The 122,563-nt window shown below is 38.3% G+C and overlaps 3 protein-coding genes across 5 annotated transcripts; 2 read left to right on the top strand and 1 right to left on the bottom strand.

Annotated features, from left to right (window-relative positions):
- Nucleotides 1-913: 913 nt before the first annotated feature.
- LOC132092731 (galectin-8-like) lies at nucleotides 914-9,327 on the bottom strand. Of its 2 annotated transcripts, XM_059499090.1 has the most exons (9): nucleotides 9,164-9,326; nucleotides 8,898-8,986; nucleotides 7,931-8,141; nucleotides 7,296-7,424; nucleotides 6,950-7,000; nucleotides 6,348-6,374; nucleotides 2,853-2,941; nucleotides 2,552-2,729; nucleotides 914-2,132 (listed from the first exon to the last, which is right to left on the bottom strand). In XM_059499090.1, exons 1-9 carry the CDS (start codon nucleotides 9,200-9,202, stop codon nucleotides 1,983-1,985), a joined length of 963 nt encoding a protein of 320 aa, XP_059355073.1. In that variant the 5' UTR covers nucleotides 9,203-9,326; the 3' UTR covers nucleotides 914-1,982. The 2 variants fall into 2 exon arrangements, with proteins under 2 accessions (XP_059355073.1, XP_059355074.1); XM_059499091.1 differs by lacking the exon at nucleotides 6,348-6,374 and having other exon boundaries at nucleotides 9,164-9,327.
- Nucleotides 9,328-50,469: 41,142 nt separating this feature from the next.
- On the top strand, nucleotides 50,470-57,148 carry ak7a (adenylate kinase 7a). The gene is made up of 18 exons (XM_059499089.1): nucleotides 50,470-50,599; nucleotides 50,675-50,833; nucleotides 51,453-51,561; nucleotides 51,706-51,800; nucleotides 52,108-52,218; nucleotides 52,313-52,396; nucleotides 52,965-53,053; nucleotides 53,154-53,244; nucleotides 53,396-53,473; nucleotides 53,560-53,709; nucleotides 53,794-53,922; nucleotides 54,507-54,612; nucleotides 54,758-54,886; nucleotides 54,964-55,029; nucleotides 55,545-55,742; nucleotides 55,872-56,074; nucleotides 56,751-56,909; nucleotides 57,003-57,148. Exons 1-18 carry the CDS (start codon nucleotides 50,519-50,521, stop codon nucleotides 57,036-57,038), a joined length of 2,073 nt encoding a protein of 690 aa, XP_059355072.1. The 5' UTR covers nucleotides 50,470-50,518; the 3' UTR covers nucleotides 57,039-57,148.
- A 1,487-nt stretch (nucleotides 57,149-58,635) lies between these two features.
- Nucleotides 58,636-87,410, top strand: LOC132092729 (poly(A) polymerase type 3-like). Of its 2 annotated transcripts, none has more exons than XM_059499088.1 (23): nucleotides 58,636-58,811; nucleotides 60,013-60,183; nucleotides 61,279-61,345; nucleotides 61,429-61,510; nucleotides 61,607-61,716; nucleotides 61,812-61,865; nucleotides 62,380-62,491; nucleotides 63,442-63,531; nucleotides 63,912-64,050; nucleotides 64,199-64,271; nucleotides 76,146-76,266; nucleotides 77,365-77,449; nucleotides 79,233-79,286; nucleotides 79,396-79,515; nucleotides 79,649-79,758; nucleotides 79,885-80,009; nucleotides 80,831-80,964; nucleotides 81,127-81,185; nucleotides 81,297-81,532; nucleotides 81,720-81,782; nucleotides 81,925-81,978; nucleotides 82,074-82,109; nucleotides 86,080-87,410. In XM_059499088.1, the coding sequence occupies exons 1-23, from the start codon at nucleotides 58,795-58,797 to the stop codon at nucleotides 86,173-86,175; spliced, it is 2,208 nt and encodes a 735-aa protein (XP_059355071.1). In that variant the 5' UTR covers nucleotides 58,636-58,794; the 3' UTR covers nucleotides 86,176-87,410. The 2 variants fall into 2 exon arrangements, with proteins under 2 accessions (XP_059355071.1, XP_059355070.1); XM_059499087.1 differs by having other exon boundaries at nucleotides 81,922-81,978.
- The last annotated feature ends 35,153 nt before the right edge of the window (nucleotides 87,411-122,563 follow it).

Genomic DNA, 122,563 nt, shown 5'->3' with positions numbered 1-122,563 from the left:
TATTACAAAGTCTTGTGACTGTCATTCACAGTGCTGCATTGCAGTGGTCGATAGTTGTGAGCTCTTTTGCAGTGATTTTTGTTTCCATAGTAACAGTCCTCTGACTGGTTTCTTTCTAGTTAAGATTATGGAGTAGGGGAATTCGGCTTTTAAAAAGATCTTAATAAAAGACCTTGAAATCACAGACGCATGGCTTTTAAACAGCACATACCGCCTCTTCAAGTTCAGAAGCCTCTTAAAAGGTTTCTGTGCTGTTGGGGTTAGAACTCAATCAATCTATGGAGAAAATAAATGGGATTTTTGCTTTTGGAAGCTGACTGTTCTGATTTTTCTGAGCCGTCAGAAACGGGATCATTTCGTTTGGACAGTGTTCCCGTGTGGTCCTCAAGTATTTCCTGAGCTGGCGAGATGACAGAGAATCACTTCAGTGTTCGTCTGTTTGTACAGCCTGTGATTCACAAACTCATCCGTCCCCAAGTCTGACATGTTTGGTCATACGGTGATAAGAGACGGACAACTTTAATGCGACGTCACTGCCTTTATCTCTCTCTGGGGTTATGTCGACAATATTAGTGGTATTATCTATGATAATTATGCCTTGGTTCTATATTTGGTTACATATTGCATCAAATTTAAACCAGGTGCCAACACATTATGGTCATGTGATTATGTGCCAAAAAGCAGTTTACTGGTTTTCAGCTACAAAAGTGGAATATTGTGGATGTTAATAAATTCACAACTTTTTTTTAAATAAAAAAAACCCCTTTGTGATTGCTTTTATTTACATGCCTCATTAAAATTAATAAATGTGTTGGTTATTCTAATTTAGGCAACTGATAGAAATTGCTTAATGGTTTTTGAGGCCCAATGTCAATGTAATGTATGAATGGTAATAACTCACAAAACACAACCGTAACTGCTAAACATTGTTTTTATAATATTGCTAATCTTTAATGCATTGATCAACAGATACCAGAAGAAAACAAAAATAATATATATTAATAAAAATCACAAATTAGCAGATGATTCTTAGAACTGGTAGTAGCAAAAAGCAGTGGTTGGCTGTTGGAATGTTGCATAGTTCTGCTAGAAACTATTAATAAAAAAGCGCTTATCTTTAGATCTGGAACCTAATGGTGAAGTGATTATTGGTTTGATATTCATATAGGGTCATCATGCAAAGTCAAATTAATTAGTGAAGGCCTTCCATTAGCAAATTATCTGCTTGTATGATGTAAAATGTACACCTCCTGCAGAAAGGGAATTGAAATGATTTAGGAAACAACTTCAGTCATTATACTTATGAGTGAAAAGGTTTGTATGTTTATCATATATAACCCTGTTTCTGGCCTAACAGTGTGAAATTTAAAGATACAATCTGTAATTTTCCAAATGCCTGGAATTAGCTTGGAATGATTCTGAAAACAAATTAGATCCTGCCAGACAGTGTCTTTTTTTCACCCATGCATCTGTTATGTCCAGGGTCCTCAACCTTTTTTGACCCATGTTTAGTTTTCGTGGAGTCGTCTCCACCTCCATCAGGCTCAAGTTGAGATCATCTCCAGATCTCCTCAACTACTGTTCAGCAAATGGGGTTTGTCTTAGTCATGGGCAGTTAACAACTTCCTGCCTGTGCAGTGGAACTCAAATCACAAGTCCTTCAAATCACACTTTATCTAAATTATAATTAGAGCTGAAATTCAACACTTAAACAAGCAAAAAAACAACAAAGAATAAAAGTTCAAATGTGCTATTTGTTTGACAATGTGGTTGAGGAGTACAATATTCAGCCAGATTGGACCTGCCAGTGATAATGCCATAAAAACGCAAACACACCAGGCCTAGCATTTTAGTCCAAATTGAATTATCACTTGAATAAGTTAGTTAAAATGGTTTAGATTTGCTTGAGTCGCAGGAGTCTCACGTTGATTAAATATACTTGATTTGAAAAAACACAGGGATGGTCTTCAGGCTGGAGCTGCTCACCAAATCTTAACATCCAAAATCTCTAGATCTCCCACAATCTCGATCACATCCACACAACTTAGATCCTGCACACGATGCTTGTAACTCAGCTGGTGGAGCCCGTTTACTGCCACTTTAAAATCCTGAGCTTCACACAGGATGATCATCTGCCATGGAAAAGCGTAAGGTCAGTGGTCACAGAGCAGATACCACTCAAAAAACACAGCAAAAAAAAAAGAAAGATTTTTACAGCATGATGGGAAGTAAACAGAACATTGCAGTAACATGCCGTTAATGGAAATCAATGGGGACCAGAAACCATTGGTTACCTACATTCTGCTCCTTTTGTGTTTAACAGAAGAAAGAAATTCTTAAGGCATGGAACAACTTGAGGGTGCATTTTCATTTTTTAGTGAACTATCCCTAATGTGTAGCTGAGGTCATCAAACAAGAAAAGTCTTTGGAATAATATGAATTGAATGAACCATGAATGGCCATTAAGAAAGTAAATACAGTTCATTTAGATTTCATGTTGACTTTAAATTTCAGCAAATGTTCTCATTTAGTGACAAACAAGGACTGATACCTCAAAGTATTGACCGGGTGAGAAGGGAAAGCTGGGGAGGGAAGTCTCCTCAACCCCCCAACAACCAGACAGGAAAGAGTTTCGAATGAAGGAACCAGTTTTGAAACGAGGGTTTAAGTGTAAAGCAATGTCCTCTGAGTTACTGATACGCAGGTTTACAGCAAAACTGTGGGGATAACTGAAGAAAATGAAGACATCAATACATTATTGAATGAGAAATCAGTTAAAAATGACAAAAATGCATGTATTCTATATCTAGAATATTCCAGTGTTATTCCTGCTGGTTGTTTTCTTCTCTTACCTCTCTGGGGAACCAGTGATGTGCCCCTTCACCATAATAGAATCTCCTGGACTCAATCCTTTCACAAGTTTGCTCTTAAATGGAAGACTCTAGAGAGAAAAAAGAAACTCAACTGACAATGGTTTCAAATTCAGCAGGGCCACCACAATAATTCCCAGCTTTTACTCTCACGCTATTTCTATGCAGTCACTTAAGGCTGGAATACATTACACATTTTTTAACATCCGAACAGATTTTAAAACACTAGGAATTAGACACATGCTGACTTTATAAATGGTTACAGAGAAAACCTGGGCACAACTTTTGAGGCATCAGTGAAGTGTGGGCTAAAATTTTAATATTTTCAGCTTAAAGGGTTAATCCACCCAATAATCAAAATTCTGTCATTAATAACTCACCCTCATGTTGTTCCAAACCCGTGAGACCTCCATTTATCTTCGGAACACAGTTTAAGATATTTTAGATTTAGTCCGAGAGCTTGTCCCTCCATTGAAACTGTGTGTACAGTCTACTGTCCATGTCCAGAAAGGTAAGAAAAACATCATCAAAGTACTCCATGTGACATCAGAGGGTCAGTTAGAATTTTTTGAAGCATCGAAAATACATTTTGGTCCAAAAATAGCAAAAACTACGACTTTATTCAGCATTGTCTTCTCTTCCGTGTCTGTTGTGAGAGAGTTCAAAACAAAGCAGTTTGTGATATTCGGTTCGCGAACGAATCATTCGATGTAACCGGATCTTCTTGAACCAGTTCACCAAATCGAACTGAATCGTTTGAAACGGTTCGTATCTCTAATACGCATTCATCCACAAATGATTTAACCTGTTAACTTTTTTAATGTGGCCGACACTGAGTTCAAACAAACCAATATCCCGGAGTAATTCATTTACTCAAACAGTACACAGACTGAACTGCTGTGAAGAGAGAACTGAAGATGAACACCGAGCCGAGCCAGATAATGAACAATAGACTGACCCGTTCACGAGTCAAGAACCGGTTGCATCGGTTTTCGGATCACCAGTAGTTCTTTCGGACAGTTCGATTCAATAAACTGGTTGAAGAAAACGGTTCACCGGTTCTTTTGCGCTCGACGTAATGGCGTCATTGGCGATGATTGCCCTTGATTCAAGCCTTCGGTTTACCTGGGCTCATAACACTAGCACAGAATCAGTTCAGAATCAATCATCAAAAGAATCAGTTCGGTTCAGACGCTCTGTGTGTCAGTCTGCTTCACGCTGAATCACACATGCGCAGTATCATCAGCTCCTCGGTTCACGAATCGGACACGTCTGACAGAAACGGTTCTTGACCACTGATCTATAATATAAGTTATATATATAGATCAGTGTTCTTGATTCGAGAACGAGTCAGTTTATTGTTCGTTATCTGGCTCGGCTCGGTGTTCATCTTCAGTTCTCTCTTCACAGCAGTTCAGTCAGTGTACTGTTTGAGTAAATGAATTACTCCGGGATATTGGTTTGTTTGAATTAGAGGGAGTGTCAGCTACATTAAAAAAGTTAACAGCTTATCGTTTGTGGATTAATGCGTATTGGAGACGCAAACCGTTTAAAATGATTCAGTTCGATTTGGTGAACTGGTTCAAGAAGATCCGATTACATCGAATGATTCGTGCACGAACCGGATATCACAAACTGTTGTGTTTTGAACTCTCTCTTACAACAGACACGGAAGAGAAGACAATGCTGAATAAAGTCATAGTTTTTGTTATTTTTGGACCAAAATGTATTTTCGATGCTTCAAAAAATTCTAACTGACCCTCTGATGTCACATGGACTACTTTGATGATGTTTTTCTTACCTTTCTGGACATGGACAGTATACCGTACACACAGTTTCAATGGAGGGACTGAGAGCTCTCGGACTACATCTAAAATATCTTAAACTGTGTTCCGAAGATAAACGGAGGTCTCACGGGTTTGGAACAACATCAGGTTAAGTAATTAATGACATAATTTTGATTATTGGGTGAATGAAGGGTTTGTTAAAAGTTCAAAAGGGATAGTTCACCCAGAAATGTAAATTTGATGTTTATTTGCTTACCCCCAGGGCATCCAAGATGTAGGTGACTTTTTCTTCAGTAGAACACAAAAAAGACTTTTAACACAAACTGTTGCAGTCTTTCAGTCATATAAAATGACAGAAGGAAATCACGGCTTTGAGAGTAAAAATATATATTTATATATATTTTTTTTTTACCTCTAATTTTCACTGCAATGTCCGAACTGTCTGTCCTGAGTGCATTCACGTCATCTTCTTCAGCCTGCATGGGATGCTTCTTCTTCTATTTGCTTTACGGCAGATCGCAGACTTATGAGTGCATTCATTTACCGCCACCAAATGGACCACTGACACTCCTAATTGAGATTGTAGATAGACTGTCAATGGTCCACTTGAGAGATTGCTGTACTTGTAGGATGCACTGATAAGTCTGCGATCTGCCATAAAGCAAGAAGACGCGTCACATGCCTGCTGTTGAGAATTCGCTCTGGACAGTTCTAACAGTTTGGACACTACGGTGAAAATCAGAGGTGAAAAAAAAACTATATAAATACTGTTCAGTTTCTTGCACAGACTGATCGTTTCGTGTCTTTACAAATCAATGTATCGTCACGAGCCGCAGGGTTTAATTTGGTTTTTTTTGTGTATGGTTTTATGACTCTCAAAGCCGTGATTCCCATTCACTTCTATTATATGACAGACTGCAACGGTTTGAGTTAAAAATCTTTGTTTGTGTTCTACTGAAGAAACAAAATCAACTACATCTTGCATGCCCTGGGGGTAAGAAGATAAACATCAAATTTACATTGCTGGGTGAATTATCCCTTTACTTTATTCTGTGGAACACAAAAGATGATATTTTGAAGAATGTTTTGGTTACCAATGACTTTCAAATATCTTCTTACATGTTCCACAGAAGAAAGGAAACAACATTAGGGTGAGTTAATTGTTGATGCTGATTTCATTTGACTGGTTTTATCGTAAATATATATTTTTTTTGTTGACACAAAAGTTGACATGCATTTAATAAAGTCAGAAAAATGGGATTACAAATACACAAAAAAAAACTATAACTTGCAAATTCACACATAGTATATCTTTAATTTGGCCAGGATTTTAGGGTTCCTGTCTTGATATCCAAGAAGGCTTAGAGAAAATATGAAATAAGTTCAACGTTATTATAGATTAAAAGGGTTTTATAATTAAATACTTCTTAAAGGTGGTGTAAGATTTCAACCACAGTCTATACCTTCACGTTTCTAATCAGTAAGGTGCTTGCTGTAAAGGTCTGATTTAGGGGTTAAAATGGCCAAATAATGCCACACACTTCAACATAATTTCATTTATTCTGAAATTAAATTTCAAGTATTATCTGCAGTTAAAAATAATGCAGGTACATTAAAACTGGTGTTGCATGTGAAAACAATTTTCCCGTGTTTGCCCTTTATGGAAATTTTCAGCCTTACATGTACTCACCGTGTCTCCTGACTCCGACAAGACTGACTATTGAATGAAAGAGGAGGGAATGTTTTAATTAATCAGCTTCAGCTAAACTATCTATTTTAATGCAATACAAAGATACAGTTCAATAATTCAATAATCAGTTAAATAATAATAATTATTTATATATATATATATATATATATATATATATATATATATATATATATATATATACACACACACACACACAATTTTGAATGGTACTGTAATTTTCATACATTCACAGAGACAGAGAGTTTACAATTTATAGAGAAATACACTACTGCTCAAAAGTTTGAGATCTAAAAAAATTAATAAATAAGAATACTGTTGTTCTTATGTTCTTATGTTTAATGCCTTCAGTGTGACTCTACAATTTTCATAGTCATGAAAATAAAGAAAACTCTTTGAATGAGAAGGTGTGTCCAAACTTTTGGTCTGTACTGTATATATATATATATATTAAACTACAATTCTATTGCACGATATTACATTTCAAAAACATTACAAAAATCTTACTGTCCCCAAACCTTACCTTGACCAATAGTGTGCATATACAGTTTATAGAAAACAGTAACATCAGCATAGTCACTTACATAAGGCTGTGTTCTTTTGCTTGCAACTGCATGTGAGGGTGTTATGGAGCTCTAAAAAATATCAAATCAACATGTTTGTATCACAAAATGCAATCCCAATCAGATCATAACAAACAGTAAATATACTGATCAAATAAATTGTGTGTACAATATATCTCCAACCTAAAGTGCAATTTTTCTACTACTCTCTGATATACTGTACCTGTCCTATATTGACAGTGTTTGTGCATATCTGTCAGTCCCATTAAGGTTTCATTTATAGGCTACTTTTTACATTTACATGCAAATTCAAAATCATTCTTAAAATGTTTTAAGCATTGAATGTTTCAATAGAAACGCATGTTACCTTGCTTATTGAACTGGGAATGAACCCAATAGCTTGAATCTGAACCTTCCCTGATATGGCCAGCGTGTCCACCTTCCTGAGCTCTAACCTGTGCCTGTACTCCAGCAGGTGAGAGCCATTTACTGCCACCTGGAGGAAGCAACACAAAGCATATCCTCATTTAAACAATACGTATTTGTAGTCACTGGCATTTTAAGATGAGTGTGTAATTTTTGCTCCATCTGCATCACAAAACAGATCTGTAATCGTAATAATTACGATTTCCAAACACAGTATTTCAAATGCATTGATTTAATCTGCAAAAAAAAAAAAAAAAGAACGTAAATGCAATATCTGCTTTTGCTTGCATGGACTGCAGCAGGGTCTCTACAGATAAACGTAAAAGTTCAATTTAAGACTTTTTTAGGACATTTGAGGCAAGGCATGTTGCGTCTCAAACAAGTCTATTGTTTTTATCTACAAAGTTTACACTTTGGGAGCAGCTTGCTTGCTGCACGTCAAGGAGAAAGTATTCTAACATCCAAAAATGACACAAATCTTCACCTTTAACATTATAAAACCAGTTCAAATAAAGTCACGTTGACATCATATGACACCAGAGATGCCAAACTGACAGGACTCTAGTTGTTTCTAACCTTGAACACATCTCTCTGCACCAGTATGACGATCTCGAAGGCAGCGCCGTGTCTGAAGGGCATCAGGTAGTGGATTTCCTCTTTTCCCCAGCTCTCCTTCTGCAGTGTATTACAGACGATGTAGGGAGAGCGCTTGAAGCGAGGGTTAAAATGAAAAGCCACGTCTGCCCGAGGCTTCATGCTGCTCCCGCAGGTCAGATCAACCTGGAATCTACAAGACATTTTACTGTTTATCACATTTGTCTGGACTGGCTGACAAAATCCAAATGTGATATATATATATATATATATATATATATATATATATATATATATATATATATATATATATATATGTATTGTGTCTAACCACCTTGGAATTTTTTACAGTGCCTTCGTTATTTATTTCTGCAACTTTTAAAATAACTTGAATGCATAGATTGCATTGTTTGTGACATGAATGATCTAAAAGAATGGATTAAACAATTTTTTTTTGTATGTGTGAAAAAATAAATCAGCTCAGTATGAAAAGAGGTTTCCTTGAGCATTTCGGTGATTCTTTCTTATACCCACTTTAGATAAATATTAACTGTCTATATTTAAGATACATAAAATGTAAGCAATGATTCATGCAAAGGAGACATTTAGTTACAGTTTATGTACACCTGAAATATAACCGGAATGATCCCTCCTACCTCCCATGATCATGCCCATGCTCCCTTCCTTAAACCAACACTGAGCTGCCTTGAGCTAAATAAGGACAATTTTCTATTTTAAAGCAAAAGTTAACTCTGATGGAGTTTCCATAACCAGCGTCCCTGTTTATCTCCGTAAATCTGCTTTGACTCAATCAGCATTGAATAAAGCGCTGTGACTTGACCTCATGTTACTGTACTGCCTCCTGTTGTGTCTAGGCACTGTCTAGGGATTTCTGTCTAGGGACCGCAGTGACATTTAACATGAATCCTTCCAACACGAGGCCGCTCACCTGTCACAATCCCCGGGTACACTGCCCTGGATGAGCACCATCTCTCCGGGCTCAAGTCCGCCCAGGATGGTACCAGCATAAGGTATCGTCTAGAGGCAGAAATTAAAATAATTAGACACACTGACTCAGTCTGACCTACCTTATAAGTCTACAAGATAAAACCATTCACGCTTTTATCACTGCAAAACAGGCGAAGCATTAACAGATAAACAAACTAGAAGCATCGACACATAAGCAAAAAAAAGTGTAAGTAAGGTAAATCTTACTGGATTCATTATTGTTTGTTTCGGGCTTGCGACAGACATATTGGCGATGCTGTTCAGAAAGCCTCTTTATATGCTGTTACTGCGAGTTAATCACCATCCAGGGAAGAAAATAATAACGCTTTCTGTACTTTCACTTCCTCTTGTGAGAATGACGCACTCAGTAACCAATGAATGCGCTACATGAGCGCGACGCGTTCAGTGGCCAATCAGTTTTTATATGAGCGCGACGCGTTTGAGAGTGACGCGTTTAATGACCAATCAGCGCGCGATATGAGAGCGACGCTTTTATTGACCAATCAACTGCGATATGAGCACCATGCGTTCAGTCCTGGCCATAGACGTCTATGGTCCGGGCAAAGTTTCATTTCTCTGTGGGCGGGCTCAACGTGAGACAAGGGCCACTCAGAGTGCAATATATTTAACGTTACTGACCAATCACGGCGCTATTTGTATAGTGACGTTTTGTGACGTTTTCATTCGAGGGGGGGGGGGGGGGGGGTGGCTAGTTCTAATCCAGGAATGAAAGAAATTATGTGCATAATACAAATACGAATTAAATAATTTCTTTGTTCTTACAATAAATGTTTTCACTTTTTACCCCCTGCATGAATGTATAAAGAACAATGATAAGAGAGGATGCGTTTCTCTTGACGTTAAATTGGAGCACATGAAACGAAAGTATATGCAAATACTAAATATCCTCATGACTAACTTCATCAGCAGTTCATACACACTCCAATCCAAACATGCGAACGCACAATCTGCTGTTCATAATCTTCTGCATTCTCGGGTGCTCTGCTGAGTTTTATATTATAGATGATCGGATTGGATTAGGGAGAGAATTTGGTAAATAAATGGTAAATGGACTGCATTTATATAGCGCTTTCAACAGACCACATGGCCATCCAAAGCGCTTTACAATTTGCCTCACATTCACCCATTCATACACTCATTCACACACTGACTGCGGTGTCTGCCATTCAAGGCGCCATCCAGCTTGTCAGGAGCAGCTGGGGTTAGGTGTCTTGCTCAAGGACACCTTGACACTTGGTCAGGTGGAGCCGGGGATCAAACCACCAACCTTCTGGTTTGTAGACAACCTACATGAACCACTGAGCCACTGCCGTCCCAATTTGATGGAATATTTGGATTATGTTTTACCATTACTATTAATTTTACTATTTGCATGCTCTCAAGAGTTGTGTTGGTGGTTGTGGATGACTGCATGTTGATCTTGTTCATAGGCAACGTCAATACCTTGTGATTTATGAAGACCCATATCAGAGGCAGATATTGGATTTCTTATTCAAGGTATTCTCATGCGGTTAAGATGTGTGCCACTTACTGATGGACAAGGTATCATATCGATCACAAGTGCAGTATGGAGTACCTCAAGGCTCAGTACTAGAGCCGTTACTCTTCACGCTTTACATGTTACCCTTGGGAGATCTCATCAGGAAACATGGTGTTAGCTTTCACTGTTATGCTGATGATATTCAGCTCTATATTTCTTTTGTGGCCTGGCGAAATATACCAATTCGAAAAACTATCGACTTTTATAGTCGATATAAAAAACTGGATGATTTCTTACTGTGAAATTCTGAAAAAAAAAAGATTTGTTAATAAACTCCGCATGTAATAACCTAGAACGCTGTCTAAGACTTGATGGCTGCTCTGTCAATTCTTCGTCATCAGTTAGGAACCTAGGTGTGCTACTTGATCGCAATCTTTCCTTAGAAAGCCACGTTTCTAGCATTTGTAAAACTGCATTTTTCCATCTTAAAAATATATCTAAATTATGGCCTATGCTCTCAATGTCAGATGCAGAAATGTTAATCCATGCATTTATGACCTCAAGGTTACATTATTGTAATGCTTTATTGGGTAGTTGTTCTGCATGCTTAGTAAACAAACTACAGCTAGTCCAAAATGCAGAAGCAAGAGTTCTTACTAGAACCAGGAAGTATGACCATATTAGCCCGGTCCTGTCAACACTGCACTGGGTCCCTATCAAACATCGTATAGATTTTTTAATATTGCTTATTAATTATAAAGCCCTGAATGGTTTAGCACCTCAACATTTGAACGAGCTCTTGTTATATTATAGTCCTCCATGTCCACTGCATTCTCAAAACTCTGGCAATTTGATAATACCTAGAATATCAAAATCAATTGCGGGCGCCAGATCCTTTTCCTATTTAGCGCCTAAACTCTGGAATAACCTACCTAACATTGTTCGGAAGGCAGACACATTCTTGCAGTTTAAATCTAGATTAAAGACCCATCTCTTTAACTTGGCTTACACATAACATACTAATATGCTTTTAATATCCAAATCCGTTAAAGGATTTTTAGGCTGCATTAATTAGGTAAACCGGAACCGGGAACACTTCCCATAACACCCGATGTACTTGCTACATCATTAGAAGAATGGCATCTACGCTAATATTAGTCTGTTTCTCTCTTATTCCAAGGTCACCGTGGCCACCAGATCCAGTCTGTATCCAGATCAGAGGGTCACTGCAGTCACCCGGATCCAGTACGTATCCAGACCAGATGGTGGATCAGCACCTAGAAAGGACCTCTACTGCCCTGAAAGACAGCGGGAAAGAGACCAGGACAACTAGAGCCCCAGATACAGATCCCCTGTAAAGACCTTGTCTCAGAGGACCACCAGGACAAGACCACAGGAAACAGATGATTCTTCTGCACAATCTGACTTTGCTGTAACTTGGAATTGAACTGCTGGTTTCGTCTGGTCAGAGGAGAACTGGACCCTCAACTGAGCCTGGTTTCTCCCAAGGTTTTTTCTCGATGGAGTTTCGGTTCCTTGCCGCTGTCGCCTCTGGCTTGCTTAGTTGTGGTCACTTCATTTACAACGCGATATCGTTGACTTGATTGCAAATAAATGCACAGACACTATTTAAACTGAACTGAGATGACATCACTGAATTCACTGATGTACTGCCTTTAACTATCATTTTTAATTATTGACACACTGTTTTCTTAATTAATGTTGTTCATTTGCTTTGACACAATCATTTTTGTTTAAAGCACTATGTAAATAAAGGTGACTTGACTTGACAAGCATTGAATAACTGGTTTTGTTGTTATGTTGCCGGTTTGGTTTTATTTAGCCCAACTTTGGAGCTTCATTGCACATTTAAAAGTAGAAATAGGAGGCGATGCTCAAAACACACAGGTAATATTAAGTGTCTATGTTTGTTTGTCTGTCTTAATATTCTCTGTCTGTCTTGTCCGCATCTATTCGTTTATTAAATAATACATAAAAATGCAATTCATACATGGCATCAAAAGCTGTTGCGAATTCAATACACTACCCCTTCTATGATGAGCATGTTTTTAAATTAAAGGGATTGTTCACCCAAAAATGAAATTAAGTGTCACAGTTCGTGAATGCACCGTCTCCAGCTGTAGTCTTGTTATGTCATGTTGATTGGTTCATGTGGGTGTTTCCACTGATCGCCTGATCAGCGGCAGGTGCATCTCATTCCAACCGCCTATTTAACGCCCTGTCTTTCGTCTCCTGTTTGTCAGATCGTTGTTTGAAGTCCTTGTGTCGATGTCTGTTCGTGCTCCTGTGTTCCTGTCCTTGCTCAGTTCCTGTTTCGGTCTTCATTGGATATTCACAGTCACACACGGATTATCACCGCCGATCACCGATCTACCACCACCGCCATCGCTACCAACGCACTCAAATCACCTACCCACCTGTCTGTGCTGCCATCGTGGTTCCTGCGTCACTCACCAGCATTCATCCATCACTACTCCTGTCAATAAACTACCTTTACTTGCATCTGCCTCCTGTCCTCCATTGTTAGCGTCACAGAACGATCTGACCAACATGGAGGCAGCGAGTAATCAACCTTCCTCCCTCGAAGCTTTCCTCAGCGCCAGTGTTCGGAGGATGGACTCCCAGGAGCGGACTCTTAACGACACTGGTCGCGCGGTTCAGGCTTTAGTGACGCAGGTGTCCGAGCTCACCCAACAGTTCCAGCTATTACGAGCTCCCACTGCGCCACTCACACCGCCTGTTCCACCAGCACCATCGGAGGCCCCCTCCCAGCCGGAACCACGCCTCCCGATTCCGGAAGCGTACTCGGGTGAGCCCGACTATTGTAGAGTTTTTCTTAACCGTTGTGATATGCATTTTGCCCTCCAGCCCAGAACGTTCGCCAGTGAGAGGGCCAAGGTGGCCTTCGTCCTGACCCTGCTCTCTGGGAGGGCGGCATTGTGGGGAACAGCGGTGTGGGAGAACCAGGACCCATGCTGTGCCTCGTTCCGGGCGCTCTCCGCCGATATGAGACGGGTCTTTGATCGGGCCGCCGCAGGACGGGAGGCGGCCAGGAGGCTGGCGGAGTTACGCCAGCACGAGAGATCCGTCTCGGACTATTCCATCGAGTTCCGGACCCTGGCGGCGGAGTGCCATTGGAACGAGGAGGCGCAGTGGGACATGTTCCTGCATGGGCTGGCTGACCGCGTCCAGAGGGAGATCTACGCCCTGGACCTTCCCCCGTCGTTTAATGGACTGATTGAGCTGGCCCTTCGGGTCGATGCACGTCTGGCATGGATGGAGAGGAGGGGGCTACTCAACACCCCATCCAGGGGACCGGCAGACGTGCGGTTCAGCGGCGGGGACGTGGCCAGCCCCGTCTACGATCACGAGCCCATGCAGGTAGGGCGAGCTCGGCTTTCCCGGGAGGAGAAGGAGAGGCGGAGGTCCCTGGGCCTTTACCTTTACTGCGGGGGAGCCGGACATCAAGCCCACGCCTGTCCGGTAAAAGGGCCAGGCCCGGTAGTACGTATGAGGCTACTATCGGTGGGATCTCCGCCGAGAAGACCTCATCATCATCATCACCATCATCTTCTACGCTCCTCCCAGTATGGCTGCGGTGGTCAGCACAGACACATCACTGTCAGGCACTACTGGATTCCGGGGCAGAAGGGAACTTCATGGACAGCACATTAGCCCACAAGCTCCACATCCCCCTCAGACCTCTTCCGCACCACATCACGGTTCACGCCCTCACTGGTCAGCAACTTCCCACCATATCATACATCACGGAAGACATTACACTCATCACCTCTGGCAATCACTCCGAAACCATCTCTTTTCACATCCTTGACTCTCCCCTGGCACCCATTGTCCTCGGACACCCTTGGCTCCTCCTCCACAACCCTAGCATTGACTGGCTCTCTAACTCCGTTTTGTCTTTGTGTAAAAGGTGTCATGAGTCTTGTCTAGTGTCTGCCTGTCCGTCTGTGTTTGTGTCTGTGTTGCAGGAGGAGGCGGTGGATTTGTCTAACGTGCCCGCTGAGTACCTCCATCTGAAGGAAGTGTTCAGTAAGTCTCGGGCTGCTTCTCTTCCTCCGCATCGTCCTTACGACTGTGCCATAGATTTACTATCAGGTAAGTCTCCGCCTAAGGGCAAACTCTATTCACTTTCTGTTCCAGAGAGGGAGGCTATGGAGAAATATATTTCTGATTCTCTAGCTTCCAAATTCATCCGCCCTTCCTCTTCTCCTGCGGGGGCGGGGTTCTTTTTTGTGGGAAAGAAGGACGGATCTCTGCGACCTTGTATTGATTACCGGGGACTGAACAACATCACGGTAAAGAATACTTATCCTTTGCCGTTGATGTCTTCAGCCTTCGAGAGGTTGCAGGGAGCGTCAATTTTCACAAAACTGGACTTACGCAATGCGTATCATTTGGTTCGGATTAGGGAGGGGGATGAATGGAAGACCGCTTTTAACACCCCCAGAGGGCACTTTGAATACTTGGTTATGCCCTTTGGGCTCTCCAACTCCCCAGCGGTCTTCCAGGCACTCGTCAACGACGTGCTGCGAGATATGATCGATCAGTTCATTTATGTCTACCTGGACGACATATTGATTTTTTCTTCTTCTCTCCAGGAACATGTGCAGCACGTCCAACGAGTGCTTCAGAGGTTGCTAGAGAATGGGCTTTTTGTCAAGGCGGAGAAATGCGAATTTCATGCACAGTCAATTCCATTTTTGGGGTATATCGTGTCGACTGAGGGAATACGCATGGATCCCGAGAAGGTTAAGGCTGTGGTAGAATGGCCAAGCCCAGATTCCCGTAAGGCCCTACAGAGGTTTCTGGGGTTCGCTAACTTCTACCGGCGTTTTATTCGCAACTTCAGCCAACTAGCCGCACCTCTGACCGCCTTGACCTCCGCCAAAACTGCGTTCAGGTGGTCGGACACAGCTGAGGCTGTGTTTGCCAAACTGAAGAACCGTTTCATTTCAGCCCCTATTCTGATTACCCCTGACCCTACACGTCAGTTCGTGGTGGAGGTCGACGCATCAGAGGTGGGGGTAGGAGCGGTGTTATCTCAACGTTCTCCCTTAGACGACAAGGTCCACCCTTGCGCGTATTTTTCATATCGTTTATCTCCGGCAGAACGAAATTACGATATTGGTAACCGAGAATTGTTGGCAGTTAAGATGGCATTGGAGGAATGGCGACACTGGTTAGAGGGATCGGGGGTTCCTTTTATAGTATGGACTGACCACAAGAATTTAGAGTACATTAGCACCGCCAAGAGGTTGAACTCCAGGCAGGCTCGGTGGGCACTTTTTTTCGGACGTTTTGACGTTTCGGACTTTACTATCTCGTACCGCCCGGGTTCCAAAAATATCAAACCCGATTCTTTGTCGCGTATTTTTGACCATTCCGAACGCCCGTCCACTCCCGAGTGTATTTTTCCTGAGACATTAGTGGTCTCCACTCTCACATGGGAGATCGAATCGAAGGTCAGAACGGCCTTAGAAGGGGTAACACCTCCGCCCGGGTGCCCACCAAACCGTTTATTTGTGCCGGAGGGATTAAGGTCCAACGTTATCCAGTGGGGACATTGCTCGAATGTAGCTTGCCATCCAGGGGTTAACCGTACTAGATTTTTAGTCAAGCAACGATTCTGGTGGCCACTTATGGCTCGCGACATTCACAGTTTTGTTTTGGCTTGCTCGGTTTGTGCAACTGGTAAGACTTCCAATCGGCCCCCTGATGGGTTACTCCAACCGCTGCCGGTTCCTTCGAGACCCTGGTCCCACATCGCTCTAGATTTTATTACCGCCCTCCCGCCCTCCCAGGGCAACACGGTAGTTTTAACCGTGGTGGACCGGTTCTCGAAGGCGGCCCACTTTATTCCCTTGCCCAAATTACCCTCAGCCAAGGAGACAGCGTTGACCGTCGTAGACCACGTCTTTCGTTTACATGGCCTCCCGATAGATGTGGTTTCCGACAGGGGACCCCAATTTGTGGCTAAATTTTGGCAAGAATTCTGTAGACTACTGGGAGCGACTGTAAGTCTGTCCTCAGGGTTTCACCCCCAGAGCAATGGTCAAACCGAGAGAGCCAACCAAGATTTGGAAAGGGTGTTGCGATGTTTGGTCTCCAAGAATCCTTCCTCCTGGAGCCAACAATTGTCTATGGTGGAGTACGCCCACAATACCTTACCAGTATCAGCTACGGGCCTATCTCCTTTTGAGTGTAGTGTAGGTTACCAGCCACCTATTTTTCCCAGTATGGAATCCGAAGTTGCGGTCCCCTCCGCTCACGCCTTCGTCCAGAGGTGCCACCGCACTTGGACCAGAGCCCGTGAGACTCTACTCCAAGTGGGGGCGCGCACCAAGGCCAAGGCCGATCGCCACCGGTCTAGGCCTCCCGTATACGTCGTGGGTCAAAAGGTGTGGCTTTCAACCAAGAATATTCCTCTCCGGTCCGTATCTAATAAATTGGCTCCCAAATTTATTGGCCCGTTTACTGTCACCAAGATCATTAGTCCGGTGGCAGTCCGCCTTAAACTCCCTCCTACGTACAGGAGAATTCATCCCGCCTTTCATGTGTCCAAAATCAAGCCCGTATTTCATTCTCCCATTAATCCGCCTACCCCGGTCCCTCCCCCGCCGCGTCTCGTAGATGGGGAGACCACCTATTTGGTAAACCGTATTCTGGACTCTAGGAGGAGGGGACGCGGATTTCAGTACTTGGTGGACTGGGAGGGTTACGGTCCGGAGGAGAGAAGTTGGGTACCTGCTAGGGACATCCTGGATCACTCCCTTATCAATGATTACAATCGACAGGTAAGAGATTCTGGGGACGCCAGGAGGCGTCCTTAAGAGGAGGGGTACTGTCACGGTTCGTGAATGCACCGTCTCCAGCTGTAGTCTTGTTATGTCATGTTGATTGGTTCATGTGGGTGTTTCCACTGATCGCCTGATTAGCGGCAGGTGCATCTCATTCCAACCGCCTATTTAACGCCCTGTCTTTCGTCTCCTGTTTGTCAGATCGTTGTTTGAAGTCCTTGTGTCGATGTCTGTTCGTGCTCCTGTGTTCCTGTCCTTGCTCAGTTCCTGTTTCGGTCTTCATTGGATATTCACAGTCACACACGGATTATCACTGCCGATCACCGATCTACCACCACCGCCATCGCTACCAACGCACTCAAATCACCTACCCACCTGTCTGTGCTGCCATCGTGGTTCCTGCGTCACTCACCAGCATTCATCCATCACTACTCCTGTCAATAAACTACCTTTACTTGCATCTGCCTCCTGTCCTCCATTGTTAGCGTCACATTAAGTCATTAATAACTCAACCTCCGTTCATCTTTGGGACACAGTTTAAGATATTTTAGATTTAGTCCGAGATCTTTCTGTCCCTCCATTGAAACTGTGTGTACCGTATACTTTCCATGTCCAGAAAGGTAAGAAACAGGGGCGGACTGGCCATCGGGAGCACCGGGACATTTCCCGGTGGCCTGACGGTCATTCTGGCCTGCTGGCTGCCGCTGTGCAGTCGATCAGACTGACGAGCAATCAGGCGGCAAGGAAGCCGACCGGAAGTTGAAGTCGGCCGTGAGCTGCCATCTTGTAGCAGAACTTCACTTGCGTTAGCATCCCATTGACCTCCCATTCATTTTGGCGTCACTTTGACAGCGAATAACTTTACATCTGAGGCGTTTAAAGACAATGACTGAAATGAATCTTGGGAACACAGTGGTATTGTGTGTGTGAGAGGCTGTCTATGTTCTATTCTCACCTGACTGTTGCTCATTTGCAGACCTACTCCCGCACGACAAGAAAAAAGTTTGTATATCCATCTAGCTTTTTAGCCTTTATAATCAACAATACGGTTGGATATTCATAAAGTCACCCCATGAAAATTTATGTAATTTTAATTATTTTAACTAACCAGCTAATATTCATTAAGAATATAGACAAACCATGTATTAATGTAATTGTCTATTGGCAATATGATTAATCAGTTCTATATTTATTTCTATTTATTAAAAATAACAACATGAATTATCAATTTGCCAAAAAATCAAAAATCCCTTTACTCTACGCTTACTCTAATTTATGTATCATGACACTCCTCCTGATTCATTATTACTTAATACAAAACTATATTTAATAATACAAAACAAAATAACTCCACATTCTCTCTCTGGGCCATCTAGTGCTTTCAGACAATGATGTGCATGGCTGCATAATGTAATGTCAAAATACATAATAATATGTCTGTAATTTTAATAAGTAAATGAAAATAAATCATGATCGTTTTCTGAATCTAAAGTATGTTTTCATGGGTGTTAATCACTTCATTTTTGTAGGAATAAAAAACAACTATCACACAAGGGCTGAAGGTGAACGCAGCGAAACGTATTGGTATTGGATGAGAAACCGAGCCGTCCCGTGTGCTCCCAATGCTCCAGTAACATTACATTATGTAAACTGCAATGCATTTATGACAGAGAACTGCACCGATGCAGATGTAATATCATAGCATTAGCAAACTATCAATAAATGCACGCACACACGACACACACCTTGTGCTCTCTGATGTTCGCGCTGCTCGGCGCCCTTACAGATTGAAAAATGCGTTAAATCCAGGCGGCAAGGAAGTCGACCGGAAGTTGAAGTCGGCTGGGGGCCGCCATCTTGTAGCAGAACTTCACTTGCGTTAGCATCCCATTGACATCCCATTCATTTTGGCGTCACTTTGACAGCGAATAACTTTACATCTGAGTCGTTTAAAGACTCCATTTGTCCATTATTTATTTCTACAGATACACGACAATGTATAAAGGGCTCCATTACCTTCTATGTTACATTATGGCCCCGTAGAAACAGTTTTTGTAAAAATAGGCTAACGATTGCGTCATAACCACGCGACTCTCTGTCGCACAGTAGAGAAATTACCGTACAGACAGGAGGAGAAGCTCGCAGGCGACGTCAAGAGAGAAGCCCATAAAAGCAACGGGACAAAATATTTAAACAACGTTTTTGGGGAATTGGAAATAATTTGGTATGTGGCAAGTGAATACATATGAAGTAGCTTTTATCCACGAACTTTAATAATTTATCTACTTCATTAAATGATGAAGTACGGGTAACGGCCGGTATATTGACGGGAATGGAGAAATTATCAGGAAATTATACAGGCAGTGTAAGAAAAATCTCAATGTCAATCGCGGTTAACGTTCTTTTATTTATTTACAGATATACGCTTGAAGATGAATGTGATCCCTTTCATCCTGGTCGGAAGCCATCTACAAAATGCCATAGCCTACATAACGTGAAATAAAGAAAAAAGTTTTTTGTTCAAGTGTTTTTGACCATGATTTATTAGCCAAAACTGCATGATTTAACACCTAGCTCACAATTATTTGAATATTAGCCTATGGGCAAATGTTTTACGTGAAGAGATTAAATCATGTAGAACAATAAGCAATTTAAGAGACTATAAATGAACAGCCTATATTGAATCGATACGAAAATGACTCGAGGGGATATTGTATACTGACAGTATGGTTCCTGGATTATATATGTCTGTTTTGGATGGGTTACTATTCGGTTTGATGTAGATAGAAGGAAACGAACATTTTTTTAATGTGTGCGTTTATGCATGTATGTGTGCATGTGCTATTTGAATCAATTTTAATAATTTTGGATGATTGTACATGTTCGTGTTCAAAATAAGCTAATTAAGCTAACTGAAATGACTATTACTATCCAATACGAATTGATTTCAAAATTACACACACAAAGACATATGTGATTTTATTCCATAGACTGTAAAAAAAGATGGACGTCTCGCCTTCGCTCTCTTCCATTGGTCAAAACTGAAGCCGCCAATGTCCCGATATGGCGCTGACATCTTGGACTTGCGCCTGCGCAGATAGCGATCTAGGGACCAGTTCTGCGCAGTAGCTATGCGCAGTAGCAAGCAGGAAGTAAAGCCTTAAAGCCGTGAAATCAACGGCCCCGCCCCTGTGCCCCGCCCTCACTCTCCCTCGCAGAATGCACATACCGTAATTTGCACTGTTTTGGAAGTGGAGTCCTGCTCCTGTGAACTCTGTCTGCTCCGTTCCACTCCAATCTCATTAAAATAAGGTAAATACAATCTCCTCAGTCCTCCGAAGATCATGAAAAAAGCCTGTTGACGCTTCAGTGCCACCTCGGCTCAGAGAGCTGTCAATCACAGCTGTCAATCACGACGTCACACCACCGTTTTTAGAGCATTAAATAACTATTTAAAAAACAACTTATTTTAAAAACGAACACTTGAATTTACATTAGCGTGATACAAACTACAGTAAATGACAAAAAACAGCTTCGGAAAAAAGATATTTGAAGGGTAATTGAATTGTTTAGTTGGTCTCGCGTCTTATTGAATAACACGGGGAGGCGGGGTTTATGACCTATACTAGGACCACTCACCAGGGGGCGATCGAGACGTTTTGGCTTCACTTTTCAGGGCTTGTGCGGCACGCTTGGTTTATTCTGATGCTCATTGAGCGTTCGAGTTCAGCTTGCTTGCACTTAAAGGCAGGCTAGGTAATACATGTATAAACAACTTTCTTCCAAATTTGTTTAAACTTTCTATATATATCAATGCATAATTAAAATGTAAGTACTCTGATAAAAAGAGTATAAAAACTGAGTGACTTTAGACCGTTTAATCTGTATTAAACACAGCTCATTATTTCCATTTCGGGACGAAACATAGGATTGGCTTAGGCAACTGTCACTCTCTCGCAACCATGGCAACCACCCTTTTGCCACACATGACCTGCCCACTTGCGCGTGCACGTTTGATTTGAGGACACAGCACGTTTGATTCAACAGGCACGGATCCTAGGAATACCAAAACAATGGCAGAGAAACAGCAAGCAAAATTCACAGTACCAGCCTATGCAGTTAGTGAAGGCAAACCAGGCAAAAAAAGGAAGACAGTAACAGTACAAGAAAAGGCAATGAAATAAAGAAATAAAACATCTCGGTTACGTATGTAACCTTGGTTCCCTGAATAGGGAACGAGATGCTACGGTGACGTCACCACGTATGGGAACACCTTCGGTGTGACGAATGTCTGAAGCCCTATACCATCCCGCCAATCTTATTGGCCAAATAGCGCGTGTCACCGCCCAGCATGCGTAAGCATATATATACCTGGTGCCGCGCGCCATTTACCTCAGATTTCATGACGAAGAAGAAGAAGAAAGCTATCAAGGTATGGCATGGCCAGAACCGCAGCATCTCGTTCCCTATTCAGGGAAACAAGGTTACATACGTAACCGAGATGTTCCCTTTCATAGGTCACTTCGATGCTGCTGTGACGTCACCACGTATGGGAACGCTATACCATCACGCCTGACGTACCTGATAGCTTGGATCCAAGGAAGCATCTGGTCAAGCGGAGAGAACCCGGGAGCCAGGAGCCATCCTCACATCCAGACTGTAAGACCTGATAAAAGTGCTCGGTGAGGACCAGCCTGCCGCAGCACAGATATCATCCATAGAAGATCCACTGAGAAAGGCTTGAGAAGAAGCCACTGCTCTCGTGGAATGACCTTTTACTCCTAAGGGCGAAGCGAGCCCGCTTGCCTCATAGGCCAAGGAAATAGCCTCCACCAGCCAATGGGACATGCGCTGTTTCGTAACAGCATGGCCTTATTCTTATGTCCAAAACAGACAAACAGCTGGTCAGACTCACGCCATGGGGCAGTACGATCCACATAAGTCTTTAACGCTCTCACAGGGCAAAGACTTAGATCCCCAGACTCCGCCGCAGCAGGAGAAAAAGCCTCCAGGACCACCTGCTGAAAGCGAAAGGGATAGATGCGACCTAGGGACATAATTAGGCCTTGGTCGCAACAACACTTCCACAGAGTCTGTGCTATAAAAGTCAGGATTTATCCGGAACAATTCCAAGGGCTCAAACAGATGCCCTGATAAACCATGCAACACAATGGAAAAACCCATGAAGGGACCCGCACGGGGCGGAAAGGCCTCAGCCGTCGCGCACCCTGTATGAACGAGAAACAGTGGATGACGGCCCACTGAGGCACCATTTATATATTCGTGGTAAGCTGAATGGCTGCCACGTAAACCTTAGGGTAGCTGGTGTCACTCCATCCGAAAAACGTTCCTGAAGGAACTCCAGTACTGACGCCACTGGGCAGTAAACTGGATCCATATTATGAGTTTCACACCAGGCCGTAAACAGTCTCCACTTGAAAGCATATAAGCGTCTCGTAGAAGCTGCTCTAGAATTCAGTATAGTCTCGGTAGTTTCAGCAGAAAGACCGGGACATATGAACTCACTCCGCTCAGAGGCCACGCCCACAGATTCCATAGATCTGGCCTCGGGTGCCAAATCAGTCCCTGTGCTTGTGATAATAAATCCTGTCTGAGGGGAATCTCCCATGGAGAGCCCGCTAACAGATTGATCAGATCCACAAACCACGGCTGTGTGTGTGCCACCGCGGAGCCACCAGCAGCAGCTGTTCCACCCTGTCCACCCGTATTCTGCATAATACCGCCGAAATCAGACAGATTGGGGGAAAACGCATACAAACTGGTCCTGGGCCAGTTGTGGGCTAATGCATCCAAGCCCAGGGGTGTTGGAGGGCATAGGGAGAACCAAAGCGGGTAATGCGTAGTCATGTTTGACGCAAACAATTCCACTTCGCTTCCCCGAAAATCTGCCATAGGAGACTCACCGTTTGGGGGTGCAATCCCCACTCCGCTTGCTCCAGAGTCTGCCTGGATAGCAAATTCGCTCCAAAGTCCAACGTCCGGGGACATGAACAGCTCGGATCGATAGAATTTAGTTCTGAAAACAAAGAACATGTTTCGCCAGCCTGCACAGGGGGCGAGAGAATAATCCTCTCTGATGATTCAGGTATGACACAACCGCTGTGTTGTCTGATCTGAGCAGCACATGACGGCCGATCAGCAGTTTCGAGAAATACTGGAGAGCCAGAAAAACAGCCAGTAATTTCAACCGGTTTATGTGCCAACTCCCTTGACAAACAGCTCCCCAGTCGGTCAAAGACGCATCCGTCGTGACAGTCTCTCGGGAAGCGCAAATCCCCAGCCGGACTCCGGTCAGGAGAATTCGGTTGACATACATATTTTTAGCGACATCACCATGTCACCGGAATCGTCCGATGCGGAGACAACGGGGTGAAACATTCCATACGTAAGCCCAGGCTGTTAAATGATTCAGCACAAGATCCCCATGAGAGTGTGCTTGAGTCTGCGATTGCGCTAAACACCAGCTAATCGCCTAAAATAGTTCAAACACGAACGCCCTGGGGCCGCAACGGGGCCAGAGATCCATCCCTGCACTTTGAGAAGTACTGATACGCTTTGCTCTCTAAAGCGAATCTGAGGAACTTCCTGAGTGCAAGATTCAGATGGTGTAAATCCAGAATGGGTCGTAATCCGTCAGTGTTTTTATTTTTTTATTTTTTATTTTTTACCACAAAATGACGGCTGTAAAAAACCCCGCCTCCATCTGAGAGGGGTGTACTTCCTCTATAGCCCCTTTGCTCAGCAGAGTTGACATCTCCTGTCGCAGCACCGCTATTTCCATCGGCTTCGCCACCATGGAAAGAATTCTGCGGAAAGGAGGCGGGCCTTATTGAAACTGAATGGTGTATCCATGACAAATCGTGCGTAACACCCATAGAGAAATGTCGGGCAAGCGTTCACACACGGCCGAGACCATACTAGCGGTCTCAAAATTTCCGCTTCCTGCAACGCTGTCATACATGTTAAAATATCCGGGCACGAAAAGCTTGTGGCGTTCGTGCACAGGGGAAGTGTATGTATAAGAGCCGTTGCGTCTCATTGTGTATAATCCTGAAACGTGTCCACGGCAGGAATTAGGCCAACAGATTGAACATCGGGCTTTGCCGCTAGCGAAAAACGGCGGCTGTGCGAGCCGTCATAAATGGGTCGTCTGTGCAGGACCCTTGAATCGCTCCTCGAATTCTGAAAGCTGGATTGCGCAGAGTGTCTGAGGGAACGTTTGGCATTACAGCTCAATCCAATGCTGCTCGAAGCACCGTTTGCTGCGAGGCAAACAATGTAGAATGTGGGGACTGCAGTGAGAGGGTTAGATGTGCATAGCAATCCAACAGCACTCTCTGGTGGAGGGCACAGTCCCTGGCAAGCATTAAGGAAAACGCATGCGTCAAACTCGCTGCGTTTCGTTGTGTATAATCCTGAAGCGTATCCACGGCAGGATTTAATCCAACAAGATAAACATTGGGCCACGCTGCTAGCGAGAACGCGGCAGCTGTGTGAGCCGTCATACACTGGCCATCTTTGCCAGCCTCCGCGCCGTCCCTCAAACTCTGAAGGCTGAATTGTGCAGAGTGTCTGAGGGGGCGCGTGAATGAGAGCTCAGTTCAATGACGCTCGAGGTGCCTTTGCTGCGAGACAGTCAATGTTAGAGAACATGAAGGAAAACGCATGCATCAAACTCGCTGCGTTTCGTTGTGTATAATCCTGAAGCGTATCCACGGCAGGATATAATCCAACAAGATAAACATCGAGCCACGCCGCTAGCGAGAACGCGGCGGCTGTGTGAACCGTCATACGCTGGCCATCTTTGCCAGCCTCCGCGCCGTCTCTCAAACTCTGAAGGCTGGATTGTGCAGAGTGTCTGAGGGGGCGCGCGAATGATAGCTCCGTTCAATGACGCTCGAGGTGCCTTTGCTGCGAGACAGTCAATGTTAGAGAACATGAAGGAAACGCATGCATCAAACTCGCTGCATTTCATTGTGTATAATCCTGAAGCGTATCCACGGCAGGATTTAATCCAACAAAATAAACATCGGGCCACGCCGCTAGCGAGAACGCGGCGGCTGTGTGAACCGTCATACGCTGGCCATCTTTGCCAGCCTCCGCGCCGTCCCTCAAACTCTGAAGGCTGAATTGTGCGGAGTGTCTGAGGGGGTGCTCAAATAATAGCTCAGTTAAATGACGCTCGAGGTGCCCTTGCTGCGAGACAGTCAAATGTTAGAGTGTGGAAACTGCAGTGAGAGGCTTAGATGTGCATTAGCAGTCCAACAGCGCTCTCTGGAGGCGGGCACAGTCCTAAGCAAACATGAAGGAAAAACGCATGCATCACATTCGCTGCGTTTCGTTGTGTATAATCCTGAAGCGTATCCACGGCAGGATTTAATCCAACAAGATAAACATCGGGCCACGCCGCTAGCGAGAACGCGGCGGCTGTGTGAACCGTCATACGCTGGCCATCTTTGCCAGCCTCCACGCCGTCCCTCAAACTCTGAAGATTGGATTGTGCAGAGTGTCTGAGGGGGCGCGCGAATGATAGCTCAGTTCAATGACGCTCGAGGTGCCCTTGCTGCGAGACAGTCAAAGTTAGAGTATGGGGACTGCAGTGAGAGGGTAGATGTGCATTAGCAGTCTAACAGCACTCTCAGTGAAGGGCATAGTCCCTGGCATATTAACATGAAGAAAAGCGTGTGCGTCAAACTCGCTGCGTTTCGTTGTATATAATCCTGAAGCGTATCCACGGCAGGATTCAATCCAACAAGATAACATCGGGCCAAGCCGCTAGCAAAAACGCCTAATCCACCATTTGAAGAGCAAAACTGTTGATTAACGCGCTCGAGTGGGGGAGAGCGAGCACATGGAACTCCAGTGCATCACTGTATTCATAGTCAAGCCGCACATATCGCCCCTAACCAACACCTCGTGCGGGGCCTCGGCGACCGCAGAAGCGAACCGGTGAGGGTTAGACGCGAGGCGACTTAAGAAATACACTCCAGAGCGCGGATACTTCCTATTGGCGTTAGTGCACAGGGGAAGTGTATGCATATTTTACTGTAGCCATAGGCTATCAAGGAGAGAACCTGTAGAGAGGCTGCAACGAACCTCTCATAAGTGCCTCCTCGTGATAACCCATCATACGGCTCCTACCTTTCGTTGACTCATCGCGTCCGCGGAGAGGAGTATACTGCTCGTAGATGATCGCTGAGAACGCGAGATAATAGGGCACAGAAGATTCGCTTCGTACTGAAGGAATGAAATCTGAGGTAAATGGCGCGCGGCACCAGGTATATATATGCTTACGCATGCTGGGCGGTGCCACGCGCTATTTGGCCAATAAGATTGGCGGGATGGTATAGGGCTTCAGACATGACTCCTTGATGGCTTTATTTCTGCTGGACAGGTAAATCTTTCTTTTTGTATTTTGATCATACATATTTTTTTCACAGGGATTAAAGTTCTCCGTCGCTACGACGGATTTCCGTTAATTGCAGCGAGTCTATGACGGATTTCCGTCAATTGCAGGGTTCCCGTCTGTCCTTAATGTTTTAAATTCACTTTTCATAATTTTAAGGCCGTGAATATGCTTTAATTTCTCAAATAGTGTAATAAATGTCTTAATTTTAGTTTGAATAGGTCTTAAATTAAGGAAAGACGAGGTGTATTCACCCTGCTAAGCCTGGAGTGGAGCGAAAGCAGGTTCCTCTCTCCACTCTTAAGCATTCTGTAATCACTTCGCTCATGGTCCACTCCGGGTTTTCAATTCCCGCTCACGGAAAAGCTGCTCTATGTTCACTCAATTAGCTTTGGAGAAGTGCATGTCAGATGAGCGCTGGTGTAGAACTACATTTCAGTTAACTTTACCATGGACACACTTATTTTGCTGGAAGGCTCCGATGTATCGGAGATAGATAAAAGTGTCAGAAATAAGTGGAGATGGGCTTGGCTCAGCGAAATGGGTGAGAATGGCAAGCCTTTTAGTTCATGGGCTAAAAAAATCAAACTGCCAGGTACGTGTCTTTGCACAGTATGCCACAGGAGACTACAATATGGCAATAATGGCAAAAAAGTGCTTGCTCGCCATCAGTCAGAAGCTAGTCACAATGCTGCCGTTCGTGCTCTGCAATACACATGCTCCCTGCCTGGTGCGACAAGTACCACAACGGAGGTTCATCCATCCATGGCCGATCGTGTGTGCGATCTAAAAGTGCGCATATGTTCTTTCATAGCGGAGCATGACCTGTCGTTCAAAGTCTCACAACCGCTGGTTAATTTAATGCAATCAGCTGTCAAAGACAAGAGTGCACTTTCGAGATTGTCTGTATCTAATGCACACGCCTCCTACTTGTGCACACATGGCATTGCTGTTCATTGGAAAAACGAATTATCAACAAAACTGAAAACGAAGATGTTTTCTTTAAATGTAGACGAGTCAACAGATGGAAACATGGACAGGATTCTGAATGTTCTTATTCGATACTAGGATATGGGTAAAGTGGCAACTCAGCATATGGCCTCAAGGAAAATGAATATTGCAGATGCCTTAACAATCACACACACACTGACAGACATTCTCCAGTCATATAGCCTGAACTGGAATCAGGTTGTTGGTATACTTTTGGATAACTGCAATGTAATGAGAGGGAAAAAGTCTGGAGTAGAGACACTTATCAGGAGAGAAAATCCATCACTCCTGGACATCAGCGGAGACACTGTTCATATGGTCTCAAATGCAGCCAAAGCCCTTTAAATCCTTTCCAGGGATTTGTGGAACAATTTTGCTCTGATGTATACTATGACATTGAAAAATCACCAAAACAGAAAGAAGCTTTTTCTGAGTTTCAGTCCTTACTTCATTTGGCGAATAAGAGCCTAATACGTCCCATCAGCAGCAGGTTCCTGCAAATGCTAGATGTGTGCAACAGAATACGGGAGCTTATGGATCCATTGGTTGTGCACTTCTACAGCGTCCTGTCTCCTCATGATCAACACAAACACAGGTACATGGCAATAGCATTCTCTTTTTTATTATTTAATTTCTGTACTAGTAGGCCCAGTTTGCAAGATCTCATTAGCCCTTCAGTGTTAAAGAAAAAAAGCAATGGATTTGTTTTCTTTCTTTGGGGTGATAATCAAACAAACAATATATATATAGAATATTGTGCAAAAGTTTGTGTATTTTAGTCATTCAAATTAAAAGGTGAAACTAATATATTTAGTATATTTAACTATATACATATGCATGATTATACTTCTCAGAGGGCCGACATCACATTTCTGTATTTAAAATCCTTTTTTTAAATTGATTTCATGTAATATTCTAATTTTCTGAGATTTTGAATTTGTGGTTTTCATAAGCTGTAAGCCATAATTATCATCAAAATTATAACTTTTGCATAATATTCTCATTTTTTGAGATTCACTTGTCTGTGTGTGTGTGTATATATCAATGATCAATTAGGTTATATCAAGTAATAGATATACAGTAGTGACTTAAAGGGTTAAATAAGGACAAATATTGAAGCTCGGCTTCATTACAGATGCAGTGAAATTATTAAATAACCTTCATATGAGGGATGGAAAGTGCCTTGACCTCTAAACAAAAATTATATCATGACAAATTAAGTATTGGCAATTAGAAATAGCAATGTCTGTTTTCTCTCCTTAATCCTTGTGTATATGCTTTTTTGTGATGCAGATGGCTCCTAAACCAGCTTCTTGATAAGCATGCAGTTACATCTGATGAGAAAGCCAGAATAATTTTTCTGCAACAGCAAATGGCAAAATCTGCGAAGATCGGAAGTGATGTCAACAAAAATCGGAAGATGCGCATCTGTATGCCTTTTTCAGAGTTTGAAAAGCTCACAACCCTGATTGATTTATACCGAGGTATGTTCACTTTTTATTCACTTTAAGTGGTAAGAAAAGTACAGAGATTTCTTATGTATTGAAATCCTTTTATTGGTATATTTATTATGTGCTTATTTTTCCTGGAATCCTGGAATGGAATCTAAGTTAACCATAAATGCAGTTTTTAGATCACTGTTAATCAGATAACTTTGGTTCATACTACTACTACTAAACTTTATTTAAGGGATACTCCACTTTAAAATGAAAATTCTGTCATCATACAATCACCCTCATGTTGTTTCAATCCTTTATGAATTTCTTTCTTCTGCTGAACAGAAAGGAATGTATTTAGAAGAATGTCAGTAACCAGACAGTTTCTGGTTACTGATATTCTTCTAAATATCTGTATGATGACAGAATTTTCATTTTAAAGTGGAGTATCCCTTTAAACAGCACATTTCAAAACAAAGTAAATTTATACAGATGAAAATAACAATAAAACAATAAAGCTAAAAAAAATATATAAAGGGTTGTAATATTCAAGGAAGAGTATGTTACATTACTATTAATGTGATAATGAATAAATGGATAAAATATTCAGACACATTTCTAATCAGGTTCTATTGTGATTTTCAGGTGTACTTCCAACTTTCCAGGTGTTCCTGAAGAAGTTGCAGAATGAAAAGCCCATGATCCATGTGCTGCATGCTGAAATGGTGCTACTGGTTCGGGAACTTCTCTCAAAATTTATGAAGCCTGAAACTATCCCCGTGAGTGCAAAGGGCTTGTTGAAGCTTAATGTTCACAAGAGAGACCTGCAGTACACTGACAAAAGGTTGTCTGTGGGGAAGTTCAGCTTCTTTGCCTTAAACAAGGCTAGAGTGGAAAAGAAGCCCTGGGTGCAGAAGGTCTACAGCTCTCTCAGAGAAGGCTACATAAAGGCAGCAACATACCTCCTGAAAAACCTTCCCCTCAACAACAACATCATCAACTCTTTATCTGTGCTGACGCCATCATTGATTCTCCACGAATCAGTTCAAGGTGCATTCAACACCTTGGCCAAGGCCTTGCCAAATGCTGTGAAGTCTGAGGAGTTGGGTCAACTGGATGAAGAGGTGCGAGCCTACCAGATTGATACAGATCTAGGAGCACTGGCCAAATGTTTTGAGGAGATCATTGCACGAATCGATGTTGACTGGTGGAGTAAGATCTTTGCCATGAAGATGCCAGGAGGATGAATGAGATTCCCCATCTTAGGGAAGTTGGTAAAGGCTCTTCTATCATTGTTCACTGGCCCTCTTGTCGAAGGATCGTTTAACATCATGGATGACATAATTGAGAAAGACAGGGTTAGGCTAAACATTGAGACTTATGAAGGCTTAGCCATTATCAAGTCCCACATGAAGGTAATTGGCGAAACTGCCTCCAAAATACAAATTACCCCCTGCATTGAGGAGATCGTGCCTGTCTTCTTATGGGACATACCAAAATCAATTGAAGAAAAAGAAGGAGAACCTTGACAAGCAAAAGGAAAGGAAACTGAGGGAAGCTGTGAAGGTCCTCTCAGCAGTTAGGGTTAAAAAAGTAAAGAAAGGTTCCACCTCTTTTGTTTGTGCTACAGCCTCCACCTCCTCCATCCCTGGAGTTAAATGCAAAACTGCTGCTACAGCCTCCACCTCCTCTACGCCTGGAGTTAAACGCACTGCTGCTACAGCCTCTACCTCGTCCATCCCTGGAGTTAAACGCAGTGCTGCTACAGCCTCCACCTCCTCCACCCCTGGAGTTAAACGCACTGCTGCTACAGCCTCTACCTCGTCCATCCCTGGAGTTAAACGCAGTGCTGCTACAGCCTCCACCTCCTCCATCCCTGGAGTTAAACGCACTGCTGCTACAGCCTCTACCTCGTCCATCCCTGGAGTTAAACGCACTGCTGCTACAGCCTCTACCTCCTCCATCCCTGGAGTTAAACGCACTGCTGCTACAGCCTCTACCTCCTCCATCCCTGGAGTTAAACGCACTGCTGCTACAGCCTCTACCTCCTCCATCCCTGGAGTTAAACGCAAAACTGCTGCTACAGCCTCTTCCTCCTCCATCCCTGGAGTTAAACGCAAAACTGCTGCTACGGCCCCCACCTCTTCCACCCCTGGAGTTAAACATAAAACTGCTGCTACAGCCTCCACCTCCTCCAAACCTGAAGTTAAATGCACTGCTGCTACAGCCTCCACCTCCTCCATCCCTGGAGTTAAACGCACTGGTGCTACAGCCTCCACCTCACATGGAGCAACTCCTGCACATGTAGTTAGTAGTCAAACACTGAAACGGGTGTCTGGTGTAGCCAAGCTTCAGGAATATGGTTTCACAGCCAAAAGGCAGAAGAAGTAAAAAGCACTCTAGAGACTTTTGCACAAGAATAGCACTTTAATGGTGGTGCTGTTACTTTATCTTTTTTTTCCTGTTAATTAAGAGTTTCATAAAACATTGTTTGGTCTTATAAGATAAATAAAAACATGCACTGAAAAGTTATGTAGATGGTTGATTATTTGTCAAGCTAAGTTTTTTTCTTTTTCATTGATTAAAATAGCTTTTAAAATACGCCATCTGGCAACATTAAAGCGGTTTAAAACGTCTCCCCTTAAAATGCTATTGGTCTCGACTATTTAAAAATTGAAAGGAATATGACTTGGCCTGAAAAAAAATTTCAGTCAGAAGAATTTTTTTCACTTTAATCCCTGTTTTCATGAAGAATGTGTCATTAGCACACGTAGCTGCGTAATATAGCTAACATAACATTACTTAGCGAGCCGTAGTAGAGGCTTTGGAAGGAGCCCAGAAGGGAGGGGGTGGAGTGAATGGAAATAATGAGCTGTCTTTAAAACAGTCGTGAGAGGTCTACAGTCACTCGATTTTTATACTTTCTTTTTCAGAGTACTTACATTTTAATTATGTATTGATATATAAATAAAGTTTAAACAAATTTGGAAAAAAAGTTTTTTATACATTTTTTTACCTACCCTGCCTTTAACGTAACTTTATATATACCTGGCTAGTCTGAGCCCTTATTTCTGGAAAGCCGTGATACTTCGACCTTAGAAACTTCTGATCATCATTCAAGACATCTAAGTATTGTGTGGTATTTTGTTAATTCAGTGTGTTAACTTTTTCTTGGCTTTTTTTCGTGATTTCATCTTCCCATTTACTTCAATTTACTTGTTGCTAACATATTTTCCCTCGTGCGAAAATGTCTTGCTGTGTAGCATACATGTGATCTAAGAGGCAAGTCTCTTCTTCCGAGTTAAGCTTTTCAGGTAAGTACACTTTCTCCATCTGTATAATGCAAGATTATGAATTTTTGAATCATCATTATATAGGCCTAATCAGAGATGTAAAGAGTAACGTAACCTGAAAACCATAACGTAGGAAAAGTACAGTAAGAGTATCTGATTTCAGTCATGTTTATTTTCTATAAAATGCTATAATTAAAATATAGATTATATTTTGTCAATATAGAGGATATATAAAATAGTGTAAATTAAAATTAAATGCACTGGATGTGCTGGTTTCGGCCTCATCAGCAGCCAGCTGCAGTCATGACCATAGGTCAGGAACTCAAACACCTGCAATTCAGAAACCAAGCCCAAAAACTAATTGTACTCTAAGTGATATGCCACAACAACAGGTTTATTTTAAATGAATGGCTGTGTCAATCATATATATTTGTTAATATAGGGAGTGTATGTGCATAATGTGTGTGTTTGTGCATGCACATGTCTGTGCGTGCATATTCATATGGGTGTGTGTGTCATATCCCATACACAAAATAAATATATTTGAAATATATTTTTAAAATATATGCAAATATTTGAAATTGGCCCAATAAATATATTTAAGTTAAATATATGTAAATATGTTTACATATATTTTCATATATGTTTTAACTTTTGCAAATTGTTTCATTTGAAATATATTTTGAAATGTAAAAAGTTAACATTTTCACAAACAAACAGATTTTCAGTTTATTTTTCTAGATAGACCACTTTCCGTGGATGTGGGCATGGGAGAGCAGTGCTGTACCACTTCCCCCACCCACATTTTTCCTACTGGTTGGGATTGAACAGGCAACCCTTCTGTTACAAGCCCAAAAACCCTAACCAGTAGGCCACGCCCTCTCCTTTACTGACTTTATTGGCCTAAAATGACAATTTTATGTAATAACACACAGAATGCAGAGTTTTTTTCCCTATTTTAACAGAATTGAATACAGTTATTTAATAGTGTGTGTATGCAGTGTTAGACACTGTGTTCTATCTGTTGTTTAAGTGCACTTCACTGTAGGAGTGTCACTGTTGTACTTGCATCATAAATATTGTGCATATTTTCAATATTTAAATGACTTCAGGAAAGATGTCAATAAAACAACAATAAATCTAATAATTGCACTTAGTGTTAGGTACGTGCCACCTAATATGGCCTAATAGTCCTAGGAAAGCAACTATCTGTCATTTTACATTGAAGTAATTTAAATGTAAGTACAGTACAATATATTATAGCTAAGTGTCATAATTCAGTAGTGAAATATGGTAGCCTACTGTTATGTGTAGGGGAAAAGGTAGAGGAATTACTATGATCAAAATACATTTTCGACCCATCTTTAGCAAGCTAAACATTTTATGACCATATATTTTGTCATATATTTTACATTACATGCTATAAATGTAAATATATTTCACAATATATTTTTTGTTATATTTCAGAATATATTTCAAAATGATAAATATAAGTGAACAACAATGCAAATATATTTAAATGTATTTGAAATATATGCCACATATATTTTTGACACTTTAAAATATATTTCAATATATTTCTTTTGTGTATGGGATAGCCTATAGTGCCCAATTGAATGCTTTCTATCAATTTTAATATACCACCACAGCCACATTTTATTGTTTTGGTTGGTTGTGAGTGACAGATCAGCTTTTGCATTGTCACTGCAAATGATTCTCAACTGGGGTGGGGGGTAGTGAGATCATTTTTGGGTAGCATGGCATGCAGATATTTTATGAGAAAAAAAAAAACAATCCATCACTTCTCATCCTTTTGGTTTAATTTCCATTTAATTCATTGGATGAACTGAATGACATGAAATTCAGTAAATGTAAATGATATTAATTTCCATTTAATCCATTTTCTTGAACAATGTGATATGCTTTTTTCTTGTCAGGTTCCCCTTCAATGACAAAGACAGGTTGCAGCAGTGGATACGCTATGTCAAGAGAAAGAACTGGAGACCAAAGAAGTATTCTCGCCTCTGCTCCCTTCACTTCACACAGGACTGTTTCATCCCTTTTCAGGGACGAAACACCCTTAAAGCAGATGCGGTGCCAACCATCTTCTACCCCCGTTGCCAGGCAAAGGTCAAGGTGAGGCACACCAGAGTCAGTAAGAACACAACGGTAAGTAAGACTGACTCTAACACACAAGCTGTTAAGTGCAGGAACTTCAGTCATGACCATGATTACATCAGTTGCACTCGCAGTGAACCACTGACAGTCGAGATGAGTGTAGCCAGCTGCAGCCATAGCCATTCTGCAGATCATGGTGCATACTCACTGAAAAAATCCCACAGTCCTCTAAAGAGGAAGGTGTCATTTGGTCAAAGTAGCTTGCGTCCTTACAAGAAAAAATTACTCGGACAACATCTGTAGTTTATATTGTATTATTTGTATTTGTCTATATTGTTCATACTGCAGTGCATACCCAATGTTCTGCTCTTATGCTACCGTTAATATACTTTACATATCGATTCCATCGTCCGGCACGTCCACGCTACCTCAGGTAAAGGTAAGGTGCGCAGTCACTGCTTTCCTGGTGCTCGTGTTGTAGATATTGCTTGCCAGGTTCCCGAGGTCCTGAACGGTGACGAGCGCGTTGGAGCTGTTGTGCTGCATGCGGGAACGAACGACATCAGGCTGCGGCAGATGGAGGTTCTGAAGAAGGACTACAGGAGCCTGAGACTACAGGAACCGCTTCCCACGTACCGACTAGGACAAGAAAGGTTCAGTAGATTTTTTGCTCTAAATGAATGGCTAATGTCATGGTGTAATGAACAGAGACTGCCCTTTGTAAATAATTGGAATCTGTTCTGGGAGCGACCTAGGCTCTTCCGTGCTGATGGCCTTCACCCCAGCAGAATCGGAGCGGCTCTTCTGTTGGACAACATCTCCAAGGCATTACACACCATATGACTAGTTAGTCAAAGTCCAAATCACACTCTTTGCTTTCCCAACTTAATTGATATAAGTACCAGTGTAGAACATTATAGAAACTGTGTCTATTCCTCGTTTAGTTAGGTCCACTGTGGGATCTATGAAAAATCGAATTGTGATTAAACCATAAAATCTAAATATTATTGCTTCAGAAACACAATTGTTATTACTGTAATGCTTTATTAGCTGGTTGTCCTGCATCCTCAATAAACAAGCTACAGTTAGTCCAAAATGCAGCTGCTAGAGTTCTCAGTAGGTCAAGGAAATATGATCATATAACACCGATTTTATCATCACAACACTGGTTACCTATTAAGTTCTGTAACAATTACAAAGAATTACTACTGACTTATAAAGCCCTAAATGGTTTAGCTCCTGTGTATTTAACGGATCTTCTATCGCCCTACAATCCATCGCGCTCTTTAAGATCACTAAATTTGAGGCTTCTGGTCATTCCTAGGATATCTAAGTCCACTAAAGGAGGGAGGGTGTTTTCACATTTAGCTCCTAAACTCTGGAATGGCCTTCCTGATATTGTTCGAGGCTCAGACTTGCTGTCCCAGTTTAAAACTAGATTAAAGACGCATCTCTTTAGCCAAGCGTTCACATAATGCATCTCATACCTTTTATACTACAGTTAAATTAGACCAAATGCATTAATATTATGAAAAGCAGCTATGCTAATTATTTCCCATCTGCTTTTTTGTTATAGACTATGTCAGCTCCAGTTTGTATCCAGCCTCTCATGGAAACTTCAGATGCCCCAACACCTGTGAAGAGACGACTCGATGCCGGCGATATGTTATGCACTAAATTAATACATTTCTGAAATGCATTTTCTGTAAAGCTGCTTTGAAACAATATGTATTGTGAAAAGCGCTATACACATAAATTTGAAATGAACATCCTTACTGTAAACCGTACCACTAGGTTAACTGTATACTACTTTCATGTCATTTACTGTTTATAATACACCACGTCTATACCACACTTTTTTTGCACTTCTGGTTGGACACTAACTGCATTGAATTGTCTCTGTACTTGTACTCTACACATTGATAATAAAAGACAATAAACATCTAATGTAATCTAAAGGTGTCTTGACATCTCCCTTATCAATATTCACTGTGAAGGCTACTGACTGAATATGTATCATTACGAAGTTATAAACCAGAAGTAATAAAACCACATGACATTTCTGTCAAAGTATGTCTACTTGAAGTGTCTACTGTGTGTTTTGATAATAAATATTCAATAATTTCATTAATAAATATTTATTTATTGAAACACAAAAACAATCCCTCTCTAGCTACATTCGTCATGGGGAAGAAAAGTGAGAGGCCATGGGGTGGATGGCTAGGGTGATACACGAATGGCACGGAGGGGAGAAAGAAGGGTGGGGGAGAAAGAGCAGTGACTATTGAACAGTGTTATGTCTACCAATGTGAACATGTATTAAACTAAAGACAAAAGGCACATACACAACGACCCATACGCTATTTCTGATATTTTCTGTCACTGTGTTTTTGTTACTGTTTGTTGAGGATCTGTGGTTTGTTATTATTTTATAAATAAATAAAACCCTGTTATAAATAAAACATTGATTAATTTGTCTTTTTGACTGTCTATCGGTAAATAAACACTAGGCTATATAATAATATAATAATTCAAGCTTACAATAAAAAGTATTTATACTAGTTTGTTCATTTTAACTCCAATTTTGAGTTTGCTGGTATAATAATTGCTTTTCCTAGGCAGACTTGACATATTGGTGTAATATATGTATAAGAAGATTGCTCAAAAAAGGACATAATGACATATACATTAAAAGCAAATAAAATGTTGAATTTGAATTATTAATGTTAGTTTAAAACATTAAGGTTATGATAACTTCAGCTTTAACAGTTTTAACCCAGCTCAGAGTGAGGAGGATACTTCAGATCCTGGTGCGACTGCCAGTGCAGGGGCCATGTTTTGGGAAGACTTTGACGAGAGGGTAGCAAGCTTGAGGCCTTCTGCTACCTCTTCTAAGACCTCAGATGCTATAAAGGTGCAGGCCTACCTTGCAGAGCCACTCTTACCCCGCACATCAGACCCTCTGGCCTGGTGGAGGAGATGTTCACCAGTATACAAAAGCCTTTCTGAAGTCACAAAGACAAGACTTTGCATTGTGGCCACATCTGTGCCATCTGAAAGATTTTTTTCTAAAACTGGGCAGATTATCTCAGATAGAAGAAACAGACTCAGCCCATCCAAGGTCAGGGAGCTTGTTTTTTTTAATGCAAACATGCCTTAAAGCAAGTCCTAAAAATATAGCCACAGTGTGTTATTTATTTTAAAGCTTATTTATTTTTTATTTATTTAGAAAAAGACTAGCTTGTTGTGCAATATTTTTGTTGTTGTTGTGATTTTAAAGGTAATTTGTTATTGTTATAAGGCTCCGTAGCTTTAGTATCTCTTAATTTTCATTTATTTTTATTTAAATGGTTTAAAATTATTTGGGGAATAGTTATCCTCTTTGATATAAAGTTTTTATTTTGGCACAAAAGTGTTATTTATTTTAAAATGTATTCATTTTAAATTATTATATAAAAAAAGCAAAGCTTGTTGTGCAATATTTAGCTTTTCTTTTTTTTTCTTTTTTTTATATTGTACTTTTAAAGTTCATTTGTTAAGGTTATTAGACCCTGTGGCTTTATTATCTTTTAATTTTATTTTTAATTATTTACTTTTTTATTATTTTGATTTATTTTGGAATAGTTGTCCTCTTTGTTACAAAGCTTTTCTGGCATAAAAATAAACAATAAACAACAATTCAAAAGTATGTTTTTTAATGTTTATAAAGTGTCATATGTTACAAAAGTATGGTTTATACAGACAATCTGATTTAATAATTACTCTAGCCAATGTTGTCACATCACGGGACAAAAGAACGAGCAACCCGATGAACCGAAAGATGAACTAATCAATTCTCTTTCCGGCTCAATACTGCATTCTTTTACTGTCTATGTTTTAGCGTATGTGGCTGTCACGTGATTAAGGAACGAGTCAAAAACCCGATAGACCCGAGCTATGAACTAATCAATTCTCTTTCCGGCTCATATTGCATTGGTTTTAGCGTATGTGGCTGTCACGTGATTAAGGAACGAATCAAAAACCTGATAGACCCGAACCAGAGCCCGTCTATTATAGACAGTAGGCTTGTTTGAGATGAGCAAAATCTGCGCAGAATCGATCACCGGTGATCAGCGCGAGATGCATGCCGGTTAGAAATGTGTCCGAGTGCGGTCCGCCTTGCTCTGATGTCATGCTGACGTATGTCAAAAATCTCTCGCGAGCGCAAGGCGCACCTGTCGGATTCTGCAGTCGCGCGCAGTTGCTCTCCACCGACTGCGCTGATCAAAAGCATGATGGGAAACGACTTGCTGACGACACAGCTTAATGGTCATTGGCAGCGAATGTCAGCTGATATTTTTTTTCCCTTAATTCCAAGAAGTCCATTAGCATAATACTATAAGTATTTAGGACATGTGCTTTATATACCCTTTTATTTTCTTGGTTTAAAGTTCTGTTTGTTGTCATTTTCTCTTTATTGTATTGCATGCTTGTGTTAATTTTGTACATTGAGATTTTTGAACAACAGTAATCCATTAAATAAATTAGTCAATCAAACATGCATATCTAATGTGACGGTTTTACAATAAGGCCTCATGTTTGTGTTTTTATCTAAGATCTTTATCTAGGTATGTCTTATTCCAGGAGTGCAGTAAACAAAACCCACAAATGCATGCTAATTTCTTAATTTAGAATGTGTTTTTGTTTTATATAATTTTTGAATATTAATTAGCTGTACACACTTTTATTGGTCATTAAACATGAAATCCAAACTTACATTAAGGTGACACACAATTGTGTAATATATTTATATGGAATATTTTTCATGTAAAAAAGGGATAGTTCACCCAAAGATTTTTTTTCTTTGGGTAAACTATCCCTTAAGTAGGATATACATCAAGTTAATCAGCTGTGCCATGTCCCACTCTTAAATGTTTAACCCATAATTAGGGATAACAATGTAAATTTAATGCAGCATCTGTTTGCTCATCATTTCTCATTATGGCTTTGATTATAAAAGGCATCCACAAAGTTTACAATTGTAGCAAGATGGAGAATATGTTACTAAAACTATCAGACTCCCAGGGAGCAATCACATTAACAGTAAGCAAAGAAATTGCTGAGAGAATAAAGAATGGTAAGTAAAAAAATAAATAAAAAATTGGTTGCTTGATGATGTAAAAATAATGAATTTTATTTTTATTGATTGAAATTCGTTTTTTATAGACAAAAAATATGCAGCATATATAATGCAACAAGTGAGATCTGCAGAACAGAAACAAGGTAAGGCATTTTTCTTTTAACCATAATAACATTATAACGTTTAGAATGATCATGGGGATTTTTTATTATTGTGTTCTCTTTAGCAGATACTACCCACTGTCCAGCATCTCTGTCTCAGTGTCCCCCTCCTGTTACTACTCTGTCTCAACTTCCCCCTCCACGTCCAGCATCTCTGTCTCAGTGTCCCCCTCTTGTTACTACTCTGTCTCAACTTCCACCTCCACGTCCAGCATCTCTGTCTCAGTGTCCCCCTCTTGTTACTACTCTGTCTCAACTTCCCCCTCCACGTCCAGCATCTCTGTCTCAGTGTCCCCCTCCAGTGATTGATCATCCAGTATCCCTTGTCGAGTGCCCTGTTGAAACAAGGAAAATAAATCTCACACAAACACACAATCTTCAATCCCCTTCCATGCAGTCAGAATGTGAAGAAACCCAACAAGGTATGCACTGTTTCTAATATGTATAAAGTTAACTAATATCCAATATGTATAAAGTTGATCTTTCACAATTTTAAACGGCTGTTTTCATAGAATTCACACACAGGACCACGCTGCTGCTGCTTGACCTCACACAAATGTATCTGCATTTGTACTACAGAAATAAAATAGCATTTTACAAAAAGCTGGAGCAAGCCTTCAAAGAAAAAGGTTACAACATCAGCAATGAAAAATTGCGCAAAAAACTTGGCAACATGATCACTACTTACAAAAGGGCTAAAGACCGGTGTCGGTCAACAGGAGAGGGAAAAGTTACATGGGAGTATTACAAGGTTGGTGTGCTTTTTGTATTGAAATTACTGCAAATCACTGGGTTTACATAAAAAATAATTTCTAAAGCATCTCTATTTACATTGTTTTACATGTTTTCTCAAAGGAAATGGAAGACTTATTTGGGAAATCTGGAGTTGGGAGTGCACCATCAGGCACAATCTGCTCGACTCCTCTGTTCAACACTACCTCATCCCAGACCAAGTCCTCAATTGCACAGGCCACAGGCTCCCAAGAACAGCCTCTCCCAGAAGAACAACCAGGTCCCTCCACTGCTATGCCCTCCAAAGAAATGCACAGAAGGAGACAAACAGCATCAACATTCTGTGAAGTTTATGAAGCGCATTCAGAGAGGAGAACAGCTGCTCTAGAGTCACTAGTGCGGCCTGACTTGGAACGCAGAAGAAGGCTTAAAGAGAGGCGGAGAAGGATGTTTGAAAAAAAATCTCTTACCTGCCTTGGAGAAATCATTGAACAACTAAAAAAAATCAGTAAATCCCAGGAAATGATAATCGATCTATTAAAAAATAAAGTTTAACCATATAATCCATTCCCATGTGTATCATCATTTTATTGCTTATCACATCATTATTATAGAGAACACAAACATTCCTCCCTAGAGAGGGGACAGTGGTTGACTAGCAGAATATATGTCAATCATTTGATAGTAAGTGCTTAAAATAATCCTGTACAATCCCATCCACCACCTCACAAAACAGTTAAATCAAAAACCTTCTTAAGATAAGTTTAATGGAGGGAATTGTTGAAGGTAGAACAAGTAAATGTGATGTTCACAGGCGGCCACAGATTGCATCTCTATAATGTGAAGCATTATTGTGAATGTGGGCTTCTGGTGGGTATGGCTCATCCTCCATAACATCTGCCTGCTGATCCTCGTCAATTTGGTCATTGGATTTCAGGCAGATGTTATGAAGAATGCAACAGGCTGTGACTGCAGAAGAAATGTTCTTTACTTTTTTCATGTGAAGACATCTGAGTCTCCTGAATTTTGATTTTAAAATTCCAAATGCATGCTCAATAAGTACACGAGCAGAATTCAGTTTCCTATTGAAGCATCTCTGCCTGAAAGTCAAGTGGCCATTGTCTCTGTATGGCTTCATAAGCTGAAGCGAGAGAGGGTATGCAGAATCTCCAATTATATGCATGCCCTCAGGAACCAGGGAATGTGGATCTTCCTCAAGAAGTCGGCCTACCTCTGACAACCGAAATGCCCTTGAATCATGCCAACTACCAGGGTGACCCACACTGACATGACAGAACCGCCGCTGACTGTCACAGAATCCTGTAAGAATTACAGAATAGAACTGTTTCCTATTGATATAGGCCACAGGATTCTCACAGTGCGGTTTTACTATTGGAATGTGGCATCCATCAACTGCACAGACAGTGTTAGGAAACCCAGCTGTTTCAAATTCTAACTGTGATATGTGCAGGGCTTGTCCTCTGGGCCAGGAGATGTAATGTGACAAATGTGTTATTACAAGAGAACAGAAATCATGCAGGTGTGTTGAAACTGTAGATTTGGTTATGTTAAATCTGTCTGCCACTCCTCTATAGGACTCTTGGTTGGAAAGAGTCCATAGAGAGGCAAGTATACTGTTTGTCAGCGGCACCTTAGTCTGCTGTTTATTCATGTAAAAAGGACCAAGTGTATTAATTAAATCCTGCATTAGGAAGAGAAAAAAAATAGTTATCATATAATAAAACCATGGACACATGAATTTGCATGGGGGGAGCATATGCCTAACATGATGTTTTGTTTGCCTACATACCTCCACATGACCTCTAGAAAGTCTGAAATGACTTTGAAACTCAGAAGGACTGTACAAATGGACCACATTCTCAACAAAGTGAGGAATTTTAGGGACATTCCTAGGAGAGAGAAAACATTTATTTTACGTTTTAATTAAATCCTTTAAACCTTTATTTTATTTAGTGCTGAATTATCTGCAGTCTGGACTGTTTATTTTCATTAGATCTATTCAACTTGCAACATACCAAGACCAGATAGATTTATATCCCTACTATTTACTGAAAAAGCCATTTTAAGTAATGAGCACTTCACCTTAAGTGATTCTCCTCATCATAACCATCTTCGTGCAAAAGCAGTGGTATTTCAATTGCATCCACTTCGTCTGCGATAAAGAACGCGAACGCGATCTCTTCCATTGCTGACGTTTGCAGTCCACAACACAGCGAGATTCAGGAAGTGTCCGGCTTGCCTGCACTTTTTTAACTCCTCCCCTTACTGCAGCCGCCTACTCTCGCTTACAATTCAGGCGAGGCAAGGCGCATCTCAAACAAGCCTCATCTTCGTGCAAAAGCAGTGGTATTTCAATTGCATCCACTTCGTCTGCGATAAAGAACGCGAACGCGATCTCTTCCATTGCTGACGTTTGCAGTCCACAACACAGCGAGATTCAGGAAGTGTCCGGCTTGCCTGCACTTTTTTAACTCCTCCCCTTACTGCAGCCGCCTACTCTCGCTTACAATTCAGGCGAGGCAAGGCGCATCTCAAACAAGCCTAATAATACGCATGCGAGACTGAACGAATCACTCCCCGAGACGACTCGTTCTTCCCGAGTCAAATTAAAGATTCGTTCAAAATGAACGAATCGTTCAAGAACGACACATCACTACCAGACTGCACTCTGGGCTACTACGAGACGGAAAGGAGAAACGCCGCTGGCCACAGACGCAGCAAGTTGCTGCAAAATCCCGGCCATGTTCGCCAGTAAGGGAGCAGGTCGCTCAGAATTACATTTATATTTACTATGGTTCACTGAAAAAACCAAACCGTTCACTTCACCCCACACGGTTCGGCACGCGCAGGGACCGCTGTTCAACTTAAATCTGACAAAGCATCTGTAATATGGTTTACTATAAATAACACGTAAAACAAACGTGTTCAGCTAATATATGTCTCTGTTGATGGATGCGCATTCTGGATTCATAGACATTACAACAGTGATGAAAAAAAAAAAAAAAAACGAACACTGTATCAGTGCATTCTCTTAAAGTGACAGTCTTTATATTAATCGAACAGCAACAACCAAGAAATCACTCACTGCTCTTGATTAAAAAGCTTTTTTTTATTTTAATAAAGAATAATCTTTAATTTATAGTCCAAAATGCAATGCTGTTTTACATTTGATTACTTTAATTTCTGTACCTAAAAACTAATGCAAGACCTACCTAAAAAAAAACCTGAAAGTCAGTTTATTTTATTTGTACCTTTACTCTATTGTATTTATTTGTGCTGTTGCTTGTAGTTAGAATATTCTTAATAATATGATAATATATATATTTTTGAAAGTATAGTTTTTCCATAAACATAGCACATACAACGGTACCGAAACCATGACTCTAAAACCTTGAAACAAACCAAACTGAAAAAGTTGAACTGTTCCACCCTAACATTTACATAATCATTTGGCAGACGGATGCTTTCAAAGCGACTTTGATATATTTACTATATATTTTATATATTTATTTATTTATATATATATATACACACACAAATATATATAACAAATGTATATAATGATAGATGTTTTAAAAGAGCATCTTAATGACAAACTAGCACACTGTTTTACATATGAAGATACAGTATTGTTTAAGTGCCAAAATTGACCAGAAATTGATTTTCCATTCCTAGCCTACAATATGTAGCCTAGTGTACTGTACAATGCTTATTTATTTTGAAGGTGACGAAGGAAGCAACAGTAGCACTAGTGCTGCTAGTACTCCTGCTGTTGAACAAGAGGGGGTGGACAGTTCAGCTTTTGAGTCAGAGCAGGAACCTTCAGCTAAAGTTTAAGCTATAAGCAAAACTAAACATGCTGGCTATACTCTTAAAAAATATGTGCTTTTATGATTTATAAGATCATCAGTAGTAGGACTGTGATCATTGGGACATACAATTGATGGCTGTATAATTAATAAAGATTATGTGCTTATTTCATATTGCAGAGAAACTCAATGTGCAGAGTGAGAGAGAGGGGGATTCAGGGAAAGATGATAGAGACAGTGAATGCCTTGATACTATATTTGATTATTTTTCCCATCCACAGTCTATGGATTTTGATTTATTTTTTAAGTATAACCCAATTGAAACTGAAAACTGAAAGAGCCAAAGAGTTTATCAGTCTGGTGGACACATGAATTTGGTGGTGGTGACTGCAGCAACAGAGGTGGCCTGGGGTGGAGTCAAATTCCTGATTTACTGTCCCAGTCCGCCACTGGTAAGAAAAACACATTTTGGTCCAAAAACAGCAAAAACTACGACTTTATTCATCATTGTCTTCTCTTCTGTGTCTGTTGTGAGAGAGCTCAAAACACAACAGTGTAGTAATATCCAGTTTGCGAACGAATCATTCGATGTAACCTGGGGCCTCATTTATAAAGCTTGCGTACGCACAAAACGGGGCTGAAAACATGCGTACGCCAGTTCCTGCGCAAAAGGTGGGATTTATAAAGAAAAACTTGACGTGAAAATATGCGCAACTACACACAAACTCTGACCCATGCGTACGCACATTTTGAAGACAAAGCAGTTTGGCGACACTGATGGTGAGTTGAGGAACTGACTGCGGATAAATTATTATGGACCATTTTTGCTTAAGCTCATCTGCGATTACAGTAATTGCATTAATGGTGTCTCTCTGTGTCTGCAGAACAGCCTCAGTCAGCACCCGGCCACTTCCAGCCGTGCCATACGGTCGGGACACACTTGTGCTGGGGACCTCGGGAAACTCCATAGCCCCTGCAGACTCTGCGCTGGGAGTTTCGTCACACTGGGCTCCCGCAGACTCTGCAAGAATAAGGACTAAACCAATTGTGTAATTTATTTTGTTTAATTGAGAACACAAGCAATAAAGTGATTTACCTGGTTCCCCTGTATCCAGCACATCTGTGTCTCCCTCCCTCTCAGACACAATGCCACACACACTGGTTTGGCCGAGAATCGAGGCCATTCGGGTCTCCATTGGGGACAAATCGGGGGCGCCTTTGCCCCCACCAGTCGCACACACACTCTGTCGGTGAGAGGTAAGCCGTTTCTTTGCTCCCATCTTAAGATCTGACCACTTCTGGGGAACAGGGAACCGTCCTGTTTGCCGAAGCAACTGCATTTACCGCAGCAGTGATGTGTTGCCACTCTAAATATTTTTTTTATTGGTAATTCCACTGCTGTGGCCGACAAACAAAATAGCCTTCCTTTCATCCACCTCACTCATAAGAACCTCTATTTCTGCCTCAGAGAAATTTCCTTTCTTGCCCTTGCTCTCCATTGCTGCCATGATTTTGTTTTTAAAAAACACAAATTTCCTTGCTCCTTTTAATATGCATGGCCAATGAGGTAATTTGCATTGTCTATATAGGGTTGAATGTGGGCGGATAAAGGGCGGTAAATGATTTTTTTTTGCGTGCGCAAATTATCAGGTAGGCTGTGATTTATAAAGTGAAAATTGCGTGCAGGTGTGCGTACGCATGGTTTTATAAATCTGAATATTTTTTTGCGTACGCTATTTTTGTGCGTACATAGATTTTTAGTAAGGATCCTACGCACAGTTTTATAAATGAGGCCCCTGATCTTCTTGAACCATTTCACCAAACCGAACTGAACCGTTTTAAATGGTTCGCGTCTCCAATACGCATTAATCCACAAATGACTTAAGCTGTTAACTTTTTTAATGTAGCCGACACTCCCTCTGAGATCAAACAAACCAATATCCCGGAGTAATTCATTTACTCAAACAATACACTGACTGAACTGCTGTGAAGAGAGAACTGAAGATGAACACCGAGCCGAGCCAGATAACGAACAACAGACTGACTCGTTCTCGAGTCAAGAACCGTTTCTGTCAGATGCGTCTGATTCGAGAACCGAGGAGCTGATGATACTGCGCATGTGTGATTCAGCGTGAAGCAGACTGACACACAGAGCGTCTGAACCGAACTGATTCTTTTGGTGATTGATTCTGAACTGATTCTGTGCTAATGTTATGAGCCCAGGTAAACCCAGGGGGGCAGGGTTTCATATTTTTTTGAAGCACCCCTGGGCGCCGCCATTGGCTAGCAGACCCCGTCCTGCTGTTAGCATTCCATTGACTCCCATTGATTTTGGTGTCACTTTGACAGCAAATAACTTTACATCTGAGTCGTTTAAATACTCCATTTGTCCATTAATTATTTCTAAAGAAACACGAAAATGTATAAAAGGCTCCATTACCTTGTATCTTACGTTATGGTCCCGTAGAAGCAGTTTTTGTAAAAAATAGGCTAACGATTGCGTCATAACCAGTGACTCTCTGTCGCACAGTAGAGAAATTACCGTATGGACAGGAGGAGAAGCTCGCAGGCAATCTTTTACTGTCTATGAGGTTGGGGGGACGTGGAGGCATAAAGTCAAGGGAGATAATTAATCAGAATACTTACCAAAATTTGCTCCTGCTCACGCTTGCCTTCTCTGGAAGATTCGGTGGGTGATTCAGATTTCTCTTGGCACAGCGATTAGAAGACTTACAGGTTGCTCACGTGACATCTACGTCATCAAGCTCAGTTTGAGTCTGCGCAGTATGCCCGACCCCCAGGAAGTGCGTGCTTCTAATTGACTTCATTTTTCTCCGTTGAATCCAATGGGGTCGCTGTGTCCATTTCTTTTACTGTCTATGGGTAAACCGAAGGCTTGAATCAAGGGCAATCATCGCCAATGAAGTTATTAGGTCGAGCGCAAAGAACCGGTGAACCAATTTCTTCAACTGGTTTATTGAATCGAATTGTCTGAAACAACTACTGGTGATCCGAAAACCGATGCAACTGGTTCTTGATTCGAGAACGAGTCAGTCTATTGTTCGTTATCTGGCTCGGCTCGGTGTTCATCTTCAGGTCTCTCTTCACAGCAGTTCAGTCAGTGTACTGTTTGAGTAAATGAATTACTCCGGGATATTGGTTTGTTTGAACTCAGAGGGAGTGTCAGTCACATTAAAAAAGTTAACGGCTTAAGTCATTTGTGGATGAATGCGTATTGGAGACGCGAACCGTTTCAAACGATTCAGTTCGATTTGGTGAACTGGTTCAAGAATATCCGGTTCTATCGAGTGATTCGTTCACGAACCGGATATCATTGAACTGTTGTGTTTTGAACTCTCTCTCACAACAGATACGGAAGAGAAGACAATGATGAATAAAGTCGTAGTTTTTGCTATTTTTGGACCAAAATGTATTTTCGATGCTTCAAAAAATTGACCCTCTGATGTCACATGGACTACTTTGATGATGTTTTTCTTACCTTTCTGGACATGGACAGTATACCGTACACACAGTTTCAATGGAGGGACTGAGAGCTCTCAGACTAAATCTAAAATATCTTAAACTGTGTTCCGAAGATAAATGGAGGTCTCACGGGTTTGGAACAACATGAGGGTGCGTCATTAATGACAGAATTTTCATTTTTCGGTGAACTAAACCTTTAAAGCTTTTACTTAGTTTTTTTATGATGAATAAATTCAATTTAGGCTTGTATTCATGTATAAAGATTGATCACTGCAAATACATTGAGAGCATCAGATATGGTAAATGGAATCTCAGCAATACATGCTTGATGTAAGAACAAACCTCATTGGTTCTCATGTGTCAAGCAAGCATGTTGGAATAAGAGTGGTTGTTGTAGCCAATGAGTGAATGTCAGTTATTTCATGTAAATTGTATTTATTTTTCCTGTAGCACAAACTACTCAATTTACACAGTCAGACTGGTTTTATCTGCAGACTGTAGGGAATCTCTCCCATGGAGGAATTTACATTGTTCTAACACACCGTAAAGGGAACCTCACAATTGTTATTGAAACCATGGTGGGTGGGTAGCTATTTGCTTATGTCTTGTGAAAGTCACAGGTTTTAGTGAATGATTTTTCTATCTCTATATGCACACTATGAAGACTCCTCCCTTTCTCTTTTTATAGACACACAATCACTCTCCACACTTTGATGTCTCCCCCAGAAAGCCACATTTCAGCTCAAAGGTTCTTTTGTAAGTGCAGGTCTGTCTGTTCTTGATATTTCTGTCCATTTATTGCTGAATCTTAAGGCTTTATATTATGTTTCTTGTGATTTGATATTTTTAAGGCACATTTCACTGACCTTTAAGTGTGGTATTCAAAATTGATACAATGTGTCCTGTGACGTCCTCTTTGAAACTCCCATCACTGGAGGTGTGTTCGTGGAGAGTCCATCAGAGAAGCAAAGGGTGTCTTTTACTGAATTCATGCAAGTGGAACCTATAAACGATAAAACCATTTTATATTTCCATTTCTTTGAAAACAGTTTGTTCAAATATGGTTATAAATGTAATTGTTTTTAAGTGACCGGTCATTCAGAACTTATACTAGCTAAAACAAAAATAGATGATCAAAATCACAGCTTATATTTAAATAGATTTATTATTATGCGTGATTCTGAACCATTGAATGGCTTTCAGTTTTGCAATAGTCATCGTTTGCGGATACCATAAAAAATAAAAAAATAAAAATACAACGCTCTGTGACTTCTCATTCTGTACTTGCACTTTCAAGCTCAAGGCGGCAGTCTGAAACTCTGAAACTGTACGGATGTAAATTCACATCAAGAGTGCCAGAAAACAAGCAAAAAAGAGAAAAGGCCATCTGTATTATTACATTTCATTATGAAGCATAGATTGTATTCATAGAAAGACAAACATCTTATTGGAAAATGCACAAAACATCTTCCAGCCTATAGGTTGAAGTCAGTTTGTACAGTACATATATTTGTCCCAAATCAGTGTTAATTTATTGGAAATGTACTTTACCCTTTGTTTTGTTAATGTTCAAGGCTCCTCTTAGAGGAAGGGCTCTGATGGTGGTAGGTGATAGAGCATAATTAATGAACTGATATGCATTGCTGATTTTCACATGCATCTGTCTGGTTGATGGGTGATCATTTTAAAACCAGGTTATAGAATTAGATGCTTTGTATATGCATGGCCTTTAGGACAATCTCATGCATAAGCCTTGCAGTGTTTAGTGTTTATCTTCTTCAAAAAGGGACATTTTATGCCAATTACTATATCTGGGCTGCTTGTCAGAGTGGTGCATGAATGACTTACACTACCAGTTTGGATATATTTGATGGATTTCTATAAATTATTTTAATAATAAACATAACTAATAAAAAGTGATGAAAAATTATTAAATCATGAATGAGCACCTACTGACTCCACCTGTGTATGAAGTAACATCTATTTCCTACACTTACACTAAATGTTTATGGCATCAGACAAAATGTATAGGCCTATACACTTAACCCCGTTTTAAATTTGATAACAAACATTTTAGATAAAAAAAAATAATAATAATAAATAAACAAGTTATTGCCATAAAACATTTTACATTTTTTGTAAATGTTTTCAGGCATGATTAAACATCTATTTTTAATTTAAGTTTATGTAAATAAAAAAATATTGATATTAAAAATACCAAATGGAAATCTTGCCAATGCTCTTCTCATGCTCTTTTTATGCCCTTCTGAGCTCTAATATAGGCCTATATTTAGACTTATAACAATATTTAGGTTTTCTGGATTGTTGGTTGGTAAAATTATTAATACATTCAGTTCAAAGAGAATCAAAGAGAAAACGTAAGCGGACAAGCCACACTTAGTTTACGTGTTAAACTGCAAACTCAGTTAAACCAAATTATTACATATAAATATTAAGCGTGTGTATGCTAATCAATCATTAAAATAGGTTACTTGTGAAGTGTGTTAAAATAAGTCAGTTAGGTTTTGATTTTGGCTAAAATATTATTCTTAACATTTTTTTTTTTATTATTGATCGTGGGATACACACAGAAGAAGCTCGCTGACTGTCTCCATAGCAACCAAACGACAAACATGGCGCACCTCGGCGAGAGTGACTCCAGACGAGTCTTTCTCAACAACATAGACTCATATTCGTCCAAATATATCGCCCAGGTAAAAGAGTCAACTGTCAGTTACACACATTATAATAACATAATGAGTGGTGTGGGCTAATGTTGCTTTGTGTAGTTCTTGTCCTCGTGTGTCGTCGGAAAGTCGCTTGATGATGAAGAGGAGGAAGAGGAGGACAAACACGAACTGTCTTCAGGAGACACACGGTTTCAGATAGTCGGGACAGTTAAGAATAAAGAAGCAAAAAAACACAGTTTTGCACTGGAGGAATATTGGGTTAGTTCATCATTTATCATTTCCTTTGTAGCAAGTGTGTGGGTAGCTGACATAAATGTGTCTGAATCTAATATTATTATTTTTTAATGACTAAAAGTGCAATTCATGCATACAACGCAGCTTTTCTATTATTTGGCATGTTTTTAATTTCTGAATAAAAATTCATTCTACAATTCACTGATATTTTTAGAAGCATAAATACAGTAAAACATGTCAATGTGACACTTTCCTTGAAGAAAAAAAAAATCATTAAAAGAATGAAGGCTAGGTTGGTATTTATGTATTTATTGAATTATTGATTTATTTATTACATAGAAAAAATAAAGAGTGAATACGTTTTGTTAAAACATTATTAATAGGCCTTTTGAAACACTTCTGTTCACCAAGTCAAAGTCATGTTGTGCAACCAATCAGAAAATAAAATCAATAAACAGGAAATGATAGCATTGAACCCTGCAGACCATGACTGTGTGTCAATAAGGTCAATAAGTCTTTATAATATATCACCATTTATGACTAGGAAACACTATTTTTATGTTACTGACACTGGTAACAAGCTCTAATGTGTCTTAAAACTAAGAGATCTGGCTAATTTTATCATATGTTCATCATGTATTAGTCTCTGAGTCGAGAGGAGCTCCTGCAGTGTCTGATGCAGTGTGACGTTATTGTGTACAATATCACTGAACACTGTGATCTCATAGATGAGGCGACATGGGCCATTTCAGGTAAGTAGTCCTCAAATTACCAGACATCAAATTACTTGATTAAGACGCAATCAGACCAAAAATGCCATTTCATTTCTTGACAGTTTTTTGTCTTTATTCATAACAAATCTATCAAACTGTGTATTAAAATTGTATTTACTGTAGCTCTGCACTCTGAAATTGAACATTTTGGGTCCCCAAAAATATTCATCCTGCTGTCAACGATCATGACATGGGCAATGACCAAACCAGCTGATCCTGTGAGTGTAGCTTTTAAATATTTACATCATATAGGGAGGTCTAATTTGAGACTACACTGAAAATCCTTTATTATTATTATTATTATTATTATTATTCAGTTTTAGGAAATTTAAAAAAAATGTAAAATAAAAAGCTAGGAATAATTTTATACATTTTAAATTCTTTTTTTTTTTCCAGTTCAGCTATTTGCTTAAATCATTAACCGTAGCTGATATTTTCAAATGGAATGCAAATTATTTGCATTATTAACTATCACAAAATGACCATAAATAGACAGACATCATGATCTTCTGATTTTATCTTAAGGATGATCCTGACATCCCCTTGACTGAAGATGACTACAAAAGAAGAAGACCACATCCAAACTTTAAGGAGCACACCAGCACAGAGAAACTAGTGCTTAAACTGGGGAAGACTGTAATGATCAATCCAGAATCAGAAATAGCATGAAATAAAATAACATGAAACAAACTTAGTATGGCTTAACATATGAAACTTTTTTTTCTTTCAGAAAAAGTCAAAGCTGGCTACTTATGTTGTATCATCAGGGCTGCAGTATGGCATGGGCGAGAATATCTTCCACTTCTTCTTTAAAGTACTGAAATACTAGCAGCATAATTGTTGATATGAATTGAAAAAGGAGTTTGCTGAAAACGGACTCGCCGTCAGATGATCAAAGATGTGGATGAGTTTGTTTCTTCACCAGCACAGATTTGCAGAAATGTATTAAATCACTTGCTCACCAGTGGGTCCTCTGCAGTGAATGGGTGCCATCAGAATGAGAGTCCAAACAGCTGATAAAAACATCACAATAAGTCCAAAATAACTCGAAACAACTATATCTGTGAATTTTGGGGGTGGACGATTTTACAGGAGGAAGCATTATTATGGATTTGGGAATTTATTTATTTAATTGTGTGTATTTTGGCCAGAAGCAAAGGTTTAAAGTTTCCAATACCTTGATGGATTTGTTTCTGACAATCAGACAACTTTTCACTTCACAAGACTAAGCAAGCGAGGCAATGCTGAACTTCTCCAAATCATCAGTTTCAGTGAAGAAACAAACTCATTTATATCTTGGCCTGGAGTTCAGTTAATGTTCAGCAAATTATTTATATTTTTTTGGCAAACTATTCTTTTAAAACTTCTTCATTTTCCACTAGACAGCTTGGCTCGGAGAGCTTAACAGTATTCCTGTTTTTGGGCCTGGGACAAATGTCATTCCTGCCATCCACATCCACGACCTTGCAAGGTTTTAAAAAAAACTGCAGTTATGACTTTTTTTTTTTAGATGTTGATTGATTGTTGGGTTTTTTTCATCCCATGTGTTTGTCATCATTTGTCATTTTTAGAGTGGTGCAAAACATCATTGATCACAAACCAAAAACACACTATTTTATCGCTGTGGATGATTCCAAGAACACTTTTGAAGACATTGTGAAAGTAATATATCATCCCACACATCCTCTTCATATCTGTGTGATTTATTGCATTACCGTTATACTGAATGTAATGCTCACACTTAGGTTTAGTTTTGCAATGATTAAACACTACTGAAAATCATTAGTGAACATGCAGCTGTCTATTTCCTTAGGCTATTGCCTCTACCCTGGGGTCTGGAAAAATAGAAAATGTCCCAAAGGAGGATGTCTATGGCACAAAGGCAATTACGGTAGGCTGTTTTAGCTAAACACAATTTTGCCATGCGATAAAATTATAGATGAAGGTAATATATCAGATTGTTGTGTATTTTCACAGGAAACTGACCTGCTTTACCTCAGTGTCAATCTTCGGACTGAGTCTGTTTTCTTGAAGGACAGATTGAACCTCCACTGGGAATGTGAATCTGGGATAGTTGAAAACATAGATCAAGTGGTAGAGGAATACAAACAGACAAGACAACTGTTGGTAAGTTTTGCTGAAGACATTTCAAATAATATAGTGTTACAAAACATGCTTACATGCTTCTATTTTGCATTTAATTTCCTTCAGCCAATAAAAATCTGTCTTCTTGGGCCCCCTGCTGTTGGGAAAAGCTCAGTTGCAGTAAAGTTGTGCAGATATTACAAACTTCATCATATTAACATCAACGAAACCATCAACGAGAAAGTCAGACGACTGGTGAGTAACTTCTTCACTACTGTTCAAAACTGGGGTCGGTAAGATTTTTTATACAGCAAGTATGCATACAGAAGGGACATTTGAAATAATTTCTATTCATCAAAAGTTTCCCCAATAATATACAAAAAATAAACAGCTGTTCAATTGATAAAGACCGGTTTCGGATTTCATATGATTTTTATTGCTAATAATAATAAGTATTTCTTGAGCAGTAAATCAGCATATTCAATTCAGCTTTGCCATCACATGAATAAAGGACATTTTAAAATATCAAAATAGAAAATAGTTATTTTGAGTTAGAATTTTGAATATTACTGTTTTAATGTATTGTTGATCAAATTAGTGCAGCCTTGGTGAGCGTAGGAAGTTTCTTTGCAATATTTAAAGGAATGAGATGAATGGTGGGGTCCAAAGATCAATGATCACGTTAAAAGAAATACACAAAATCCTGGCAATAAACAAACAGTTGTACGGTTTTGAAAGATGTCAAACTTTTGAACTTTTTGGAAAATAGAAGCATTTTCATTAGCACAAAACCTTTGTTCCCACTGTATACGAATCTGTCTCGTAAATATACATTTCAGGAGGAATTGCTTGAGGGAAATGAGAAGACAAGTGAGAATGAGGAAATGCTTATTGGTGCTGAAGCACAGCTTAAAACTCTAAAGAACAACTTGCTTCAGAATAATGGTATGCATTAAATTATCAATTTTTATATGACTAGAATATTAGCTGCTATTGAATGGTGGTGGTGTTTTACGATAGCATAGATATATGTAACAAATCTGATAAAGCCAGTGTTACTTATTCCAGTTTTTATGATATTTTCTGACAGGTCAGATGGACGAGCAACATGTGATGCATATCATAAGAGAGAAGCTAAACTCAAAGCCTTGCAGAAATCAAGGATTTGTTCTGGATGGAGACCCAAAGACCTACACACAGGCTAAACAGCTTTTCCATGGTCAGCTATATTCTTTTAAACAAAACCCCAAAATGGAACTTCAAATCTTTACCTTTAACTTCTCAAATGTTTTCTAGATGAAAACACGGAAGCAGACGATACCAGATCTTCAATACCCCAATATAGCAAAGTGTTGATTCCAGGTTAGTCATCTCAGAACCTGATGCATGATGCAGTCTCCACACATCTTAGTATTATTATCAAAACAATAATTGAATGCCTGTTGTTAATGTGGCAATAACAATATTGGAAAATAATTATAATCACTGTAAAGCTCTTTCAGCTTCCATGTCTTGTTTGTTTCCCACTGGAAATACACTTTGTTTGTAGGCAATAAGAGTTTTTTTTTTATTATTAATAAATTAGAATCCAGCAAGGATGCATTAAATGTAAATTTTATATTTCAAATAAACACTGTTCTCTTGCACTTTCTATTCTTTAATCCTGAAAAGCACCAAAATCATCAGCATATTAGAATAATCATGTAACACTGAAGACTAATACGAGTAATGTTGCTGAAAATTCACCATCATAGGAATAAATGACATTTCATCATACTGTTTTTACTTTATTATTATGAAAATAAATGCACCTTTCTGTAAAGTTGGGTTGGTGAATGCTGTGACATGTTAACAACCACAGGCCTTTTCACCTACAGAGTTTATCTTCTCACTGGATGCCACTGATGAGTTTCTGAAAGAGCGTGTTCAGAGTCTTCCTCAGAATGTGGCAGAGGAGATGCATTACACTCAAGATGAGTTTACAGAGAGTCTTGCGCAATTCAGGGAGACTTTGGCAGAAGACGAATCTGTGCTTGACTATTTCGATTACCTGGAAGTCCACCCTGAACACATCGGTTAGAACCCAAACACTTCCTTTTGTTCTCACATAAGGAAATAGTACTGTATCAGATTGTTAAATGAATTGACAGATAAGCTGATTGTGAGTGATATTGAGAATGGTATTTTCATGTTGTCTTTTTCAGACTGTGAGAATGTGGACACAGTGGAGAAGATCATTAAGACAGTGGGATGGCCGAAGAACTACGGTCCGAGTCCAGAGGAATTGGAGGAAGAGAGGAAGAGGAAAGAAGATGAATGGCACCAGCAGCTGAAACAGGAGGAAGTCGAGAAGGAACTCAGGCAGAGAGTGGAGAATGATAAAATGACTGCTCTTTTGGAGGAATGGGTAAATTTAGCCTTCAAAACCTCAACATTACAGGTGAACCACAGATATAATAGCAAAGTGAAGTTCTACCAGGAGATACATTGGTTGTGAAATATAATATTTGGTGGCTGTATGTAGATTTTATAATAGCTTCAAGTCAATGTGTACATCATATTCACTATTGTTCAAAGGTTTGGGGTCAGTAGGATTTTTTGAACAAAGTCACTTATTCTCACATTGGCTTTATTTTATTAATTAAAAACTGTAAAAACTAATATAGTAATATTGTGAAATAATATTACAATTTAAAATAACTTTTATATATTGAAAAAAATGTCTTTAAGCAAAGCTGAATTTTTAGCATCATTACTCCAGTGTTCAGTACATTATGATGTTTCAGAAATCATTGTAATATCACCATTTATTGCTCAAAAACGTATTGTTATCACTGTGTTGCTTAACTGTTTTTTTTTGGAAGCGTGATGCATTTTTTAGGATTCAGGGAGAAACTGATACATTGGTACACAACAGAACCTTTTTTTTTTTTTTTTTTACAATATAAAATACTTTTCTGTTATTTTTGATAAATTGAATGCATCCTTGCTAAATAAAATTATCAATTTCTTAAAAAAAAATCTTACTGACCTCAAAAGCAAATAATAAAATCCAATTTTGTTACCCTTGTTTATATTTTCAGAGCAGGAACATGGCCGAGGTGAAGAAGCAGGAACATGAGCTATTAGAGACACGATCTGTCCCCATGAGACACTACCTGATGAAATATGTCATGCCTACTGTCATACAAGGACTGATGGACTGCTGCAAGGTCAAGCCTGATGACCCTGTGGACTTTTTGGTAACACCTGTCTCATAGACTTCATATCACATGTTATATTTAACAACAAATTATGTGGATTTACAATGTGTCATTCTCTTCACTCCATTTCAGGCTGAATACCTCTTCAGGAACAACTCAGATGATTAGCTTACCCTGCTATTGTAGTTAAACATACAATAAAAATGATTTCATAAAGAGTGACTTATTTTTGTCACTATAAAATAGGGATGGGCGATATATCGCATTCGATTGTCAGGCACATTTCGTCAGTAAAGCCGGTTCCCTGATTAGTGCTAAATTGCCATCACCTGCTTTCAAATGGAGCGCCATTTAATAGACAGAACCGTAGTTCACTGACAAGCTACGCAATATCATGATCATTATCGCAGATGAATCGCCTTCGATAATGAACGTGATATTGCGTAGCTTGTCAGTGAACTATGGTTCTGTCTATTAAATGGCGCTCCATTTGAAAGCAGGTGATGGCGATTTAGCACTAATCAGGGAACCGGCTTTACTGACGAAATGCGCGTGACAATCGAATGCGATATATCGCCCATCCCTACTATAAAAGTGAAAATAGTTGCTACAGTAGTAGCATACTAAATACTTACAGGCAGAATGGCAACAAATAATATGTGAAACAGTATGCAGTGCTTAATGTTTTAATGGTTTTATGCAGTTTTATGTTATCATTTTCAAACCAGTTTCTTATGAATTTAATGAATAAATAATAAAAAGCATGAAAATATCTTAGGGTGCCGCTACGCTACAAGGAATAAAAATATTCAATGTAATTTAATAAAGAAATTTTTTGAAATGTTCGTTACAATGTTATTACATAGTATACAGATTTTTAGGAAGTTGCTGTCCCTTTAAATACAGTTTTTCTCAAAATGGGTTAGAAAAACAAGACGCATGTCAGAAAAATAAGAATAAGTTCAAATCAAATGTTCAGATAACACATAAGTACATTCATGAAAATTATAATGGGTATGTTCAAATATATTCTGATGCATCAAAAAATATGGAAGCCAAGACAGTTTAATGACAAAGACAGAAAAAGAATCACAGATAATTTGTCAGTTTACACTGGTGAAATGATTGCAGATAATGATTGAGATTCTTCAAACGAAATATAGGATCCAGATGATGGGAATTTATGTAGCTTTCTGTTGGGTACGAGCACATGTGGGAGTAAATGAAGTGAGTTAGCAGACCAAAATGCAAAGGAATCAACAAAGAAAGTGGACATAGATATGCAGAAAAAGTATTGTAAGAGTGAAATGAAGCGTTTAATCAGGCAACATGTGAAGAATAGATGGCAGAAATATTGGGAAGAACAAACAACAGGGAGAGATGGTTTTTTAGCATTCAAAGAATTGTTGGTAAGTACAGAGTAACAGGAAGAAATAGACCGGAGGAAACTATCATCTCAAGGCTTAGATTTAGGCACACTGCTCTTTATAGCAGTATGAAGAAAACAGTGAAACGTGAAATTGGGAAATGTTAATATTGTAAAATGTAAAACAAAGAAAAACTTAATTTGATGAACATAATGGGGAATAAATCAGGGGATAAAAACGTTCTATTTGTAATGCTTTATTTAAAGAGCTCGGGATATAATTTAGTGAATATTATGGTCTTGATCCAGTCTCCGAATCAGTAGGTGGGGGGAATACACCAAAAAGGCGCCATTAAACGCAAAGAAGAAGAAAAATAAGCGCCAGTGGGTAATGCTTCATCATGGCGTCACTTCCCGTACCAACTGGCAGTTGTTGTTGCGGGAGCGCCATGTTGGTTCAAACAAAAGAAACAACTTCATTTCCTTGATAACAGTTCATGACAGGCCGCGACGCAATGGCGGACTATAACCTGCTTCTCAGCTTCTCTTAAGTCGGAAATGTTCATAATGCCTTTGTAAGTATCTCGTCGGAGTTTGAAGACAAACGCGAGGTCCTGGGCCTTATGTCACGAATACGTCGCAAACTCAACACGTTAATCAAAGCGTTTGATGCTGCCGTTTACTTGTTGAACTGGTTTTCATTGCATTCATTTTGAAATCAAACTTGTCGATATTAACCAGTTAATGCGATAAAATGATCAACATGCTGTCATATGTACAGATTGGGCTCATAGTACGCACGCCTGCTTTTATGTATGGACGTTAAATCTATATATTTTAGGGGTAGCTGAACTTTGTTGAGATTTGTAGATCAGTAACGTTAGTGCACGTATAGCTGTAGGTCAATGACTTCAAACTAATACCCTTCAAGGGGGCGTTCACCCAAGACGTAGAAGTTGAACTATTCTTCTCTTCACATGTAGGAAGAAAAAAACAACTAGGCGTGACGCAATGTAACGCAAAGACAGTGCACACCTGTTGCAAACTGGATACAAACGAGCAGATGAGCCCAGACAAATGAAAGCAACGCTATGTGTTTCCCCCCCATAGAAACCTATTGTAAAACGCTTAACGTGGCATAATGGATGAAGACTCAATATTCAGTTTATTAATGTAATATGTGGAGGCATGCATATGTGTACATCTGAAAACCAACGTGGCTTAATGGATGAAGTGATATAAAAAGGACACATTTCGGTGTACAGTTTATAAAAAAAAATACTATGTATTATATGAAGGATTTTCCTCCTCCCATCTTCATTTCTTCTTGCAGGCGTATAGACACGCACAGACATGCATGCTCTCTAATGAAACGGGAGCAATGTACTGATTCATGACTTAAGTAACGATCCGATACCAATACCAACATTGATATCAATACTGTCCATATTAGGATCGATTCGCCCACCCCTAACGTAAACAATTAAAATATAACTTGTCACTTGTGAACACCCCACAATATGCGCAATGAATACAGTCTGTATTCAAATACTTGTAATACTCTTAGCTGGTCACTTAGTACTCAAAACGTGTTTGTTTACATGGAAATGTCTGCAGCAAACTGGGTACAGGTGTGATGCAGGAAATATCTTAATGTCTTTATTAATACTGTATTCTCTTGCATAGTATTAAAGAACTAAGATGTTTACCAAGGAGTGTTGTCTACAGAATATGTTTCTGTTGAGTCTGACAATTAATGTTGAACTTTTTCCACAGTCCAATTAGCAGTCAGGTGCAAACAGCCCAGCAGACCCCAAAGCATTATGGGATAACTTCTTCAATCAGCCTGGCACAACCTAAAGAGGCTGATCTGGTTCTCACACAGAAGCTGATCGAGACGCTCCGACCTTTCGGCGTTTTTGAGGAGGAGCTGGAGCTGCAGCGGAGGTAAATGAGACACGCTTCACTAATTTATTTTGTTCTATTTGACACTTAGATTGCATTTGAGACCATGAGCTGGTTCGTTACTGTTACACAATACACACCTTTTAATGAACATGCGCAAAGTTCAACACATCCAGTGCAAGGGTATTTTAAATAAAACTGATGTCACTTTCCAAAGGTTTTTTTTTCACTTTGCAGCTGGCTTTTTTATTTTTAAGAGATTTTACAAAGGTATTTAGCATTTAAAATGATGAATATTTGGGAATTGTAATAACATTCCCAAGAAAGCATGTTTTGTTTCGAGAACATTATAAAAAGGACAAAATGAAGAAACCATTAAGATACTTCCTATTTTACCAGGTGATATTAGAAGTTCACACAGCAGCCAGGAACCACAATAAAAAACATCCACTGAAATCAGAGTAGTAAAATGATTTAGCATTTACGTATAACACTACCGTTCAAAAGTTTGGAGTCAGTAATGTTATTATTTTATTTAAAACAAATAAAAACAATGATACATCTCGATCACACACACACACACACACACACACACACACACACACACACAGACACATATATACGTGTGGGTGTGTGTGTATATATGGTGTTACAAATTTTTTTATTTGAAATAAATTCTGTTCTATTGAACCTTCAAGAAATATTAAACATTCAAAGAATAAATAAACAAACACAATGATAAAATGAATTCTTGTCATGTGAAACTGAAGACTGAAGTAATCAACTGCTTTAAAATTTTAAAATCTATAAAAACAGAAAACAGTAATTTTATAAGTAATTTTTATATTATAATTGAATTAATATTTCATATGTTTTGAAATGTATTATAAATGTTAAGCATAAGAGGCTTATTTCTAAAATATTACCTGGCCGTACTTGCCTGAAACTTTTGAATGGTAAGTGTATGTTAACTTGAGATGAAATCAAATAAGAACGTTTTTTTTTAAATTGTTAAATATTTAATTCAATACACATTTATCCATAAATATGGAACAATTTCAATAATAAAGCATAGTCTTGCCCCAGCTTTAGGCTTTATTGAATTGCTTTGTATTAAGATGTTTCTTTTGCCCACAGAATCCTAGTGCTTGGGAAGCTAAATACATTGGTTCAGGTGTGGATTCGTGAAGTCAGCGAAGTGAAGGTATCTTTTTGTCCTTTTAATTATGATATACATAAATAACTTCTCACAGATACTAAATATTATATATTTTCATGTAATCACAGAATATTCCGTCATCGGTGATTGATAATGTTGGAGGAAAAATCTTCACGTTTGGATCCTATAGACTTGGAGTTCATACCAAGGGTAAGTTTTATACACTAGTTCTAGATCGATCAGGACGTGTGCTTCAGACAGTCTCTGTGTGTCTGTCACATCTCATTCACTAACCTAATTGTGTAGGTGCTGATATTGATGCTCTCTGTGTCGCACCCCGTCATGTGGAGAGATCGGACTTCTTCTCCTCGTTTTATGAGAAACTCAAGGAGCAGGAGGAGGTCAAAGACCTGAGGGTAGGATGCCTTTTGTGAATGGCGTACATGTATACATCTGATCTACAATATCTGCAAGGTTTTATGATTGACTTTTTGCTGCTCTTGCCTTCTAGGCGGTGGAGGAAGCATTTGTACCAGTGATAAAGCTGTCCTTTGATGGCATTGAGGTATTTTTTTTAACATCCTTACTTGCATGAAATAAAGGGATAGCTCATGCCAAAATTAGCTTGTCGTTTTGAGTGTGTGTGTGTGTGTCTTAGGGCTGCACGAATAATTGCATGCGATTGTCATGTGTGTCTCGTCAGTAAAGCCGGTTCTGTGATTAGCATTAAATACCCATCAGCTGCTTTCGAATGGAGCGGCACTTAATATACAGAGTCGTAGTTCGCTGACAAGCTATGCAATATCGCGTTCATAACCGAATGCGATTCACCTGTGATTATGAATGCGATATTGCGTTGCTTGTCAGTGAACTCCAGCTCTGTATATTAAGTGCCGCTCCATTTGAAAGCAGGTGATGGATATTTAGTACTAATCATAGAACCGGCTTTACTGGGTTGGTTGCCGACCTCTGAGGTATATATATATATATATATACACACACACACACACACACACACACACACACACATTTGTGTATTTATTTATTTTTTTTGTAATATGTTGTTGTTTTTTTATCAGATTGACATACTATTTGCCCGACTGGCACTACAAACCATTCCAGAAAACCTGGATTTGCGAGATGATGGCTTGCTAAAGAATCTTGACATTCGCTGCATCCGGAGTTTAAATGGTAATAAGTCATAAATGATTAATCATGTTGGGGCTGAGAATTTACATTTTGAGAATCCATTCCATTCCGATCCAAATGTAAATCTTGTTAGTTTGTCTAAAGTAAAACAATCTTTCAACTAATGCTGTAGACAATACAGGGAACCTATCAGTTGGTGCATTAATATATTTTAAAGAATACTTAGAGTCCAACCAATTCTATTGCTATTTATTTTTAGATATAATAAAAAAACCCTCAAACAAAGGTTTTGTACAAACATTTAAGGCAGTTTTTTTATAATGTAAACTTGAATGACGTAATTACTTCTACCCCAATTGACCCTTTGCAAAGACCCGTCCCCTTAGTTACTGTTGCTAGGTCTGACAAGCCATGGTCGCTTACATGTTCTCACGCAGTGAAAAATACATAGCAGAGCAAGGAAGTAACTAACAACTTGGCGACAGACAAGACAGCATGTTTCTTTTGGTATGAAACAAAGTCGCAACTTTCTACTTTTGTCATAAAAAAAAACAAAACAAATTCTTTAATGAGTCGTGACAGATCACTGTAGCGCCTCAGTTCAAGCAGCACCTGAATCAGTCATCCCTTCTGTTTCAGCAATAATAACTAGTTATTATATAGGTATAGCGAAATAAACTTGAATGAACATCAGAGGATATCTTGTTTCAACTGCGGATTGACGTCAGTGCACACCCTTTTTCAAGTACAAGTCCACCGTTGTTAATCTGCTCCCCTGTGTGGAAAAAATGACACATTCACTGTTATGATTGGTCAGGTCGCCTGTCAATCAAACTCCTGGTGAAGGGTCAATTCAATTCGTATTGGTTCATCAAAATTAGGATTGATTGATTTATGTTGCCAAGCCCAGCCCTAAATCATTTTTTTGCTTAAGTTTCCCCCTGGTAATCTTGGTTTGTTCTTTTTGATTTTCTAAATGTGCTGACTTACAGGTTGCAGGGTTACTGATGAAATTCTTCACCTGGTGCCCAACATTGAGAATTTCAGATTGACTCTAAGAGCCATCAAACTGTGGGCCAAACGTGAGTAGTTGCTCATCTGTCAACCTTCATTATGTTCTGTTCATGGAACATGCCAAAGTTGGTCAAATGTGAAAACGGTTCCCACAGTGACCTTAAATGACCTGCAGTGTTTGCGGGAATTAGTGCAGTCAATAAGAAGCAGCACTGCAGCTTTGTGCCTCGGGAGATTCCTTTGGCTTGTGTATGCTGCCTAGCAATCAGTGACACGTGCTTATGCTTGCACTTTATTGAAAAAGCAATCAATTTTTGATTACAGTTTGGCTTTTAGAAATGCTTTATTTGACCTTACTTAGGATGTGAAATTGAAAAATGGCTGGTATGTTCATTTATATGGTTGGTCCGAAGGCTTAAAGAAATAATTTTATTTTAAACGCTTACAGGTCATAATATCTACTCAAATATCCTGGGTTTTCTGGGGGGTGTATCATGGGCCATGTTGGTTGCGAGGACCTGCCAACTTTACCCCAATGCTGTGGCATCCACGCTGGTCCATAAGTTCTTCTTGGTTTTCTCAAAGTGGTGAGTTTTTCAAAGTCACCTTGTTACCACTGATTTGAAGTCAATGAAATAATGCCGAATATAAATTGAAACGTCTAGTCTTTGTTTTTAGAGGCCTGTTTTCTTCAAATTGATTCATTAATTGTTTCTTGCTGGCTGGTATTTTCAGGGAATGGCCAAACCCTGTCCTTCTGAAGCAGCCTGAAGACTGTAATCTCAACCTCCCAGTCTGGGATCCCAGGGTACTCCTTTATTCATAGATTTATTTGACATTTGTGTGTGTGTGTGTGTGTGTGTGTATATATATATATATATATATATATATATATATATATATATATATATATATATATATATATATATATATATATATAATATATGAGCATTAAATTTAGAGACCACCAAATACATTCAGAAAAGTCAATTGACACATGGTCTGTAAATTTCATGTTAGATGTTCAAATCTAGCATAAAGTAATCAAGGCAGGTTTTTTGTGCACTGAATGAACTGAATGTAGGCTTACATTGAATCTTTATATTTATTATTTATAAAAAAAGTAATACATATCAATATATGTCAGTAAACACTATTCTTTATTCTGTGTGGGAAGAATTTAAAACACTTTTTTGTGAATTTGTTTTAGACGTGAAAATTAATCAAACTTCCCAATGACTTTTCTGGTATTGTAGGTTACAAGATGAAGTTAATAATTTATTGCATAATAATGTTATTGCAATTAAACCAAACAATTTTACAAATTATTATTCAACACTGATTATGAGTGATAAATCAAGTAATGTTTTGAGAGCGCCAACGATTTGGAGCAGTAGACTATTAAAATTCTTTGCTTAAAGGCGCAATATGTAATTTTTCTGCTTTAAAAATAGCAGATATCACTATATCTATGTTATATATATTTGTTAGTTGTGTACTTACATTATCCCGAAAGTTTCTACGAACTTTCAAATCCAGAGAAAATTATAGTTTAATTAGAAGACACGGCACGTTTCTTTATTTCCGTTTTGTCGCCCGTCTATGGCGTCATATAAACTTTGACCCCTATAGTTTATCTAACTTCCTGCGGAACCGCCAAATACAAAGGTGAACAGAAGCAAAGACGAGACGAAGAAGAAAAAGTAGTAGCTAGCCTTGATCGAGACTATTATATTTTATATTTATATTCATATTTATACTTCAATCAATAACTTAGTTATGGATCATGATTATGCTTTGCCTGCACGTTCTGTGAAGCGCAGTCAAACGTACGGGTGAAATAAATGACCTGAGAAGGTTTTGGGACAAGAGAACAAACAAGACACGGGTAAATATTGGAGTTGCATTTCCAAGATAGAGAGAGCTTCGTGACAAGCTGAAACTACAGAGAGATGTTTGCATTCTAATAAACAGGTATGCATCCATTCAGCTAACTGTATCTATCCGTATATTTTGTGAAACGATGATGTCTTGTGTAAAACGCAGACGGACTAGCTCTCATGTAGAGTATAATGTAAATCTACATGTGTTCTATATCTAGCTGGATAAAGTAGCTTCAAATGCAGTTCACTATCTTGTTCGATATCATAGTATAAACGTAATTATAATTATTAACAAAAGGCAACCGTGTTTTTTTTTACATATATTACTACTAGCTAGATGGAATATTGATTTGATAGGGGTCTGATAATTCATATATCTCTCCGTTCGAAAAGATGTGATTGTCAAAATACTAGGCTGCTGCTGCTGCTGTAGGTGAAGGGAGACCGCTGACAGACCAGGCTCTTGTCTTCATGACAACAATATCTATACTTCATGTTGAACATAAATATAAAGCCTACTGATAAAGGACACCGTCAACAGTATTGACGGCAAAATAGACTTATGTTTGACAGGTTCAATATTTGAAAATCGATAATTATTTATTTATTTTTTAAATTACATTTATATCTAAATTTATGTCAACCTATAGACTTCAAACATCAAAATGTCATGAATTAATATGTATTTGTGTACAAAATTACGCAGCTGAGACGCTTGCGCCACGCATCCAGTGTGTCGCCGGCCTCAGTTAAAATGAGTGAGGAATGTGGGGAGCGACAGAGCGCATGTTCCAATGAACAACAACTCCCATGAGCCTACGCTCTTTCCCGACGTCATCAAAGTACGTCTTATGTTATTATTTTTATTGATTGACCCCTAGTGGCCAAAAATTCCATAGTGTACGTTTAAACCTTGATATTAGTGTTGGGCGATATCCTCCTATCGTCAGCCTGTGAGATCACCATGATAATAAACAGTATTATCATAATAATTCATTTATTTACTAGCATAGATTCATAGCCGGAGAGTGAACTTACTTCAGGGTAAGGCTAAAAGCAGCCTTATATAACTGTTGTCTAATAGCTACACATAATATCTTCTAATATCCAGTCAGGCGTAGGGCTGTCGCGGTTAAGAAATTTGCCATGCGGTTATTATGGGTGGCTCAATAGATTACATACCTAATTTATCCTGATTTTGCTGCATACAAAGCTCTATCTTTGAGTTATGTAGCATTTATTGTTGCTTTTTTAACTGACAGAGAGACACGTTTTAAAACATTTTTGTTTGTTAAATGCCAAACAGCAAAAAGAACATGCGTTTTCCAATACATTTTTTTTTAAAGAAATCTAAAGAGTTCTAACATGTATTACACGTATTTGCGTGCGACTTTGGACAGCAGTGGAAATCTAGACTGATTATCGCGCCATCCCTGGCCCATCAGGACACTGGATTCGCGTTGGAGTCGATGCACTCCTCATGCAGATAGCGTGTGAGCTCTCTTGGGTATGGGCACTGACGCGGAGGTTGTCCGTGACTTCAGCAGGTATGCCTGTTACTTTCACGGCTGTCAACTGTTCTGTTTGATGTTGCTCCGTGACCTGATGCTTGAGGGGGCAGCTGCGCTGGATGACAGGGGACACTCTAAAACGCTTACCGTGAAAAATGCTTAACATGGCTTAATGTACTAAGACAGTGATATTAACAGACCAAACTCACTAAAAATCATACTAATAAAGTATACTATCTATAAAAAAAACAGATGATCCCTGAATATGAATGCAAGTCGTTTAATAACACGTTAAGCCTTATGGTTTTCTATGAGAGGAAAAGGCTTAACGTGTTATCAAACGCGTTGAATTCATATTCCGTGATCATCTGATTTTGTGTATATAGTATACTTTATTAATATGATGTTTAGTGAGTTTGGTCTGTTAATATCACTGTATTAGTACATTAAACCACTTTAAGCGTTTTTCAGGTTAAGCGTTTTAGAATGTCCCGATGACCTCAAATTATGTGTTGCTGCGTCACAGGAACCTTTTTGCAGCAATTTTTGCATATTGCCTCATCTATATTCGCTGGCTCGCACTTTTCATTGGCTTGAAAGCCAAAATGTTCCCAAACTGGCGACGTGACATTAGGTTTTGGGACCAGAGTGCCTCCCATCGTTTCAGCCGGCCTATTCAAAACAAACGAAGCACCATAAAGCTACAACGGCTCGCGAGAAAATTAGTCGTAACCATATTGTATTATTAATTTATTTAACATTGAATGCACAGTAACAAATTGAAAAAACAAGAAGGCCACAGCCTAATTAAAAAAAAAAAAAAAAAAAACCTGAACATTGCGGTTAGCCGCAATTTCTGCGGTTGCTATCTTTCCTCTGCGGTTTGCTTGTCAACAGCGCGGAATGACAATATTGCGGTTATCGCGACAGCCCTAGTCGGGCGGCTTATCGATGTCTTGTCATAAAATGTAATATTACTGAATTTGTATTTTACATAATTAAATAGAAACATTGTAAGTTACTAATTATAATGGTTACATTTCTTTGGTTATTCAAACAGCAGCTACTTTCCCATTTGTGTGTCCAAACATTTGACTGTTACTATGTATATAGAATAAAGTATGAACACATACAGAATATATAAACACATTTTTTGCAATGATCAATCAGATTTGATGACCAAACACTTATAATGACATAAAGTAGGTGGCCAACCAAAATGAGATTTTGACCAATTAGTGGTGCTTTAACCACAAGTTATCAAACAAGAGCATCAAAGCACATTTTCACAAATGGCCGTCAGCTTTGTCTCACTGATGTGTTACATTTGACGGCTGCAGTTGGGGAAATGAAAGAAAAACACTGTAGTTAAAATATTTTATATTCACAGATGAAAGTTTATTACTTGAAGTTATGTGCCTTTCTTAGAACAAATTCAAGCAGGATAAATGTCAAAGCTATAAGCCTGTGCTTATATTTTATATTTTAAAATTCCTTTAATAAAACCTGCATTTTTGTCATGCACTACGTTAACTTTCACTTAAGCTGGCAAATGATCTCAACTTCGGTGTGGATAGTGAGGAGCTGACTGATCTCTGCTTCATTACGGTTTGCACACATTTTTTTGTCGCAAACGTTGATCTGCCTTCAAAACACCCAGTAAAAGAGTCAAACGATAATGTGCGTCATCACTACGACACGCCCTTTACGACATTGATTCTGGCTTTTGTTCACACAGTACCCAACCTGGGATCGAACCCGGAATCAATTCCAGGATGTGTTTTTGCGTTCACACAGAAGACGACCTGGCAATTTTCCATCAATTTGATCACAGTCAATCTCATCTTACTATTATTTCTTTATCCTGTAAAAGCATCTGATATTTATATTCAGACAATTACACGTTGCTGTCCCTTCATGGTTCCTACTCTCATAAATTACTCGGACTTCATGTTGACTTTTAAACCTAAATATAAATGTTAAACAACAGATATTTCAGCACAGTGAATGTTTTTGCGCTGAATATTGTCTCACTCACCTCTCTGTGTTCCGTCTGTTTAACGTGTGCCGACGCGCTGGCACTCTCTCAGTAAAGATGTCAACCTAATGCAGACTGTCAGGATGGGCCTTTATGCAAAAATGGAAATGCTTGTGTGAATTTGTGACATTTACAGATATGGTTATGACCATAAAATTTTTTATTTTTTTTTGCGAAGAGGAGACACGTATTTGCACACTACGTATGTTGTATGAAAATCATTATCGATGATTTTCATTATCGATAATAATCGATTTTATCGATTAGTTTTTGCAGGCCTAGATACCATCCTTCAGTTTTAACGCAAGTTTGCTTTAGCTTAATTTATTTTCATGATCTGAGGTAAAATATCTATTGTTGTATACAAATAAGTCTGGAGCTGTGAAAAACCCCTTATAACACAGTGCTGCGTACATGGCTATTGCTCCTATAACAGATAATTTTTATCAGTTCTTTTGCATTTGGGTCGTTTTATTTCTCACAGATTTCTGCTCGTTCTAAATCAGATACAGATAAAGTAGCACAGTAAAGATTACATTTATATGAATCAGTGGTGGGGGACTCGAGTCACATGATTGACTGGAGTCTGACTCGAGTCACAATTTTCAGGACTTGCGACTTGCTTGATTAAAGTATGAAAATGACTTGACTTTGACTTGAGAACAAGTTACTTGAGACTTGACTTGACTTGAAGTGGAAGACTCGACAAATACTTGAACTTATAATAAACAAACAGCAATAAAATTAATAAAAAAAAAAAATACTTATTGTGACGTCAGCACCACTAATCAGCGTCTGTGCCTTAAACGCTGCACAATTCAAACCACGCCAAACATGGAAGACAGTAATGTTAGTCGAGCTCCACAAATAGTCCTGTTTGGCTATAAGGACTTTGAACTGGACCGTGCCAATAAAAAAAGATTTTCCAGATGCAAAATATGCAACGCAAGAATATCCGACATGACAACCATGACGTCAAATTTCATTCGACATTTAAAGAACCACAAGGAAAGGTAAGAAAGTAGGGATGGTCATGATTAATCGATGATCGATAATTGATCGTTAAGAATTTCTTTGATCACGTTAATTTATCGATTAATCTAATGCATTTTTTTTATCGAATGCATTTTTTTTTTAATCTAATGCAGGTTGCGTTGCGTAGTGTGAGTCTTGAAGCAATTAAATGAATTTCACTGTGTGGCAGCAATTAAATATTTTACCACCAGGGTGCAATATTTGATGTACCTGTGCATCCCAGCAATGTCCCACCTGCAATGTCAGTTCCCTCAGAGCGGGTGTTTTCGGCGGCTGGACTGATGGTCACCAGGTTGCGGTCGCTTCTGACCCCAGATCATGTCAACATGCTTATATTTCTCAACAAAAATCCATAGACTCGTGCAGAAGTTGTATGCTAGTTACTAAAGTTAGTTATTTTTCACAAGGCTTTAAGTAGCATAATTTGTTAAGTTAGCGTAATTGTTAGGAAGCCTAATATCTGGCCTTTTCTTCTGGCTTGGATAGTTTTGAGTTACATTTTGACAAAACCTGTCAGATCTAAGTATTATTATGTTTTTTTATGTTATTGTTTAACATGATTCTTTTATTATTATTATTATTTTGGAACATATGAGCTCTCTGTTTAAGAACGCTGGCTTGCAGCTGCAGGTTCCGCTGCTTTAGAGCACAGCATATGCACGCGCATATATGTTCGGTTTGCCTGAACATAGTTTAACTGTCTGCCACAAGTTGATCTTGTAATAAAGGTCTCACCGAGGAAAAATACGCTGTATTTTTGTATTCATTGCATTTTTTAATTATAAAAATTGAATAATTATATTATACAAATATTAATGATTAATTGCTAAACGATCGTTAATTCTCCCGACGATCGACTAAGAAAATTTAATCGAATGCCCATCCCTATAAGAAGGTCATCTCTTTCTAGTCAGTTTCACTAAGATCTATAACGATTACTAATGTAATGAATTAATCTTTTATGTTTGATATAGTTTGGCCTTGATGCATATTATGTTTTTTCTTATTAGAAATGTGACCATTATCATTACTGATACGTCTCGTAAATAGATGTAATGTTATTGGGGACTTTGGCTATAACAGTGACGTAGCCTGAATTTTGATTTTGATAGGCATCTTAAAATGAGCGGGACGCTCCATATATTACATGTAGGCTATAATGTCTGTATTAAATGTGCGCATTTTCAAGTGTTAGTGGACTGCGTGTGGAAACTAAAAAGCATTGCGCTGATACCATACTGCATGACAGGCTAACATGGAGGCGCCGATGTGATCACTAGTTTTTTTTTTTTGGTCATACAGACAAGAATAATTACAGCGCAATTACATATTATTGTGATGGCCAGAGTAAGTTCCAATGTCTTGGCAAACCTTATTTTCTGTAAATGCAGCACATTTTAGACTGTTTCAATTAAACTGAATTAGACAGATTGGATCATACATCTTAGACTCTAAATGTTTTGTGTAGACAACACAGTTTTATTTTATTTTCAGATATTAATGTAGCACAGATATGCATATGATTCATATATAGCAAATGTATAATGAATAAGATACATTATATATGTTTACAAGTTCATCTTTTCTGTGCAAAAATAAATATGTATAAAAAAAACGTACCTCTAATTATTTTAGTACTTGACTTGACTTGACTTGAAACTTATCAGGACTCGACTTGACTTGCTTAAGGTGAACCCTTGACTTGCTTGATTTATCTGAACTGTGACTTGAGACTTGACGCGAGACTTGATGTTTAAGACTTGAGACTTGCTTGGACTTGACCATGTGTGACTTGTCCCCACCTCTGATATGAATACATTAGTGAGAGCGATTTTGTGTGATTTATTTCTACATGGCAGCGTCTCTCTAGTAGTAGTGACGCTGTGGGATTTAGTTATCAACAAATATATGCTTAAACCTTTTAGTTTCTAAGCTATTTTATTGAGAATTCACAGAACGGCGTTGGCCATACATTTCCATGCTGAATGATTCTGTGCGCGAGCGATCTGCGCGTGACGTACGAGATACTGTCTGTAGTCTGTGTGTGCATTAAAGTGCAGTAGATTTAGGGCTGTAGCTATCGAATATTTTAGTAGCACACACCGAGACTGTTTGGTGATACAAGAGTTTATTGTAATTATTGATCAGAGAGTGAATGAAATACCTGTAAACTATGTGTAGCGTTTATCCCGTGATTTTTAGAGTCCTGGTAAGAAACAATGGCAGGAATTATTGGTTCCGCTTAGGGTGGGAATCCACCATGTATTAATTGAGCGTGGGGGTTTCAGGGGCAACGTGGCCGAGTTGTTGCTGTTATTTCCTGTTTAATGTGAACGAATTAATAACATCAAAGTAGATTTAAGTAGAACATCATGCCAATACGTTTCTTTCAGACTGTATATTTAAGGGAACGTGTAAAGTGTTTTCTGTGAGTTTGTCCCTCCACATGTGGTAATGGTGCTGGCCACTAATGTGAATGTCTTTGTAATGGAAGGTAGTCTGTGTTTGTTTCTGTAATGGAGAGTGTGGCCTGAGGGTTGCAGGTATTTTATTCACTCTCTGATCAATAATTACAATAAACTCTTGTATCACCAAACAGTCTCGGTGTGTGTTTGTGCGTATTAACGTCCATGTTGAACGTGACAGGTCACAGGTCTCTTAACCGTCACAGGTCTCTTAAAATGAACAACTAAGTTCCCTTTTTTTTTTTTTTTTTTTTTTTTTTTTTTTTAAATGTATAGAATGCAATGCATACATCAAAAAATTTTTTAATTATTACCCATTGTTTCTCTGTCTGTACTTGTACTGTGAACAATGACAACAAAGTTGACAGATGAATTAAGTGCATTTAAGTGCCATCCAGTTGGGTATTTAAATAAAGCATTTTCTGAGATGCACATTAAACACATAAAACATTAATTTAATTTATCTTTTAATTATTGAAAATTAACTTAACTTTTTGGTAAACAAAGGGGGTTTACTATTAAAAATAAAACATGGAAGAAATGTTGTGTGATTAAACCTTAATGTTTGATTTTTTTTTTTTTTGCCGGTAGGCTATGTACATTCTGCTGAACAATAGTCTTTAACTGGACTCTTATTTTGGCGGGTTGGCGTACCTTTACAGTTCTGTGTATGTGGTGTGACGCTAGTTTTACTCAAATCAAACGGTCAAATCCTCATAAAGTGACTGTCAGAGCAGTTCTGGAGATGTTGTTCATGTGTTCACGTCTTATTTAGTGAGACAGCAGATGCTGAAATCACCGGAGCGTCACGTGCGCTTCCGTGTGTTTAATAAATGAAGACGCACTTCTGCTCCATTCATTAACACAGACATGCAGAACATGCAGGATTCATATTTAAATAGACTGTTCCGGCTTAATATTTACAGGTATTAGTCCATATCGTGATTTGATGTAAGTGCAATGACCTATTTTTGATTAATTCATTCAAAATTTGGCAAATTCCGTGCCATTACGCGTTTAACTGTAAATTCTGTTTTTATGACTGGATTCCGCGATTCCCTCCACGTTTTCTGCATCGCGGATATCATAGAGCCCTAGTTGTGGTATGTCAGCTCTATCTTGCAATGGACACTAGTAATGTGTCGTTCGTGAACGAATCGTTCTTTTTGAACGAATCTCTTAGGTGAACGAATCGTTCTCATTCACGCAATCCACTGACTCATATTTCTAGTTCAACCGGGTAGCTCCGTGAACTGTTTCATCCTGTCAAAGAGTTACTCAACCTCGAGCCAATAGCCTTCGAGTATGACATGTGATGGAGCATGTGATTTGTTGAATGTAGTGAACGAATACGCCCTTCAATGAACGAGTTTCATATGAGTCTGAACGACATCTAGAGATCTTATCGTTCGTGAATGAAATGACTGATCTGATACCCATGTTGTTCGTGAACGAGCTGAATGATTTAGTACATCTCGTTCGTGAATGAAATGACTTAACTGGCACACATGTCGTTGTCGAACGAGTTCAATGAACAGATACATGTCGTTCGTGAATGAAATGAATGAGAGTAAACTGGGTTAGTCTGCCATTTAGCATTTCAATCTCACAAAATGCAAAGCACAGTTACAGGTACTGTGCACATACGCTAGTTTTGATATTTAGCATACAGAACACCACTTTTAATCCCCGATTTATGAATGTGAATATAATATACAAACTGTCTGACCAAACAATTAAAATGCTAATTAGGCAAGAAAACCTTGTGCTTTGTTCATCTGAACAACTTTATTAGACTTTATATATTGAATGCGATTATGCATACATTTTAATAAAGCCAGATCAGTTTTTGTAACAAGTGAATACGTTCGTTGACTTAAGACATAACACATAATACACTCTTTTTTGCCACCTGCTGGCAAATTTTGTGTAATACAAAGAAATGATCACTGAACGAATCGGTGAACGATTCTAAACGAATCATTTTGGTGAACGAACTGAAAATGAACGAATCTCTTGAAAGAATCATAATTTCCACCACTAATGGACACAGGCCACGTCGTTCTCTTTACGTTTGCCCGCGCCCTCAAATCAAAACACTGCTGATTCCTTGCAGTATGTATCCTTGCAAGATTTATAATCCTGTTGTGCCCTCTATAGGTCCAGCGACTAGTCGGTGCAAACCCAAATATATACACACACACACACACACACACACATTTTGTCTCCCTTAAACAACTCTCAAAATAATGTGCTCTGTGGAAAGAGGAAGAAATAGAAATGCATAAAAATAAATGTTCAAGAAATGCAATGATACTTTTAAATATGACTAAAGCACCAGTAGGTAGCGGCAAATGTCCGTTTTAATGAGTGAGCCATTTCATTCATTCAACCAAGTGATTCAAATGGCTGAATTCAGAAACGAGGCAAGTGACGATGTCATTATGAATGGGCCACTGAATCATTGCAATCCTGTTGATATTGATATTCGGGGGAATATCATGGCCATATAATGTTGCTTACCTAAATCATATTTTGTAAATCATATATATGTGTGTGTGTGTATGTATACATGTATGTATGTATGTATGTATGTATATATGTATATATATATATACATATATATATATATATATATATATATATATATATATATATATATATATATATATATATATATATATATACATATACATAGACCAGGAATTCTTTTTCTATAATGCATTATCTTCTTGTTTATCCACCAGTTCACATTTACTGCTGTGTGTGTTTGCTGTGTAAAAACATGGGTTGATTTTCACGTTGTTCTGAACAAAAACAGCTGATGGGAAAATGCATGCAGCAGGTGGCGCTGTCAGAACATCAGAAATATCACTGTTTCCCCGGTTTGCAGTACACAAAGCAGCACAGCATCTGACTTCAGCACTCATTTATTCAATGAAATCATCGCCTATTGAAGTTTAATCATCACATTTAGCCGTATCGCAATTCTTGTCTTTCCGCCCCCAAATTTAAGACCTCCTGAAGTCATATTTTCTTGTATCATTTAAGACTTCTTATGGCCTTAAGTTTAAGATATTTTTTTTAAGGACCCATCAACCTAATTTTTAAGAATACCATTGTTTTTCACTCTCAGTCATCTGTCTGCGCGCTGCTCTCTTCACTGCATGCACGACTGTATGTCTAAACGTATCAACAGTTAACTGTAGTAGCAACCCGTTGCGCAGTAGTACCCAAGCGGCTCTACTGAGCTGACCTTGACGTGCTTTATATAAATTTGATTTTATTAGAAATTAGCGTTTGGCATTTATTTATTTCATTATGTCAAAAGGCTTCGCGGTCCGGATGGACGCATCTCGTCGTCCGGATTCGGCCTGGAGTCCGCCAGTTGCCACAACCCTCCTTGATATAGGTAATGAGTACAAAACTGACAATCAGGAAGAGTGTTGAACTAATAAGAACAATGTCATCACAATACTGTTGGTGCTGGTTTTAAATGAAGGTAATATCGAACATACCAAAAATGTTCAGGATATTGCTTTCTTATTTTGAAGTCTTATGTCTTTTTTTTATTAACAAATATTGTCATCAGACATAAATCATACTCAAGCTTTCTGCAGAGGTCAAAATAGACCGCTACATTAGCAAATCATTTACTAAATGGTATGATTTTTCTGTTCTGTGTCAGTTAGGTTAGTCATGAATTGTGCTTTATTGCACTGCTAATGTTTTGGGCTCTTTTCCTCTCAGGTAACCCCCAGTGACCGGTACCACCTCATGCCAATCATCACACCAGCTTACCCTCAACAAAACTCCACTTACAATGTGTCCACCTCTACTCGGGCCATCATGGTGGAAGAGTTCAAGCGGGGTCAGTCTCATTTCTGAAGATTCCTAGAAACGTTCTCATAGTATAATGAAAAGAACGATCTCAAGATATCAATATTTTCTCTCGCTGTTTCAAACCTGTATGACTTTCTCTCTGCAGTTTAACACAAAACAAGACGTTTTAGATCATGTTCACCTTTAATGGATTTCAAACTGTGAAAGTGAAGGGAAACATGGTCTCTAGTAGGGCTGAACGATTAATTGCATTCGCGATACCGCAATATGAAAAAAAAAACAAGATTTGTAAATCGCAGAGGCTGCAAATAAACTCGGTCACATGACACGCAAGAGTAAAGAGGTGTGTTCAACTGGACTTAAAGATCAACCGGTGTGTGACATCAAACTACAGCGAGAGAAAGCAAAAGGACACGTCTGATCTCTTATAGCTCTCGCGGTACTTCAGCGCTGCTTCAAGTCGAACACATCTAAGCGCGGTCTTCAGAGGAAGCATCGAGTTGGCACAATACAGTGGTGCCAAGTCCGCGGTTTAGGGAACCCCTCTATAAAACGTGTATTTTACCCCCTGAAATACCGGTGGACCACCCTCAAAACACGATTGGGCTAGTTTTGAGTAGCAATTGGATGGGTTTTGTTGTGAAAACCTGGCAACCCAGGCATGCTACACGTGGAAATATTCGAAAGCGTATATAATATGAAAGAACGTTCTACAAAACTGCAAAAACAGTGACACGGTGCATTGCATTACTGTAGATTTCAACCTTAAAATAATATATATAAGGAAATATATATATATATATATTCTTATTTATTTAGAGTCTTTCTAAAGCAGTGGTCCTCAAAACTTGTGCGTACGGGCCATCAGCAAAAACAGAAAATATATTAAACCGTAAACAGCCAAAGGATGTAACTTAGAATGGGAGATGGATCATTTTATGAAAAGGAAGAAAAATGTATTGGCTGAAAATCTCCTGCATTCCACTGATTAAAAACCGAGTCATACAGGTTTGGAATAATGATGGGAATTTAATTTCTGGTTGAGTGATTTGTTTTAAGCTAAAATATGCTGAAATTACGCCAGTATTACAGTCACATATTTATTTATTTGTTTAACTCCTCACAGGTCTTGCAATCACGGATGAAATATTGCTGAATAAAGCAGAATGGTCCAAATTATTTGAAGCACCAAACTTCTTTCAGAAATACAAGTATGTATTAAGCTGCATATCCTGTTGGACACGCGTGGTGAGAATTAATCATTTCAATAAAGATTTATTTCTCAAAACTGCAACCACATACATTCATAGCCCATTCACAATTACTATTTTATGTAATCAGTGTCATCAATTTGAAATAAAAGCAGAATTTTGCATACTATCCGTTTATGCATATGGAGAACAACACAATGGCTTTTATGACAATTCTACGATTTTGACAATTAAAATGTGTTACAGTCCTGCTGAACAAATAACGATTGTAGAGCATGCCTGAAATCTAAGCAACTTTTTTTTTGAGATGGTTAAATTAAAATATTTAAAGGTAGGTATTTAAGTTTAAAATGGTTTTCTGGTTTTCTTGTGCTATATTAATTTGTATACAATTCAAAAATAAAATGTTTTAGTTCACAATTCGTACAATGTATTTCTTGTTAGTCTTGTGTTTTCATAGTGTTCTAATTCTGCTTTATTTTCTATTTCCGTCAATGTTTAGCATTTAGTCTGTTTTTGTTTTTTTTGTTCAATTGCTGTGGTGTGAAGTTCATAGTGGCTTGAAGTCAATATTTAAAAAATAAATTAATAAATTCAAACAATAAAAATGAAAAATACGATTTTAATGGTTAATGGAGGTCTAAAGAAATCCAATCAACAATTTTTTGCAAGTGGGGTTTTTACTGGGTCAATCTTTAATACATTTGAGCTCATTTCAGCTCTTCATTGTACGACAATCTTCTCATGAGGAAGCTGCGACTATATGCCGTTCATTGTGGTGCTCAAAATTCAGAATCACCATTAGTTCTTCCATAAAGACAATGTAGAAATTAGTTGGTTAAAAGAATGGATGAAATATGATTGATTTACAGTATCTCATTCTGTTCTGTCAAGACGAGTCAGGAATATGTAATCATTGTGGGAAAAAATGCCCAAAATGTGTTGCTTTGCAGAAAAATACAAAGAATACATCCACAAATAATGACGCTATTAACTTTTAAGTTGTGGTCAAAATGCTAAATATCTTGTTTTTTGTTTTAATCTCTATTGATTTGAGATATAAGGAGCTATCTCACAGAAAATCATGTTTTTTATAATCAATATAATGCTGAAAGTTTGTACATGAGACCATCTACTCAAATAACAAGTAACCTGTATTGAGTCACTTTGGTAGGACAAAGTTGAGCAGCTTTGCTTCAAATAAACGTATTGGTGAATTTTTAGTGGGAAACAGGATGGGATAGTTCACCCCAAAATGAAAGTTTCTTTCTTCATTAAAACACCAAAGAAGGTATTTTGAAGAAAGTTGGTAACTCAACAGTTGCTGGTAGCCTTTGACTTCCATAGTATGGAAAAAAATAAATACAATGGAAGTCAATGGCTACCAGCAGTGGTTTTTCAAAATGTCTTTTGTGTTCAGCATAAGACAGAAACATAGAGGTTTGGAACAACTTGAGGGTGAGTAAATGACAAATGTTTCATTTTAGGGTGAACTATACCTTTAAGAAGATTATTTTTCAGTTTGACAGAATTGATCAGCATGTCGATCTTTTCATGTTTCTGATCTCCTGTGAATGTTGTTCAAATGCTTAGTGTGTGAAGTGTGTTCATGGCTGGATGCGAGTGATCCCTGCTGTGTCGAGTGAAGCTGTATTTGTCTTTTGAGAGAAGTGTCAGAGATATCGGGGGGGGGGGGGGGGGGCCCTATAGGTTTTGCCGGGTTTGGTTGAACGACTGTGGTCTAAAGGATGTAATGGCATTGTTCTGTCTTTTATGTCCAAAGGCATTATATAGTGTTGCTAGCAAGTGCACAGACAGAGAAGCAGCACTTAGAGTGGTGAGTACAACAGCGTCACATGCTTTATCGGACCCATGTTCAGCTCATGTCCCCTGCATCAGTTTAAAAATGTTGAAGGCCAGGACTGAATGAAATGTTTGTCTGATAGGGTGGGCCTCGTGGAATCAAAGATCCGAATCCTGGTGGGAAACCTGGAGAAGAATGAGTTCATCACACTCGCTCATGTGAATCCACAGTCATTCCCCGGACCAAAAGAGGAAACTGACAAGTGAGTTTTAGACGCTTTTGTCCTTTTTTTAAATTTTTTGATTTGAACTTGAACGAAGGCTTAAAACTGACCGAAGGAAGTGATGTCAAATGGCAGTCTTTACTCGCTCTATCCTTTATTTGTATACATACAGGGAGGAGTTCAGCACAATTTGGGTAATAGGTGTTGTGTTCAAAAAAATGGAGGGTCCAGAAAATCTTAATGTGGACCTGACGTTTGACATCCAGTCTTTCACAGACACTGGTAAGTCTAGCTTTCTCCTGGCAAGAGAACAAAAAAACACACCACCTGTTTTCTAGATGTTTGTTAGTTTTGCGCTATGATTAAACTTCTCTCAGTAATCAACATTTGTTCTCTGAATGGCTGTAGTTTACCGGCAGGCGATCACTAGTAAAATGTTTGAGCCAGATATGAAAATCACAGCCATGCATGTGAAGAGGAAACAACTGCAACAACTACTGCCCAAAGTTGCCATTCAGAGGAGCAAGAGAAAGGCAAGCGTTCATCTGTTACTTTGCAAATAGGCTGAACAATCGTTTCAAAATGTAGAAAAAGATTTAAGAAGTGATTTTCAAGTAATAAAATGATTTCAAGGTGACAAGATAAAGTTTTACTGATTGTTTTTTTCTTCATTGGATCATTTCTGATTTTTTTAACTCGCAATTTTGACTTTATAACTTGGGATTGTGAGTTTATATCTCGCAATTCTGACTTATTTTCTCACAATTGCGAATATATATCTCACAATTCCGACTTTTTACAGAATTGCGTGTTATAAAGTCAAACTTGCAATAGCAGAATTGCAGTTGCGAGTTTATATCTCGCAATTCTGACTTCCTTTTTTTCTCACAAAAGTGAGATATGAACTTTTACAATTAATATGGGCTTCCATATTTTTGACTCAAAATGTCCAACACAATATTTAAAGGCCTGCTGTATAGATATTTCCTCCAGTGTTTTATGATAGTCTGTTTGTTTCCAGACTTTTTTGTTAACAGGAACCTGGTCAGTTGATATTTAATGAAAACATTTCATCATTTGATTACAGAATATTCTGTCATTACAAAAAAACAGTAGTTGGTAAAATGATCTGTTCATTTGAGTTGGTTTTATTTATTTTTTTTGCATTTTCTTTCTTTATTTACATAATTTTGATTCCTTCCTCTGGTTTAAGATCACCGTTTTAAAAGCTTTATAATTTATTTTTTTTATTGATGTATAGACATTTATATTCATCATTTTAGTGACTTGTATAATGGGACCTTTCTCACAACTTGACCTTTCTTAACTCTTGTTTTTCTCTGTTTTCCTGTAGCATTCATCTGATGGCCTGCGTGCGATGAATGATGGCAGTCTGGACCTATCAGTGGACAGTGACAACAGCATGTCAGTGCCGTCCCCCACGGGCCCTTCGGCTGCCAAGATCGCCCGTGCCTCCAGTCCTCAGGGGTAAAACATCAAACCATTTACACTTGTGTCACCTGTTCCCCTAAACTTAATTTTATCTCCATTAACAACTTGTCAATTTTCTGTAACTCAGATCTTTTGGGAGTACCAATACACATGTCTTTTTCTTCCTTTTTTCCTCCTCTCCTCTCTCTCTGACTGCAGCTCCACTGGGACTGCCACAAACACCTCAGATTTGCAGGGAAAAATGGATTCTTCAAGAGGTATATCATATTAAAGTAGACATGTTTATTTAGCAATTTTGTCATTTGATGTAATAGTTCACTGATTGAAAATGTTCATCATCTCTTACCTCGTCCTGTTGATCATTGCAGTGGATGGCACTAAGCCAGATAATGTTGGGACTTCCAGCAGCAATGACGCGCAAACGGGTGCAGTTCCACTAAAGCAGCCCGCCTCACCAGCTCAGCACGACTCGGAGAAGAAACCCAAAGTGGACAGTGTACAGCAGACCCCTCATCCCAGTCCATGTTTATCTGCTGACCCTGCCAATAAGAGACCTGCCTCACCCATTGGGAATGAGACATCCAAGAAAGCCAAAGTAGAGGAGGTAAGATGATGCTCTCATGTGGAATGTTTCTTATTTTCAGCAATTAAAAATCGAATACTGCAAAATTACAAAATAAAAACATTAATTTTGTGTGTGCATTTTTTGCCCAATTGAAGAATCACTCATAAATGTTACATATAAAGTGTGGATAGCACCTGAAAAGTATAATTCAATCCTACTCTCCCAGCTCTCAACCCCCGAAGCAAAGTCCTCTGGTGAAACTGATGACCATGTAGCTGTGGATCCAGAGGTAATGACTATTTTTTCTTACTTTAAAGCAAAAGTGGCTAAATTTGTATCCACTGAACTCAAAGAGGCAGTTTGTGCATCACTCAGTTTGAATTTTTTTTTTTTTTTTTATGACTGTTGTATTTTATGGTTTTTCCCAGCAGAGCGTTGACGTGGTTCCTTCAGAGGGTGAAACTAAAACACAGACAGAATTAACGGTAAACCAATGATAAAACGGTATGCTAGTTATAATGATAAATGCAGTGAATATGTGAGAAGGCACAACGCTGATGTTATTTCCTGTCGTTCTCAGGCAGTGGACACCACAGAGAAGATACCGCCTACACAGGTAAGGACAAAATTAACAATTACGAAAGAATCCTTATCCTATTTAGGCACAACTCAAGTCATTTTCTGCTCTCACTGAAGGCTCACAAAACACCACCAAACTGAATTTCTAATCTCTTATGTTTTAAAAGATCTTTGTATTAATGTGCAGTAGGGGTTAAGATGTACGCCACAATGTTTTTATTCATCATGGTTTTAACAAAAATATTAAGCAGCACAGCTGTTTTCATCATTGATAATAAATGTTTCTTCAGAACCAAATTATGATTCAGAATGATATCTGTGAAGTCTGAAGGATCAAACCGAAATTTAGTTTTTTTTAAACTTAAACGACTTATTTAAATTTAAGAAAACGTTATTTAGAAAACAGTAGAAAACAGCTATTTTAAATTGAAAATATTTTTTTATCAAATAAATCCTTGGGAGCATAAGAGTTTCATTATTTGGTCAGTAACATCTCCGTTTCATCTTACTGATCAAATTAGAATAGTAGTTTAAGATAATTGTGATTTTTAAGCAACGAAATATAATTTTTAAGAGCTTTTAAAGTAGCATACAATAATAAAGATCTTTGAGAATGTTAAAGATAGGGATGGGTTTTGTTAAGGTTTTAACGGTATTACTACTCTTACCGATACTGCTTAACGGTCCGGTACTTTAACGTTATTCTTATCGGTACTTTGTGTTGTATGTGTTTTTTTTTTTAAGAACGAGTTGAGAACAGAATTAACATTTCTTTATTTTTTATGTAAAATTAATAAAAAAATTATTTGTAGTGCAAGAAACAGCCATGTTTGAACAGATAGCTATTATACAAAAAACAAATGAACGTAAAACAAATGAAATAAACTATATTTTTCTGCTAAAGAAGATACAGTGGTACAAAGCAACACGGGTGGGGCATGTAGGTAGGCTGCAAAAGGACTCTTTAGCCATTCTTTTGAAGAAAGATACATACAGATTTTTCTTTATTTGGAATTTTAAAAACAAGTAGAAAATATGTTGATTTCGTTCTCTCATTTCTCCCAAAAGAAATCAACAGAATTTCTACGTAAGGTTAGCAAACCAGGGAGATTTTACATTTATTTTAAATGACGTGAACAACGTTGATTCAGCATGATTTTAGCATACTTACCTGACGTAGATGGGGTAACAACCAGAGACGAGCTAGCTAGGTAGTCGAAAACTTTGCATTTCTCTGTCTGCACATAATGCACTTTTGAAATATGCTCTGACAGATTGCTTGTGTTTCCACCCTTACAAGCAAAAATTGTGTTGCACTTATGACAACGAGCTCTAGTTAGGGTGACTAGACGTCCAGAAAAATTTATGACAGTCCCGAAATCTAAACTGTTGTCCCGAATCCCGAATCTGGCCCTAATTGTCCCGGAAATTATACTTAAGCAAAATCTTGAGTAGCTATTCTCTGATAAACATTGAAAACGGTCTGCGGAGGTTGAGTGGTCCGGCAACCAGCCCCCGCCGGCTGCTCATTGGCTGCAGCATCTTTTTTCTAAGTTCTAAAAAAATACCGCAGGCGGCTCGAATTTAGATATTCATTTATCTAATTAATCTATATGCACAGAGACAATACGACCTTTTTGTCCCCTTTTTGTTTTAAAGCTTGATGAAGAGAGCGCAAGTTGGTGCAGCTATGAGGAGGACAGTGATGCACGCGTACAGGAGTGATTGACAGTTCACGGCACTGTGTACAAAAAATAAGTTTAAGCTCATTAGAGTTAGCGTTACAGAAAGGTCTGATTTACGCACTGTTGCCACAGTCAGTTTTTTTTTTTTACATTGACATATTTGAGTTCATGATTTTAATGTTGTTTTTTTTTGTGGCAGACTAAAGACTAATGACAGACTGTTGATCTTTGAATAAAAATGTGTTTAGTTAAGGTTTGAAATGCATTATCTTTTATTATAGGCTACGCAGTCTAATATCAAGCCCCCCATCCCGTCACACAAGACCGCAGATACCCCCCCCACCCCCCCGAATTTCAGCCAATCTCACCTGGTCACCCTAACTAGTGAAGTATAACCACACTTTGGAACGTTTTGCTCTCTCCGCCATCGTCACTCTTTATTATTAAGCGGGAGTTTTCGTACTGTTATTTGTGTGTGTGCGTCGCGCTCGTTGTGTGTTTCTGCGGCGCGCATGAGAGATCTCGCAGATCTCACAGACAAACGTCTTAATAATATCGCAAATTAGAAATGTTTGGTAAGATAAAATGTGCACGATAACATTATTAAGCAAATATTTTCGCCATCGTCACTCTTATTATTAAGCGGGAGTTTTCGTACTGTTATTCGTGTGTGTGCGCCGCGCTCGTTCTTGTTGTGTGTGTGTGTGACTGACAGACAGCCTCCGCGGCGCGCATGAGAGATCTCGCAGATCTCGCAGACAAACATCTTAATATGATTGCACATTAGAAATGTTTGGTGAGATAAAATGTGCACGATAACATTATTAAGGAAAAATACATAGTACATTAATTTTTTTCCCTCCAGTACCGAAAGCAGAACCGATAGCGTCAGATCTTACTGATACTGCGGTCTTTCATAATTCAGCCCCGGGGCCATTTTAATACTGGGTTTCAGTACCCATCCCTAGTTAAAGATCAGCTTCTGCAGTGTTTGAAGGACTGGAGAGAGGCTTTGGTATAATTGTGTTTTTCAAATATAATTTATGTGATGATCATGGTTTAATTTGAAATAGTCTTCTGTAGAGCTGAATTAAAAAAATTCTATTAAAATGCCCAATGAACAAATTGATAGTGTCCACTACAGAGGATAAATGTATTTTCAGTTATGGAAAGCAATCTAAAAAAAAAAAGGTTTATTTAGGTAATTGTCATTTTTTTGTTAAAGTTAATGTACGGAATTTTGAACCAATGAGATTTGTCAGTTTTTACACGTCCTTCTCAAAATTCACAAATTTACAAACTTCATGTAAGTTAATGTTATTTTCCCATTTTCCGTGACCTAATCTAAAGTGAGAACTCTTCACTCCTTCCATTTACTATACCTTTACTACGAGCTAGTTAAACAATACTAATTTAATTACAGTGATAATGAAGAACTCACAATTTGTATAGAGTTTATGAGGCCCCATTTACACTGCATGGTTCAAGTGACCCAAATCCGATTTTTTCCTCTCATGTGGCACAGATCGGATATGACCGGTGAACGTGTAAGCAGGAAAAAACCGCATGGATTCCGATTTTCTCAGATCAGATTCAGGCCTCATTCATATGTGGCAATAAATCGGATATGAATCGGATACTTGCATTTGCATGTGCCATGTAAGCAGACAAATCAGATATTCCCCAGTAAATGAGAGTCGTATGTCATTAAAAAAAGTGACGTCAACTCAGGTGGAGGCCACCAACTGAGATCACATGACTTATTATAGGTGCGATGGAGGACGAAGGATACACACAGTGGAGCAATGCGGAGGTTTCATGTCTTTTAAGTCTTTGGGGTGAAGAGACAGTGCATGCAAAAATGCAGGGTTGTTACAGAAATAAAGGGCTCTCCTTTTTTTCTCCGCCATACGAGACCAATGTTTTGCTGATTTTTTTTGTTGACTTTTCAAAATATTGTGGAAAGCAAAACACTATAATTTTATTTGCATCTGCATCCATTATATTTCGTGCTGTTTTACTTCCTTTTCCGGGTCAGAACGTCTACGTTTGGTAGTTTCAGCAGTGTATAGTGTAAATGCAAAAATCGGATATGGGTCACTTTTGAAAGTTGATGTAAGCGGGTCGTCAAAAAAATCAGATATAGTCAGAAAATCGGATTTGGGCATCAAGACCTGCAGTGTAAATGCAGCCTTAATATATCGACTACAGTTTATAAACTATGAAGTAACTATAAACTAATAGTTTGCAAATGATTTGTAAGTACTTCATTAGTGCAAACTGAATTTAAATGAGGTTTAATGTGATGTTAATGTTCCACAGATAAGCTCTAACACTGATCTGTCGGACGTCCCGCTCCTCCCGTCCCACCCCATCCCTGTGGTCAAGAACTCCATCAAGCTGAGACTCAGCAGGTAGAAGCGACTCAATCTTTGGCCAGTCTCTGGTCCTCAGGAGGTGGAAGTCCCTTCGTTTCCTGCCCATGTGTAACTCGGCTCTCCACAAGGGGGCAGCTCTGTTCTTCCACAAACTTCCCTGTGCCCTCTCCCCCTCACCAGTGGAAAAGAAAGAGATGTCATACCCAAAAACCTCAATGTGATTAAAGGTGTTTGTGTGATTTGGTGCACATGCTTTGTAAATCCTATCATCCTTCTGTTTTGACCTGAAAGACGGTGATGCTTTATGTCCCACCCCCCACCCCCCTTTCTTTTGTAAATCGGTAAAGAGGCATGTAATTATGTTCCAGGGCACAGATGGTCCATTGGAGACCAATCCACCATACTGTACAGAGCTGAAGGTGTAGATGAGCATCAAAGCGTGCTCCGTAGCTGGAGATGCTCTGAATCCGCGTGAACTATTGACAGTACTAATCTGACGTGGAAAATGCACAGCGGAGGACATAGCTAGCTCATCCAGAGGATTCTAGCTCACTAATGCAGCTGTAATTTAACCAAATCAGTCTCAGATTAGTGTAAACGCCATCGTTTCGCTCCGCTGTCTTAGCAGGGCATTAATTATGGGCGTTATTAGGAGTGGAATAGCTAGTATTCCCAGCATGCTCCGAGGAGAACAGTGCTGGCCGTTCATTTAGGCTTGTTTTGCCACATGTGTGTGTATATATATATATATATATATATATTCATTAAAATATAAAAAAAAAAAAAAAAATATATATATATATTCATTAAAATAGAGACGACAATATTGAACCTTTTATTTGCATTAAACAGCTTAGTTTTCTTGTTATATGCTGGGATTTTCCTAATGTGGAATCAAAGGTGCGTTTCGAATTATTAATGTGATTAAAAAGACAGGTCATCTCGTTACTGTTGACCTGATTTTCAGGATATGGATGTAAAAATATGAAAGACTGATTTAAGTTTAAACGAATGATGGTTTATTGGGGCAGGAGAGTGATTTTGTTGATTTCTGAAATGTGTACAAACTTTTCTTACTCTGTGTTGTTGGTCTTCGACTCTGTGGATTGGTGTTTAAGGGTAAAGCTGCCGCCCCAGGAACATTGTGATCACAGCACAGATTCACTCCTGTGAAACGCCTCCTATGGCCTTGCAATGTTCTTTCATACGCTTATTTGTAAGGATACGGTATTGTACTTTTTCACCAATAAAAGTCTACGTTGTTGCAAAGAGAAATCACTGTGATTGGTTTATTTGTGTTGTCTCGTAACAATAGCGTGATTATTCTAATGCAGTGCTTTTCACAGTGCACACATTTTAAACAAATATATATATATATATATATATATATATTGTTGATAATATAAATGTTGAATAATTTTTCCATTAAGTTTTTCCTCAATCACCCTGCAAAAACTGAAAAGCATTAAATAGCCCAACCATACTTAAGATATATGTGTCCCTGGACCACAGTCTTAAGTGCCAATTTCTCGAAATTAAGATTTATACATTATCTGAATAAATAAGCTTTCCCTTGATGTATGGTTTATGGAGATACAACTATTTGAAAATCTGGAATCTGAGGGTGCAAAAAAATCTAAAAACTTAGAATTTTACAAAATATCTTCATGCAACATAACATAATATGCTAATGATTTTTGGCATTTTTTGATTATTGTTACAAATATACCCCAGACTGGTTTTGTGGTCCAGGGTCACATATGGTTAAAGACTACTTTTTTTTAACTTTAAATATTTTTAACCATATAATTCTGATTTCATGGCTAATATTTTAGACAAAAGTATTTTAAAACAAATTCCAGTATGCCCACATACAAGCTTGTTCAGCGAATCACACTACATATTTATGATTTAATTGCCAATATACTTGCTTATTCACTTTTATGCTTGACCTGGGCAGTGGGAAACTTCGTCTGTCCTTGTTACAGTGTAATTACACAATTAATACTGATCAACAGTAATTTGCAACATGTACTTTCTATTTATTTAAGGTCGCGTTAGTTGATTGTAATTACATATAATTTACTGTTATTACTACAGGAAATGTAACAAGGACACATTAATATAAAATAGTATTTTAAGTCGAGGTTAAGGTAATGACTGACTTTTACAAATTCCCAAACAAAACTCGGCAAATCAGAGATAATGTTTTCTACACTAAAATACTTTTTATTATTTTGAATATATTTATATCTGATCTCAGTTTCTCTCTCATTAAAAGAGAGGAAAAAATGCTTCCCATAAGACGTTGTTGGCTTCTAAAGCTGTGTTCAATCCTACTCTACAGTGTTTTAGTGCAGATTTATCGGTTACTTGATAAAAACGTAAGCATTTTAAGCATATCTAGATTGCATAGTATTATTATGGAACAAAAGCATTTTGAAAGGGTAAAATACGTGACATTTTTTAAAATATTTATATTATTTAACATCATATCATTAATTATTTCTCTTAAAAACCAAAAACCCTTTCCAAAGTAAAAACAAAGTAAACATATTTACAGTAGGAAACTTGCTATATCCTTAAAAAAAAAAAAAAAAAAAAATCAAATGGAACAATTTTGTTTACCCAAACTGTTATAGATGTGTTATTACCTGGACAGCATATTAAGGGCATTAGTTTGCTTTTAACTGGTAACATTGTACAGCAGGACCAACTCATACATGGCATCACAAGTAGCTGCATGCTTTACTTCTCAGTCTCTGAAGTGTTGTTAAGGGCTCAGTACCTCAATGCTTCACTCATTCTGTTGCTTGCAAGTTTTGTTTTTTCATTTTCCAGTAAGGCTGTCTATCTGTTATCATTCTGTTCCTCGCTGACGGCTCCAGTGCAGGTGATAAAAGCATAACCTTCACGTTAACGAAGTACTCACACTAAAACATTGCTGTGTTCAAAGTGCGATGCCATGTTCGTGAAATGAAAAGGCTGTCTATCAGTCTCATTCAGATCAAAACCTTCAGAAGTTAAAAACACATTGTACTGTTTCACTGAGACATCCAGGCTTTTAATGAGAGCAAAGAAATGCTGGAGGAAGAAGATGTATCAGTAAGTTACTCCAGCAGAGGCCTGGATTAGAGAGATTTTTTTCAAATTTAGCCATAACTATTTGTTGCTAGTTAAATGCATGTTATATCCCTTACGAAAATTAACCATGGTTTTGCTAAATTAACCATAGTTTAACCATGGTATTTGTAGTTAATCTGTGGTTCTACAAATGGTAGTCAACACGCCAAAAAACCATGGGTTACTACAGTTTTACTATGGTTTATGGTTATTTTTCGTAAGGGATGGGTTTTTGAATCTCACTGAAACTAAATAAAGGCACAAATGGATTGGTTCACGTGCCATGTTTATTTTGCATCGCATCTGTATGCCCAAGACTTTCTAAAGAACAGTTCACCCAAAACAATTAACGTTTGTCTTTTTTTATCCTCGTTTTTTGTTCAGGGAATGAATCTGAAGACACTTCTTTACCACAGATGAACGCAAGGAAAGAAAGTTGATGTAGGCTACACAAGGAGGTAGCCTAATGTTATTTAGTTTATTTTTCATAAAATTTTCCGTTAAACGGGTTTCATTTTATAGAATTCCAACAGCTACTAGCTTAGTCTCACTTATGTCCTGGATAGATGGATAAAATGATTGTTTTCATTTATTAGCGATCAGTGTGCAGTGCCCGTGTTTTAACAGAAACACCGGCAGGCGTCGCTGTTGTTTTCGTTGTCAGTTCTGTTGAAGGGCAGCTTTTATGACTTCATACAATCAGGCAATGCGACCTTCTTTTCATGTTCACATGAGATTCAAAAGAAAAATGGACCTTCTTTAACTTTAATAAATAAATAAAATGTTTCTAACACCTAAATCATTGCCAGTAACGAAAAATACTAGACGTTTGCTTTTTGAGTGGTTTTCAGTCAGGGGCAAGCACCTGCTTAAGTGCTGGATACTATTTTAAAATGGCATGCAAATTGACCTTTGTTAGCCCTGATGAGGAAATATTTGAATAACAATATCCTAGGTGCTGTGACGTCTGCTCTTCAGGTGTTTCTGAGCATGGCAGGGCTTTATGAGAAATTATAATTAAAGTTCTTGGCATGGACACAACATGGTCTGTGAAACACCACAGAAATACACTAGTGATTTTAGCAGCCCTCCACCACCACATGCTTTTATGTCCCCATCATAGGCCTATATATGTTGAACAACATTTATTTATTTATTTATTTGTACAGGGACAACGCACAACAACAGTGTTGTGCCAGAGTTTAGCATATAAAAAGCTAATTTGCATCTGCAGTCCCTGGGCAGTACGCAGTTACAAAATTACAATATAAAGTGACAAACAATACAATACATATAACACATACAATATCACATCATACTACATTAGATTACAAATACAAGTCAATGATCACATATCTGGTTTTCCTTAAGCCATACGTTAAGCGTGGTTTTAAAAATACTAAGTGTTGTACACTCTCTAATATAAACAGGTATTTAATTCCATCTTTCTGCTGCTCTAACTGAAAAAGCTGATTGTCCAAAAACTGTTTTCTTAAATGTAGTTGAATATATAAATAATATAAGTATAATGGTTTTAACGTAGTTTTACTTATATGAGACCAACTTGTAGCACAGTAAGATAAATGAGGAAAGATCATTGTATGCATAAAGAGCTTAGCAGCAGCCACAGGCAATTGGTGCCTACTATTTCTGAAGAGCATCAAACTTGCTCTCGTACTTTTAGATACATTTTTAATGTGTTTTATAAAAATTTAAGTTAGAATCCATAATCATACCCAAATATTTAAAATGTTCAACAATATTTATTACCTCCCCTTTAACTAGAATATCTGGACAACACTCATGAACTTTCTTGGTCGAAAAAAACATTCCTACAGTTATACTCACATTAAGAGTAAGACAAGAATGACATAGCCAATCTGAGACTTTGTTCAATGCAGCAGTTAGTTTGATAGCAGTCCTATTATGAGTATAAACAACCTTTATCATCTGCATATATTTGAACCTGGACCTCTGGACAAACTGTAGGCAGATCATTAATGTATAAACTGAACAAAATTGGTCCAAGAATCGACCCCTGTGGGACTCCAATATTACAGTCAAGGAATTGTGAGCATGCATCATTAATTCTTGTACATTGTTTTCTTAAATCTAAGTATGACTCCATCCATGTTAATGTATTAGTAGAAAAATTAAACCTTGATAATATAGATAAAAGAACATTATGATTAGTGGTATCAAAAGCCTTTTTAAAATCAAGGAAGACAGCACCAGCAACACCTTCCCTATCAAGACTGGATTTAATTTGTTCAACAAAATAACAGTTTTCCTGTCTCCGCAGAGTGATTTACCCTAAATCCAAACTGCATACGATGTTATGGAAAAGGACCATGATTTAAATGCTCTACTAACTGACTTCAAACAACCTTTTCAATTACTTTAGAAACAACCGGTAGAATACTCTGATAGGTCTAGGTATAGTTAATTACGTTAGCAGGATCACCACTCTTAAATATACAGGCCTAAATACTGGATAAAACATTAAAACCACTTTTAAATACAAAATACATATACATATTTTATACATTTATAAATCCGCTGTCTTTCAGGGCTGTAGAGGTCCTTTCTAGGTGCTGATCCACCATCTGGTCTGGATACTTACTGGATCCGGGTGACTGCAGTGACCCTCTGATCTGGATACAGACTGGATCTGGTGGCTACGATGACCTCGGAACAAGAGAGAAACAGACTAATATTAGCGTAGATGCCATTCTTCTAATGATGTAGCAAGTACATCGGGTATTATGGGAAGTGTTCCCGGTTCCGGTTTACCTAATTAATGCAGCCTAAAAATCCTTTAACGGATTTGGATATTAAAAGCATATTATTATGTTATGTGTAAGCCAGGTTAAAGAGATGGGTCTTTAATCTAGATTTAGATCTAGATCCCAAAAATATTAGGTAGGTTATTCCAGAGTTTAGGCGTTAAATATAAATGAAATTACTTTTTATTTTTAAGATAATTAAAAACAGGGGTGAATTTTAAATAATTCTACTACACTGGTTTTAAGCAGATGTTTCCATTGCCCCAGTTTTTTAATACATAACCCAGGTGTCCCTCTGATTGAAATATTTTCAACAAAACTTATTTTCTTAGAAATATTTTTTGAATTGGTAATTAGTGTGAAGGATTTTTTTCTTTAACTAAACTCATGTTGCTTAATGATATCATCTTTTAGAAAGTGACATCATTTTGGTGGAAAAACTGTACCAATCCATATTATCAGTGGATTGGATGAATTTTGTGATGTTTTGTGACTGAATATGCAAATAAGCACAGCTATCAAAGTGTGGCACTATTCTACTGAAATGCATCAAGAGCTCGAATGGTGCTTTGGTTGTATGTATGTACAGTATATATATATATATATATATATATATATATATATATATATATATATATAAAAATTATTTTCCAAAGCTGTAAATAAAATGAAGATTATTACAGTTCATATTACAGGAAAATAGTGTTTCAGTTTTTTCTACTTCAAAATTTTATTTAATTAAATGTTATCTTTGTAATTAACTAGCAGTTTCTGAGTGAAAATAGATTCAAAACTCTTAACATAGTAACAATTCAAATAACTTACAATAATGACAAAACCATAACAAAAGTATGAAACGTCATCACAGAGCAAAACATTAATCCTCTAACAGCATGCTGGGAACCCTTAGCATTACAGCAATAATCTTCAAAATAATAATAATAAAAGAGACAAATACTGACAGCTGTGTTTGACTAATTGGGACAACATTTGGGGTAAATTTTACTGGTTGGTGTTTCATGTAACTCAAAGTTCTTATTATTTGTGACAAAAAATGGCTCATTAATGATTACATTTGTAGTTTTATTTGTTGTGAAGTCATGTCACCTGATCTCTGGTTTGCTGTGCAAATAAATATCGGAACATATTGACGTCTGGGTCATGATAAACCCATTCTCGAGTCTCTGCAGGGCTGATTGTCAGTGATGCTTGATTAAAGGATGAAGAGAACATTAAGAATCAATAGCATGGACAGCTCAGTGAATCAGACTACACAGTCAATTAATCAGCTGCTGAACATCAGCAACAGGGAGCTGATCTCGGATCAGTTCATCCACGCGTTCAGCTGAGACACCCGAACCTCTCGCCGGCTTTTTCAAATTTCTCTAGCTGGATAATAAAGGTTAATAACAGTCCTTTCAGTGTCATATTTGACATGACCAGTCACTGCAGTAATTACAATCATTACAGCCGAAGGATGTCGTCTTTTCCTTCTTAAACATAGAGCACGCCAGAAAGTCAATTATTCAATCAAGTGGGCACCCCTCGTTCACTCTAGTCAATAGTAGCTGAAAAGAGTTGGTTCACTTGATTTCAGGTCCTGAGAGAATAAATCTGACTGCAGAGACTTTTAATTTCAGACGTTCAATGGAATGTTAACTTTCTTCACACGATCAGTGAACAGGAAGTTCTGTGGGATTCTTTTTTTTTTTAAGCAAGTTGCCTGGTAGAGGGATGTCAGACAAGTTTCACTTTCTTGCACACATTCTCTCTCTCTCTCTGTCCTCTAATGCATGTTGGGATTGTCAGGATGTAATTTAAGTGCATAGGCACAAAGACCAAATGCCAAACAGACAATGACGACGTGTTCGACTTTCTCGGTTCATCTGGGGTGTGTAATTAGAATCAGGGTTACAAAAAAAGAGTAAAAAAAAATCACAATGTGCGCTGCGGGCCACAAGGCTTGTGTCACAGATAATACTGTCACACATAGTTTAAAGAGGTTGTGCTAAAAGCAGGCCCCCATACGTTGCACATATAAAAAATCCAGTGAATTTAAATATAATTGAAAACAACAACAACAAAAGATTTACACAGGGTTGTCATGGAAACAGCATATCTTCATGATCTGAAGTCTTTTATTTAGGTTCTCTTTTATATTAGACATTGAGAAGCAAACACTCTTTATCATTTAACATGAAAACGCTCAATCGTACTGGAGTGAGTCTGAAAGAACAAGGGCAAATTTAGAACAGGGCAACTGCAAAAGTTTTTCAATCACAGATCAGTTAAGAGTGATGACATTTATTCAGCACATGCACAGTAATGTTTTCTCTCTGACTGTGAAAAAGAAATGTGATCATTTCACTGATACATTACCACAAAAACGGTTGTCTGGTGTATTCAATTCTTCTGCTTAAGTACTGTACAGCTCAAGTAATATCAACATGTTATGAATTAAAAGAATTACTGAACTGAAACTGAATGTTGAAGCCGTGAAGCTGTTCTTGACTTATCAGCTGATTAATATATATTTTTCTATAATTATAATGCAGGTCCCACTTTTTTATGTACATCTAAACAACTAAATATTGCATAATAGTACAAAAATGATTCACTAACTATTAAAGCAATGATATTATTAGTTTGATATATATGCAGTCTGAGATAAAACGGGATTATTTATTCATGTGAAACATGACTTATTTGTCAAGTGGTACAATTGGCCTCCTTCATTGTTAAAACTCAATTCAGTATTATGATCTAATCTTTTTCATTCTGTTGGCCAATTAAAATGTTTCTTACATAAAAATATGTCAGGTAGATTTGTACCCGCCTCTGAGTTACAGTAAAAAGTGACTTTACTGTATATTTCATTACCACATCCAAGTTAACAGAAATAAAAAGTAAGTCTTAATGGAAGACAGAGATCTTAAATGCACACCGTCTTGCTCTTGCTGCAACTGCTGGGTATCTCTCTGTTCCTGTCCGTTCAGAGCTTTCTTCCGTTTAATTAGATTTGTAAAAACAATTTTTGGAGAGCATTTTTCTGTAAAAGCTCTCAGGGGTTAAAATCAGCTGAGCACTTCTTTTCAGATTCTTTTCAGCCGTGAAGCATAAATTATTTAAAATTGTGCAACCTTTTATCTCACCCCCTTTGAAGGCAGCAAATTAAAAATGTAAATGGCCTCCCTAATTAATATGCAAATGCATTCATTCCCAGTTAACAATTAGCAATTAAACCTGCACTGTCTAGAAAGAGCACTGAGGAAATTAGCAACTTCTTTTTGCATTTGAAAAATAACGACGGGACACAAATGTTTTGTTGGACAAAGTGACTTTTTGAAATGTTTTGGATCAGCTGGTCGGACAAATGCTGCATTTAAAAAAAAAGGCAGATCGCATAGTGACATTTGACCTTCTGCTAAGAGGTTTCTCTTGTCCTCCTTAAAACAAATTAGTTTTTAGACGTTTCTCCCCTATAATATTTGCGTAGAGATTTCAATAGCCAATAGAAAAGTCAGAAATCTCAGGGTTGATGATTTGCATATGCTAAAGTATGTTGCCTCTCCCAAGGCTTGTACACAATAATAATGGTTACTATTCAGACTATAGAAAAAAAGGTTCTTCATCACTTCACAATGGGCCCCACATTCAGTGATAATGACATGTACAGCTCTTAACATTGAAACATTGAAACATTAAGTGTTTTAATGTAAAGACTTGCACTGTAAATATGTCAAACCCTTTGGAACTGAGGAATTTCCAAATGATTGCTAAAACACTTCAAATACATATACATCTTATGCTCTGTTGCAATAATTCCATTCAAATCTATTGCATTTTTCACATTTCATTCATGTGCTTTGTTACAATAATATTTGTATTATAATCAGTGCCCTTAAAAGCTCTGAAGTATTAAAGTGTTATGGGCTGATTATTCATTTGATGATTTTGAAAAATTGTTTGTTTGCATGTTACTGTTCATAGTCTTGTATAGTACTGGAATAAATCATATTGCTATGTAATAATAATATAATAATAATGATACACTAGTTCACACCATCCAGATTAGTTTGTTTTGTGGTAGTTGTCAAATAACATGGACATGAATTTTAGGCTTATACATCAATTGACTCCAGGGGTGAGAAACATGAAAGTTTGTATAAATACTCCTTGTTTAGTTCTCTCAGTGGCTGGTTATTTTTTGTTTATGTGTACACTGTGTTGGTTGCCTGTCTTCCTGGATTTCCTTTCTGTTCTTCTGTGGATTATTACTAAAGACTGTGCATTAGTCAACTCCTGCGTTATGCATTTCATCTCCCATCAGTGAGTGTGACAGAATAACTGGCCAAAAAGTTAAATGGCTAGTCCCCCCTATTTATTTTCAGTTTTTGAAAGTTTCTTTTGTGTATTATGACCCAGTGTACTGAATTCCTCCTCCTCCTGCTGAAGCAGGGGGAGCACACTCTTGAGGACCATAAAAGACTCTTCTTAGGAGGAAGTCCATTACACCAGCTACCCGGACAACTGCCTTTACATGTTCTACAATGCGAGCCTCAACACTGCTTGCAGACCTTTGTGGAGTGGATACTGGTGAGAAGTGGATCCCCGTTCATCATTTTTCATGATGATGAGGAACTCACCAGCCCTACTCCTGACCCAGAGCCCAGCCAAACACCACCCTGCTGTGCAGAGCAACAGCCAGAGCCCACCACAGATGGAGAACCAAAGCCCACGACGACCAATGAGCCATCGCCTTACAGAGCAACAGAGCTGAGTATCGGACCAAGAGTATCATGGAATGTCTGACCAGGTGCATGATGAAGCCATAGAGGATTATAAAATGGAGAGCGAGGGTGTGGAGGAAAGCCCCATCAACTGAAGGAGGCTGTTTTTGAACTGCTCATCTGCCCTGAACAGTCTGTTTGCCCTGTCATGTCCATGGAGGTTGTGCCCGAACTGTTTATCTGCCCTGAACTGTCTGAACTGTTTATCTGCCCTGAACTGTCTGAACTGTCTATCTGCCCTGAACAGTCTGTCTGCCCCATTACGACCATGGAGGTCGTTTCACTGTCCCTAGTGCTCATAGTGCTGGGAGTAGCCATATGTTGTGTGTGGGCAGTACACACCATTCCAGAGACTCCAGACTGTCATGAACCATTACCCACTCTGCCTCTCCTACCACCTCTTCATCAGTCTTCGCCATTGCCTCTGCTGTCTCCTGTCTGCCCCTCTGCTCACCCTCAGCCCACTATCAGTGGTGTGGTTTTGCCGCGGGTCTGCCAGTTTCCATTGGTGTCATGGCTTGAGGATCCCTTCTCTCTGCCTCCAGCCACTGAGGCCCAGATTCTGCCTCAGCCCATTGACCTAGAGGCTGCACTATCGCTCTTAGTTCTCTCCTCTCCACTGTGGCCCGTCAGTCCACCAGCCCCACTGGGCTCCCTCATCCCTCTAGCTCTGGCTTGATCAGTCGTCGTCCCGCCATTGCCTCAGGACTCCACTCCTCCAGCTGCGCCTTGTAGATCCATCCCACTGGCTCCGTTGGTCTCCTCCCTTCCTCCAGATCCACCTTGGTCCTCTGTCGCTCCAGCTACACTGCGGCCTTCTGGATCACCACCTACTCATCGGTTGCCTGAGCCATCTGCTCTACCTTGACCCTCTGGATCCTCCCTGTCGTCCTGGCTCTACGGTCCTCCATCTCCACCCCGGGCTCCTCTCCCACCTGTTCCGCCACTGTCGGTCGGCCCCCTGGAGACGTCAGCCCTTCCTCCACCATGGCTTCTCCCTCCAATCGGCTCCACCATGGGTTTTCATGTTGGCTGTGGTCTGGGACTCCCCTGGCTCCTCATGATCCCTTTATTGCTCCTCCCTCTGTTGTCAACACCCTGGCCATCTGTCTGCCCTCCTACCTGCCATCCTTTATGCCCTTCCTTGTTTTTGCTACACACAAAAAAAAAAACAGCCAGATACTACCTGCTTTATCTAAAAAAATGTATGTGTGGCACAAATTAATCACAGTTGTGTGTAATTAGTGTTTCTTCAACTGCATTGGTAATTGAAAACCTGTTAGCTTAATGGCGGTTACCTTGACACCACTAGATGTCAATCCAAATGTCAAACTGGGTCTTCCCCAAACTGTTCTCACAATATTGGAAACATTAATATTTCCCTTTACTGGAATTAAGAAGCCTATCCCAACTTCTGAAAAAGAGCCCCATACCATTATCCCTTTTCATCCAAACTTAACAGTTGGCACAATGCAGACAGGCAGGTAATGTTCTCCTGGCATCTGCCAAACCCAGACTCACCCATCATATTGCCAATCAGAGAAGCATGATTTGATACTCCACAGATCAAGTTTCCATTGCTCCAGAGTCCTGTGGTGGCATCCTTTACATGACTCCATCCAATGCTTATCATCGTACTTGATGAGGCTCACATGAAGCTATGTAGCCATGGAAATCCATTCCATGAAGCTCCCGCTGCACAGTTTCTGTGCTGATATTCATTCCATTGGAAGTTTTATCTTTCAGCTCTGGAATCAGAAGAGCATTGGCTGCTTTAATGCACCATGCACATTAGCACTTGTGACCTTGCTCTGTAACTTTTACGTGGTCTTCCACAGTTGCTGCTGTTCCTAAATTCTTCTACTTTGCAATAATATCACTTACAGTTGACCATAGAATAATAAGGATGAAATTGCATAAACTCACTTATTGCAAAAGTGGCATCCAATCATGGCACCACACTTGACTTTACTGAGCTCTTCAGAAAGACCCCTTTTTCCCCACAAATATTTGTAAATGGAGACTGCATGGCTAGGTGCTTGATTTTATACATCTGAGACAATGGGTCTGACCGACAAACCTGTATTCATTAATTAAGAGATGTGTCCCAAAAAATTATGAGTTAGCTTGCTCAGCATTTAAAGGTATGCGCAGCTAACTTGCTTGTTTATTACAAAATCTATATTTAAAGTTCTACTAACTTGATCTTGAATATTATGAGATTAAATTGGATGTTAAAGATAACATCATTTTTCTGAGTTCTGCTAACTTACACGATTTACAGTCTTATCCATGTTTATTGATCAAGAATTAATATGAAGAGAATTTGCACACAAAGTTATCTCATGTACACTTTGTACTGCATTAAAAGAAAAGAGTGGCAGTAACTATTTCCCATAGCATAGTAGTTATGTATTCCAGACACACATCTTTTCACACATTTTCAATCAGGTTCAAAGGCTCTTGTTCCATGATGAAGGTAAATCGAGTAAAACTGAGTGAGGACATCATTTCGTCTGAGGACCACCTGTGGCTCCAGGTATGAACTGAGTGTGTTTTTTGTCTCTGGGGAGCTGTGGAAGTGAAGAGCCTGTTCTGGTCGTAATTAACACAAGCTGTTGATTCATGGATAATGAAACAGAATTCATTAACACTCTGTTAATTGCCATCTAGCTCTTACAAAGTTTTCACTCAGTTCTGAATAAGGAATGGAGAGGTGAGAATGAGCAGCTCATCCTTACAGGAAGCAGTGTGACTCTCTAAATTCACTGGCACTGAGGTACTTTAAGTCTCACTTCACAGCAGGGGTTTATGTCCGCTCCCATAAGCCTTTGTGCTTCAAAGTGAGAGCCCCTTCAAACGTCATGCCTAATAGACCCTTTGAATCTGTCTTTTATAGCAGATACAAACAGTTAGTCAATTTGTTTTCTCTCTTTATGTAAAGAGGCCACATTTCTAAACTGCTTTATTCTCTAGATAAACACTAAGAACATACAGGGAGTCATATAGTGTCTTCCAAAAGGGAAATCCATGTTTATTAATTATATTAGTTTGTGATTGTATATTAATGTACATCATACTGAACTTGAAGGAAATTTGGCCATATACTGCACACAGAAAAAAAAGAAGATTTCCTATAAATGAACTACTTCATACTATTGTCACTAAGAAACAAAATAAGAGAATATTCTTAAACTGTTGTGATTTTTCTTTGATTACAGTATTTGAAACAGTATGTTACTATAGTGAGGATGCTTAGATATTTTTACTGTTTTGAAAAAGTTTGAAAGATGTTAAGTGTATGAATCAGCTGGAAAAAACATCTTAAAAATCACTTTAAAAAAATGTTTACAGCAGAAATCTTTTGTGAATACATTTTTTACATATAATGGCATTTTAATTTGTACTTCTGAACTTACATCCTGGCAAACATACAGGTGCATCTTAAAAAAATTGAATATCATGGAAAAGTGCTTTATTTTTTGTAATTTAATTAAAAAAGTAACATTTCTTATATTCTAGATTCATTGCACACAAACTGAAATTTTTATAGAGTTTCTAGATTTTTGTTTTAATTCTGATGGTTATGACTTTCAGATTATGAAAATAAAAAATTCAGTATCTCAAATAATGTGAATATATTCTCATAAAAAGATTAAAAAAAGATTTACAAAACAGAAATGTTCAAGATCTCCAAAGCAGGTTTAATTATGCACTAAATACTTGGTTGGGGCTCCTTTTGCACAAATTACTGCTTCAATGCGGCTTGGCAAGGAGGCAATCAGCCTGTGGCAGTGCTGAGGTATTTTTGAAGCTCAGGCTGCTTTGATAGCGGTCTTCAGCTCCTCTGTATTGCTTGGTCAGATGTTACTTATCTTCCTCTTCACAATACTCCATAGATTCTCTATGAGGTTCAGGTCAGATGAGTTGGCTGGCCAATCAAGCACAGTAATATTATGGTCAGCAAACCACTTGGAAGTGGTTTTGGTACTGTGGGCAGGTGCTAAAGTCCTGCTGCAAAATGAAATCAGCATCTCCATAAAGCTTGTCAGCAGATGGAAGCATAAAGTGCTCCAAAATCTCCTGGTAGATGGCTGCATTGACTTTTGCCTTGATAAAACACAATGGAGCAACACCAGCAGACGTCACGGCACTCAAATCATCTCTGACTTCAGAAACTTGACACTGGACTTTGGATTCTGTGCCTCTCGAGTCTTCTTCCAGACTCCAGACCTTGATTTCCAAATGAAACGCAAAATTTATTTTCATCTGAAAAGAGGACTCTGGACCACTGAGCAACAGTCTAGTTATTTTTCTCCTTACCCCAGGGGAGATACTTCTGACATTTTTTCTGGTTCAGGAGTGGCTTGGTTCTAGGAATGTGACAGCTTTAGCCCTTTTCCTGAAGACGTCGGCGTGTGGTGACTCTTGATGCACTGACTCCGGCTTCAGTCCACTTCTTGTGAAGCTCTCCCAAGTTCTTGAATCTTCTTTTCCTGACAATCTTCCAAAGTCTGTGGTCATCCCTGTTGCTTGTACACCTTTTCCTACCACACTTTTTCCTTCCAGTCAACTTTCTATGAATATATTTTGATACAGCACTCTGTGAACAGCCAGCCCGTTCAGCAATGACCTTCTGTTTCTTATCCTTCTTGTCAAGGGTGTTGATGATTGTCTTCTGGACAACTGTCAAGTCAGTAGTCTTTTCCATAATTGTGGTTGTATATTCTGAGTATTTATACTCAAAATTAATCAAACTAATCAAGCTCAAAATTGAAAATTGTCATATTTTAAGATTTTTTTTTATTTTCCTAAGCGGTAAGTCGTAACCATCAGAATTAAAACAAAAACAACTCTTGAAATATTTCAGTTTGTGTGCAATGAATCTAGAATATAAGAGAGTTAGCTTTTTTAAATTAAATTACAAAAAATAAAGACCTTTTCCATGATATTGTAATTTTTTGATATGCACCTGTAATATTTTTTAGAGATCCTTGAATGTGAGCTATGTCCCAATTCTTTCTGAATTCTTGGATATGTCTACAATCTCTGTGCTTGAATACCCCAGTAAGGGTTAGGTAAAGGATTGAGGTTAGGGGTGCAGATTTGTGAATATATATATATATATATATATATATATATTTATATATACTCATTTTTTGTATGTGTGAATTTTACAAGGTGTTGATTCTAAGATTTTGAGAAAGATTTTAAGAAGCTCCTCCTCTAACCCCACTTCTAAAGCTAAATGTCAATAGGGTGTAAGTTCATTGTACAAAAGTATACAAATGAGATTGTTTATATTCATATGAATTAGCCAACCAATCATCGAAACATAAAATAGTAACAAATTGCTGTGAGGTTGTGTTGTCTGGACACACAATGACGATGAATTCTCAACAGAGCAGTATGGTATATACTGGTGTTCCGTACAAATGCATATAAAACAGGCTCTCCTTTTCTCTGGTTTACCGTGTTGTGAGCACTTCTAAGGTCTGTCAAGCACCACATCAAAACAAACCTGCATCTCACAATCTCCGGGGAATTCCACGACACCTCTTCCCAGTCCAAGGTACGGAGAGACAGGTTTTTTTCATCTCCTCTAATGTTCATTCTTCCGATCTGTTCTGAGACAACTGCTACTGCAATAATGAGTTTGTTAGCTCACACAGTCAATCAAAACATGAGGAGAGATATCAGTCCTACCTTTTACTTTTGAAAGGCATCAGTACTGAGATGAAACACCCTGCTGATGGTGGAATCAGAGTTGCTGGTCCACCCACAGGCGGTACTCGAGGAGCTAAGACTGTTGTGAGAGCCTGCCCACTTTGACAAACTGTCATTGGCCTGGTGAAGTAAAACGCCCATGTCAACCTTGGAAAGGAGTGATGACTAAGAGAGCTTGATAACTTCCTGTTGTACCCTCAAAGAAGCTTCCTGTGAGTTGATTGTAAACTTATGAAATGCTATAAAAGCAAATTCAAAACCGTTCACATTCACCTATGATTTTCCTCAATTAAGCCTTTGTTTACACCAAAAAGTCATATCAGAAGCAGCCGAATTTGTCGCAATTATTCATAATTCCAACAATCCGAGAGAGTAGCTTCCTCATTTGCCTGCCTAATTCTGCCTTTTAATTTCTTGCATACATTTGCACATTAATTTTGCCCATTGTCTGCTGTGAGAGCTTGTTTATTTTAAAAGAGATTTCCTGTCTGATGTTTTTCACAGGAGTGGAGCGCAGTTGGGTGGCATTCCAGTTGCGCGTGCTGATCATTTGTTTTGTCCTCATTTACAACCCACTGCTAACACATTCACCGCCACATCACACACACACACACACACACACACACACACACACACACACACACACACACACACACACACACACACACACACACACAGAGAGAGAGAGAGATGTGGAGGCAAATGATAACTTCAGTGATCCCTTCAGTTCAGGTTAGTTAGTGTGTCATTTTGTCAGTTTATCAGTGCCACATTCAATCAAAGTGCAAGACAGATTGGTTCATTAAAGGAGAAGTGTGTTAGTTTTTTTATGTTAAAATATTTTCACCTATCCCAGTTTAAAATCTAGAGGAAGTAGTCATTTCTAGGGCAATTTTCCCCTGAAATGTAAGTGCTATGGCTACATGAAACATCCCAGGAGGTCACACAAACTCTTTCCTTGTCAATGTTTGTTTGTTTTTTTTAGTTGATCATTATTTTTTGTATGAATATCTGAACATGCAATATGCCAAAACAAAGAACAGAGCCTCTGCTTAAAAAAAAAAAACTTGCTAATCTAGATTCATGCAATCTTTTTTTTTATTAACCCGTTTAATCCCACCTAAAAAAAAAGATTTCATTCATAAAGCTCTAAAAACCTTACTGACTGATGTTAAAAAAGTTAGTTCAGCCAAAAATGAAAATTAAGCCATACATTACTCACCCTGAAGTCATCCTAGGTGTTCTTCTATCAGACGAATTCAGTTATTTGAAAAAAGCTGTTTGATGCAATTTAGCGGGTGTTGCACTCCATCCGTTCATGAGAAGTTTAATAAAAAGTGCATCCATTGAAAAAAAAGTGTCTCACAAGGCTCCGGGGGTGAACAAAGTCCTTCTATAGCGAATCGATGAGTTTTTCGTAAGAAAAATATAAATTTTCAAAAGGTAATAATCACTTTAATATAGTTTGCGCTCACTGTTGTAAAGCGGAAGCAGTTCCGGGGGAATGATGTATGAGGTCAGTTTTGCAGAGTCTGACCTGTGAGTCCCGTGAAAACCAGCGTTTGTTAACAGGAAGCAAAGTTGCCTTACTTTAGCAAAGGAAAACCAGTCTCCTCTTGGCTTATATTGAAATCCTCCGACATTCTTCTTTACAAATCCTTGTTTTGTACTTTTACAAGTGACTACATTAATGACTGATGTTTTGTTTTGATCTCTCTGCTGCATTTCTGCGTGCGTCACTTCCTCATACATCATTCCCCCGGAACTGCTTTGTTTACAACTGTGAGCGCAAGCTAGATTAAAGTGATTATTATGTTTTGAATATGGATTTTTCTTACAAAAACATGTCGATTCGCTTCAGAAGGCCTTTGTTCACCCCTTGGAGCCACGTGAAACACTTTTTTTAATGGATGAGCTTTTTATTAAACTTCTTATGAACTAATGGAGTGCAACACCCGTTGAGTTGCATCAAACGGCTTGAAAGATCAAATACATTTTTTTAAATAACTCCAACTGAATTCGTCTGAAAGAAGAAAGTCATATACACCTAGGAAGACTTCAGGGTGAGTAATTTATGGCTTACTTTGAATTTTTTTGGCTGAACTAACCCTTTAAGTGCACTTCCTGCAAATATGGAAAAAATAAAGGGTCTCAATTAAATATGTGCAGTTTCACATGATTAGTGTAAATTGTCACATGACCAGAGCAGCTTATTTCCTGTTTGCACCTTGAGAAGATGATGGATGCTTCAAAGCTTCAAAACTAAAGGCTAGTAAAGTGTCTTAACATAAATATATGACAAAGATTTTTGGTACATATGATCTTTAGGGTGTCTAGTATTAATATATGCATTTACATATATTTAATTTTGTTGACTGTGGTCTTAGAATGAGTAAACATATTGATGGTCACAATAGTGACCAGTAGTATAACAGTAAACTTAGGTATACAATTAAAATTCAATAGCAGTTGCTAGTGAAACTGACAATAAAATGTTGCAATGACAAAATATTGGACTAAATAAAAAATTCTAATGTTACAAAAAAAAATTGCAATAATGATGTTGTAATCCGGCATTAAACTGATTGAGATTGAGAAAGCTGTCCTCAGCAAAATGTGCTGCACATAGTTTTACATGTGGATTATAATTTTCGGGAACCGAGTTAAACATAAATTGTAACCATTGATCTCTAAGTGCAGCGTCCCTGGGAAGCCCAAACAAAGGTGATTGGACTCCGAGATGAGAATAACAGCGTTTCGACGACATGGCGGAGCGCAACAAGACCACGCCCCCTTTTTTGTGTATTGATGTGGGCGGAGGTTAGTCAAAAAACTGTTTTAATGACGTCATTACTGCAGGAACCAGAGGGATGTAGTCCAAACTGGCCGTTCGATGTAGGCGAATTCTGTTAAATAAAATATCTTGCTTGGCATTGAACTTTGAGCTTTAGAATTTTACAGATATTATTTATACTCTAACAACATTACAACACACTAACTAAAGTTTAAAACATGGGATCACGAAGAACGGGACCTTTAATATAAAAAATTTATGTTTTATTTTACAAAAAAGGTAACAATTTTGAAATGCGGCGATGGTTGAATTTTTGTGTTTAATTTTTGAAGGTTTTATTATGCATAATAGTAACCCTAAGAATGTGATCAAACAGTTTAAAATAGCTATTTTAACCATTTTTATGAGTGCAGAAATATGTTATTTCAGTACATACATTATCCCACCAGTCACAATTGTGACCAAACATACAAAAAAATTTTCACACACTTTTCCAAAAAAACAAATCAAAAAATTTCATGTCTGGGAAAAATTGGGATTGAACGTTGGTAAGTTTCATGAAAAAAAGCACCATTTTGAACAAAAAGCTCAGAAAATCATGTTTTTGTAAGAGGCTACATCTGGATCCGATTCAGAACAATGATCAAAACATTAATGGAACAGATCGCTTCCATCAACACATCCAAAGCTTACACTGTTCTGTACCACTTCCTGGGCCATTATTTCGTTCGGTAACATTAAGCAGTTTTGATTTATATGCTGTTTAATGCTCGATTATCATGTTATTTTTACATACAGTATCACCTGTTTCTGATTCTTCTTCACCATGATATGATCCAGATGTGCAGTACTCTTTCAGAAGATGCATAATAGTGCCTCCAATATTTTTCCATCACTCTAATGCACGAACATTTCATTATATTTTAATTTCAATATTTGTCTGCAATTTTCTTGCTCGCCTGTACTCTTTTCTCATCGTCCTGTCCAAGCAGAAGACATGGTTCATCTAAAATCGGACAGCCGGTGACTGTGGTTAGGACGTGTGTTCACTCTCTATCAGATTTGCATAAATAACCTCCCAGCATGCCTGCACCACTGCCCAGGTGCAAGGACATTTTTGCATACAGAACTGCGATAGGGCTCCCAAGAGTCCCCTTAGCAGCCGCTGAGTGAATAGGGGGTCGGTGGCGGCACAAATGAATTTGGAATTAAAATCTCACATGTGTGTCCTCTGTGAAGGCGTCGAGGTGTTGACCATAGAGACAAGAAAACCACTGTTTAATGAGAAAGTGATTGATTCCTACAAAGATTAGTTAATTGATAAATTCATTTATTTTGGACGGACATTTTTACTGCAGACAAATGTCTTAATGACTAAAATGACACATTAAATCAAAGAGATAATGACTCACACAAACACTTAATTCACCTAAAGCAAATTAAGACATGTCCACTACGATTAATGTTTTTCTTTCAGTCTTACATTAATCTAATTACTGCACATCTTCAGACTATTTAAATGATGTAGGTCAGGATATCTAATTTACATTACATCCCATTCAAATTTTATCTAGTGAAGGATTCGAAACATTAAGGTTATACCAAACTTAGATTTAAAAGCAACTCAGACTACAGTAGAACCAGATTAATTTATATCAAGCTCCTTTAATTTTAATTTTAAAACAAACCTAGATTATCTAAAACTACTCATTCTGTAATCAACACAGATTATTATTAGCCGTTCATTATATTCCTATAAATTCACATACCCAAATCAGATTTAAATCAACTCAGTTTAACCTCAACTTTATAATTGACTCAAATTAGCAGATCATTCTATAACCAACCCAAGTTTGCTGAATCAAACTAAGAGCAACTACTATACTACACTCAACTTTATATTAACACCAGCTCACTGTACTCCTAAACTCGGAATTGATCAAACTCATTCTATATTCAAATCCGATTAAAAGCTACTCATTCTATACTCATTACATTCACCAATTATTATCACCAGCCGATTATATACCTAACTCAGGATATTTCAGAATATCAGAAATGGAATTCAACATAATGCATGGAAAAAAATCAACAGCACCGACTGTGACGTACAGTACATCTGTCATCAAAGACTCCTAATCCTTGATGATAGTGAACGCCTGGCCTCTTAGCCTGCAGCAAATTCATCACAGCCCTGCCCGTCACAGCCATATGACACTCGTTAGAGATGTCAAAAAGACTCAGACGCTTAGTCATTTCACATATGCAGGTGGTGAGCGCGAGACACGAGTTTAACTAGCTGCCAGGTTGGCAAGCCAAGTCTGTAGAGGCTTCCCATTGAAATGTTTACCCTGATTCCATCTCAGGAAATGGGGGATCATCTCATAGACGAGCCCATTAACGGATGTATTGTGCCCAGCCACGTAAGCTTTGGAAAGCAATGAGTGGAGCGTGCCAAAAGAAGCAAATAGCACCATGCCAACAGGAGCCCCAACAGACCTGCATGCGGATAGAAAGCGATACGAGTCATTAAAAGGCAACGGAAGCATCAGGAACAGTGTAAACAAATGTTTTTTTTTTAATCTACAGGTCTTTTATGTCTCAAGGGTTTATTTATTTTTTATTAGTGCTGGTCTGCTAACTTATTTTTCGCACATTAAAATTGTCTTGGAAAGTTTTTACCAGGCTGTTGGCAGTTATTTCTGCTACTTTTCAGTTGCTTTAATGCAGCAATTTTATTTATTTTACTCTTTTGCCAAACCAAATTTTGAAAACTATAATAATCCAAGTAAAGTTTTTTTTATATTTATTGTGTGAAAATTATTTACATTTTTTAAAACAATTTCAGCATTATTTCCAACACAACCAACATTTTCAACCTTAAAGATACTTGTTTACCAAGGGGACAACCCTATACAGCATACCTGAGTAGAAATATTAGACATGATGTGTCAGGAAAATAATGATAAGTGTCACTTGTAAACTTGAGTATTTTTATAGTGTGATTTTGTCAAATTATGCAAAGCATTATTTAATTGTGTTTATTTATAAAATGTTAGCGATGAAATTGGCCTTCTCAAGGCAAAGGAGTCAGTCATTTCATTGAACATTTTTTAAAATGTCATTTCCATCACATATTGTTATCAAACAGAATACATAATCTGACAGATTTCTCCTGTGATGTATGTACAGCACTCTTGGACATTGTTAGCAGACAAATTAAATAACCGATCAAGAGTGTGAAAAGTATGGTTTAAGAGAGTTAGGGAACAACTTATTTTAAGCACCAATTCTCACTCTAAACTAGCATACATATTGCTAGCATATTGTTTGTATTGTATATTAGTACTTGTATTATATTAGTGTTCCTGTGGCTCAATTGGTAGAGCATTGCGTTGGGGGTTTGATTCCCTGGGAACACATGATAGGTAAAAATTGATAGCCTGAATGCACTGTAAGTCGCTTTGGATAAAAGCGTCTGCTAAATGCATACATTTTATTTTAATTTAATTTAATTTTAAATGTACTTGTAAGCAGAGACCAGGAAAACCAGATGAGCCCCAGATACAGATCCCCAGTAAAGACCTTGTCTCCTAGACAGCCACCAGGACAAGACCACAGGAAACAGATGATTCTTCTGCACAATCTGACTTTGCTGAAGCCTGGAATTGAACTACTGGTTTCGTCCGGTCAGAGGAGAACTGGCCCCCCAACTGATCCTGGTTTCTCCCAAGGTTTTTTCTCCATTCTGTCACCGATGGAGTTTCGGTTCCTTGCCGCTGTCGCCTCTGGCTTGCTTAGTTGGGGTCACTTTTCCAGCGATATTGTCTACTTGATTTAAACTGAACTGAGCTGGATGATGACATGAACTGCCTTTAACTAAAATTGAGTGTTTACTATTGTCATTTTCCTATTTATTTCTGTAAAATGCTTTGACACAATCTGTATTGTTAAAAATAAAAACATATTCTGCATTCTGATTCTACCTCATACATAAAACAACTACTACTTGACTAAGGAGTTTACTGAAGCAAAAGTTTTAGTTAATAGTGAGAATTGGGTTAATAGTGAGAATACAGTGTACTTACTCAAGAATGTACTGGGTAGTAACTTCATATGTTAAGTTTAGGTTTAGGGGTAGATTCAGGGTTAGTACCTAGTACCTAGTTATTACCCTTTAATTGTAAGTGCTACAATTAGTATGTACACAGGGACTGCAAAATAACGTGCCACCAATAATTTGACCTTAAAATAAAGTGTGACCTAGAGGGTAATTTTCCAAAAATGTGGAAAACAACACTTTCATTTTATTTATTTAGTTGTTTTATTTTTTCCCCTTTTATTTTTTAAATTTATTTTTACAAAGTTACACCGTGCCAAAAGTATCCATCTGTGGTTCCATTAAGAACCGTTATTATCCCAGAACCTTTCCATTGGCCAATAGGTTCTTTATAGTGGAAAAAGGTTCTTTAGATTATTAAAATGTTCTTTACAATGAGAAAAAAGCATTGCTGTAAAACACCCCTTTATTTTTTAAGAGTCTATAGTGAAGAAACACCAGAGTAAATAGACTTCAACTGTATACAGCATGATTTGGAATTGAGAATCTGCAGAGGGATGGGATGGGATTGAGAGGAAAGAGTCTTGATTGCTCCTGAGCTGCGGGCTGAGACACAGGCATTGATATTAACGACATCGGTCTCTGAGCGCAGGCTTCTGGGCTCATGTTATTTGCCTAATATGTTCTGCTCGAAATCTGCATTGTGCGGAGCCATTGAACTGCATAGAAAAGAGAGATCAATATAATACGTTTGGCATCGAGCCAAAATTATCCCGACAATGCCAGAGACAGGCATTCGGATTTAGCCGTGCATATCGGCACATTTTTTGGGGGGAGGGGAGAAAATAATTCAGCATGCATTGCCAGAAAGCAGGAGGTGCGCAGCCTGGGCCTGATGGGTTGGGTGCCACATGGGCTGGCAAATTGGCTTGGCGATCAGACATAAAGCTCCATTCAGGAGCAGAGATGAAAGCGAGCAAACCGCACTAATTTTCCTAACCCGATGAGCTCTCTGGGGTAGATGGAGCGCTCCAGGCCTGGGCCGTGAGGGAAACTCACCTCTCATTACCACGGGTGGAACTGCTTTTCCTTACCAACATATTATTTTTGTAAAGAACAAGATTATTTGCCTATTATATATACAAGAGGTTTTTGTTATATTAATGGCTCATTACCTAGAACATGACAGCTTCAGGAAAAGCTGAACATTCCGAAGTATCCACCTACTCAGCCACCGTCTTCACCTCTGGGAGTTCGCTAATACGCTCCTTTCCTCTGATAGTTACATGCTAATTTAATTTGTAACTCTAAAAGAAAAGACATTGAAATTATAGTTTAACAGCTGACCCTACTGAGTTTTTTTTGGCCCGTGACTTTCAAATGTTGTCGTGGACTGTGCACAGGCGCAGATTAATCCATCAGCAGGGGCCCTGACAGAGTGACACAGTTTGGGAACGCTGTGTGAATTCTCGTCCCAGCACTCACACACCCACCGGGCTCCCCGCAGCCACTCAGAGAGCCCCGCAGGAGAACCAGATTAAAAATGACAATCACTGTGTGTGTCGCCTCCCTTCGCAGGAAATGCAAGTGTCTTTGTTGAAAGATGCTCATGCTACAAAAGCTTCTAATTATCTGCAGTTATTTTGTCATTTGTGCTGGCGTGACACAGCTCACAGCTCTTACCATCCTTTCACAGTCTGTGCCTTGTTTTTCACCTATTTTGAGAATTTCATAACATCTTGGAAGATTGAGGTACAAATTTGTTTTTTTTAAGACATCACTGAACAAATACAGGTCATAGAGTATACTATTTTGGATGATATTTACATATGAATAAACTGAGTACTCATATTTTAGATAGGTATTTAAAACAGTACTTATATTTCAGGTAAAACTTTTGTGGTGAGTATAATTTATTCATATATTTATTTATTGAAGAAAAATAAATTATTTTACAAAGATGCTGTCAGGAATTGATAATGCTCATAAAGATAAAAAGTTATAGACTCTGAAGTGCCTTGAAAAAATGTGTACCGCACTGAACTTTTTTACATTTATTTTATTTTATATACAAATATATGAAATCAGTCCTGGATCAATCCAGAAAAGTATTGGGTTGAAAGCCACATGTCTCACATTTCAAATTTGAAGGAGATACCATGAATAATGAGTTTCCTGCAAACATTTTTTCTGAGAATATGTAGTAGTTTTTTATCCTCTGGCTGACCATACAATCAACATTGACTCTGATGGCAAGACATACAGCACTCAGACCAGTGGCCGGTCATACAATCACTAATCACACGCTAATTACCGGTCATACAGCTTGTAATAATACAGTTGGCTGGGCATATACCAAATATTTATAAGTGTGATTGCATCATATAACAATTGCTGTTAATAGTGTTCATCGTCTGGTTGACTACATCTTGTATAAATGTTTCTGAAAATGTATGTCATTGTCAAATAAACTGACAGTCACCACTGATAAGCTTCTACTAAACATTGTAGAAACATGATTTTCTGTACAGTTGCTTTGCAATGATTTGTATCGTAAAAAGCGCTATACAAATAAACTTGAATTGAAATTAAATTGAATTGAATATAGTCAATAGTTACACTCTAATGGCCATTCATACCAAATGTATGGCCATATCTATATATTCCACATTTTATATGCTATATATATATATATATATTAGTAGTGGGCATAGATAATTTTTTTTCATCTAAATTAATCTTACTGTAATCTTGGAATTAATCTAGATTAATCTAGATTAAAATGGCTCATTTGAATTCTGCCGAAGGCATTCAGAATATGTGTACTACCCAAATAAAATAATGACTAAAAGTAACGTTAAGTCTTTTAGAACGGGTTTCTCAAGACAGGTGGTGCATTAGACCAGGGGCTCATCTCCAGTTTCCAAAATGCATCACAAAGTGCTTGAGAAAGCTGTAAACTAATTCCACATTGCACAAGGTGCAAACAACCTTACGCCTGTTTCACATATACTCCGTCTGCAGTGCGTATGCATTTCGTATTATTTTACGCACCCATGTTAAAGGATTCCAGTGTTCACGAGGTTGTGGTCCGTCAGTGCGTTCCAGGAGCGGTGCGTCTGCAGCAGTGCAGCGATCGTTCACGTACCGAGTAGCGGACTGCAAACGCGTCCTGTGTGAAAGCACAATGAGTATGAGTCCGTGCTGCTTCAGCATCACATACGTAACACACACGGACTGCATACGCACTGCAGATGGAGTATGTGTGAAACAGGCGTGCGTCTTGTCGAGGTTTCCATTGGGAAGTTTCTGAAAAAAAAAAGTAATTCCCTGAAGCAAACCTGGCAACATTTTAGCTGCATCCATGTTAGCACGTCACGTTTGATGTGGTAATTTCACAGTAGGCATACACACGGGTTCAAAGATTCTTTCTAGCCCCCTACAGTGCCATTCGGTTAGGTATACATCCGCGCTAAAATATCAACTCAAAACCCACTGAACATGTGACAGATGCGATGAATTGATCAAAACTGAAATTGAAGATAATTACAATATTACAAAGATTTGTGTTTCATATAAATCTTTTGAACTTTCTATTTATCAAACAATCTAGGAAATAATCACGATATGGAGCAGCACAACAACACTTATAGGCTAATATTTATATATATAATTGACTGATTGATTGTATTGTATTTATAAGCACTAAATCAGCATATTAGAATGATTGCTGAAGGATAATGTGCAGTAATGGCTGCTGAAAATCTGCTTCACCATCATTGGAATAAACTGTAAACTTACTTTAAATTGTAATAAAATGTCAAAATATTACTGTTTTCACGTATTTGTAAACAAATAAATATAGCCTTGGTGAGCATAAGAGACTTGTTTAAAACACACTGAAAAATCTTACAAAATTGGTAGTGTTCTTTTCCCCTTAAGATTTGCGTCAAATATTGCAGAAATGGAAACCAAAACAACAGAACTGAAGCGTATTGACAGCAATTTCCCTTTCCAGATCCATTCTGGATTTTCCTTGAGTAATCCTAGAGCAGAAAAAAATTAATAAAACTTCACTTGACTTTCACTCTATACTACTCACACACAATGTTCTGGAACACCATGAACGCAAACTGCGAAGTGAAACAATGAAATGTTCCTGTGCAGTTGTAATAAAAACAACACTCTTGGCCAGTCAGATCAGAGAACTAGAACTAACTTTTGTCTGCATCTTTGTTTTTTTATGGATCATTTAAGCCTTCTGAGCCGTCGGATATATTGCTGCATCTGTTCTGCACTGTTCAGATTCTCTACTGAGCCATTTTTTTACTTTTACAAGACATTGTGGCTGCCAACCAGAAAATTTACAATGAATCATAAACCATTCTAGATCCAATTTAAGGTCACTTCAGTCCACTGTATTTCATCTCAGCCTGCCTCTAAATGTGAAGTGTTCATAATGTACATACTCTGACATTCAGTTTATTGAACTATTTATTGAACATTTTCTTTTTTATATTTCTGTTTTCTAAAAGCAATACGCCACAAGAGTGTGTGATCTAAAGTGATTGTACATGTCATGCAGAACACCTCTTACCTGTGGTTAAATCATGTCCTGCGTCCAAATTTTCCTACTTGCCTAATGCACAGTAGCTGAAAAGTGTGTTAAATTAGTATGTCTGAATTCATAGTCATAAAACAGAAAAGATGAAATGTAAGGATCCAGGTGACCTACCAATTCCACTACTAGCTACTGGACACCGTACTATCCACTGAGACAAGCTGAGAATGGCAGTGAAGTGACACGATTGAGAATAGATTAAGTGTTTGTAAATATATACAAACACACATACAGTATACAGTAAACACACACATACTGTACGTATGTACTGTATGTACTGTATGTACTGTATACCCGTTTAGTTACCATGGACACCTTGTTTCTGTGTTTTCCTGTGTTCTGTTTTGTTTTAGTTCCTGTGTGCCCTTATTTGGTTATGTTCCTGGTCTTGTTTAGCCTGATTAATTTACCTCCATCACTTGTGTTTAGTTAATGAGCCTGATCTGTCTATGTATTTAAGTTGCTCCCTTTTCAATCACTCTCTGTTCAGTCACCTTTATACCAAGTTGTGTTTTTCCTTGCGTGTCTGCCTAAGTTTGAGTCCACTATTAAATTGTTAGTTTCGGACTTTACCTGCTGTGTCCTTTGTCTGGCTTCTCGACATAACCCATGTCATATATATGCTGTACTGTGTATGCGTATGTGTTTTTGTTGAGTATCAAATTTGATGCAGTTGCTGATATTTATAGATATTATAAGATTCTGAAAATCAGCGAGATCTTTGTATAGCAGACTACTTACATAAAAAAAAACAAAAGAAATATCAGTTGTGACTCTTAATCTACAATAATATTTCAATGTAAGATGGTATTTAAATGCTTAGTTTTATGATCGAAGCTCTGCAGATGTTATTGTAGGAGGCAAAGCATATATGCAATACAATGACGTTTGAGCAATGGCCAAATAAACATTCCTCAAAAGCCTGCTATAAAATTTGCATATCAAATACAATGTAGAAGGCTTTAAAGGGTTAAATTCTAAACTGTTTAGACACTTGCTGGGAAGGAAGTTTCTGTGTCATTTCAGACTGGATGAGGAAGTTAAGGTAAACATCTAACCCATGAAGAACTTCAGTGTTTGTGAACGCCTTTCAGAAACAAAGCATTTGGGAGAAAGCTCTGACGTCTCTTGGTCTGGAACAAACAGAACGTTGAAATGACTGCTAACACAATCCTTCTTTAGCTGCTCCACTGTAGCATCTCGCGTCTCCACAACTTTCTCATTGGCTTTCTGTAAACTGCTCTCCCGCTTGTCCCAGGGGAAATCAGTTTAACATTACTGTCAGTGTCGTCCTTGGAGGCCCATGGAAGTGGGCTCCTACCCATATGCAGATGGCTAATGCAATGCCGCTAATTCACTCTCAGTGTCATGTGCAGTCCCCCGGCGAGTCATTGGGGGAGTGCATTGGCCTGCAGTGAAGCGAGGAACTTGTCATTGGGATGAATAATAGAATAGAGAGGCATCTTTACATGGTGTACTACTTCGTTCCCGACGCAGGGTTTCTTCGTTCACGGGGGAGCGGGATCTTTTCGAGGCGGCCGTAGACGTCGTGCTGTGTGTGTGGGGTCTGATCAGAGATGGCACAAGAGGGGAAAGTCTCTGAAACTTGCAAGAATTGTCCTGTCTACACTGGAGAATGCAGCAGCGATTAAGAGAAGATGTCGTGGTCTACAGGGGGCGCTAGAGTACATCATTTGAGTCGTGAGGCGAATCTTGCAGTAGATTTAGTTTGTAAAGAGACACAATCAGACACACGTAAATATATCCTCCTCTTTTAAAAATAGCAGGTTTTATGCCTTCCCCTTTCATAATCAAACTCTACATGGCCTGTCATCAGGTGAGAAGTCACTCTCTATACAGTTACAGTCATAAAAGTTAACTTATTGTAGGCTACTTCATTTAAACAACTTTATATTTATATGTGCATGTTCTAGTAATGTGTTTCATAAGAAGGCATGTGGTACTATTATGTGCTATATGCTTGTTTCGGTATATTCTATTGCTCTCTTTCTTCTGTCTCTGCATTTATTTAATATTTGAGTTAGCTTATTTCATTCTAAAAAGAGGAATAAATCTATTACCTATCTTTTTTGTTTGTTTGTTTTTTAATTCATTTATTCTAATGTTTTATTATACATATTTCTTTAGTTTTAAGGTTAAAATTCTGTATGGATGTACTGGTGTACCTGTGCAAACTAATAATATAATATAATATAATAATTTTAGTTTATAGGTGTTTCTTTAACTATGGGCACTTTTGGTAAAGCAGATAATTAAGCTCTCATTTTCTCACTAGTTAATTTATTTTAGCCATTATCAGTGTCCAAATAGTGGACAAACGTGCACCTAATAATAATTCTGTCATTATTGTCATTTATTCTAATTAACAATAACAAATTTCACGTGTTATTTGCACCACATTTGAAATAATGTGTTGTAGTGTGTTTGATAACATTCTGTATTGGAAATTACATTGTAACAGCTTGAATTTTATGCATGTTTTGGGGGTATTAATATTACATAATATCAAATACCAAATTTATTTGACATGACATAATAAAAAGTCAATTTAACTGATATTTACCATGATCTTTCACACACAACATATCTGACACATCATGTTCTTTAGAGACACTGTAGTCACCTTACCAAACACTAACTTACTAAACACTTCATTAGAAGTAAATGCTTGTTTCTGAAAAAAAAAAACAAAAAAAAAAAAACCTGGCCTAACAACAAGCAATTATATAATTTAGCATAATCATTTATGTTGAAATGGATGTACAAAAAATGTAATTGTTTGTTGATTTATTTCTAGATAATAATAATAATAATAAACATTTAATTTTTGATTGGATTCATTTTACAATTCAAAATGGATCAGGGACATCTATACAAATAAAAAAAACCAAAAAAACAAAAAACACTGTGACCTTCACACACACCACAAAGAGTCTGTTTAAAAAACCGACGAGATGTAAAAATGACTAGTCAAAAAAACAAAAAAACCCTTATGTCTGTTCACTTACGGCTGTAGACTAAAACCGGCTAGCATATGAAAATGAAAGAAGCGATCATGTGGTCTTGTGGAAACTGCTGTGAAGGTGTGAGCGTGTCGTTCATTCGTCTGGCCTGAACGCGTCTCACGGAGCTCTCGCCTTATTTAAGATGAAAAGGAGGGTATGAAGCAGCCCCCAGCAGAGAGCTGCTCTTCTACCACCATTTGATCTCATATTGTAATCCCAGGTGTTTTGAATAATTTATGGAATACGGCTTCTCGTTAAACCGTAATTTATATGTGTCCCAGAGAATAGGTTCTGCAGCCGTGCACATGTAAAAAATGAAAGCTAACATGCTTGTGCTGGAATCTGAATAATAATAATAATAATAATAATAATAATAATGATTTAAGCATAGATCAGCACAGAATTCGTTTTATGATTTATCGATGATCATTATTTGGTTGCAAGTTATGTTCCTGAGAAAGCACTCATAAAAACTTCTGACAGCATGCTTTCAGATTAATGTGTAGTGGCTGTTGCACACAGAACAGAATTACCAAAGATCAGGACAGATCTTACTCCAGCAATCAACCCGAAGCGCTCTCACCATGTGTGTTTTTCAGAGACGAAGTGGGCTCTCACAGGAAGACTGTGCAGGTAGTCGTGGTGTGACATGATGGGGAAATCACCAACTCTCTCAGTAGTGCCACTGGCACATCACAACTGAAAAACTTTCTTTTATTTTGTTTCACTTTCTCTTAAAAGGAAACTGTTGATGACTTTTCACAGCCATCGCATAGGATGCGAGTAAATGTACATGTGTTTTTAATTGTTTTTCTTGATGTTCATTAGCGGCTGCGTCTCTCTAATGAGCTTTAGCTGCTCCTCAGCAGAAACACATGCAACTACAAAAATATCTATCTATATCTATCTGTCTGTCTGTTTTTTAAACTTGTAATGCATTTTGTAGTTTGTAACAGGGTACTGCTGTTATTATTCATTCTGAAAAATAATACAATTATCATTAGGTGCATCTCAAGTACAGGCTTGAAAATATGCATCCTCCATTTGTACAATAAATAAATTAATCAATCAATAAATAAAATCAGAGATATCCAAATGATAAAATATAGATTAGCATTTTGATACTGTCTGGTCTGGCTCATCATTTTCCTTCAAAGAAGAGGAAGGTAAATGATGATGCCATTAAAAGTGAACTAATTAAGGAATGCTTCTTTTAAAAACTCATTAACGGCACCCTCATTTACATGATGATGCATATTAATTAAGTTTTAATGAATCCTAGCTTCAATCAAGTCACTTTTTTGGCTGTGAAGCAATTTTGACGAATGGAAAAACAAGAACAATGCTTTCAAGTTTTTTTTTTTCTTCAAATAAAATAAAGCTCAAACGCCACCTTTGCTTTTTTTTTTTTTACTTGACATTTATGTCTTCGTTATTGTCAGTCCTTATCCATCAGAGATCTTGCATAATAATTTAGTTTGCAGATGAAATTTCCAAGAGCATATGAGCAAATGATCAATAAAAATCCGGTCTGCGATTTGTGTGAAAAATGTCCGAGGCTGTACGTTCTCAGTTTTAAATAAATCCATTTGAAAGATATCTATGATTTAGGCGTCATCTCTAAACACAGGCCAATTCCAGAATTCACTTTTTTCAAGACAACCATCATAATAAAAGGCGCACAAATGAAGACAGAAACATCTATGCATTTTCTGTCACAACTATGCAATATTTTTATGAAAAACTAATTCCCACTGCAGCCTGGGCTTTTGTGGCCCTTGATAAGGAGTTTGATGTAAAGTTGTTTTAAGCTCTCCAAGCAGAGTGCTGTTTGCGGCCGTTGCCTCTGCTGGGGTCAGGGGTCGTAGAAAAGCGTGTAAATGAAGCAAGAAAGCAGATGCTCGTTAATTAGGGGAAATGTGAGTGACAGGATTTGATGAGCAGTTCTACACACGTCCCCTGCCACACAACAGCTGTTGTCACCCGCCTCGCTGTGGGCTTCGCTCTCCCAGAACCCCCTGCAGGGTCGCAGTGCCAAGCCCAACCCCGAGCCGGTGTGCCAGTAAATAGGCTGCAGTCTAAGAACCAAACATGCTGTGGAGTACGTCACGTTATTCTCCCAGCTTTGCCACTCACTTTACTGATTGCATGTGTTTTAAGGGTGTGACATTTTCTATATGTGTACTTGTTGTGTGATCATTTTTATGATTTTATCTTGTTCCGGCTATATAATTTTATATTTATGATTAATAACAAAAAATGCCATTAATTCTTGCCATCACACTTACTTAGTTTTAAATCATGTAAGCATGATGTCAAGAATTTATATAATTTTTGTCAAGGCAAATAAATGTAATGCTCAATAAATGCTTTAATATTGTGTAAATGCAAGATTAAATCAATCCTCTGCCTAGTTCCAAACTAACAGTTTTAATAGTCAACTAATGGCTAAGAAAAAAACAAATAAAAGCAAGTAAGTGTGTTTTACATACATAGTTATTGCCTTTAGTGTCCGCATTTTATTTAAAATAAAACAGTTTACATTTTACATGCAATGCATCATTTAAAGAAAGTTAACTCTCCTTCAAAACATATGGTCTCATTATTATAAAAAGTCACTGTATGAATGTAACCGCTGTCTCAGTGAACCTTTTTAAAGTTTAGTAAAATATGTACGCTTCACCTTAACTATTTTTTTGTCTGGAGTAAATTATTTATAAATTGTTTTCCGTAATTGATTCCAAATTCCATGACATTACATTTCGAGAAATGTAATCACACTACTTTTGGATTACTTTTAACCTACAGTAACTCGTTTATCACATTGATTTAAGGCTAATATTGTACCATATTGATATAAAAATACAAAGAGTAAAGCCCTGTTCACACCAAACAGGATAACTAAGATAAGGATAAAGATATAGTTCTAAAAATAGTTCTCAATATTAAAGAAAAGTAGAGTCCACGCCACATCTATAACGATAAAGGCACAGAGAAATGATATTGTTGGAATCCCTTCCAGAACGATTATTTTTTTCACCTCATGAACGATACAAACACTGACATCCAATCAGAATCCATCCTGCTGTAACGCTTCATGGTGTGGACGCTAATACTGTTATCTTTACAGTTATCGTTATATACTATTTATTGTTACTAACAACATGATGCGCATTGAATATTACATTACATCACGGTTTCCCAAACCAGGGCTTGTGAAGGAACGGCAGGGGGGGTTTGCAAGTTTAATGAAATGCTAGTAATTAATTAAGTCATGAAAATGTCCAATAAAATTAAATCATTTTATAATAACATCAATCAAAATAAGAATAAAAAAACTCTTACTCTTATGTGTTTGATGCAATGTTGAACCACTTCTTAAATGTGAAATGACTTTTGTAAATCCAGTAGACAAATGCTGTATTGCCACCTGACTGCTCTTTTTGTGAATCTTCACAAAACCTGACGACTTCCTGAATGTATATAAGCGTAGGCTATTTTAGAAAGGAATATTTGAAAGACAAATGCGAGGAATTAGGGAGAACCAATGAACTGTGAATAACTGATTGCCTTTGTGTGAATAATATACAATCATGTAATCGATAAAATGTAACTGTAGCCTGAGTATCTTAAAATGTAGCCTACTTTAATCTAATTATCTCTCTATCTATACAGCATGGGTGTTTAGAATGTAACATATGTCTTTGTGAACTTAATTGTGTACTTAAAAAGACATTTCTGAATAAATGAGCAAAATGAAATCATTTCTGCTTTCCCTCATATTTTTTTCCCCCTAAACACCTGCATGTCTATAGTCATTATGCTAATTGCTTAACACAAGGTTTCCAGGGTGTCTCCAAAGGACTTGCCATATTTTACTTAGTTCAGTAACAACTAAAACTTTCATAAAGACAGAAAGAGAAATAGAAATGCATGTATGATGATCCTGAGGGTTATAGCGCACAGATGCTCCTTGCTCGCCTCCTTTGAAGCATTTAAATAGGCCAGGCGTCTCTGTCAGTCCTGCTCGCACCCACTCACACCTGGGACTTAAGGTGTTTCAACAATAACGTACCGCAGGAGGGAAAAAAAAAGAACCACTTTTTTTTTTCTGCTGAAATCCCACCAGAGCATACCAAAGGTATCAAAAAGCAAAAGAGCTGGAGAGAAATAAACCCAAATCCATGCCTGATGAATAATTTGAATGAAGAAATGAAGCCATGTGAAGTTATAACACAGGAGGATGAAACTGGATACAATTAGGTCGACAGAACAGCTTAAACCTTCTCCACTGAATCTCACTGAACAGGAATTGCATTGCAGCTATTGTAGATGACAAATAAAGAGTGGTCAGTTACAGATCTGCCATTGGTCAGTGACAGAAATCCAACAGGCCACTGAAGATCATCAAATTTGGAAGAAGTGATTCCTCTCGGGTCTCTAAATAGATGAATCTGAACCTCCAGGCGTTCCTGTGCATCCAGAAATCAACTTCTAGGAAATCATATTGAATCATTTGATGCTATCTCCATGTTTTAGGCCAAAAGGGGGATATTTGATTGTGATTAACACTGTAATGTGAGGTGCCCGATTGACTTTAAAGTAAATTGTAAAGACACAGCTAATATTCAGTACAACAGCAAGATTGCGAGTGTGATATTGGTTTTAAACAACTGTTCTATAAACCCTTGCTTTTGAAAAAGACCCCTACAAAGTATTGTTATAAAGATAGATCAAAAATAAATAAAATAAAAAAAAAATTTTGAGAAGGATGAACTACAAATAACCAGACCAGTAATAAATTAGATATGGTTGCAATATACACGGGGTCCAAGTCTGAGACCAAATTTAAATATCTGGGATTCAAAATCTATATTAAACCTACACAGAAACTTTAAATTTAAGGATTTTTTTTGAATGTTTTGTAAAAAAAAAAGTTACTAGATAATTGATTATCCAAGATTCAACACATTCTTGGCCAAGAATGAAAAGTAAGAAAATATGCTACATTTTAGTCGCTCATGTTCACATCTTCATTTTTACTTGCTTCCACTGAAACACGAGATGATTTTTAGAATATTCTCAAATTGAGCTGAATAAGGTTTTGTATTTGTGTGTGTGTGTGTATATATAAATACATATATATATATATATATATATATATTTTTTTTTTTTTTTCTCATTTTAATTTCTTTAATTAGATTTTTAATTAAAAGCAAATAATTTAGTCTATTTTATTGGAATTCTGTTCATCTTCATGAAACGTGTGTTATTTTGAAAGACATTGGGATCTGTTCAATCAATGTACATGTAAAAAAAAAAAAAAAAAAAAACAGTGATGCAATAACAGATGTAGACACTTTAAATGTAACTAACACCCCGCTGAGCCACTGAGGAACAGGTCTTCTTCTGAAACTTCCCGTGATTGTGAGGAAGTAGTTGGAGGAAAACTTTCCTCAGAGCTCTGACAAAAGAGAAAGGCAAAACGAGCAGGAGAGTCA

Source organism: Carassius carassius, chromosome 18 (genome assembly GCF_963082965.1).
Source record: "Carassius carassius chromosome 18, fCarCar2.1, whole genome shotgun sequence".
In the NCBI taxonomy this organism is placed as follows: Eukaryota; Metazoa; Chordata; class Actinopteri; order Cypriniformes; family Cyprinidae; genus Carassius; species Carassius carassius.
This window is presented reverse-complemented; position numbering and strand designations above follow the sequence as displayed.

Coding starts and splice junctions, on each gene's coding strand:
- ak7a (XM_059499089.1), top strand. CDS start 50,519: ATGGCGCACCTCGGCGAGAGTGACTCCAGACGAGTCTTTCTCAACAAC. Junction 53,710..53,793: donor AACAGACAAGACAACTGTTG/GTAAGTTTTGCT, acceptor AATTTCCTTCAG/CCAATAAAAATCTGTCTTCT. Junction 54,887..54,963: donor GGCTAAACAGCTTTTCCATG/GTCAGCTATATT, acceptor AATGTTTTCTAG/ATGAAAACACGGAAGCAGAC.
- LOC132092729 (XM_059499087.1), top strand. Junction 61,346..61,428: donor GTGAAGTCAGCGAAGTGAAG/GTATCTTTTTGT, acceptor ATGTAATCACAG/AATATTCCGTCATCGGTGAT. Junction 80,965..81,126: donor CGTGCCTCCAGTCCTCAGGG/GTAAAACATCAA, acceptor CTCTGACTGCAG/CTCCACTGGGACTGCCACAA.
- LOC132092731 (XM_059499090.1), bottom strand. CDS start 9,202: ATGTCTGTCGCAAGCCCGAAACAAACAATAATGAATCCA. Junction 2,942..6,347: donor TGTCGGAGTCAGGAGACACG/GTGAGTACATGT, acceptor TTTTCTCTCTAG/AGTCTTCCATTTAAGAGCAA. Junction 2,133..2,551: donor CACCCGGTCAATACTTTGAG/GTATCAGTCCTT, acceptor TTTCCATGGCAG/ATGATCATCCTGTGTGAAGC.